Source organism: Acipenser ruthenus, chromosome 20 (genome assembly GCF_902713425.1).
Source record: "Acipenser ruthenus chromosome 20, fAciRut3.2 maternal haplotype, whole genome shotgun sequence".
Lineage (NCBI taxonomy): Eukaryota > Metazoa > Chordata > Actinopteri > Acipenseriformes > Acipenseridae > Acipenser > Acipenser ruthenus.
In genome coordinates this window covers 30,624,040-30,768,218 of record NC_081208.1, presented here as the reverse complement: position 1 = coordinate 30,768,218, position 144,179 = coordinate 30,624,040, and the positions used below count along the sequence as shown (strand labels likewise).

The 144,179-nt window shown below is 39.3% G+C and overlaps 5 protein-coding genes across 7 annotated transcripts in view; all 5 read left to right on the top strand.

The window, feature by feature from the left end:
- The first annotated feature begins 4,460 nt into the window (after window positions 1-4,460).
- On the top strand, window positions 4,461-10,830 carry LOC117425109 (Iroquois homeobox protein 6a-like). Of its 3 annotated transcripts, XM_058993925.1 has the most exons (7): window positions 4,464-4,956; window positions 6,076-6,330; window positions 6,877-6,986; window positions 7,398-7,708; window positions 8,033-8,659; window positions 9,023-9,133; window positions 9,643-10,829. In XM_058993925.1, exons 1-6 carry the CDS (start codon window positions 4,891-4,893, stop codon window positions 9,130-9,132), a joined length of 1,479 nt encoding a protein of 492 aa, XP_058849908.1. In that variant the 5' UTR covers window positions 4,464-4,890; the 3' UTR covers window position 9,133; window positions 9,643-10,829. The 3 variants fall into 3 exon arrangements, 2 of the variants coding, with proteins under 2 accessions (XP_058849908.1, XP_058849907.1); XR_009307932.1 differs by having other exon boundaries at window positions 4,461-6,330; window positions 8,033-8,559; window positions 9,643-10,830; XM_058993924.1 differs by having other exon boundaries at window positions 4,465-6,330; window positions 9,643-10,828.
- A 55,431-nt stretch (window positions 10,831-66,261) lies between these two features.
- Window positions 66,262-81,780, top strand: LOC117425416 (72 kDa type IV collagenase-like). The gene is made up of 13 exons (XM_034042344.3): window positions 66,262-66,775; window positions 67,524-67,750; window positions 68,395-68,543; window positions 69,022-69,150; window positions 69,413-69,586; window positions 71,962-72,135; window positions 76,481-76,654; window positions 76,908-77,063; window positions 77,190-77,316; window positions 79,099-79,235; window positions 79,669-79,828; window positions 80,053-80,162; window positions 81,045-81,780. The coding sequence occupies exons 1-13, from the start codon at window positions 66,632-66,634 to the stop codon at window positions 81,146-81,148; spliced, it is 1,965 nt and encodes a 654-aa protein (XP_033898235.2). The 5' UTR covers window positions 66,262-66,631; the 3' UTR covers window positions 81,149-81,780.
- Window positions 81,781-84,212: 2,432 nt separating this feature from the next.
- Window positions 84,213-95,104, top strand: LOC117425417 (lysophosphatidylcholine acyltransferase 2-like). The gene is made up of 14 exons (XM_034042345.3): window positions 84,213-84,532; window positions 85,070-85,212; window positions 86,555-86,772; window positions 87,314-87,426; window positions 88,355-88,415; window positions 88,828-88,886; window positions 89,023-89,057; window positions 90,083-90,137; window positions 90,254-90,336; window positions 90,830-90,955; window positions 91,318-91,471; window positions 92,450-92,548; window positions 93,559-93,700; window positions 94,112-95,104. The coding sequence occupies exons 1-14, from the start codon at window positions 84,425-84,427 to the stop codon at window positions 94,288-94,290; spliced, it is 1,575 nt and encodes a 524-aa protein (XP_033898236.3). The 5' UTR covers window positions 84,213-84,424; the 3' UTR covers window positions 94,291-95,104.
- Window positions 95,105-101,547: 6,443 nt separating this feature from the next.
- LOC117425320 (sodium-dependent noradrenaline transporter-like) lies at window positions 101,548-125,305 on the top strand. The gene is made up of 15 exons (XM_034042166.3): window positions 101,548-101,716; window positions 102,327-102,754; window positions 105,546-105,677; window positions 106,430-106,670; window positions 113,848-113,986; window positions 114,508-114,642; window positions 114,924-115,027; window positions 116,510-116,634; window positions 116,939-117,051; window positions 117,421-117,549; window positions 118,286-118,385; window positions 121,095-121,195; window positions 122,119-122,286; window positions 123,103-123,174; window positions 123,383-125,305. The coding sequence occupies exons 2-15, from the start codon at window positions 102,457-102,459 to the stop codon at window positions 123,404-123,406; spliced, it is 1,881 nt and encodes a 626-aa protein (XP_033898057.3). The 5' UTR covers window positions 101,548-101,716; window positions 102,327-102,456; the 3' UTR covers window positions 123,407-125,305.
- A 15,623-nt stretch (window positions 125,306-140,928) lies between these two features.
- LOC117425412 (solute carrier family 12 member 4) overlaps window positions 140,929-144,179 on the top strand; it is a 31,113-nt gene continuing 27,862 nt past the window's right edge. Inside the window, exon 1 of the mRNA XM_058993918.1 lies at window positions 140,929-141,308. Within this exon, the coding sequence (XP_058849901.1) occupies window positions 141,194-141,308 (115 nt within the window). The 5' untranslated portion in view covers window positions 140,929-141,193. The remainder of the gene's footprint in view (window positions 141,309-144,179) is intronic.

The following is a 144,179-nucleotide window of genomic DNA, read 5'->3' as shown; positions in this document are numbered from 1 at the left end:
TGTATTCATGCTGGATTGTATTCATGCTTTCCATGAATAGAATCCAGCACTGGAGCAACTGCATCTTAATTGGCCAAACTAAGCATTAAGTCAGTGCTGCACCTTGTAATGTTGCAAAATGACTTGCTTGAGATTTGGAAATGCTGTAAAAGAGTAAATACTGGCACGAGGAAGAACAATAGAACTCAGAACCAATAAGATCTAGATTGAATAGAAAACAAAATATGGCATATGTGGTATTTCTCTGTTTTAAGACCCCACATTCCTGAGGCACAGCACATGTATGTTTGAAACTAAAGGAGTATTTAATGTGTCAAAAATAACACTGTGTAACAATTTTTTTTTTTTTTTTTTTTTTGGTTCCTGGGTAGTAAGTGTTATTTCCTAATTGCTTATGCCTCAAAAGTATAGAAAATGGCTATTATTCCCCACAAACTTTGCTTTTGTGACCAGGACAGTGATATTTTGAAATTTACCTATTTTCCAGAACATTCCAGATAGATTCAGTGCTGAGTAAACTTGGAGTAACTCCTAGAACTTTCTAGAACTTTCCAGTAATATAAATAGTAGTATAAATACAGGGCCTTAAGCCCACCAGTTCAGTTTAGTTTCAGCTGCCTAAGTGGATACATATCTGCATTTTTCTGAGATGGCATCAAGGTCATAGGAGACTTCAAAATGGTGGCATTCCTGATGGGTCTCCAAGGAGGTTTTACCAAGTTTCCCTGCAATCTTTGCCTTTGGGACAGCAGGGACACCAAGGCGCACTACCACAGGCGGGACTGGCCACAGCGGACCGAGTTCTCTGTGGGGAGGAACAACGTCAAGTGGGAGCCACTGGTGGACCCCCGGAAGGTGCTGCTGCCACCACTGCACATCAAATTGGGAATTATGAAACAATTTGTCAGAGCTCTAGATAAGGAGTCGGCAGCCTTCAGTACCTTCAAGACTCCTTCCCTAAGCTGTCTGAGGCAAAGGTCAAAGCCGGTGTCTTTGTCGGACCACAGATAAAGAAGATCCTGGAGTGCAATGAATTCTCCAAGAAGCTCACTAGTAAGGAGAAAGCGGCTTGGAACAGCTTTGTCACAGTGGTTCGGGGCTTCCTGGGCAATCACAAGGCCGAAAACTATGTGGAGCTGGTTGAGACTCTGGTGAAGAACTACGGCACAATGGGCTGTAGGATGTCCCTCAAAGTCCATATCCTTGATGCTCATCTTGATAAATTCAAGGAGAACATGGGAGCGTACTCAGAGGAGCAAGGCGAGCGCTTCCACCAGGATATACTGGACTTTGAACGCTGCTACCAAGGACAGTATAACGAGAACATGATGGGAGACTACATTTGGGGGCTGATTCGTGAAAGTGATTTACAGTATAATCGTAAATCTCGAAAAACTACTCACTTCTAAATCTTTTGTAGTAATTTTTGTATTACTTTAGTATAAATACATGTTAATTTGGATTCATATGTTGTTTTTTTCTGACTGTATGTGAACGAAAAGACACAAATTCGCTCGTTTTCTCATTGGAAATAGGTAAATTTCAATATATCACTGTCCTGGTCACAAAAGCAAAGTTTGTGGGGAATAATAGCCATTTTCTATACTTTTGAGGCATAAGCAATTAGGAAATAACACTTACTACCCAGGAACACAAATTGTGTTACATAGTGTAATGTGAGACATGTCTGGAAGTTTGATTAAACTGCACCATAAAACAGGGAAATGATAAATAAATATTGAAAGTATTGTTTCTGCTTTATTTTATATGTAATTATATGTGTGCATTAGATAGATAGATAGATAGATAGATAGATAGATAGATAGATAGATAGATAGATAGATAGACATAGTGTTGGGTTAGTTAGAAAACATTTACAGTTGCTGGAATGTTAGCGCCTTAAAATGCAGCATTTAGTGTGAGCCTCTTTAATGAAGAGCTACTGTATTTAATAAGAACCATAAACAACATACACAATATCAACCGGCAGGAAGAAAATACAGATAGTTCAGTTAGGTTAGTCAAAACAAATAGCGTTTATCTGAGATGTATTGAGTTCGATCCACAGTGACTATGTATAAATAATGCATTAGTCTGTCCAGATGTAGTTACGCACTCATGCGTGGTCCTGTCTGCTATATAGCTATACCGTTAACACAGAAGAACAGCACCTGGAAAGAAACATGTCTTTAGAAATATCCCATTCCAACTATATTAACCTTGGTTTAACTTGTCATCAAAAATAAAAAAACAAACAATGTGGATTTGTTTAATAAAACTGGGTAACATGTACCTTACTCCAAGAATATTGTCATTGAAATACTGTCCTGGACATCCATCTATCTATCTCTCTATCTATCTATGTATCGAAATTAGCGTCAAGTAATAAGTAAAAAAAAACCGTCATAAATACATATTTTTAAAAATGCATAGACTGAATCATAATTTAAAGGTTTCCATTTTACTTCGTACTTACATATCAATATTCTTTAATTTATTGGCAAAGAACTAGCGTGACGTATTTCACATTAACGCCAGCTCTTGCTGTCATCAGTTCAGATTATCTGTTTGAAGGGGTCGGTAATGTATTTACCTATAGGACGGTTGCCTGTATGTATGCATGAATGCCTGCATGCATGCATGTATTATGACCAGAATTGTTTTATATAGCCTCCGATATAGACATATCTCAAAGCACTCGAAAAAACGGAAGAGGTAAAAGCTGATGTACATTTGTTTGATAAACGTAGGCCATTATGCAAAGGGCCTAAAGAGAAAATATTTGCTCTAAAACTGTCTTCCACTGTTTTTTTCTGTAAATGATTCCATGGAGTATTCTGCAAGCAGTGTTTGGACCCATCTATTCGCAGTGAAAATGCATTGAGTCGGTACTTGGCCGCGAGAGACTCCAGATAGTATCTGATACGCCTGATTTATTGAAATCCTGCTCATATTGTCTATGCATCAGGCAGCCGCAGTTAATAAACAGCAACATGTTTATTCATAGGACAGTCCCTGTGTACAACTGGATTACTCGGAGATCGGCTGTGCTCACGTTGCCTGTATATTGCAAGTAGTTTATCAAGTGTAAGGCTTTGAGTATTTGTGCTGCTGTGTAACTGTGTAGCTACACCAGTCATTTTTTGTTTTAAATAAGTAAAAAAAATCCATAGTTGTCTTTTTATCAAAATATGTGATTTGTTCCCCTCGTTTCTTTCACACAGCGCTCTAGCGCCCCTTGAAGAGGAATCGTGCAATAGCATAAAGATCGCAGTGGAGTTATCAGACTTTTCATCAAGAACTAACAAGAAATCAAACAGTTTTCCTCTAGTTTTATCGCATTTAATGACCACTTGATTTAGCCCGAGCCGTGTCGAAGTGCGTTCTATCCAATAAATAAATAAATAAATAAATCGTGCACTTCTGTTATTCCACATGATTAAATTAAATTAATTGGTAATTTAATCGATCATAATCTTAATAAAGGTGGCATGTTTATATTATTAATGTTGTTTTTGGAAGATCTGGAAAAACTTCAGTTTAAATATGCCGCAAAAGAAACGCTAAGTAGTAAATAGGCAAACAGAACTTGTTAAAATGTAACTATTATAAACAGTATTAAAATACCAAAACTAAACACTGATATCACAAAGCAAATAGAATAGCGCGCACACGCACACGCACACGCACACACCCATCAATAAAGATTAAAATAACAATAGCCATTTTAGATGTTGTGTGGCCTGTCTGTGCAGAATTACTTAATTGAAACACGATTCTCAACAATTTCTTCTCCTGCTTTATAATTAGAACAGAACGGATGGCTTCTTTCAATCGGGTTATTCCTCGTTTCACCTCAAAGGCAAATCTTCAGCGTGTAACTGGGTGGTTAAACAAGGGCATATCCATTTGTTAATTGATGCAATTACGCATTGCTCGTAATGGCCACGCTGGTCTCAAGGCAGCCATCAATCACCCCTCCATTGACCTGTCAAAGCCTTTACATTCATTTCTGTTGGGACCATTTCTGTCTCTAATAGAGAAAAATTGAAACATCATCATCATTAATTAGGGGCTGGCCCCTTTGATACTGAGCGGACGGGATAGAGAAGTCACTTACTCAGAACACAATTATATATATATATATATATATATATATATATATATATATATATATATATATATATATATATATATATATATAACTAATAGGTATATGGAAATATATGCAGATATAGACTGCATTTTAGTCTTGGTGAGCATTTTATTCAACAGACAAATACAAACGTATCTCTCTTGTAAATAACAATTAATTTAATGACCCCCCCCCCTTTGCAGCCCATCTCAATTTATTATTACAATAATGTTAAACAAGATAATCTGCAAAACCCTTGGAGATGCCGGCTTTTGTCCTGCAATGTAGCACAGCATTGAAACAGCATGATACAGGCGTGGAGGATACATGTACCTAAGAAAATGTGATGCTAGATATGATTGGCAAAGACATTATTATATCCTTGCTGTCCTGTCGTTTCGGGATTACTATGACGTCACGCTGATACTGTTCCATGGATGAATGCAAAAGAACTATAGAGCAGAAAATAATACAACAAGCCGAGACTATATCTTGCAAGACTTACGTTATGGGTTTAACCCTCCTCAGCTAAAAGCACAACATGTAGGTTCTTTCTTTCTTTCTTTCTTTCTTTTTCCTTGTGAGGATCAAAAAAACTCCATAAAGCCCTGAAGTATATGCTAGATGTGGGACATTTCTAAGTGCAATCATTTATTATTGAGTAAAAGGCCAAACGTGGGAATGTGTGTGAGAAGGTGCATTTGAAGTACATTTTGGTTACAATCGATCAGCAGGAGAAAAAAAAAACATTGCAGATGTTAACAAAAGGAGCAGCAATGTCCTTCTCTCAGTTTGGATATCCTTACAACAGCACTTCGCAGGTAAGGATGGGCAACATTCACCTTCCATTAGGTCTTTTTAGCTCAAGTTCCATGCCATGCATAGTTCTCATTTGAGATAAAGTATTTGTATTTGTTACATGTTCTGCAGGACCACATTTGGGCAAAGTTTGGATTTTTTAATGACCACTTCACTCTGTTACAAAAAAACAAAAATATTTATCTTTACGGCGTTGTTGTTTTATATAAACTGCATTTCATTAATTCCACATCTTTCATAATGATACTAGATAGCTAGATAGACAGATAGACAGATAGACAGATAGACAGATAGATAGATAGATAGATAGATAGATAGATAGATAGATAGATAGATAGATAGATAAGCTATAGATATTCCTACTCGTCTGTAGTGTTGTACTCATTCACTTTAAAAAAAAAAACGCTTTTCACTATCAATTATAACTTAGACAAGTCACTCTCCATACACGAGTTATGGAAATTGTATTATGTCATCATAACTAATATGCTGTCTGCAAATATGTCAAAATGCGATGCTCTTTCTGATTTGTTTTGCTTACTATTATAAAGCGTGCGATTCAAAGCTTTTAGTTTTCGTTCCATTTCTGCATTCTTGTCGTTTTTTTAAAGTCGTTTCATATTGATGTTATATCTGTGTTTAAACAACAAATTAATTCTGTAATCGTTTTATTTAGCAGACGTTTAAACTTACAAATGTATGTTTTTGTTTCTATATATTCTTTCGCAAATGACGTCCAGACACAGCAAGGTGTTGTTGTCAGGCAGATCAGGTAAAGTAGTATCTATAGGCAAGGTGCAGCCCAGACAGCAGTGAGGAATCACATAGTGGTATAGTGAACATACCGGTACTTCACAATTATCCTTCAATTACTATATCTACTAGTTATTATTTAGTGTGTTACTGTATTTAAATATTTTTCTATAAAACAAAATGTTATAGTATCAGTTTCAAACTTTAAAATTAACAGTCTGAAAACGGTGCCCTCGAATTCATTAATAACAAATACAAATGAATTATAGGCCATGTATCGCCTCTGTGTAACATTTATAACGTTATTATTTTTTGTTCTCCCTCTATCTCTATTAATCATAACCGTGTTTAAAATTATCTTCATGCAGTTTTTTGTGTCTGCAAACCCCAGCACGACTTGCTATGATTCAGCCTCCAGATCGGTGCCCGATGGCTCTTCTGGTACAGCCCAAGCTGCAGCCGCTTTTTGTTGTCCGTCTTATGAGAACAGATTGCTGGCTAGCACTCGAACTGAGCTCAACGCAGCTCTGGGCATGTACGGCTCTCCCTATGCAGCAGCCAGCCAGAACTATGCCAACTATTTCCCCTACAGCACAGACCCGTCCACCCTCTATTCAACACTGGTGAGTGCAGCATTTACACGCTTTATACACTTTGGATTTCAAACCAGCAAAAGCACGCTGAAAGTTGTATTGATTCCTATAAGTGCAATGTGGAATTTTTTAAACAGCGCACTGTACTTTCATAAACATGAATGGTAGCAAAATGCTGCGTTCTTTTAAAGTCCCGTTTGCAAAATGATGTGCAGGATTTATAATAACGCGTTGTTGTGATAGTGTGTGGTGTAATGTAGGCTAATGTAGATTTGACTTATGCAATAATACATTCAATAGAATGACTATGCAAAACAGTATAATCTTATAATACTTAGTACTGCAGAATCCTTATAAAAAAATTAGGACTTTTCAACACCAATGGAAACGTTGTTTTGTGTTCTGAAGAATATGATGTTGTTGCATCACCTGTTAGTAACAGAAAAATAACTATGACTTTTATTAAACTAAAAATGATTTTACTCAATTTTGATTATAAATGCATCTGCAGTCTTTTGAGAGAATGTTATTTTATTTCGCTGATGCCACACCTGATTCGAATCATTGGTGTTCTAGAACCCTCAGTACGACATTAAGGATGGTGCTGGAAGTTTGCACTCGGGAATTGCGCAATCTGCTGCCTATTACCCCTACGACCACTCCCTGGGGCAGTACCAGTACGACAGGTAAACTCCTTTGGGTTGAGTAAGGTCAATACTCTCGTGTAACGGTGCCCTTTCAGGAGTTCAGTACAGTGCTGGTGTTACAGTGTCGGTGTTTCGTTTCAATTGAAAAGTGCAAATTGGCTTTTTTTGGTTTTTAAATAATGTAGCACTCAATTCATATAGATATATGTACAGTATGAACAACATGCCTTATGACGTAATAATACGTTACATGATTACCCTTTGGAACACTATATAAAAAAACACTTTCCATTGTAAAAGTGAATTTATAAACTGTTACGAATCATCTTTTGTATTAAAAATATGCATCGTATACACGTCCAGCAGTCTGTTTTGATTAATAACCTTGCAAGGTAATAACCAGTTTCTTTTCTTATTTATTTGTGTATGTATATATTTATTTAATCTTAGATATGGCACCATTGATTTTAATGGTTCAGCCAGGCGCAAAAACGCCACTCGGGAAACCACTAGCACACTCAAAACGTGGCTGTACGAGCACAAGAAAAACCCTTACCCCACCAAAGGGGAGAAGATCATGCTGGCCATCATCACCAAAATGACTCTGACCCAAGTGTCCACCTGGTTCGCCAACGCCAGGAGGAGGCTGAAAAAGGAAAACAAAATGACCTGGTCCCCAAAGAACAAACCTGGAGACGAGAGGAAAGATGACCTTGAAAAGGGAGACAGGGATGACTGTGACCTGGAAAGCCTAGATAAAGGTATGTGATTCATTGATTTCACATGTCCAGTAATATTATAGCCTATTTTCAGGTGGTGGTTGAAATGCATCGACCACATTTGCTGAATTTCCTAAATAGGACTTTTGGGTGAATGCAACATGAAGCATGAAATGATATGTGTATACTGATTATTATTATTATTATTATTATTATTATTATTATTATTATTATTATTATTATTATTATTATTATTATTATTATTATTGCTGATTATATTCCAATTATAGGTAAATTGGCCTATAAAACCTTTGAAATATTGGCCATGTGCAATGTAGAATGTATGTCAATACTTCTATTCTCCAGATTCGAAAGAATGTAAAGAGAGTGATTCGAGGCTGAGCGATCTGGATGACACAGAGGATGAGGAATGTTCAAAGCTGGACAGCGACTGTGAGAAAACACCTCACCAAGGCCAGAGCCTCCAGCGAGACATGACGGCGGAGCTACAGAAAACGGACTGCAACTTGATTATTACGCGCAATCATGTTCACGCGTTTTCATGCAGTAAGAACGGGACGTCGATGGAGTCGGGTGTCTTAGAAAACGCAATAACTAAACAGTCAACCATAGCACCAACCACTGGCGTTGTCCCTCATCATTATGAAACATCAGACAAACCCAGAATTTGGTCTTTAGCGCGTACTGCAGTCACCGGTGTTATTTTGGGAACTCATAACAGTGAAGAAAGGATTGTAAATGCAGACTGCCAGCTCCAAGAAAGCCATTCTATGGTTAGTGCCGCACAGTGTAGCGAACTAAAGGTCCAGCAAGAAGCGAGGAGCCGGTCTACCAAAGGGCATGCTTTGGAGGACTTCCGACAGTCTAACAAGGTTTATAGAACTTCCATTTTTAACCAGAAGTCTCTCCAGTTGCATTGTTCTTCGTTTCCTGTGTTGTCCGATACGTGCCAATATTCGTCAGGAATGGGAGGTACGTGATTGATTAGTGACGAAAAGGACCTCCTGCAACATCTTCGGCCCATAATTACACAGTATTCAAATATGAAACAGTTTATTGTTGGTTTTTTTTTCAACACATTATAATAACTAGTATTATCCTGATAATATATGTATTTATTTACTTATGTATGTATTTATTATACCTGCCCATTTACCCCCTACGTGTAGCCGTTTGTACAGTATATTAAAAAAAAAAAAGAGTTAAGCCAACTTCTTTATAAAACTATGCACAACTATGACTATTTGGTGTTACATTGGAGTACTTTATGATCCGATTGGAACGAAACGTATTAATATGAATGTATTTAAAACTAATATCAAATTACGTGTCCAGGTTTTTCAAGAAATGTGATATCTGAGCAAGGACCCACAGAACTCAATGAAGAGTGCTTAATACAACAGGAGGACAAAATAACTGCATTCATGCCCGTGCTGAAGAGATGAGGTAGGTGAGAACTATTAACGTGTACTCGTAGCACTGAGGTTATATTTAATGCACATAATCATTCACTATGGCACAGACTCCAAAAAACACTCATAGAAAACCTACCAGTGTGCGCAACACAGTGGAGGTGTCCTCTTTACTGTCGCACTCAGTTAATTTGTATTCAGTCCTGTACCGATTATAAAGTGTATATATTTATTTCGCCCCATAGTTTACTGAACTCAACAGAGTTCTATTGAACAGGTTCGATAATTCGATGCTTCCTATTTTGAAACCATTTATTATGGCTCCCAATGTGACTGTATGGGGTGTGAGAAGCCTCTAACCTCAACAGTTCCATTTCGAACCCTATGGATTTATATCAAACCCGTCTACAGTTTGTTTATATAGAGGAGGTGGGATAGGGTCTTGCTCTTAATGGTGTATAATATAGTTTAATCTTTGTAATATTGTGTCCGTCTTTTAATGCTTCAGATCAATCATTATTTTGTATCACCTTCTTTTATCAGGTTGGTCGAGATCTATGCAGTAAAAGGTGGAAAGTGTATGTAACGCCTTCAATTATGCACTAATGATCTTCTGAGATGTCGAGAGATGGACTCCGCAACTACTAAACGAATTGCCCATGAACATTGCCACATTCTTTAACGATTCCAACCCGACACTCCGGGAGCTCGATGTAGCCCTGGCAGCTTTGCACAATTTCGTTTTATGGTATTGACTGTCAGGAGGTGTAAATGAAGAGGAGGATGCAATCGGATAGCAACTAAAACTAGATACTTATTTATGCACTGTATAATAATTGTAGTTATGTAACACTTGGTTTCTTGTTGTAAATCAACGTCTTCCTACCCCATGTGGTCATTTTAATTGTTATGTTAAATATCAGTGTTTTGATGTGTTACTGTGTGTCAGAATTTAAACGCGTATTGGATGTTTTATCTTTATTTTAAAAATATTTTGTGTCTTATTATGTGTATGTAATGGGGGGGGGGGGCGTGTGTTACAATAATGTGTCGATATGCGACTTGTCTCTTGGTCATGTAAAAGAAAATATTTTATAGAATTTGAAAAAAAAGAACTTGACAAACAAACCTTGTTTTCCGAGTGATGATTCCCTGTTTAATGTTCAGACAGCAGACCTATGTGTAGCAAGTTGATCAGCTTGACTCGGCTCTCCAAAAAGGAACATTGTTAGTACATAATTCAGTCAAGAGCATTAATGAACTTTACAAGGCAGAAAAGAAAGAGGACAGCGTTTGCACATTGTTTTTATTTAATGAGAAGTGGCATCAAACTCTTTCATACAGTTCACACTAACAAACGAGGCAGGAATGCGGGATGAATGCGTCTTTGTTTCCTGTGTCTGGGAGCCGTTGCAATAATATAATAATTGTGGCAACTAAGGGGTCATCTACAGATCAAACCAACAACACCCACCCTCGGGATTCATTTGGGTCCACGTTTACATGATCTCGTTTGTGGTCGGTCAATAGATCTATGTCATGATTTTGTTATTTATTTGTTTTTAAAGGAAATGTCAGCTGGTATGAATATGCGCCAACTAAACGAAATGCATGAGAAATAAACACAAACTCCTGCAGCACATTTTAAACACCGTCTTGTTTTATTTTTATACTGTGCACTGCAAAGACATGTCATATAATTTTGGTAATTTTTTTATGTGAGTCTAAAGTATATTCTCAGACATTAAAAAATATTAAGATTAAGATGTATTTTTAAATCTCTTGCATATAAAGATTATGTTTCATTCTTAAACTCTTTTTTGTTTTGCAGTGTTGAAACTGACTTGCAGTCTTTTTTTTTAAATGCATATGGTAAAGGTAACCAGAGATAAGTATGAATTGCAATTTTTGATCACTCCTAGAAAACACACTCTGGTATACAATGTGGAGAATAATGGGTTTACAAGAAAATTATAGCCATATTAGAATGTGCCTTTTTGTTTAAAGGCGAACGCGACTATTTTGTTAGAAATCAATTAATTCTATATTAAATGTAAGTGGAAAATAAGAGTGCATTTAATGGTCTAACCAGTGGCGGATCTTAATACCACCTCTCTATACATCCCGATTGTGTTTTCGCCATACCTGCACTGTAATGTCTTACAAACGTTATACTAAACTTTTTATTGAAAAGAATACATGTAATGCTACTAAACAATTAAGAAAAACCTTAGGTTGACTGGGGGGGGGGTGGGGGGGGGTGGGGGGGGCTTTACAAACTGAGCAGGGAAACTATTCAAGTAAAACGTGGTTCAGCATTAACTGTTAACTAACAGGACCATGCTGCTGGATGTGCACACAGGATACAGTGTATATGGTGGGACTTTATTTGAATAGGCAAGTAACTTGGACCCTAATGCTAAACAAATCATAAAGTAAGACCGCAATTAAAATAGACAACAGTTATCTACAATATCTACAGTTATCTAAAATTCAAAGCAGTTATTTGAGAATATACAGTAGGACTATTTAAAAAAAAAAACAATTGAAACAACTGTGGTGAATCAGACATAGCACCGCTTATATAAGCCTGATTTTATTTATTTTGCCCCTTAAAAAAGGCAATCTTGTGTACTAGCGTCACAGAAATGACAGTCTGTTGCGATTGACCGCAGTCTTAAGACTATAGAAATTAAGCCACCAAAAGATCAACATTATTTCTGGTCGGATTTGAAGGATTAGCGCTTGTAATAAACAGCATTAGGCCCATTCGCAGGATTTCTCCAAGTCAATTTATACGTTTTTGATGGCACAGGGACCCGAGCAGATAAATGTATCATGGAAAAATATGGTTCTCGTTTCACATTGCAGCAACTTTGATCGTGTAAAGAATTCCCAGAAGTTATTCACTTAATGAAGGAATCGTGTATTGTTTTCATTACAACAACTTTGCCTTGCCTTGCCTAACTGCACAATGAGTGCTCTCTTTAGGCTCCCCTGCATTTGGTTATTATTATTATTATTATTATTATTATTATTATAGATTTATGCATGTAAATACTGTTATTATTTAATGTATTCATGTATTTCTTCTATTAATGGGTGGATATTTAGTGATTAAATTGCAGGACGAGACGGAAAATGAATATATATATATATATATATATATATATATATTAGCTCAAAGAGCCAGCTGCCCAACGTTTCGATATGTTGTACATATCTTTCTCAAGGGAGCCTGTGTTTGAATATATATATATATATATATATATATATATATATATATATATATATATATATATATATATATATATATATACACTTTGGTATAATTGCATTTTTCACTTGTTTGTTTTTATTTTTTATTTATTATGATGATGATTTTTATCTTTCATATCTTTACGGGTGATGGATTAGATAAAACGATTACAGTTTCTTACACCCGCACGAAAGAAAGCAAAGCGTCTCTGGTATAACGGCATGCATTTATTGTCTGCACTTCAGGGCATCTGTTAAGCATACTGTAACATTTTTCTTTGGGAGAAGAAGCGTTTTATTTATGAACTTGCGTTATTTTAAAGTTTTTTTTTTATTAAGGGAGTTTGGAAACGCATTGTTGTTTTTCCATACTTATGTTGGGGTAACATTTCTTCCAAAACGAGGGATTAAAGCAGATTTATCTTTTTATTTATTTATTTTCTTATGTGGTTTTCTTATTTTAAAGGGCAACCGACCACAGAGCAGATTATCCAGCCAGATAAAAAAAAAACAACCACGTGCAATCTGTCATGCGGGTAGATATGTATCGCAAATCTCCAAAATAGAATCTTTTGGAATCATATTCTGAATACTGTTTTGATTAAAAATCAGAGTCGAGCATGATGCAAAACTAATATAAAAAAGGAATTTAAGACCACAGCATTAATATTTAATGAAAAAAAAAAACTGGGTTCGTCCAGATTTAAAATAGCAAATTCAATGTTGGGAATTTGAGTTTGATCTTTATTGTGAAATATATATCTAATATGTGATAGGCTACTCATTTCTTTCCACTCATCTATCTGAAACAGTTTTCAACCCGCAGTATAATACAACAGTGATTACATGGGTTTTAATAAGACAGTGATGGAAACTTGCTTTTAATAATTACAATTAGCATTTTAACTTATCAATGTGGACTCTTTGGGCCAAGGTGTTTGGTCTGGCTTCAAACAGCCCTATTAATATTTGATGAAGGTATTTAGATTACCCGCAGACGTGACAGATTGCCGTCTGGGTTGAAATTGGGCAGCTAAAATGAAAATACAAATAAAAAAACGATGGCCTTTATTTTATACATTTTAATTAAATTTATCCTTATACAGTTCGGGGTTTATGCAAATTCCCTTGAGCTTTCCCCGTCGATCATTTCTTATTATCCACGTTTGGAAATCCTTATAGGAGCAAGCATGTAATTAATCTTTCCTGGTCAATACACACACACACACACACACGCACGCACACACGCACACAGACAGACAGACAGACAGACAGACAGTCAGACACACACACACACATACGCACACACAGACAGACAGGCACACACACACACACATTATATATATATATATATATATATATATATATATATATATATATATATATATATTATATACACTTTACATTATTGTGTATTTTAGTCAACGTCAGCTACTTAAACTGGATACCGATACCGGGAGTAATTTAATGTCAATTAAATCTCTAAAATCGTTATTATAAGTAGTAGTAGTAGTAGTAGTCGTAGTAGTAGTAGAGATCATGTCCGTGTGAAATGGTAGGTACATGTAAATATGTACCTGATCTGGTTCCCTCGTCACGACCAATTCAATAGCAAGGCAAACTCTACCCATATAGACCATTCTTTGTCATTCTATTTAGGGACAGGCTAACAATCTTCATCAACAGGACCAGTTCCATATAGGAAGGAAATCATTTTACTCAATCCCTTTAATGGCAAGTAATTACAAAACTCTGCTGTACTTTGCCACATGTTTATTTACATACCCGACTCCAACCCTTGGAGAAGGCAGTCTCCTGTACATGACAGCCCTGCCAAGCTGATCAACAGGAGACAGCTTAGTTACAAACTACACTTTCAAGATTCAATACCACAGACTGGAGGGCAAACAATTACACTTATATTAGATAATTGCTATTGCAGTTAAGTACAGTGTGTTGTAAAAACAGTAGCGTTTCATATACTGCAGATGCAATGCTTCATTGTCTAGAAACTGACTAGCTCTGTGATGAAAGGTTAATTAAAAGTCGAGCTGTAAAGAAAAGCCACCAAACATCACTGCAGGTAATGATGCATACAGAACAGGATTACCAAAGAAACGAAACACCTGAGGGTAGCTCAGGAACAGCAATAGCGAGGTGCTCTGGCATATCACCCGCTGTCTTAGAGCACAACTAATAGATCAATCTGTGTCTGGTTTCGGTGACTGGTTCACAGCTCTGAATACAGTTAAAGCAGAGATTTCCATTCCTTAAACCAACAAAGAGGATTCATATGCATTTATAATTACTGTAATAAATACCCAGCAATAATAGATGCTTTACATTACCAGCACTGTAAATGTGTTTGATTATGGAATACACAGGTTGAATCTAAGGTAACACAATGTGCTTTAAAAAGACAACAGGTTTGTGTTAAATTGAACTAAAAGCGAGACATTTATCACAATGTATTTTATTAACACCTTATCAAAAAAGTTTGCAAGTTTTCCATAGTGTTTTACATTTTGTTATATTGCTGTTTAAGGACAAACTTGTAATTAAAATGCACCCCAGTAAATACATTACTAAAAACAAAAACATTACTAAAGAGCATATTAGAGTTTGGTTGCGTTCAATGACAGGCCAATCTACACTGGCCAAGGTATGAAAACTAGTCACTTGAAACTTATATAACTTAAATAATCTTGCACTGAGGAATCTTATCTTTTAGTGTCAAGTGGGAAGGAAATGTTCAGGATGTAACACAGACTTCAGTCACTGCCAGATAAGATAGACAAAGTTCACAAGCATGCAGACATGCTATCAGCGGGAGAGGCGGTTCCACTGGTGGAGACGCTCTGTAATGAGCAATGGTTTTGAGTGTGCTTTCCAGGACTGCACTGTGGAGTAATGCATGCAAGTTGAAATGGAACAGTGGTAGAACTAGCTTCTATTCTAGAGGCTCACAGAAGCAACTGACTTCCAGCAAACTATTTGACTTAAAATACACTGAGCACCACAAACCAGGGCCTCAATCAACTACTCAGGCGTTTGCTAAATGTGTCCACTGCTGCACACCGTTTCTCCAGTCTGTCAGCTTCTATTCACACCCAACAGAAACTGAAAAGCTTGGACCATAACACCAGTATTCAGGAACGTTTGCAGATGTTTGAGTAGTTGAATGCAGCCCAGTTAAACACAGGCTTTAGTTTGAAATCATACATGCAGCACCTTGTCACATTTTTGCGTGGGTGCATGTATCAAAGATGTGGACTATTCAGATTGTATTTCCTTTTGATGCATTTGCAATTGACACCAAGGGTAAACTTAAATGTCAGTTAATATTTAATATTGACGTTCACTACTTTTTCATTGGGACGTAGCGTGTGCCGTGTACTGAGGAAATGACCAGATTTGTCCATGCATCTAATGGTTAATTTCTTTACATATCACTCTTTGAAAGGTCACAATCACACTGTATGTCCGGTCAGGCAAAATCTACTTGACAGCTTATCACTCCAGTTCAATAATGCTGCACTTCTAGACTGGTATGAAATATACTGCATAAAGATTTTTGAAAAAACAAGTTATTATTATATACTGTTACTGTTGATAGCAATAACAATAATATAGTTGTAGAAACCTCCAGTGCCCTTAATTGAGTTGAATAGCAGCAAACTGGGAAGGTAAGAGTCAGTGTTTGTCTATGATCTGTTCAAGGTGATGATTGATGCGTCCCATGCTGGTTTAGGAAGTTTATAAAACAAAGTTTTCATGCTGATGGGCTCAGAGTTCAGATGTTGAGGAGGGGGACAATGTACACACTTCATTACATTTCGTCAAAGGGCGCAGTGAAATGTGTGTAGGACATTGTTCCTGTGCATGTATTTTCCCCTGGAATTTCTGGTCGTTGATGTCTCTATAAGTCCTTGCTAATGAATTTTGTCAAAGATAATTATCAGCTCCAAAGAGTGGGCCGAGTGTTGATGAAAGCTGGCTTTGTGTTAAAGAGGGATGTGTTACGACCCCAATGCTTCCTGTGCCCTCCGCATGACCGGCGCTGTCCCTGCTCTGATACTGCAGGGTGACCCCGATCCATCCCTGTGCTCTCCCATGCCGATGGCCGGGGTCGCCCCATCTTTACCTCCTGTGTTACAATGAACATGAGCCAACCAGGCTGACGCCCGTCCCCATCCTAACTGCTTGATTGACACTCTGCCGGCCCGATTCTTCACAAACAAAGGTATCCTCTAATTTAAAATAACACGTAAACAACAGAGTTCGTACCTCAAAGTGGAAACCGAGGACTTCTGACCAAAGAAAAAGAACACTCTCTATCATTGTCATGCAACCAGCTCTCACACAGTAACATTCCTTAATAATTTCAAACCAGGCTGTTCTCTGGAATTGTCCATTCTGTTTATTTTCAACAATGAATTATGGATTGGGTTTTTTTTTTTTTTTTTATAGTATATTGCGTTCTACGTTATAATTTACCCTGGTATGGCTGTGCAATATACAGTGGTATACCACCTCTTTTAGTTTATTTGAAATTGTAGTTTAAATGCTTTTAAGCAGTTTGTCATTAGATTAAAACCAAATAGAACTGTGCTATGTTTAACAAAGAGACTAAAACCAGCAAGCTAGTTAATAATGAAGACACAAACTTCAAGTTCAAGCAATTCTATACAAGATACTAAGCTTCCTGGCTGTACACAGGCTCACATAACACATGGTACACAGTGGAATAGGACTGCCACAAAACAAAAAAAACTGAACAGCAAAAACATGTCAAGGACAATACTGTGGCCTTCCGCATGAATGTGTAAGAGAGACCTGTGACTTTATTATCATCTGGTTCAATTTAATCCTCTCACCTTTTATTTAATCTTGCCTTTCCTTTCCTTTTCTTGCCTGGGTGTTTTTTGTATCGTGCAGATTAAACACTCATGTGTCAAATGTTTTATTTGAAATCTTATTACTAATTTTAGCAAGGGGTCTACAACCACAACCACAACAACAACAACAACAAAGTCTGGGGCTCTGTAATGCTGACATTACGTTTCAGTCTAATCAGTCTGCTCGCATTGTCTTTCCACCTTTCCAGATGTGTGTAACTATTGACACAGTTCGACAAATAAGAAGCAAAGTACACATACATTTCAGTGTGCACTGATGAAGGCACAGGCCACGCTTGTCTACTTCGTTGCTTGTTAGTTGCACCTTATCATTTTTGATTGAGATGATTTTTATTTTTTCATTTTTTTTAATAACTCAAGAGTTAAATATTTGTGAGTAAGGCCCACTATCATCAAATGAAAAAAATGCATTCATAGTAAATACATGTATTCTTCTTTCAAAAGCACTCACACAATACAAACAGTAAAGAAATGTGTACCGTTGGGGCTCCCGAGTGGCGCATCTGGTAAAGGCATTCAGAGTGGAGTGCAGGATGCGCCCTATAGCTGAGCTGAGCCTAAAAAAAAAGAAAAGAAAAAAATAGAAATGTGTACCGTTATTCAAAAAACCTTAAAATGACACAGTACGATTAAATGATTCGCAGACATAATTCAAATAATTTCCTCGCAGGTCAGAATAAACATAGATGTTAAAAGAACCAAAAAATGGTATCTGTCGCTAAGAAACATAACAAGCTGAAACACTTATCAGTGTTTTTTGTGTTTTGACTAGATACCGTAACTATGTTTAGCTGTTTTGATTTAAATGATAGGCCTTTGTTCAGCTCTATTTATAAGAGGCTGTCAGATTTTAGTTAATGCACAGTCATGCCTCTGAGATATGGGAATAATCCGTCTATTGTTCAGTGTTTTAGTCATATGCATTAAAGCAGCATCCCTTTGTCTTTACTGATATAAACAACATGACAAGGTCCAGAACATCTGCTGTATTCTACGTATTATACTGCATGAACTGAACATACTGTCATGTACATTTGCTAATTGAAGACTTCTACACAAACTGGGTTGATAGGCCTCAATGGGTTTGCCACTGAGCACAGCAAGAGCAATTTCCTCTGAATATATTTTTTTATGTTTAAAAACAAACATATAAAACTTAGAACAGGCTCAATGTGTTAATTAATCGAGGGCCTTTATTGGCAATTCAGGTTTTTTTGTGTTGGTGTTTGAATGGGGTTTTAAAATCTATAAAGCTACATAAAGGAAATGAGCCTCTGTGTTAATTTGATCTTTGTGTAGACATATACCAGTCCCCTGGATAATTAAAACAGTGAAAAAAATATATACTTTACATTGGGTTGTCAATTATGTGGTTACATGGAAATTCTACTGTATATGCAATAATACTGTTCAAAAATAGCAATTACTTTAACCTTTAATGTTGTAATAAATATGCAATTATATTGTAACTAAAAAAACGGGATATGTAATTATTGTATTATTATACTGCAATTAAGACATACTTGTTGCACTATTCAATATTTCAATCTCACAATGTTCAAAAGACAATTCTACTAGTTAAGTAAAAAGTGTATTTTATAGTTTCAAGGAGTTAAGCTATGTAAAGCAAAATAAAACACATGTAAACACATCTGTTATTGTTTGGCAATAAACAAATGTTTGTATTACTTAAGTCAACATTCTGCACGAATGGTTATAAGCCAACGTATGACATACCTCCAAAAACAGCCGCTTCATTACTGCATTGATTAAATATGTAAAGTCATAACATGTTTGCATTCAAACAATAGATCTTTACAGGTCATGTGCAGACCACACACGAGTACTCTTCATTTTAAACTCCTGCCATGAAAGGGAATTCAATAAATACATCTGCATACAAAAATGTAAGCAAGTCATGCACTTTCTGATTAGTTTCTTTAGAAAGTCGGACAGTTCCCTACAACACAGAGTGCAGCTAACTATCCTTTGCGAGGATATCATCATTTGAATAAGTCCCTTTTAGATATCACAATAACATACAGTATTAGATATATTTCAGTAATAATGACTTGTATAGTCAATGTGGCATACGAATGGGACGGTAAGGGTATTCACTGTATTATGGTTTAGTTTAGCAGAGAATTCATTATGGAACTAGGCAGAGTATACATTGAAAAGAGCATTTACACATTAAGATAATCAATTATTACGTTTTTTTTTTAATTTGTGGTACACATCATTGTACACAAGACTGTCTTTATGCAAGAGTACAGCTGAGGGCTGTTAAAATAACTTGCAACTGCAGTTACAGGACTGTAGCTCAGCTGTTACCAATGAGACCTGCTCCTTCAGGGGCTCCCTCTGCAGGTTAAATGAGTAGTTCAAGCCCCATGACTCACCAGACTATGGTCCCTTTTCAGCACTAAGACTAACAACTGCAGCTTACTAGTACAACCTAAACAAGACTCCCATTGCACAGCAGTTTGAGCCATTGCTGGGACATTGATTAGTCATTACTGAGTTTAAAGGCAGTCACAGAGATGAAAGGCACAGGCGTGCTCAACTTGGCTTTATATAAAACCTGTAATGGCTCAATCCGCTATGCTATGGGGGTCTCATTATTTCCATCTCTGCATCCCATTCACATTGTGTGTAAAGCAGACAGAAATCAGGTATGGGCCAAAGTTTTGAAGGATACATAACTAAAGACAGCCTTCATGTTTATGTATTTTTCTCTCAACAGTACTTAAGTTTAAAGTAAATGCAAATGTCTGCTATTGAAAGGTTACATCCGTTTTGAGTAGGGATGAAAGACACTTGATACAGGCAGTATGGGAATGGTCTTCTCTATGGTTTAAAGACTGTGTGGCATTATATATAGTGCAGTACGCTACATTATTGCAAGCACACAGCATCTTGTATTAGAAGCCTTAAAATGAAAGCCATTAATCATATTTCCAACTATTATGTCATTAACAAGAGCAGGGCTCAATACTTTGGGACATGCTAATAGTTTTCTGGTGGTGTGGTTGTTTTAAAAAGAAGAAAATAAATAAATGAAAAAAGGATGTGTTCAGTTCTCTCAGCAAAGAATGCATTGTGCAAGACGATTATCTTCACTGGTGGTCTGTGTACTGCCTCTTGTGGATGGAGCCTGGCTGCATCTGCTATACATTTCCCCCCCCCCCCTACTTATTTCTATGTCTTTCAATTTAGTTTCTAAACTCACTGCAGTTTTCCAGAAGGACCCCACAACAAACCAGCGCTGCATTTCTGCACTCTTTGTGACATTGGATGGCAGCACAGAATATGTAAAATGTGTTACTAATTTTAAAGCTGGCAAAGCTATCCTCTGAATAGCTTTAGAGTTCAAGCAAGCACTAAGCTAGCCCCCCCACCCCGACCACAACCCACAATGCTAACACAGCACAAGGAACAGTAGCGTTTAGTTTCCTACCACCTTTTATTTAAAACACAAATATCAACGCTGTGTTATACTGTTTGTCAGATAGTGCTCAGAGAGCCTGAATCTGCCAGTACAGGAAAAGGCTTTCATTGTGACACATTTGAATAAGTGGTGGGAATTCAAATGAGCTCAAATACTATTTCTTTCACCCTTATATGATGAATATTTATAGTACATTGCATCCTGTTTTAAAATACGAAAAACGTTTTTTACCAAGAACACCACAAAACTCTTGTGAGAAGCAGTGTACAGTCATTTCCACACGGTTATTATAGTGTTGCACGGTCTCATTGTGAAGCCTCCTAGCATACCTTGCATGTCTCATTCTAATTGTGAAGCCTCATGGCATACCTTGCATGTCTCATTCTAATTGTGAAGCCCCCTGGGATACCTTGCCTGTCTCATTCTGCTCCACTCTGCTACTCTCTTTCTTATTTGGTGTCTGGTGCAGTTTGTCCTGCACCTCTGTTCCCTTTCCTGCTCCTGCCCAAATCGCTCTGACCTGACCAGAGACTTCACTGAATAATGAGCTGGTGAAATTGTGGAAATATTTTGAAGCCTGTGTCTACACACTCTACACTCTACATTATATTAAACAAATTAAGATATTTCAGTTTTTTATTTTTCTTAAAAATATTTCCCAACATAAAACCAATGTCACCTTACAATAATTGATTTTGAGTTTCAGTGTTTTAAAATAAAATATCAAACAGAACAAAATTTCAATGTACCATTTGTAATTCAGTAATATGAGAGAATTGGTCAGGGGTCTGAATACTTTTGCAAGGCACTGTATATATATATATATATATATATATATATATATATATATATATATATATATATATATATATATATATATATATATACACACATACATACACACACACACACACACACACAAGCAAATGAAACCAAAAGACTTGTCATCCGCAGTGCTGAATGGTCTCTCTTGAACCAATGAGGTAACTTTCTTTCTTTCTTTCTTTCTTTCTTTCTTTCTTTCTTTCTCTCATTCATTGTTCCTGAACAATCCTACGTTTACCTGAAATCTTTATACATATTTGAAAGTAACCGATACAAACACAACTTAAAATCCTTATTTTTAAATTGTCATATAAAAAAACCCTACTTGGTACAATTATGCATGACTAACTGGGGTTATTATACTACATATACAGGACTTACATATGATACACTTATTTTTTCACATACACGTGAAATACAGTTTTATAAAATGACAGTAGGGTTTTTCGTCCTGTTTGCTGTTTTTTTTTACCTGACAAGGATACCAATCCTTTATGTTTGCTATTGACAAGGTCATATTTTCTGTTGTTGTTGTTGTTGTTGTTGTTGTTGTTGACCTCCCTGAACACCCCCCTTTTTATCTCACTGGGTTTTCTATTGTCTCACTGCATCTATTTAACTGTGTGAGCCTCGATGTGATTGCATCTGTCACTTGTGGAACTTTAGTGACCTCTAGAGACCACTCTTTCCACATGCAATATGGGAGCAGAGTGACAGCTTTGGCTCTGTACAGTAAGGATGACAACATGCGAGTTTATCCAAGTTGAGCTGGAACACAGTGCCAGATACAAATAAAGGAACGGCATTTCCATGGGCCATGCAATAGCTTAGCAGTTTAACCCACAATGCACATTACAAAGCCTCACAAAACAGTAAACTACAACCAGGTCTTGCAGCTCAACAGTGCAGTGCGTTTGCAGCTAACACATTAAACAGCAGGCTTGCAATCCAATATGCATGCTCCTTAACAACCACAGAGGTACTTGACATCCAGATATATCAGAGCTGTGGATCGCTTGCATTAATTGTGCTCCCTAGCGTTGCAAGTGGTGATCAACAACTGACACACAATACTGTAAATCTACCCTGTAACCATTCCTGCTAGAGACGGAGTGAAAGGAAGAAGGCAGGGTCCCAAGACACTGGCTTACAGATTGCTGGGTAGCAAGGAACTTTCAGGCAGACGTCAAAGTGATGTGGTTTGGTAGCGGTGAGCTGAGCCTAAAAATAATTGGCCATTTCCAAATTGGGGAGAAAATAATAAAAAATTAACTAAATTTATAAAAAAAAAAAAAAAAAAAGTGATGTGGTTTAACTCAAAGTTTTGAAAATGCATGTGTAAACTGTTTTTGTTTAACATACGGTCAGATCTTCACAATTGTAGGCCATATTTATCTTTTACGACGCTTTCCTTGATGTGGGACTCATGGACTTGCAAAAAACAGGACCAATCTATAGTGCGTTTCTTTTTTACTTTTTTTTTTTTTACTTTTTTTGTGGTGTTGTTCCTCAGAATAATCCAACATGTTGCTTCTCACCACCAGAACTCTAGTCAAACCCTAATTCAGACAGCATGTTCTTCATATAGGAAACTAGTAGCAAATGCAAAGCACCGTTGTGGATAACTGTGGTTGCATTACTTTGTAAATGCGTAATCATTTCTTTAGTCAATAGGAACATTAAGATTGCAATGATCGAATGATGAATGAATCAATCTTTATGCATTTTCTTTAGTTATTATGGTAAATGGTCATTTATGCTGGTAAAATGTGTGTTTATGATTTGGCAATGGTACATCCTGGAAAAGTGAAATTGCTAAAGCTTCATTTTATTAGCGGTGATTGGAGGGCATACCCCACAAGAGAAAACTCCTGCCCTTAATCTGTTTTAATTAATGGGATGACAATCTCCTCATGAACTCCTCTTATGTATTCAGCAAAGGTTATAAACCAACAGTCAAAATTAATTGTGCTAAACAGAGTTTGATTTAAACCAGGTAGGATGATATTGAAAACAGCTCCTGACCCTGCGAGGATGATATTGAAAACAGCACCTGACCCTGCGAGGATGATATTGAAAACAGGAGCTGACCCTGTGATGATGATATTGAAAACAGCACCTGACCCTGATGTGAGGATGATATTGAAAACAGCACCTGACCCTGCGAGGATGATATTGAAAACAGCACCTGACCCTGCGAGGATGATATTGAAAACAGGAGCTGACCCTGTGATGATGATATTGAAAACAGGAGATGACCCTGCGAGGATGATAGTGAAAAACAGTCAGAATGCAACGCTGTTAAAACCATGAATCAAAACTGCCGCGGCCTGTGGACGTATTTCTAAAATTGCTTAGTTGCATAGAAGTCCCTTTAGTGCAGCGAGGACTTTAATAAAATTGATTTTCTGAGTACAGCCTTTTAGCAGCTATAAGTTTGAAATATGAAGCCTTCATTGTTGAAAGGGTTTCATTTTTTGCCCTGTAACTAATTATCAAGGGAAGAAGTGTATTCTAAATTCTCCACAGCTGCCATTTTGAAATTAAACAGCACTAATAATAATAATAATAATAATAATAATAATAATAGAGACTTGAAGACCTGAAACAACTTGAAACAAGACTTGAGTGGGGCGGTGTGGTTTAGAAACAGCTTGGTGCTGGAGTGGGGCAGTGTGGTTTAGAAACAGCTTGGTGCCGGAGTGGGGCAGTGTGGTTTAGAAACAGCTTGGTGCCGGAGTGGGGCGGTGTGGTTTAGAAACAGCTTGGTGCCGGAGTGGGGCGGTGTGGTTTAGAAACAGCTTGGTGCCGGAGTGGGGCTGTGTGGTTTAGAAACAGCTTGGTGCTGGAGTGGGGCGGTGTGGTTTAGAAACAGCTTGGTGCTGGAGTGGGGCGGTGTGGTTTAGAAACAGCTTGGTGCTGGAGTGGGGCTGTGTGGTTTAGAAACAGCTTGGTGTCGGAGTGGGGCTGTGTGGTTTAGAAACAGCTTGGTGCCGGAGTGGGGCGGTGTGGTTTAGAAACAGCTTGGTGCTGGAGTGGGGCTGTGTGGTTTAGAAACAGCTTGGTGCTGGAGTGGGGCTGTGTGGTTTAGAAACAGCTTGGTGCTGGAGTGGGGCTGTGTGGTTTAGAAACAGCTTGGTGCCGGAGTGGGGCTGTGTGGTTTAGAAACAGCTTGGTGCCGGAGTGGGGCAGTGTGGTTTAGAAACAGCTTGGTGCCGGAGTGGGGCTGTGTGGTTTAGAAACAGCTTGGTGCCGGAGTGGGGCGGTGTGGTTTAGAAACAGCTTGGTGCCGGAGTGGGGCGGTGTGGTTTAGAAACAGCTTGGTGCCGGAGTGGGGCTGTGTGGTTTAGAAACAGCTTGGTGCCGGAGTGGGGCTGTGTGGTTTAGAAACAGCTTGGTGCCGGAGTGGGGCAGTGTGGTTTAGAAACAGCTTGGTGCCGGAGTGGGGCTGTGTGGTTTAGAAACAGCTTGGTGCCGGAGTGGGGCTGTGTGGTTTAGAAACAGCTTGGTGCCGGAGTGGGGCAGTGTGGTTTAGAAACAGCTTGGTGCTGGAGTGGGGCGGTGTGGTTTAGAAACAGCTTGGTGCCGGAGTGGGGCAGTGTGGTTTTGCTGCTTTTCATATTTAGAGACTTCTGCAATGAACCCTTAATGAAGTGCAAGGCAGTAATAAGCACAACATGCTTGTTTACAAAAGAACAAACTGCTGCATTTATTCCATTGTGAGGAAAATGTGTTACCCGTGTTTTCCGCAGACTTGCAATTAAAGGGTTCTAAAGTGATTACCTTGAGCTGCACGGATTCTGTATGCATCTCTTTAAATGTATTTGTTTACTTTAAATCATATAAAAGCTGAATGCTTCCTGTAAAATGTGTTCCGTCACGCTCTTCATTTCTTTTAATTCAGCATCAGCGTGCTTTACAGATTAGAGCTTGCAGATATCATCATGCATTGTGAATAATCAGGATAATGGCTTAAACCAAGGAGCCTCCGGGAGACAAAAATATATAATTTCACAAGGCAACCACTGTATAAATCAGGGTGCCGTGAACCTGTTTGGGTCCATGCATAAACTAGCAGCCTGACTAGATCTACCTTGCAGTTACCATCAGTAATTCCATAGAAAAGACTACAACTATTTGTCGATACCATGCGGCTAGTCAAGATATATCTGAGATGTATTCCTATTAAATGACAAGGAGAATTATTGCAGTAGTTTGAAATCAAACACATACTTCCCTTCTATAATGATATTCCTCAGTGCAGTAGATTTTCCATACCTTACCATTTTCCATGCCTGTAATCCAATGCACCTTGCAGAGTGATGAGTTCAGTAGGAGGTACCGAGAGCTCTATTGACTAAATGAATTACTCAGATTGACTTTATTTCTTTTTTGAACCATGCACACCCTAAATCTCACCCATGTCTCTGCAGGAGATAAAACCTTGATCACAAGTAAAGAATCTCTGGGCCCAGACCATACTTTAGTTTAAGGATCTAATTGATTATAAAATACCTATAAAAAAATCATCAACATTAACAAGTAGCCGCCGTTTATTATAATAACATTTTAATCACACATCACTATTGTAAAGCTTCACTTCAAGGGTATAAATGCCTTAGTTATAGTACATGTGCCTGGTAGAGCCTGTTACTGTTAATAACAATGGCCTAATGTTGTTTTCATCACCATTTACAACAGTTTTATAGATGCATTTGTGGTTATTTATAATGAATTCTTATATCCAGGTTATTTTTATATTTGAGAAATGGCAGTGTCTATAGGGTATAACATATTCACACCACTGAAATGAGAACGGTCTATCTGTCCAGTTTTATAATGTCTGCATTGTTCATTTTTATCAGCTCTGTTGATTCATCAGTCAGTGTCATGAATCTGCTCAAATATCTGGGAACTGAAATTCTAAACGAAAATGAGCCTCTGAAAAGAATCTTAAATAATCTGTTTAAAACGTGCATACTGCATGAAACACCAACAAAACAGAGAGGTTTACACATTAACGGCTAGTTTAAATTATTAAATAGCTTTCATAGAATAATTGACCAGATTTTTTTTTGCTCTTTTTGTGTGTGTTCCAACAGCTTGCCGGAGGTACTTGACATTCACAAATGATCTGTAATGTAAACGACATAAATGTATTTTTACATATTTTAACATCAAATGGAATGATTGACTACAGACTTTGAGCCGTCTACAGGTGGGGGTCAATTATCATTTGAATAATCGTGCTGCCACGCAAGAATAGCATTGCCATGAAGTGTGACATATTCTTATCTCTATGCATTTCAATGAAGTCAGACTGCTACATAAAAGGTTATCACCTAGGAAACATACTTTCCTAAGCACAAGTTAAACATGCATGTGAGATCAGCATAGATATTCAATTTAGCCAGTCAACCCTAACCTATAAATATTTTAACAAAATCCAGTGAGGATCATCTTTTTCTTTTCTCTGAACCCATTTCCAGCGAACCGCATGGATCGGCAGGGGGGGGGGGGGTGGTATCGGGGTGGGGGGGGGGGGCGACTGAAAAACAAAATCAGGGAGCATGCTGAATGAGCTTATGTATAAAGTGTGCCATTTAATGTATCTGGCATTTCATAGCCCCAGAGAATGAGCAGAGAGATTTAAGCACTGTGCTCTTGTGGCCACAAAGTTCAGGGAACATAAAATAATCTATACTTCTGAGCTAACAAACCTTACCTGACACCCTGCTCTCTCTCACAGGGACCCGGGATCAGCATTAATCATACGTTACATGGAGCAAAATTAAGGGAATCTGGGTCAGGCTGAAAGTGAGATGGGGGTTAGGCAGGCAAGGAGTTTGATCAATAATGTACCGTATAATATCCAACATTTGGTTGACTCTGTTATATAACCTAGATATTGGACACAGATATCATATTGCCCCCGTGCTGAATGAAAAACACCCGCTTCTTAACTGCAGGGAAAATGCAGGGAGCCCCTGAGGGTTGGTTAACCTGCAGATATTTACAATATTACTGCTGCAGATTGTAACGCATGTCCTGTAGGGATCTGCAGTAAACTGTAGTGAAATACAATGATGTTCGATTGCATTTGCAATGTAGATGTCCAATTGCATGAGAAACATTTTTTTTTCTCCCAGTAGATGAATGCAAAACCTAGTGACATTTCACATCAGTTGTGTCTAACTACACTAATTACACTGTGATGGCATAGTAATAACATTGTAAACGCACAACACTGTAATTATAAAATATACCAACAATTGCCAACAGTGTGTAATTAAGCATGTTATTACAGTGTAACCACACAGCCATGTGTGCAATTACTGTGTAATGATAGTGTAATGAGACATTACTCATGCAAAGTGTTACTCAAAATGAATAAACTACAACAAATTCAATTTACAAAAAAAAGAGCATGTCACATTCACAATTCTATAGCTGTAATTAGATTTGAACCCTGGGAATCATTATAATCACTGTGGTGGTACTTGAGGATGTTTCAATTATTATTATTATTATTATTATTATTATTATTATTATTATTATTATTATTATTTTCCATGTCACATTTCTTGCAAATTAGGCAGCAACAAGAATTTACAATCTTCTGTCTTACAATTTTCCTAAGTATTATTATTTGCTTAATATGTATATTAGGTCAAATAGGAAAATATAAATGAAAATATTCTTTCAAATTAAATAATCATATGTTTTTTCTGTGTGTGTGTGTGTGTGTATTTTTTTAATGAAGCCATATATTTGAACTGTATGCCCCACATATGTACACCATAGGCCTGTACAGTATATAAAAATACATATCTACTGAAAATGAATAGCTTTTTTCAAATAGACCTGCTTTATTTGAGCATGTTTGCCTATTTATATTATTGACCTATTTGAGATAGCAGCAGTTCTCATCTCTCCTCCTGTAATGCGCTTGCAATACTGTCCACTATAATACACAATTCAGGAACAGTACATCAAAATAAAACTGACAAGTTACTGAACTGGGAGGGGAAAGGAATCCTCAAAAGAAACTAAAAACTGGACTCTCCAGGCCTTTTTGTTCAAACAAACCACCCATAGAGACCTTAATCAGCATCCTGGCCTGACAGCAGACCTGTGACTGCTGAGATATAGTAACTGTACTGATTTAATGGGGAAGTCATTGTAGAGGCAGGCTGTATGACACGAGGTGAAAACTCCAGTTATTTGTCAATATGCTGCCCGTGTCAAAATGTCAAGAGCAGGAACACTTGGAGATGAACTTCTGTGTTAGCCAGAAGACAAGTCTTATGTTCTTACCAGGAATATGTTGTCAAGGGCGAGTCAAGCTGCCGGTTAAGTCCCTCGAATGTCTAACTTTCCAAACTCCGAAGCTTTCTGATAGGATGTTTTAATATCAGCCAGGGAGCTTCGTGGTAGTTGCTTATTTATCAAACGTTTCAGAGCCTGACCAGCTGATCGTGTACTGGAAGGCTGTATTCGTGCAGGTGCTGTAGATTGGAAAATTAAAGAGGCTGTTATGTTTTCAAATTGAAACAGACGAGAAATAAACTAGCGGCAGCGGCCATGCATTTGGACGTCACGTAAAATGATTAGATATGCACTGCGCTGTCATCCAGACTTGAAACATGTCGTAGACAATTCCATTAAAACAAGCATTTCCTCATAGAATATTTTAGCCTCAAAATCATACAGTATGTAATCATGTTTGTAGCTAGCTCCTTCACACAAGAAAACAATACCTGAATTGCATTAGCACTAGATCATAATCCCAGCTGCTCATTCATACATAATGCCACAAGCTTAGCACAGCAATTTCCTGACCATTTTCATTACAAGTGTTTGTCAGGTCTAGGAGAAAAATACAGTACCTGATGTTATGTCTTATACTAAGGTTGACAAAGAAAAAAAGCACAGACAGAACAGAGAATGCCCCAAAATATAAACACAGTCTTTTTTAAATAAAATAATTGAGGGAAATGGTAATGGAAGACTTAGTTATAATGCAAAAGTCTGACTGACAAAGTCTTAGCAAAGTCCAATTGTAAAAGTGAGTGGAGACATTGCAGTCTGGGATATTCTGGAGGTCTTTATAGGTGTATTAGGTTGGCATGCAGGTAAGGGCAATGTAGAGACCCTGTAATAGATAACCTTTGAGTACATAGAAGTTTTATATGAATGAGAGCAATAATGAAACAAGAATAAAGAACCATCTAAATATCTACTGCATTATCATTAAATACAAAAAAGAAAAACTCAATAGCCATCAGAGGTCAAAGTGATTTCATGGCACAGATTAAGGTTTTTTTTTTTTCCACGATAAACATGTAGTCGGAGCTGTTTCATCACATTTCCCAAACTAACAGAGGATTACGGTGTATTTAAAGGTCCCATATTTTTTCAATGTCCATCTGTTACTTTGCACTTCTTCAAAACAAGTGCTCTTGAAATTCCCTAGACTAATTGCTATGTAGACACACAGAAGTGTTCAAATCCTTGCATGACTGTCTGAATATATATCTGTGTACCGGAGGACCACTGGGGAATTCTGAATTGAAAAAAAAAAAAAAAAAAACTTAAAATCTGCTGGACATACTATATATCAAATCTTGTGATTTAGTTTAACCCTTTCATACCTCGTATGGGGACGGATTAAAAAAAACTCTCTTCCAGTCTTTAAATGGGGACATAGGGAAGACACAAATGCATGATAACCTCATAAGAGGATGCCATTTCCCCTATATAAAGCAATGGAAAAAAAAACATGTTGGTTTCAGTTTTAAGTTATGAACACACTGCAATTCGATGAGGGGCTTTTGACTTGGAAAAGTAATTTCTTTTGCAGCAGTCAAATGTGTGGTTTATAATAGTTTAAATGAATTCAAGATTTTTAAAGACCACAGCCTGCATGCTGTTGCAAAGATCAGCAGTAAAGCAGAATCAATAGAACAATGTACAGTATTACACAGAGTTAGTGAACTCTTCTCAACATCCGCCACCAGCAGCGCAGCAAGACAAGCTATATTGATCCTCACTGTTTCCAGCAAGACAATTTCAACAGTCTAAACTACAGCGGTTGCTTAAAGTGCCTAAACAAGCTCTAGCTCTCTGTATTACAAGTTACAGTTAAAGCACGCCACTGTATTTAGATCCATTGCAATAAGTGTCTCTGCAATAGAAGATTCTGGCAGTGCTATTTTCCAGGTGGGTTGGAAACTGCCCATGTGCTGCAGAGATACAAATCTTCTTCACAACAGTCAAGGCAGCAAGTTGCTCGCTGTAGCCCTGAAGTGTACATTTACAAAACAAATATAATTGTTCACGGCAAAGCCTTTGAAGCAAGAATGAATGTGGCTGGAAGACTGAATTCTCATCTTATCTTAACAGAGGCTGGTCTCTTTGTCAGCAAGTTAGGGTGTAACAGCAGACCAGCGTGCAAGCCCACCCATGCAGCTGTACCTGGTTTGTGAATGAACAAAGCACTGAACCCCCCCTCCCCCATACCCCTCAATCTGCACAGCTCTCTCCTTTTACAATCACCAAATTCAGCACGACAAATATTCTTACAAATGAAAATAGGCACTATGCTTTAACCCACACAGGTATAGTAATAAGTAGACACAGTGTATATTGAGAAAGAAAGTACAAAAGATAGAATGAAAGAAAGCAAGAAAGCCATGTAGACGTATAGATGCATAGATATCCTTAAAAGTCATGCACTCCTTTTTCCTTTCACTTCTTGAAATTCAAACCAAGGCATCAATCATTCACAAGTTAATGACACATGCAACCCATAAATCTTTCAAAGCCTGGTCAATAGAGAGTGAGGCAGTTCCTGTCCTACAGCTGGTTAAATAAGACTGCGAAGGGCCCATGTGGACAGCTCCGTGTCCCTGGAATGCATGCCAACACCACTGCTTTGATCTCTGTTTGTGTAACAGATAGCTCAGGGCCCGGGTCTGGGCTGCAAACTGATCCAAATGACTTTATAAAAACAGGAGGCAGCTCAAGCAGTGCCACAGGAACAGCCTGAAATATTTATCACACTCAAGCAGCATTGATGACACACATTTCTTGTTAATAAGGACACCTACAGGTTTGTTTCATCCCATGTAAAAGGAACCCGAGGGTCTAAACTGGCTGAGCGGCAGACAGATGCCACTGACTGAAATTACAATGGTGTGTGATGTGTCCCCTTCTGTTTCATTTGTGCGGCGTGGGGTTTTTATGTTTTTGTTTTATTTGTTTGTTTGTTTTATTTTGCTCTCAATTAACATGCCGGATGACAGGGAGCCACAGGTGAGAACACAATGTTATCAAGGTGAGGTTGTGTAAGGATAGAGCTCCAGCTTCTCTTCTCAAACACAACCACCACTTCACACGTTCTTATCCTTTATTTCAGTGCAGCTCTGATATTCTGGAGTGCCACGGCTCCACTCCTATGCCAGGCAATGCCCGGTATGATACGCTTCATCCAGAGGCAAACACTCCAGGGACATCCATGCAGAGAATTCCCATTCAGTACAACCTGTCACTGCAGACTCAGCCTGTTTGAAACTTCACACACATTGGTTCTTGTTTTTATTTTTGGGTTCAAATATTCTGGTATGAGAATTGAACCTGGTGTCATTCTGAACAGATTCGTGAAATAGAGATTTGTAAAATACTTTCCTATCAAATTCAGTAGACAGAAATATCAAAAAACAAAATAAAGTTGTGTATTTTAAGACTAGAGCAAGTTATTAGGAGTACAGTAGTAACCACCTTTACAAATCCTTCATGAATACTTGTCATTATATTTTGACCATATTTACTGTGGGATTCAAAATTGTACTGTGCAGGTTTTGGGCCTTGATAATGGGTTTGACAAATCTACCAATTCTAGGCCAATTAGAGAAATAGCAATGAACACAGCAGACTTGCACATAAGGCCTTCTGTATGCACAAATACAAAGACAGCAGCTCCATTATTAATTAAAGAAACAGAAACATTAATGTTCACGAGTACAGCACAGCAGCAAGACACTACCGAACAGAGAATGTGGACCCCCCCCCCCCCCTCCCCCTCGCCCCCATCACTTAGAAGTATGGTCAAAAACATTAAGACTCATCTGAGAAATGGCAGCTGTTCCTCCAGAATGTTTCATCTTTGCAAACTGGAACTAAATCAACTTGTTCAATACGTTGGGGAAGAGAACAGCAGTGGACACCTGTACACCGGCAGGTGCTAGGCAGGGCCAGCCCCTCCACTGAGACTGGGCATCTGTGAGGTGATGACAGTGGGTCCTGCCAGGGTGTCAGCCTGGAGATCAGAGGCATTCTTGGGGGTCAGCGAGGGATGACAGCTGCACAGGACAGGCAAGGGTGGCAGGGGATCTGTTTATTCTGTCACCTCGCCGGCCTTGCTTAGCAAGTGTCTTGTCTTTATAAATCTGTTTCCATGAGATAACAACCTGATTATTACGCCGGGAGGGCAGCTAGTGGAATATGTGTGGGTGGCTTGGGCTGTCAAAGGATGGAGCTAAATTATAGGAATAGGCTTCTAGTCGACTTGAGAAGCTGCAGAATTATAGGTTTGTTTAATGCTGATTATTCCCCTGAGTTATAAGCAGAGTGCAACCATAAATTTGAAATGTCCCAGGGGCTACGATGACTGTCAAAAACACACTGTTTTTTATTTTCTTTTTTAACTGTTTGAGATTATATTAAAGTAAATTATACCCTAGATACCAGCCACTTTAAAACATGTCACTGTTAATTGAATGCCCTTATTTTCCTAACTGCTGTCCTCTGTAACAAAGCAATTACATATTTACATACAGAGCACTTCCCACATGGAGACGATACTGTCCCTGAATAGCAATTATTCTTACTGAACCATGAGCTGGGGTAGAACAGCAGCAGGGATCATAAAACATGCTCTTTTTGTTTGTTTTCTTGAGGCTCTGATTTAAATACTGTAAAGCTTTAATATATTTAAAATAAAATTCAAAGCCAGACGCCACAAACTGTAAAAGCATTGTATTGTGTTCCAAACAGTAGCATGCTGAGCATTTAGCAGCTATTTCAGTACGTTGCAAAATGACCAAGAGATACAATGCCACACATGTATAATTTATTAAACATAGATGTTGGTTACCTGTTCTACACTTATATGTACAGTCTACATCCAATGGGACTAATTTGCTTTTCATTATAGGAGGCTGTGTGGTCCAGTGGTTAAAGAAAAGGGCTTGTAACCAGGAGGTCCCCGGTTCAAATCCCACCTCAGCCACTGACTCATTGTGTGACCCTCAGCAAGTCACTTAACCTCCTTGTGCTCCGTCCTTTGGGTGAAATGTAATTGTAAGTGACTCTGCAGCTGATGCATAGTTCACACACCCTAGTCTCTGTAAGTCGCCTTGGATAAAGGCGTCTGCTAAAATAAACAAATAATTAGGAGTGAATTGCAGGCAGTGAAAGGGCTCTGTGTGTGGAGTGCTAGCGTGGCTCTTCAGTGCATTTACAAAATAAATATTTTATAAATGTATATGCAATATACAGTATAGGGATTAAATGCAATAGAAAAAAGTAAAAAAAATGTATTACTTATCCATGTACGTGGAGTAGTGTTAATAGGTATTTCCCTAGCCTTGGGAGCATACTATCTTTAAAGCATGACACAGCCGTGCGGTTGACCAGGTTAGAAAACAAAGCAGTGAAAACCAGGACTAAGCAAGTCAACAAACGTAACATAGAAAAAGGAAGGACCCCTATACTATGCCCACCCCCGAGAGCCCCCAATGGCAACATTTCGAACCCCCCCCCCCCCTTTGTGCCATTTCAGCATGCTGGTCAGCTAACCACTGCTTCTCACAAGAAACCCACACACATTCTTTGAATTTATAAAAGGAAATTCGACTCTGTGCTTCGAACAAAGTAAAAGGGAAAAGAGTTAAGAGGGAATCAAAGAGATAGCGATTTGGATTCAAGGGGATCAAATGTTTCATTTATTGCAGGTTGGAGGCCTTCAATCAGTCACATGAAAGACACGTTTGTATGAAAATACCTGCAAGGCAGAGTGGAGCCTTGATCAGGTGTGCTAGACTTAAGTTTCACCTCTTGTGCTGAGAGACAGGCAGTCCACCTCTCAGCCTCCAAGGGGCTCCTAATAAGGAGCGTTTTGAAGCCCCCTCGAAACAGGCTGCTTGTAATGAAGAGAAGGAGAGCCAGCTCTCGTCCAAGAGACGTGTGCTGTGCTAAATATGTATAATTCAACTGACACTACTCCTGTAACATAGTCTTCACCATGGTTTACTACTGTGCTTTGCTACACTTCGGTGTGCGTTTACCACACTATATCACAATCAACTTGTGTTATACAAGAGTTTATTTGTGTTGAGGTGCAGAAACCTAAGCCTGTTTGATGCATAATCATTAATTAGTATGTATTTTGAATGTCACGTTTTAATATTGCAATTCTATCATGTTCCTTTGTTATTTAATCCTAAGAATGCCTTACACAAGAGTCTTGTCCTCCAAGGTTCTCATATAAATGATGTATTCAGGTACTCTACAGTAAGTGGGGAGGACTGTAGACTCTGAATAAATACTGGTTTCTGTTTTGCCCGAGACAGGGTCTGACACATCAAGTCCGACCTCTGTGCCCAATATGTTTGTCATTCTGTGAAGACTTAATTGTTGGTAAATTATACAAAGACGCAATTATTCACATGCAGCGCTGAAAGCCAACCCTTACAACCCTTACAAAAACAAGACGGTATTAATTACACTCGCAGAACAAAAGCCTCATGTTTCGCGCTCTAGGTTATTTCACGTTATTTTTCTTTTTTTGTTGTTGTTGTTTTTTGTTTGCTGTTTCAGTTTGTAATAGCAGCCATATTAACACCCGAAGAATGTAGATCTACTTGGCTATGTTTGTGGTAATGCCAAGCAAGCTTGATAAAAAAAGAAACACTAACAGAAACATTGTCACCAACGTGATTATAAGGAAGGGCCCAGCATGGGTGGCCTTCACATTTAGATCTACTGGCATTCTGACAACTGATTACTGTTTTAAAGTTAAACCTGCCCAGGAAGGCATCTCAAATAACTTCTTTGTTACTGAATCAATGTCACTGGCAACAAAGTTTACAAAGAAGTTACTGTCAACATGTTTACGCTATCATGCCACGGGTTAGAACTGTCGATCTACGATACTGACAAAACACAGACTGAACTAGAGAAAACAATTATAACAAAGGATTACTTCTTGTTTATTTTCTGACTTTGTCTGTCTCCACTCAAACAAAGCTGTCTTAGAAAACGTAGCCAGGATCTGTACAGACTGAGCTTTCACAGAAGAGCGGCATTTAACGATGTCTGCTCATGTTTTAGATACAGTAAAATCATGTACTAGTGCATTGGGATCATTCTGCAAATTTGAGCATACTGTATGCATGCACTGTGTCTATGGCTAGTTCATTGAAATGTTAACACATTTATCCAAATAATCATCAGGTATTGTTTATTTATAGAATACACTTAGAGTAATAGTTTATTTTAATTTTCAATTGCTGTTAAGATAGCATGTTAAGAACAGTGTAATGGTAAACAAAATTAGTATTGTTTTAAGTTATTTCTTTGTCATTTTGATTTTTAAAAATACTTAAATTCTTCTGATTGGTTCGGGCAGCTTATCAGCATTTTTTTTAATTATGTATTTTGTAACAGACAAGATGTTGAGATCATTTTTTTTTTCCATGCTTGCTTAATTGCATCATTCATTGTGCTCTGATTTGGAAGTCGTATGTCATCACTGTATTACACAGATCATTTCAGAGTTCAGTTTTTAAAAAATAAATTACCTTGTTTCATCTAACCTGATACTTAGCAAGTTTATTCATATTTCCCCAAAAGGCAAGTAAATCCTATAGAATGCACCTTTCAAAAGGGCATTAATCTATTAATCTTGCTTCTTTATCTCGTGACACCTGAACTTTTCAAACCCAGACCTTGAACCCTGCTCTCCTTGCTCTACCTGCTCCTGACAGCATCTCCCCTGAATGAGCCTTGCATAGTTCACTGATAACCAGGCAGGTTATTAGAGGCTGATCGCTAAGAGGCAGCAATTTAGATCGACTGTGAACTGAAACCCTACCTCACCCCAACAATTTTACTGATTGTCGTCAAATGCCAAAAATAAAAGAAAAAAACAGCGAAACAATCTCACACAAATGACAGCAGCCCCAAGGCAGCATGAAAACAGAGCAATCTGAACCGGAGAGGTTCACAGGGAGTTTAGTAAAACATGTGTCACTGCGCTCACCACAATTAACTCTGTTACTTTAACCTTTATGCTCAGAAATTGGGTTTCTGGTATGTTTCAATATACCACTTTTTTCTTCTTATTGTTAAAGCTATTAGTAATGAAATGCTTTTAAAAAGCATATACTATATGTTACAGATGGTATGTGAAACGCATATGTTGGCTGACAAACATGAGCTCATATACATGCAATATATGTTTCCTCACATAACAAGGAAGGGAATGAAAACATGCACAGTATCTGGGGGCTTTGTTGCTTGTTACTCCACCCACATTTTGCATAATAAATATATTTATATCTCTAAACAGATCATTGTCTTCATATGTATGCATATAAAATGTATGTGAAAGCATTTAGGGATGTTTTTCTTAATGGTGACTACCAGACTGGCACTATGTAGCATGCAATGTGGTACCAGTCCTGGCAGTCACTATTGGCAAATCAGTCTACAGGTGAACTGTTTATTAACAGCTGTATGGAGTAGCGGTTAGGGCTCTGGACTCTTGACCGGAGGGTCGTGGGTTCAATCCCAGGTGGGGGACACTGCTGCTGTACCCTTGAGCAAAGTACTTTACCTAGATTGCTCCAGTAAAAAATGAACTGTATAAATGGGTAATTGTAAGTAAAAATAATGTGTAAAAAAAATAATGTAATTGTATGTAAAAATAATGTGATATCGTGTAACAATTGTAAGTCGCCCTGGATAAGGGCGTCTGCTAAGAAATAAATAATAATTATTAATTCAATCTAGCCATGCAATATGCTGCCTTTCTTAAAGCTGCTAATCTAACCCTTTTCAGATACAATTGTGTACTTACATATTTCATGCAAAAAATATTTACACATTAAGTGCATTGTAACTATGCATAATAACATTGTAATTATGTGTAAGTACAGATGCATTTACTAAGTAACTACTATATAAATACACTTAATGTAAAGTGTTACTGGGTTAATGAACTAATTTAGGACTTGACTGGAATAATGTCCTGCACTGGAACTGACCTACAGGACTGTGAACCTCTGGAATACAGTCATTGTATCAAGGGACCTTTGAGTGGCGGGTGTCTCAGCCTGACTCCAGCAGGGAAACAGAGTTCAGCCTCACAGAAAGGACCAGTGCTGGATGACTTTAGCACCCCCTAGAGGACAGCTGGTGAGGCTGTGTGAGGAGACTCAGGGTGGCTGCTGGTGCACAGAGCAGAGGATACCCCCAAAAATAAAGCAGAACCAAGGATTAGGTGTAAACAGCTTTGAGAATGTTGCCTGTAATGCAGCATTGCAGTTGGTCTTCCCTGGTTTAGAAAATGACACACTTTATTAACTTGACTTCACTGCAGGTAGGTCAGAAATGTTCATCAAGATTAGCAACAATACGATGTGACTTTCATTATTTTTCTTGCCTAATGACTGCGGCAGGTTGTGTGGTGTGAACTGAACCAACATGGGTGAAGCACAGTGCATGGGGGAGAGCTCAGGACCTCGCCCCCGGGTCCTCTTTAATCAAACGAAGTGTGGATCACGGCAGAGGAGAGCATCTTCAGCACTGGTTACGTTGGGTGGTTTATACTCTTGATCTATGTTTAGACAGGCTTTCTTGGAGCACTGCAGGCTAGCTGATCCCCTACTTCATTTCCACAAAGTAGCACAGCCCTGTTCATAGGAGAGCCAGCCTGCTCTTTTCTCAGAAGTGCAGCAGTGATGTCACACACGCACACACACACACACGCACACTCACAAACGCACATGCACATGCACTCATACGATAATTCTCGAGTGCAGCTGTCAAAGTGAGATCACGACCCACATTTCTCAGGTACCCCTATTTACATGAGATCCAGAACCATCACTGTGATATTTAAAGACTCAGAATACATTTTTTTTTTGAAAAGGGAAATTACAAAACAGTAACAAAAAAATAAATTTAAACCTTATGTGTACATCCAAAAAATCCTTTTGGTTTATATATTTATTTACTTCCTCTCCTGAGCTTTTCAATGGTTGGAGTACAGTTACACTGCACTGATGAGCCCCAAACAGGATGAAACACGTCTGTAATTACTGTACTCTATGACTTTTAAAATGACTTTTAAAACTCTGTGAATGTAAAGCCTTTTGCTGACTTTCACGTGATTTGATTGGCTCCTTTAATGCTGATATTTGCATATCCCGATTACCCATAATTCTATAGCTACTGCTTTTTCTCACCTTAACTCGAAGGCTACATCTTATAACTCAATAAATCAAAACAGTAAAACCTATTTGTTCAAAATGATATACTGTATACTCAAGCTATGCCATAAAAGGTGTCCAAGCTTTCATATCCTAATAAATCTAACACAGCAGATAAAAGTGTTCGTTCCTGTATCCCTTTCATGCTCGGTAATGTCGTTTGGAGTAAAGGCATCTCAAAACAGCGATCCTCACATTAAGCAAATCGTTATCTTAATCTAGGGCCCGAATGCGTTCCATCTGATTTATCTGCTATCACAGGAGCGCAGTGGGGCACATCAAAGGGAATGCTGGGACGCTGCTAATTCTCAGGCCTGCGAATGTGGTGGAGTGTTTGGATTTGTGTTCCTGCACTTCAAAGAGTGGAGCCTTAAAAGGTCTGGGTTTATTTTGACATGGATTTGCAGAGGTGAATGAGAATCAAGCACCCGCAGCAGACACTAAAGAAGTTTGACTCCTTTTCTCTGGAAAAAAAAGTGCAATAATGCCTTTGAGAGTGGGGATTACCTGAAGAGGGCTTAGATAGTCCAGAGTCTGCTGTAGACAGAGAGGAATCTCAAGTGACCACTGCAGCTTGGCTAAAGACAGCACTGAAAATGCAGAGTAAAACAGGACTTCGAGGCAGTGGGAGACAATGAACTCCTCGAGTCTGAGCTTAGCAATCACTGGGATGTGACAAGCTGTTTTTATACCCCGTTAATGAAGTGATATGTGAGGCAGCCTATTTCTGTCAGTCTTCGGGTAAAGTAGGATGGCTCCTACTTTACCATTGTAGGAAATGTTTGTACTTGTACAGACTAACTTGCCAGGGTGCACGTTAACAATACAAACCTGCAAGCTGTGTTAGGTTTCTAATTAAAACACGTTGAAAAAACGATTAGCTGTTGTAGAAAGCTTGGCAGTTTGTAAAATGTTGCAACAGGAAGAGGAACTCAGATCATTACAGTGCCACAAAATATTTGACATGAAGAACCTTTTTTTTTTCCTTGGTATTGAAGGCATACCGATATGAAGACATGACCCCATTTAAGAGCAATCTGATCCTCAATGGGGTCTCTTCTATGTGCTGTGGTTTCTATATTTTAGATGCTTTTAAAGCATCAATGGAGCTGAACCCAGAAACTGAGTTCCAAAGCTATATGCTCAAAACCAGTGGAAGTGTCTGAGTAATCTCAAGGCTTGTCTGTCGGCTCTGCTAATGCAGCCTGGCTCTTTCAGATCAGCAGACAACACATTGTTCTGTGAGTCTGGAGCCCAAAGAACGGGGTTCGATCCTCAGTCTCTACTGTATATATCTCTATGTATATAATGAGGAATGGAATCGATTGAAAAAGCAGCCCTAGTCTCGATCTCTATATAATGTTCAGGATACCAGCAGTTTGGTCATCACACCAGTGTGAATGCATTACCAGTACAGTGTTTCACAGTGGTGCCTCACAGTGATTATAAATAAGAAGTCACACCACAGAGGATTCTCCCTGAATGCTTACACACACAGCATGACCAGCACAGGTAGCAAACAATAATAACTGATAGAACTAGCAAGGGCAGGATCCTTTAAATTTACCACCGTGATCTATTCAATTAAACAAAAAATGTTTGTATCCTTTACTGAGAAGAAACCATCATTCTTTTCACAGAAGTGTTTTTTTGTTTTTTTGTTTTTTTGTTATCTGGTATTAATCCTGCAGGATATAGTTAAGATTCTGATCTTTTCAAGATATTGTTTTCTGGAGGGATTTAAAGTAGCTCTCCCTTGGCAGCCTCTAAGATTACTCAGTGATTATAAGCAACTCAATATTGTATGACAGCTCCTCCATGAGAGGGACTTTACAATCATGTTTCATTAATTCGGCTTGAATGAAGCCTCATTTCAGGCCTTGAGGAGCTTAAGATTTATGTGAAATTAATAACATAACAGATGTCTTCACAATTTGGTTCCTCTGAAAAAAACTATCGACCTCAAAAACTTCAATGCGCTGAAACGCAGACAGAGGGAGGCTTTACTCTTGAGTAAAATGTTATTAATTGAAATCATTCATACCCAAAGACTACGTGGAATTTAAATGTCAGTTTTATATTAAATAGACGCATTCAACATTGTTACATTGTAATAAACAGAAGCCCGGGTACTTTCATATTACCGAGTTGTGTTATCGATATTTAAATCAAGGTGTACAAAGAATTTAAAAAAGCTCTTTTTGATTATCATCATGAGAAGAATAGGAAGAAACGAGGCTCTGGGGAACAACTGCAAAGAATATTCAGGAAGCTTTGTTTCTGATCATTTAATAGGTTTTTTTTTAAGTTGTCTCCCATCCACATAACCACCTAAGACCATTTTCCTTTCTCTTTCCACCACGCGGCGCTTAAAGCATAGACGTGTTTCAGGATTCAATTTGTTTATCTCGTTACAAGATGAATTTTAACGCATGCATGAGCAGGGTTTATCTGTACGGAAACTGTATCTAATATTGCTTCTGAAAGCAGGAAACAATAATTGAAAAAAAAAATGATCTCTTAGCTTGCTTTTTGATCTGATATGCTGACGGGCATGCAGAACAATACATTTATTCTTTTTTATTTTTAATTTAAACACTTGAATAGAGCTGAGAGGACAGACTGTAATAGTGGATGTATGCAGATTCGTCACATTAATTCTGGAAAATTGACATGACATATGCCTATTACAAGTAGTGGATTATTAGAACAACAATGAGCTTTTTGATTGCGCATGAGATGGTTCACTTAACATCTTAAAATTTGCAATCATTTTTCTAAAACCACCAACTCAATGTTTTGCTTTTTTTCCCCAAGTGCTGCTTTTTCAAATAGGTTTTGGAAGTGTGCTAGTTGTATTAACTATACTGAAAAGGCATAGACTATATACCCTGCAGCTCAGGGAAGCAATACCCCCAATCACTTCCCCTATACCAGCTGCCTGGTAAATACGATTCCATGTACCACTTATTTTGCTTCAAAAATCTGGTGGTAAAATGACATCTCCAGTACTCATTTTTACACTTGCTGTCTGAATATATCAAAATTAAGTTCAAGTGTGTATTTTATGCATTGGTCTAATAGGTTAACAGTATTGATAACATCCGGGGTTCTTTAAATAAAAGATTGTCCTATATTTTACACTATCAAATAAAATAAAAGCAGTGATTGTGTGTGCTATAAAAACATTTACACAAAGTTGCTTGTAACTGACCAAAACTGGTTCATAATCTCTGCTAATTCCTTTTGTGTGTGGACGTTATTATTCCATAAACATTGGCTAAAAATCACCTTGAACGCAACAAGTTATTTCCAGCGTATTAATCTTGTAATTATAGGTTTGTAGTAATCTCTTAATAGGCAGCATTTGTAAATGATTTGCAAAATTGGATCTAAGACTGAAACAAGCCTTCCATTGTAACTGAAGCTTTCAACAGAAAACACAGGTTGTGTTTGTAAAAGCAAATAAACTTCAATCACTCAAAAACCTTCAGGGAATTTATAGATTTCAAGTGGGTACATTGCTTGCCAGTTATTACAAGGCGTATCTCCTTGACAAAGAACTTAGCGAATCAGAACCACAGGAAAGAGGATGTGAACCAGTTGAAACCAGAGGAAGGCTTTGCTTCTGCTCTAATTCAGTATGTTTTGTTTTCCAGCTTCAGTGTCGTGTACAGCACAGATGGATAAAGTAAAGCCTCCATATAGTTTTGTTGTGCTAAAAGCACTCATATCAATTACACCTCCATAACAACATAGAATTATACATTTACATACAAATACAAACCAATAAAGATATGTGAGAGAGTTAAGCTTAGAATGTGGTCTTGTGATTTATAAAGGAAGACTGAAACAAACCAGTAGCGTTAACTCAGAGTTGTTGTAAAATCTGACAAATTGAATCTGCGCATACGGCATTTCCTACTCGCCTGTCCTTTTGAAATGAACAGTGTGTAAAACAAAGAAATCTCTTCAGCGCTCTAGTTAATAAGCCAATACAATTTAAAGGATGGCTTTGAGACTCTAAGCATGTCAGTTAAACTTTTTTTAATGGGTTCTAATGCATTTGAAAGCTGAAATCCCTTTTAATGTTCACGTTGCTTTCTCTCCAATTCAGTGCATTTCAATAGATCCATTATCAAGCTGTTTCCAGTTTTTAAAGTTTCTGTGTCATAGAAAAGTAGGCTAATCATTTTAACTGCTCTGATTCTTTTTCAGACATCTGGGAAATGAACTGGCTTTGACAATGTGTTGTACGGTACTACAATTGTTACCTCTGTCCGAAGTCTGATGAGGAAACCTTTGTAGATCGACCCCTCAGATTATAAGCAGCTGTCAAAGTAGTACTCAGAATTGTATCTTATTAATCTTTATTGTTACATTTTATAGTATTCATCTCAGTTAGGTTCTATTGCATTTTCTCATCTGCAACTGTCATACAATGCTGAATAAGTTACTACAAGTAGATGATCTTAAACAGCTTTGTTTTGCATCCTTTGCTCTAAATTAATATACATATAAGAATGTTTATTTCATTGTTTTAAATGTATTACAATAGAAGGTAAGGTACAAAGAACTACATTTTGTTGAAGATGTTGTTTTTGTGTCCAGGACTCCGATTATAGCATTTTGAATTACGAAGCTCTCTCTGCAATGTCTGTGATTGAGTTCCATGTTTCCACGGGGCCACGCCCTTACCCAGTCCAGCCCAGCCGGGCTCTCCTATTTCCAGGTTCTACTCTCTTTGATGGGCGCTCCTCACAAAATATATGACATACAACTACAAGCCTAAAAATACACCTGGAGTTTGACATGAGCAATAGTGACTGCAGTTCCCATTTTCAGCTGGCTAGTACACCATTGCAATCATCTCAGCCATTCACTCCTCCAACTCATACAGGGATGTGCATGACTGCATGACTAGATTTAAAAAAGAAACTATGACAGTCACATGCAATCCATTTATCTAGTAAGATGCATTGGGCAGGGAAGAAGCATCCCCCAACACAATAACTGCTCCCTGCTTTCCTATAAATAAAGAAATAACAATTGCCTCCTTTAAAAAGAAAGACCACTGCAGTTAATCAGTAATCCAGTTAAGCGAAAGTGATATTAAATTTAAAAGCTAACATGCAAAAGCAAATACCTTCAATCAGATGTTCAGTGCATTAACAAACACACAAAATAAGGCTCTTTACCATAAAACACATGTTCTTCTGTCAGAATCCCCAGACGGCTACACATTACCTACTCACACCCTTTGTCTGTTATGTCTGTTTGTGCTCTGCTTTCTCAAAGGACAGCGCTGTGTTTAATATTCCAGTCACTTTAGCCTGGGTCCTCCTTTGGCCCCGATCACTGTCTGGCGTTGCCTTGGCATGGTGGTAGTATAGGCTTTGATATTCTTTATTCCCAGCTCGAGCGAGAGCCTCAGAAGATTTCATCTTCTTATCTTTGTAACAGTTCGATACACCTGATCATGCCGAAACATTGTTAAAACCCACAATCCCCATTTATATTCGCACATCTGATCTCGTGCATAGTCAACAGTAATAGCCCACCAATGATCTCCAGTGTATGAAAGATGCCTAAGAAATTAGCAGTTCACAACAAGTAGGTAACTGGTGATATGATGTATTGTATGTACTTGTGTGTACTGTAAACACTACTCTCCCCTCTACCAAAGCAGAACGACTGGGTGGAATATTTCTTCTGCATTTGATCCCCCCCCCCCCACACACACAATGGTAACCACAAAGACTGGTATAAAATTCAATGTGCACCCCTTCATTCTGCATTGGTAGTAAAAGAATAGCATTTAGGGTGCAGTAAAATGGGCTACAAAATATCCCATCATTGCATGTACTCATCTAGCCCAGTATTCATGGAGGGCAGTGTAACACAAAAGTCCACACTTAATTACTTACCTAATAATGTATTGTCACACTTTATTTTATCTCGCTTTTTTTTTATTTTAGATTTTCTTAAGCGCTTAGTTCCAGTTATGTATAATCAAGCATGAACAGCTGTGGTTCTGTAAATGCCTTCATATGAAAGGAACGACCAGAGAAGAAATGGTTCTGGGTTTCTAAAACACAGTCACGATTAAGCAATACTCAATTAGTCTCTATCCTGGAGGCAAAGTGACAGTTTGGAAAACACAGAATCATCTCTGACAAGGTGTTCAATTTCTAATAAATGGAAGGTTAGTGGAAGCATTTATTGGAGCTCTAGCTCTGGTCAGCGCCGAAGGGGATCTCCTGCAGTATGAACAGGGGGGTTGGCCACTCGCCAACATTAACTGTACTTATTACACTCATCCCATGCAGAACACATCCATCTCCTGCTCTCGTCTGACACCCCATTTATTTCCAGATTCATTTGTCATGTCCCCAATCACCGAAATGAATAGAAACTTTGTGGCATGATGGATTGTCTTCTAATTAGGACTAAGGAAAAGATCTGTGCTCAAGTAGAGCTGTTATTCTTTGTTCTACTAATAAGAAAGTGAGCAGAGCCAACTTCATGAGTAATGTCCTTTGAGGCAGTTGTCTACTGTAGGTCACCGAGTCTCGAGAACCAGCTTTGTACCCAGAGAGTCTTTTTTTTCGTAACAAAGGTCACATGGTGTTGAGAATTTCAGAAAGAGTTCGGGTATCTTTCATAGGCACTATAAAGAAAAGCTGAATTCTGCAGAGATTATAGAAGGCAGTTGAATTTTCCTTGCATTTTCACACAATATTTTATGATGCAGTAAGCGTGATCAACTCCTCCATTGACATGTTTGCAGATGCTTATTAAGGAATCCTTCAATGGGAATACAACTGGTTAAGGGGGTTACAGCTGCTTTACTTTTCTGACGGATTTTGGCTAAATTGACATTCAGACAGAAAATCACAGGCATTAATAAATCGACTCTATGCCAGTTCCCACTACAGTCAATGATGTCAAGCAGTCTCAAAGAATCCAATAAGAATCCAATAAGAATACACCTTCTGCAGGTCTGGTGAAACAGTCACTCTGCACACTGGCCTAGCCCCGCTTGCTGTGAAAGATCTTGACTGGGAGTCCAGCCGATACATTGGAAAACTGCTTGCATGGTGATAGACGAGAATACAATACAATACAATACAATACAATACAACACAACAGTTTGCTTTTATATAGCGTTCATGCAGACAAACCCAGGGCGCTTTACAAAAGAACTATAAAAGAAAAAAGCCACTGGCCAATCAATCCAGCTCAAGAATAAGCCGACTCAAACAAATATGTTTTTAAGAATGATTTACAAGACTGGACTGTCCCAGCATTCCTGATAGGACTCAGGATGGAGTTCCAAACGCTGGGAGCAGAGCAACTAAAGGCCCTCGTCTCTCCTGATTTTAAACAACAAAAGCTCAGCATTCGCAAATGATGATGATAGCAAGACACTTTTTTTTTTTTAAAGCAGGTGATAGGGGAAGCCCAGTGGCACAAAATAAGGTTGTGGAGCAGTAGCAGCATTGGCGTTTGGTTGTGTAACCAAGGTAGCTCTACAGTCTACACAAAAATGGAAATGGGATTAAAATGAGGATGCATCTTATCTAGTTTGCCATATGGTATGCATTAAAGACCAGGCAGAGCAACATATTGAATGAGGTGGAGGTAATAGGGCCGATTATACAATGTTAATGTCCAATACAGAGGAAGATCCAAGGATTTTGTGAAGATTGCAGGTGTATTCAGGGATTAATGGAGATTAGAAAGGAATGAGAGCAGGAGCAGAGCGCTAACCAGAAAAGCGAGAACAGACAGCCAGGCCCCAGAACTTTCAAAGTTTATAATTTCCGAAGGTGTGAAGAGACAGGATAACATTACAGAAAAGAATTGGGAGTGTTAGTGGAATTAAACCAAGTGTGACGAGTGAGTGAGTGAGTGTCACATTATACAGAATAATCAGAGAGCTACAGAGGAAAATGGAGCTCTGACAAAGAAAGACATGCTCGCAGAATCCACAGGCCAGCACTTATGATAATGGATTAAAAAAAAAAAACATACTGCATGTATAACTATGAGATAGCAAATGGAAGAGTAGGGATCCAGGACTCTTTCAATAACACTTATAGCAACAATACTAATAAGAACGATACAAATACTAATACTACTACAACTACTACTACTACTAATACTACTACTACTAATTATAATAATAATAATAATAATAATAATAATAATAATAATAATAATAATAATAATGCGTTTAAAATCTTTCATGGTCAGAATTATTATAGTTATTTTAAGAAAAAGAAAAACCAAACCTGTTTTAACAGTGGACACATGAGAAGATGTATTGTACTCAGCATTCAACACCTACCTGCATGCCTACATTGAAAAATAACACGCTAATGTCTTCATACACTGGTTATCTTAACAATTCTAATTGAGAATGAGAACATATATTCTTCTAAAATAAAACCACTACACTGACCTCAACAGAAAGAAAAGCCCCTCAGGGTTCCGGACAGGAGCACAGGGTTTTTAATCCAACAGCCTTCAGCATCTGAATAAATCTGTACTCAGAGTAATCCTGACATACTAGAACTTGTCTGCTCAGGAGATAACATGATCAATTACTGTCTTTACAAATTGCATCTTTCATTTTTTTTTTTTCAAATGACAATCCATGTTTTTTTCAAACCAAAACACAAAAACACCAATGCGACAAGGAAATAACTTACTGTCATCAGAAATCTGAAATCTTTCAAACAGTTCCCCAGCACATACATGGTGTAAGCTTTGATGTTAATCACTTTGTTTCTCTGTTTATACCATTTTTGTTATGTAACTTATATATATAAAAGAAAAAAGACAAAAAAATAGTCTTTTTTTTCTTCTTCAAGAAATACACAGTTTATTCATGTAAGTTACTTGTCAAATCACAAAACAAAATGCTCTTCTTGTCGTAAACATCTGGGAAAATATGTTGCAGACATGTTCAGAATAACAGAATACAGTATATTCTTCGAAATCTGCTCTAAACAGTGTTTAACTGTCATGTATTAGCGCTTTACAGAGATAAACTCCAATCCAACCCTTTCAAGCCGGGGCTCTCACTGTTATACATGAGGCCCGCCTCTTCAGCTGCAGCCCACTATTAGCACTTCTTATGAAAAATTACAAATTAAATGTTTAAACCTGTAAGACAAATTTCATCAAACTTGTTCTTTTTTTCATTTGAATCATATTTTTTCTTCATTAGTATGCTATTATTGCTTTTCGTTAATATATTCATAAAAAATAGATAGAATGTGGTTGCTCCCGCAGCCCACTCTGGTCTGCATCGCGTCTCCTGCTTTAGAACTGTTTGCAAGTAAACACATGCTAATATGAAACATTACAATACTAATATGTCCCTCTAAGCTACAGAATTTGATCATTATGGGCCTGCCTCCGTCAGATCAAACGACGGATAGACTCTTCACAATTGATGACTTCATAGAAATGTATATGAGTAAAAGGTGTCCATTTAGTGCCCCGCTCTCTATGATAAAGGGGACAGGGATGATGGATACAACACTATACACTGAATTTATCTTCAAAATGGGGTAATTACACAGTGAATGCATGGGCGACAGTGTGCTTTTATAGTGATAGCTTCTGAAACACAGTCTATATTTCTGAACAGGGACAGTCTGTTTTATTACCTGCAATTACCTTCAGTTCAGAAATTATGATTATCGTATCTGGCCACTGGTTATAAAGCAACAGACTACACCTTGTGATATTCCAAGCACTCTCACAACAGACTACACCTTGTGATATTCCAAGCACTCTCACAATTGCAGTAAATAATACAGTACAATACAGGAACACAGTATACTGCAGGTACCAGTGCCCTACATTAGCAGAACAGAATAACCATGTCATAAATCCTACATTAATACCGAATGAGCTGAATCCTGAAGTAACCCTTAATTGGACTCTACTGTTCTACTGTTTTTTCAATGACAATAGAAAGAGGGAAGTTGAGTTGGTGTGTGTAACAAGAATTGGTTGTGTTTTTAAATACAAAACATTTTAAATAATAATAATACAAAACAGACGCAGGGGTGAGGAGTACCCCGTCACACTGCGGTTTTCATTTTAATTTCAGCTCTTGTGTTTTGTTTTGTTTTTTCCAGAGGCTGACTGCAGTCTATTACGCAGCTGTCTTTCACTCTTGTGTCAATGGTGTTTTTCAGATTTTACAGTTCAGTGATGCTTGTATATCACGACACGTTTCCACCCTGGAAGGAGTATTTGATGAAATGAGCCACTGTACAGATCATAACCGAATCCAATATCTTATGCAAGTAAAACAAAACTAAACTAAACAAAAAAACACTCCCTTTGCGCATACAGCCGATTGTCATCCATTTTGAAAATTCAAATCACCACCAGGGCCAGACTACCGCATTCACACCTCCCCCTCTGCGTCAAATTCTACTTCCAGCACTCGCAATAATATACATTTTATATACAATTTAAATGTTTTACATGGGTACTAATTTATGGATGTTAAGGACTTTTTTCATGGGGGCAATGAAAATAAAAAAAAAATATAAAAACATTATTGATATTTTCTGTGGAGTGTAGGGAAGCAAATCTAATACGATTTACTGTGGTGCAATATGAAACAAGTCTCTACATTCATTTATAGGGGACTCTGTACAACTTTATTGTATTGGCTTTTTGCTCACTAAAGCTACTTTTATTAAAAATGCACTTTGGGGTGTGTGTGTGTAGCATTTCTAGCTTAAGATTGATCCTTAAGCTGTGCAAATCATACCTTTCAATGAATCCATTTAATCCTGTAAGGAACATACACGGCTGGAAAGAGTGATCTTGAGATGTGCAGATTCTTATTACAATACTAATATTCCCTTCTCTGCATCTGCATGCTCGGGGATTACACAATTCCCAGGCGATTACTTAAAAGAACGAGAGGCTACAAGTGCAAAACCTTTTCATCTTCACTCAGGAGTCCACGGCTCGACATAACATTTGAATTTACTCTACAAAAAATAGCACAGAGTTAACCCAGTGCACAGAATCTATATACCAGCAAGTAAGTATTTCAAGCAAGCACAGGTTCCCCCAGGTAGGCTATAATATCTGATTGCCTCACTAAAAATGACAAGGTGTGGACACTTTATCAGAAAACTGCTTGACCAGGGAAAAGATGGTTTCCATTCTGTTTTACCCAGCACCAATATCAGGAGGAGGCTGTGTGGTCCAGTGGTTAAAGAAAAGGGCTTGTAACCATGAGGTCCCCGGTTCAAATTCCACCTCAGCCACTGACTCATTGTGTGACCCTGAGCAAGTCACTTAACCTCCTTGTGCTCCGTCCTTCGGGTGAAATGTAATTGTAAGTGACTCTGCAGCTGATGCATAGTTCACACACCCTAGTCTCTGTAAGTCGCCTTGGATAAAGGCGTCTGCTAAATAAACAAATAATAATATCTCAAATTCTGACTGATCTTTGCTTCTGTTCTGAACCCAACATTATATTATTATTATTATTATTATTTGTTTATTTAGCAGACGCCTTTATCCAAGGCGACTTACAGAGACTAGGGTGTGTGAACTATGCATCAGCTGCAGAGTCACTTACAATTACATCTCACCCAAAAGTCAGAGCACAAGGAGGTTAAGTGACTTGCTCAGGGTCACACAATGAGTCAGTGGCTGAGGTGGGATTTGAACCGGGGACCTCATGGTTACAAGCCCTTTTCTTTAACCACTGGACCACACAGCCTAATGTTATTCGAATGTTCGAGTGCTTGGATAAGGCACGAATCTGAATAATAATCTAGACTCAAGCTCAACCCTAATAGGGAGCTGGGTATTCCAGAGATTTCTAATATTATTCTCAGATACACAAAAACAGCTAGATTTACCACAAACAGTTATGAGTACGATCACGATATGAACTACATCTGTTTTATGTGCTTTATTTTCAGTTAGATCAATAATACATTTTTTTCAAGAGAATAACTCTGTGTTTAAAGAACCTGTGACAGGATGCCTGCCTCTGATAGTCTGGCACGTGGCTTTATGTAAATAGTACACTGGGGTAATGGTGTAAAATGTACAAGCATTGTTAATCATTTTATTTTTCATAAGTCCTGGGAGATATCATTCATTTCCTATTTGTAATCTGTTTAAGTGTACACACTCCAATCAGATGCATACAAAACAGCAACATTGTTACAAAATATGTAAACCATGTAAATAGAAAAAATAGGAAAAACAACCTTACCTACTCCCATCTGTGCTTGTGTGTCTGCTTGAAGGTCACATGACCACTCCCCATTTTTATATCAAACAAAGGCGAAATGTATCATATATTTTTGTAAATACGTGCAAATAAGTCAATTTTCTTGTTGTTTCTTGTCGTTAGATAACATTGCAAAAGGATTAAAAGAAGATTATGGATGGATGGCATATTGAGTTTTAGTTTTCTTTGAATGATTGTTTTATGATATTTTTGGTTTAAAATGCAATTTCCTTTGTTCATTTTCATTAATATAAAAATGTACAGTTTTATTTGTACACATTCATATTTATTTATGTATATTGATTATGTATTTCATGTTTTTTTATTGTATTTATTTTTTTGACTTTTGACCCGCCAAGATGGGTCATGTGATGCTTGGGCAGGTATATAAGCAGGCAGAGTAGTAGATGGGTTAGCGGTGATCTCACTGTGGCAGAAAGCAGAGAGCTGTGACTCCTGCAAATAGAGAAAACTCCCAACTATATTAGAAGGTTGGATTTAAAAAAAAAAAAATCTTTGTCATGTTTAATACAATTAATTATTAAAAAAATATGTTTTGCTGCCATTTTTTTATTATTATTATTCTTTCTCCCTTGCAATGTTAAAAAACAAACAAATCAGTGCAACAGTACAGATGCATGAAAAGTCACTTTCATGAGCTGTGTAGTTGACATTAAAGACGGAGTCTTTTCAAAGGTTAACAAAAAAAAAACATTAAGAGGCCTCAATAAGTCCTCAGTAAGAGAGAACGTGTGAGAATTATATCGTTTCAATGACATGGCAGCTGCTTTTGGGTTCTCACTTGTACAAATGAAAAGCCCAAAATGTAATCCCTGAAGAGAAATCAATAAAACTGAATTGAAGCAGGTTACATTTCTTTCTTTTTGCTTACGCTGTTTATTCACACAATTAGCCCTGACAGATATTGGGTCTAGCCCGGATATTTCATTCCTCGGGATCTTGGATCCCTGCCACGTCGGTGGATATTGGCAGAGATGAGGATGTCATGCATATTATTTCCACTCACACCAGGCAGACGCCAGCGCACACGTGCAGACTCACTGCAGGAAGTTCCAGGGAGAAGTTAGTATTTGATGGAAGGCCTGTTGATTTCCTCGCCACCTTTTTGCGTGAAGGAAAACAAACCATTTACTGAGGCAACATGTGCTACCAATAAGCTGACCTAATTAACGGCTGACTGCTGTGAAACTGAGAAGGGCTGCTTTATCAGCGTACAGAGAAAAAGGAAAGAAAGAGCTCGGGCAAGCTTCTCATGTTTAAAGTTACTCGGAGGAAACGGCCCAGACATGCTGTGCAGTATGACTTGCTTTTCTTTCAGAAAAAAAATTGATAACACTGCTTCCATTTTTAACGAAGCCAAATGGCATAGCGAGAAAGACTGAACACATTTGTATAAAACCAGTGGGGGCATTTCCACCCTTTTAAACATCATTGTTGCCTTTGCAACAGCAGTGAATGGGAGTTTATTCTGGTAATAGTGCTGGAGAGGAGAGAGAGAGGAGAGAAAGGGTGCCCCTAGCAGGCCATCAGTGCATTAGCTCAAAAAGTATGAAAAAAAAAAGCTGAGGACAATTTTATCTGTTGTATTTTTCCCTAATGAGGTTTCCAGTTGACTGCCTTCTATAATTTTGTGCAAATCATTAATGAATTATATTATGCACACAGACACACAAACATGGACAGTACATGCATATATACGTATGCACATACATACTGGCATACACATTAATGAATTGTACTGTGCACACAGACACACACATGGACAGTACATACGTATGCACACGCATGTATACTTGCATACAGACACACATTCCCTGAGTACAATTATCTTGGAATATCTAAAGGCCCCCAGCTATAGCATATGCCGTACAGCAGTTAAAAATACCCAGAGTGATATACAGCAATATATTAGCACAGTGCTTAAGTTCTCGGTTTGCATATTCAGCCCCTTCCCCTTGTTTTCAGAGCGTCTGGTGTAATAAATCTTGTATGGCTCTTTTATTGCTTGCTTCAATACATCCACCCACAGTTGCATTTAGATAAGTACTCTCCGGGTTAAGTTGGTTATAACTCAATCCAATTCTAAACAAATTTAATTAAAAACTAACAAGTAGGCTCACACTGTAGCAGGCTTTAAACGCAATGTAAAAATAAGCTACTTAAATGTAATTTTAATTCAGGGAGTAATTCTGGCGGAACTGTTTTATTAGCATGGACTAAGACTCTCCACTATGCTTTACACACATCTGTTAATAAGACAGGCGAGAATTAATATTATTTAATACAATTTCTGTTTTCTAATCCTTATTCACAAGGGAGTCTGGCCAGTATATCTGTGAAACCCAGGTTGCAGAACATTGTATTTATTTATTTTGTTAATCTCTTTGAAATTGATATGTTTAGGGGCTTGTTTGAGTGTGCACATCTTCAGGCTGCTTATACACCTACAGCACCTGTACAAGTTGATTTCTCAAAAGTAGAGGCTTGATCCACTCCGCATAACCAACGACTTGCAAATAGTCACTATGAAGTTGACATCTATAGCAGGTGTCAATGCAAACCAATACCACATTATTTTATCATATTGTATTCCCCATTTACTGTTTACTTTTGATTGCCATAGCAAATATGGTTCACGCTAATGGTAAACCAGTATATCCCAGCTATTGTATTGTTCCAGATTAGCTTGGTTGATTCTTTTGCCATTATGCAAATTCTTATTAGCGAGGATCTACGGATTGATATTACAAGGATATTACAAAATAAATCAATAAATGCAGCTGAAGGCAATCTAAAATGTAGAATGACATTACAAACAAGCCCTTTCTTGTAAACCCAGCATAGGGAACGAGCAAAAGTCAAAAGCATTGATGCTGATCATTTTGCATAATAACCTGCAAAGTCCCGCGTAGCAGGATGTCATTTGAAACCGCGTGTGTCGTGGCCCCCCCCCATCCCGTCCCCCTGTAATAGTTATCTTTGTGATTATACTGTGTTACAAATTGCTCTTTTGCTATTATAAAAGATTTCACACAGGTGGCCAACCTAGCTGGGGATTAAAGGGCAGAATGATTTGAATCACTTTCTAAATAACATTTAAACAGCAGCCATGCAAACATCCCAATTTATAATCCTTGAAATATATCATTATTGGGGATAATGCCGCAGATGAATTACTTTGCATACCCTTCCAGTTAGAGGCTGACCCAGCAATATCCAAGATGACACCTTTCCAGAGACTGAAGAATTCATTTTCATTTTCCAACTGAGCTCATCTAATCAACATGCCTTATTGTGACAAAGAGTTCATTGTTGCTGTTAAAATTGCTGTTGCCACCAAGCCACGCTATTAGGAAGCAAGAAATGGATTTAGCCAACAGGAACTTCGCCCTGGTAACATGAAATGTAAAATGAACTACATACATTAAATGTATCATTATACGATGAAATTAATAACTTTGACAAATCACAATGTCATTTTTTTTACACCTATTAAAAATGTGATTGCTATACCCCTGAAACATGAATTAAGTTAATTGCAGGTTTTGCTAGTTTCATTTCATGACAGTGTTGGGTAACACTGGGAAAATCTTAAATCTCATTGGATAAAACCTGAACCTTTATTTTTAAAAGACTTCAACATTTCAAACAGCTTCTTTACGTTGTGTAGAATCTGTGAGTTCTGCATGGGAATTTTATCTGAAGGTGTCTTCTTTGGAAAGGCAGTCTGTAATTAACTCCTTTTTATTTATTTTTTATTTTTTTTAAAGGATGATTGTCACAAAATGAGAAACCATCACATCGAGAGTGCTTACAAAACCCTGAATTATTGTTCATAGTATTGTCGTTCAAGCTTTCTAAAATAAAGAAGTGCTTTTCTGCTTTCATAGAATATGAGTTGACAAACTGGATTACAATTCCACATCTAGCCAAAGACTATTCACAGCAAAACACAAGGAAAGGGTTTATATATTGTTCTTCAAATTAATACTAAAAACAAATTATCAAGAGTTAAAAATCATATATCACAGAAATCTCAGGTTAGTATGCATGTATCACTGTGCTGCTAACACTGTAAAACACACAAATGGAAAAGGGGCCAACAGTAATAAACACTGTGTATTGAGAGCTGGTAATCATTGCATATTCTATAATACTTTACCCATGTACAACATCATAATAAACAAGATGTTTCTTAATAATAAAAAAAATTGATGCAGGCAACCCTAGCAATATATCTAAATATTCTGTCTCTAAAAAGAGTAAACGCTGGTCACTATAAGAATAGTCAGTTGGACATGAAGGCACAGTAGGTGGGATGGCATGTTACACATTGTCCTGGACCACAGTACCAGGTATCAGAACCTCGCTGGACCGCAGTACTAGGGATCAGAGCCTCGCTGGACCGCAGTACCAAGGATCAGAACCTCGCTGGAACGCAATACCAGGGATCAGAGCCTCGCTGGACCGCAGTACCAGGGATCAGAGCCTCGCTGGACCGCAGTACCAGGGATCAGAGCCTCGCTGGACTGCAGTACCAGGGATCAGAACCTCGCTGGACAGCAGTACCAGGGATCAGAGCCTCGCTGGACCGCAGTACCAGGGATCAGAACCTCGCTGGACCGCAGTACCAGGGATAAAGTACAGCAGGTCAACATGGATAAAGTATAGCAGGTTCTCAGAAAAATAATCACCCCTGCCTTGTTACCAGAGGACTCGATGTGGGTCAGCAGATGCACTTTGGATGGGTACCACTTCTTAAATGATTTAGCACTCTGATCTGGGAACATGGAGAGTAATTTCATACGTCAGTGATGCTCAGCAAGCCACTCCTGTGCAATCCCTATGCTGTTGTCATAATCACACAGGGACCGAGCTTTATTCCTCTTAACAAATGTCCCTGATATATTACGGAGATAGAAAAATAATGCACCGGATTATATTTTGATGCCGGTTTGCATTATTTATCCATACTTGTATAACACAAAACACCTGCCTCTCTTTCCAATGTGACCGCAGGATTAATCTTACTAATACTTAATACATACAGATGGTCAGACAGGAAAAATTAGGGGGAAAAAAATATGAAAAATTAATATATTCTTCTTGTATAATATGAAATATGATTCGTCTACAGTAAAGATTATCGCTTGATGTATTGCAGTACTTAGAGAGGAGACAAAGTTAATTTCTTCTTAGGCCAAATGTTGCTGCCAAGATCCTAGGAATAATAATAATTCTTCTGAGAACCACATAAATTAAGCCAAAGCCTTCTCTTTTCCTCTCATATTGATGGTATAGGTTACTGCAGAACATTATTTTACTCCGTGTCAGAGCGTATGAAGTCAGATTCCTACATGGCAAACATCAATGCTCCGACTGACCTCCGATCCTCCAACATTTATATATTTATTATTATTATTATTATTATTATTTATTTCTTAGCAGACGCCCTTATCCAGGGTGACTTACAATTGTTACAAGATATCACATTATACATTATTTCACATTATACAGATATCACATTATTTTACATACAATTACCCATTTTTACAGTTGGGTTTTTACTGGAGCAATCTAGGTAAAGTACCTTGCTCAAGGGTACAACAGCAGTGTCCCCCACTGGGGATTGAACCCACAACCCTCCGGTCAAGAGTCCAGAGCCCTAACCACTACTCCACACTGCTGCCCATTTATACTCTATATGTTACTGTGGCAAAGTGCCCCGCCCCTGTGTGCATTTGTGTGTTCTGTGTATGTATGTATGGGTGCGTATGTTAATGTTGGTGTATAGATTGGTACACGGGATATAAACGGGTCTGTGTTTCACGTGTGTTTAAAGTGTATAATTATATTTAGGCACGAGGATGGCACATCACTTCACGTGCAGATATAATGTGTATAATGTGTAGCACGGGGTTGCACGCAATTAATTCACGTGCTGGGATTCAAGTGAATAATTAATTAGTAATTGAATCCCAGCACAATAGTATATATAGACGCACATTTCTTGCACTCAGGGTTGGGTGTTCGGAAGAGGAGAACGGGTGAGAGAGAGAGGAGAGTTAAAGCAGTAAAAACGTAAACGTAAAGTGTTTGTTCTCACCGTGTTTGTTTGTCTCCGTGCACCGTTTGTTAAGTGTCAGTCGTTTTGTCTGTCTGTTTATTTTGGCGTCAAGTGCCGTGTCCAGTGTTTTTGTCTGTTTACAACCCTTTTATTTGTTAATAAACGCTGAGTGCAGCCATTGCACTCAGCTCATCACAACCACTGTCTCTGTATTCCTTCCTGCTTCCGGTCTGACGCCACCCACTCTGGCCGTCTTTGTGACAGTTACTTATACTGTACTTTTTATTTAAATATTCAACCTTATATTATAAAACCCTGTACAGTGTCAGGGTAAGCCCCAAATCAATTACTTTAAATTGATTTTCCCTGAATGTAATTATCATTAGTTTTCAACCTACAAAGAAACTTGCATCTATAAATGTGTTATAAAGAATGTTTTTTATAAAACAATAACAGTGTATGGCAGTACAGGGCCGTATGTTCGTTTTCATTTCTGATTTTCCAAGCGCGTCGATTGTAACAGTCATATGAAGCTTTCCACTAGTAATGAGTCGTTAAAATGTTATTGTAATAACCTGTTATTCCTTGTTAATAATCATCAAAACCTTTAATAACTCATTTACAAACCAATCCTTAAACACGAAACAAGCAGACAGCTTTGCTTCTACCACCAGTAGTGACAGCTCAGTATTAAAGGAGTCATTTAACTGCAATAATCATAGCTTCAGCTATCTCAGTGACATTTCTATAGTTTGACTCAGTCTTATTAGTCCCGTTATTTATTTCTGATAACAGAACAAAATTCCCAGTACAGGTACAAATATACTTACTGTAGTTACTTTAGTTACAACAACTGATAGATGTTAAATGTTAAAATTTGCTATTTTCATATTTGTATATATATATATATATATATTTTTTTTTTTTACTAACATTCAAAATGCATGTTTAACCGTTTATCTTCAAGAATGGGGCCACTTAAGGAGCTTCACATTCCCACGTCACACAGACTGGTGACATGCACACACCTCTCACACAGGAATTCCAGCCAGTGCTTTCTCCATGCCTGTCACCACTCACCTGCTTCACTTTCCCAGCGAGAATGCACTTCATTGTGAAACTTTCCCTGAATTCTATACTTGATTCCTGTAAGCTGATGGCGTCATTTATAGCAGCAATTCCGGAGAACAATGAAGTCTCGAGAGAGAGAGGGCTGCAGAGTGCTGGTTCACATGAAGGTCTTTTTTAATATCCTGGAAATTCACATTGCTTTCAGAAATAATGCTGTTATTTAAATGATGAAAGACATGGCAGCAGGAACTAGGCAACAACCTTACACTACAGCTACAGCTAGACAGTCAGCAACCCAGCACAGTGAGACAGTCAGCAACCCAGCACAGTGAGACAGTCAGCAACCCAGCACAGTGAGACAGTCAGCAACCCAGCACAGTGAGACAGTCAGCAACCCAGCACAGTGAGACAGTCAGCAACCCAGCACAGTGAGACAGTCAGCAACCCAGCACAGTGAGACAGTCAGCAACCCAGCACAGTGAGACAGTCAGCAACCCAGCACTGTATAAATAGAGACGTTTTCTTTTATCATACATTAGTCTCCTATTAATTTGTTTCTAGTTTAGGTACACCAATGTTTTGTTATTAGTCCCGTTATTTATTTCTGATAACAGAACATGGTTGTGTATTTACATTACTTTGTAAATACACAACCACATGTGTGACAGAATCATTTTGTAATTAAGCATGTAGTTGCATTGTAACAACACAGGCACCTGTGTTTATTACAGTGTTTCTACAAGGTGATTAAGAGATACATAACATAAAGTGTCATCTACATTCTGTAAAATGACAGGACATTGCAACAGCAAAAGCACAACAGATTGCACTTTGTAAACTGAACATTTCCCAACGAACATAAAAAAAGACCTGCATTTTTACAGAATGTATTTAACAGTGCTTTATTAATAGGTGACACTTTAGTCCTTTCCAGTGGTGCAAGGTGAGACACTCTACCTTGAGTTGAATATACAGAAGAACGATTTCTTCTAAACAGCATCTCAACACAGAAGAGGAGCCCAGCCCTAATCTTCACCCTATCCTCGTGAAACAATGCACATGAATGGCATGCTTGGGGTTAAAGGAAGCACAGCACACAAGTCTGCTGCAGAGATTAGAAAAGCCAGCGGCCCAGCTGCTGGAGCATGCTGTTTGATGTACAGCTTTTCTTCCTATAGAAACACATCAAATCAAACCATATTTAGCCCAGATTGTGTTCTGCTCTAAAGCAGATTAGCAGCGCATACCTGCAGGTGTCCTATCCCAGTGAGCTGGAGCACAGCTGCTTAGGGAACTTCACTTTTTAAGTAATCCCTTCTGGTTGGCTTGAGTAAGGTGCCCAACTATTTGAAAAGTTTTTTCTCCAGTGCTTTCCAAAAGGAATAATATAGAGACATTTTTTTAATTTACTAAATTTGCATGGTCATTTTAAAGATTATCATGCTTTTCCCACAGTTACACGATATATTTGTCCTGCTTAACCATGTTTAAAGGCACGAATACCAGCAGTGACCACAAGAGGGCTCTACATTTTCTTTTTATCTGGACGAATACACTGCACGCAAAAATTGACCACGGTGAAAGCATAGCAATGTGTAATAAAGCACAGTGAAAGCATGGGAAACCACAGGTACAGTAAGTACTGTAAAGCCCAGAGAGATATGATTAAAACATGGGAAAACTGCACAATTATCGTGCACATTTACTGTGGTAAACATGTATAAAAATTTAAAAGGATAGATCTGTTCTAACAGATTTTTTTTTTATTCCCAAAACAATACCATAGTTCTATGTGGGTATTTGTTTATAGGAAAAACACATTCTTATGACTTGGCAGAGTAACTGGCCATCTTAATACAGAAACCCATGTGAAATATCTGAAACGACCCCTTACAAATACATTGCATGCAAAACACATGGAGAATGGCATGTTCTGTAAAACGGTTTCACGGCATTGAGGTTACAAGCACTGACCAGTAAGCCAGCAGTGGTGTACTTACGCCATTCTGTAAACCATGTTGAATAAAAAGCTATTTAGCATCAGCTTGCACACAGCTAGCATGATTCAAAACATTTCAGAGAGGAATATCTAATATTTTTAAGATATGCTTAAATATCTAAAGATAACTAAAAGCCATTTAGGATTCAGTTGCATATTTCATGACACAGTACCTTGAAATAGTCTACCCTGAGCATGTTTAAAATGCTTTTAATTTCAGGTAAGAAATAAATGCAATTACACAAATTATAAAAAAAAAAAAAAAAGACGCCATCAGGTGATTTGAGAACAGTGTATTAAACTCATGAGGTTGCTTGAAAAATGTAACTAAAGAAACAGCAGCAATATGTCTGATAGAAACATTGTCACAATCATGATAGTATGTGTATGAAAACTGTTTAAAAGTTGCTAAAGCAATCTCAACTGTACAACAGATTCCCCAAACGAGCGAGTGTTTTCTCAAATGTTGTGATACTTTCCTTGCAGTTCCTCGGTTTATCCACAGTGTGGCGCAAGGTGTTCACATTGTGAATGTGTTGCTTGCTTCATGTAAAGAAACACAAATCAATGACGTTTGTTGTTTTTTTTGACTCACCAAAACAAAGTTTGTTTTTTTTCTTCACCCTGTCCACAACGCTCCCAAACATAAAAGATGTCAAGTTTCAGACCTGGTATTTTACATACAGAGTTAATGTCATTTTATAAAAATGTGTCTTCCTTTTAAAACCTGGTCTAAGATATATTTTACCCACTGTATATTATGCTGGCACTTAATATTTTAAAGAGTGATATGAAAGCTCGGGTCTGTGTCTGTCAAAGCAGAAAAACAAAACGAGTAAGACAATAGTCAATTTACATACCAATCTAACTTTACCATGTCAATCTGCGTGCGTCTGTACCGCAGAACGTTGCATTCGTATGCCTGCAGATCATTCACTTCAAGCCAGAATAAACTGTACATCCTCCCGCTTTCCAACTGAAATGAACGTGTGGATGTACTCTTAACACAGAACTGTCCTGGCTGGAAATCGCTTTGTGTCAGTTGTAGGCTACCGTTGCATGTACCACAGAATGAAAAAAAGTAATTTTCTGTTATGACAAATCCTGGCTTTAGACAAATAGTTATTATGTTTATATTGAAAGGAAATGAACGCTCTTTTATTCAATTGAATAAATGAGCGTTCATTTCCGCTCGGTCTTGTTTGTTTGGCTGTTTTATTAAACGTCTACAGTAATCCCCTCGCAATATAAACCCACAATAAACAAAAGCATGTAAAGTGCACGCATTCATTTTCAGCAACTACAACTAAGAGGACTGGCATCAAGAGGGCCCTATGCAAATATAAACCAATGAACCAGCAGATTGGAAGAAGGGGATACGTCTATCTATCTATCTATCTATCTATATCTATCTATCTATCTATCTATATCTATCTATCTATCTATTCTAAATAGATAGTAATTTTAGTGCCTTCCTTTCATATTTAACCAAAAATACGCTTTAAAAAAACACAAAACGTAGGTCTTTACATTCCTATAGCATTAGAAGCTATTGCATATGCATACATTTGCTTTTTTGTGCCACATAAAACTTTTCTTATTTCCTTTTGGATAACAATATCAAATAATAACCACTAGATGGCAGAGCTGCAGACATAAAACCATATCAATCTTTTACGTTGGTGTTTATTTTTTCCCCTAAATGAATGACATGGCTTAACTTAAACACATGGCATACAAACTGTTGGATGTTAAAGCAAAGATAAAGCCAGTCTGCATGCTTATATGCAGCTGTGAATGTTGTGCCTGGAATACCATCACTAAGAAATGTAGTGTTGCTCTCAACACTGTAGTGTAAAAGACTGTAGTGAACTGATTGTAAGTGTTTCTATACCAACACAGCTTCAGACCTTGGTGGGATTACAGACTTTTACATTATTCTTATTATGTATTGAACATGTTTATCTGTTATTGTGTGATAATATATGTTGCAAACTAAAAATTTCTATGTATTATTATAACATGTTCACCTCTTAATCAATGTCCACAGGCAACCAGTCACTATGCAACAAGGCCATATGAATGAAGCTGGAAAAGACAAAAAAGACCAAACGGGTTCTGTGGAAAAACATACGGAGAACAGAATGTGCCAAGGACTATCAAAGAGTATCAAAACAGCAGTGTCTCAATCAAGACTGTGGTTACATCTCAGCCTTTCATCCTTCAGAGTCTGGGAGCTCCACAAGACTGAACCTCCATGACCACAGCATACTCATAATCATCTGCAGAGTTCACTGTACAACCATGGGATCCTTACTGCCTGAACTTAATCAATTAAAGTATATCATCTCAAATGTAATGCACGCTCTTGTGTCTGTTTATAATGCAAGCTCATCTGAAAGAGCCAGGCCACACAACCAGTACCATGTCCAACATTACTTCAATCACACTTTCATTAGTCTGGACCTGAGATCAGCAGGCAAACAGGCACAAAAATAACCAGGCAAAACTAGGCAAATCTAGCACATTTTGTTCTTCAGTGGTTAGACAGAAAGCAATTACTTCATGCAAGTGATTCATGCATGCAGCTGGTTCAGCTTTAAATTAAAACACATTTTATAGTCCCTTGTTGGTAAAAAAAATAAATAAATAAAATAAAGATAAGGTCAACTCAGACTAAACATTTTAATAGACTGATCTCTTACAAACCCTGCCTGGAGCTGCAGTGACCTCATTCTGTTAGATCAGCTGTTCAGATCTTCAGAGAGGCTGTGAATTCACAAGGAGGGCAGAGAAAGCAAACTACAGTAGAAAGGATCATTTTACCAGAAGTGCTTCACGGTGCCCTTACAGCCCCTGCACACAGTCAGTGTGATTGTCATAAGGGAAAATAGAGTGGCAAAATAGTTTTTTTTAGCCTATAATAAGGTTACAGGTCACTAAACCTTTTTTTATTTTGTATTTGAAGATTTAAGGCCTAAATTACAAAACTTTTTTGAAGTCTGTTTTTACAAATTAAAAGAAAATAAATACATCTATGAATCTTTCCTAAGCTGTTGTTAAGGAAGCCCGTGACAGTTTTGAACAGTTTAATGCACATGAAATTGGTTTATTAATTACAAAATAAAATAAAAAGACTTTGGAAATGCAATCTTTAAATTACTCTCGAGTTCATGCTTTGTGAATAAGGCAACTAAAAGTGCTTTTTTTTAATGTTCCCATTTCGGATATTGAATGGTCTAAATTTCAGGTTTTAAAAAAAACAACAATGTTGCCCCTCTGTTCCATTCCAGAACCCCAGACCCATCCTTAATGTACATGCAGAATGGGATTAGACAGTGAGAAGTGCAGGTTTGCATTGTCACAAAGAGAAACCGAGTGAAGATCTGACCACGACCTGCATTCATCTCAATACAAACAATACAGGCTCAAGAAATACAAAGTAAAACTGCAAGCTACTGAAACAAGATCTCAAGGAAAACAGGAGGCCAAAAGTCAATCAGTACCAGATTTTTCAGAGAAAGTTTCATTTTCTTTCCATAGCAACACATTTTTCAACAAGCTCATCGAGGGGCTTAGTCCAAACAGCTGAGTCCCCTAAGTACAGCTATACTTACACACACACACACACACAGACACACTTCTCCTGTGTGCCAAATACCATACAGCACCTTCTTTCTTAATTACCCTTCAGCATTTAATCCAAGTAAGAGAGTTCTTGGAAATGTTCTTTTGACTGATTATCACATTTTTCTTTAGGCCATACAGCGAGCTGCCCACATCCAAGAACTACCTAACACAGAAGGAATATTTCATAAAACATAACCCGTATCAAATTAGCTGGCTTGTGCCAGTGGTGCAGAAGTCAGGTCAAGAACAAAGGAGATGAAAAGCATGGTTAACCTAATAGACCTACCATTGAGACTCCAACTTTGATAATATCTCCGCTAGGACACCCACCGAGCAACCAGCCTTTACCATGGCCATGCACCGAGTAACCAGCCTATACCATGACAATGCACCGAGTAACCAGCCTTTACCATGGCAATGCACAGAGTAACCAGCCTTTACCATGACAATGCACCGAGCAGCCAGCATTTACCATGGCAATGCACAGAGTAACCAGCCTTTACCATGACAATGCACAGAGCAACCAGCCTTTACCATGACCATGCACCGAGCGACCAGCCTTTACCATGACAATGCACCGAGCGACCAGCCTTTACAATGACAATGCACGGAGCAACCAGCCTTTACCATGACAATGCACCGAGTAACCAGACTTTACCATGACAATGCACCGAGCAACCAGCATTTACCATGACCATGCACCGAGCGACCAGCATTTACCATGACAATGCGCCGACCGACCAGCCTTTACCATGACAATGCACCGAGCGACCAGCATTTACCATGGCAATGCACCGAGTAACCAGCCTATACCATGACAATGCACCGAGTAACCAGCCTTTACCATGGCAATGCACCAAGCAGCCAGCATTTACCATGACAATGCACAGAGCAACCAGCCTTTACCATGACAATGCACCGAGCGACCAGCCTTTACCATAACCATGCACCGAGCGACCAGCCTTTACCATGACCATGCACCGAGCGACCAGCATTTACCATGACAATGCACCGAGCGACCAGCATTTACCATGACAATGCACCGAGCGACCAGCATTTACCATGACAATGCACAGAGCGACCAGCCTTTACCATGACAATGCACGGAGCAACCAGCCTTTACCATGACAATGCACCGACCGACCAGCCTTTACCATGACAATGCACTGAGTAACCAGCCTATACCATGACAAAACATTGAGCGACCAGCCTATACCTTGACCATGCACATTATTGTACAATACTTAACTATATGCTTTTATAACAGAGAGTATTTTCATGTTTCTGAAGGACCTGTTATTGGCCCACATATTTGTTTCGTCCAGCACATCAAAATGATCACCACCACCCTTACTGTACTGGCCATCAAGAATGGAACTGTGCTTATCTTGAGGTGATCCAGGTGTTGGGTGGTCAGTTAGAATGCCTGCATGTGCTTGTTTAATGAGAATACAGTGCTTTATTGTAGAGGGGTTGTCTGTGTGGCTACAGCATGTCCTACTGCGGAACTGTCAGTGGTCAAATTAGTGGCCATCCCATTCAAAATGAAAAACCTTATATATTGAAGGTGGACATGCACAACGCAAGTTTGTGTACCTGTAACAGGAATTCTGCTTTGGATGTTGGAAGGAAAGAGGCAACATGGCTCTCTGTTGAATATAATATTGTCCTGCTTCGAGTCAAAAGGGGAGTTGATGGGAGAATTTGAAAAGACTAGGCGAATATGAGATACCCACTGTGAAGCAAAAACACACCACGGTCCCAAAATCTTGAAACTGGAGATGAAACGGCGAGGTTTTATTCACTGACGAGTGGAGATCGTGGGGAGTGGGGAGTGGAGGTGGAGTGGGGAGTGTGAAGACACGGGATTTTAAATTCATAGGGGTTTTTTTTTTCATTAAAAGACAAAAGTGTAAATTCTGTTAAAACGGCTTCTGCTAAAGGTAATGTCCTAATCTAATTGTTTTTTTTTTTATTATTATTATTTAATTGGAATTTAATTGTAGTTAATAAAAACAACACCACCATCTTCTAAGGCGTCATTAAGAGTTTGATAAGTGAAATGTGTTGTAGGTCTTGTTACCTCATCCACAGACGCGGTTAGTAATAACGCCCTGCCGCCCGCGTTGAAGCACATCCCGAGGCGTGCTTGCTTTTTCAGCAAATCGTCACTTTTTAAAGAAATTGGCATTCCTGCATCTCTGCCAGTCGCTTCCCTCGTTCCCCAGATCTTCTTGGAACTGGAGACTGCGCAGTAATATGCACTTAAAACCAGGAACAAAAGAACTGCTAATGCAAGAGGAAAAAACTGTGGAAATCAGAGGCAGGATGTGCAGATAGGAACATACTGTAGTGACTGAGAGACTGGAGTGAAAAGAGGATTTCAAGTGAAAAACGTCGACAGTGAGCAAGGGCAAAACAAAAATCTCGACAAAATGACGACCGCTTTTCAGCCCAAACACCTTTTAAATGTGTTTCTCGTCCAGTTTTTTGTTTTGCAGCAAACTTCAGCTGCACCCTCACCAATCATAAAGTTCCCCGGAGATGAAAAACCAAAAACAGACAAAGAGATTGCACTGGTAGGTTTACTTAAACTTTAGTTTTCCTGACTTTTTACTGTAAACTTGCTTATTTAGAAACGATGTGTATTTTGTGTAAGTTCGGGAAAAATAAAAACTAGTATTATTGTGTATTTAAATAATTTGAGCTATTTGATACCTAAAATAAAATGTTTTGATAGACAAAGCATTAAAAGTATCATGTTTACATTGTTTTTGTACTTTTTATGAGTTTAAGTAATAATTAATTCAACGTCGCGTGTTTATTTAATTAGCAGTGTACCATGAGCTTGATAAACAGCTGGTGATACTTGCACAATATATTTCCACTATATGCGGTCTGTAATTGGACTGTCTCTCGCCTGCATTGCTTTTGGGTTTTACTGACGTCACACTTCTCGGTTGTATTACTTACAGACAAGTAATAACCGTTCAACAAAAACTATTAATCGCAATAAAATGACTTGGTAACTGAAGTAATCTTGAAGACAGTGATGTCATTGAAATCACAAGCATTCTATATGTGATTATGAATATTAGTTTGTAACAATAATGTTTCAGTCCTGGCTCCCACTACATGCTTTTATACTAAGTGGGGCAGTATGTGCTGTTGTAAAGGGAGGCTTGTTGTTTTGTTTGTTTGCTTGTTTGTTTGTTTGTTTGTTTAGCGCACTCTTAAGCTCTTTGCTTTCCTCATCCCCTGCATTCCCTGTGTCTCGCTGTGAATAGCCTCTTCAGTCTGCTAATCCCCCTCTCCATCTCTTTTAAGCACTATTTGAACAAGTTCTATGGCTGCCCACAAGACCGGTGCAACCTCATGGTGCTCAAGGACACCCTGAAGACCATGCAGAAGTTCTTCTCACTGCCCGAGACGGGGGAGATTGATCAGAAGACAGTGGAGGTGATGAAGAAGCCTCGCTGCGGTGTTCCAGACGTAGCTAATTATAACTTCTTTGCCAGGAGGCCCAAGTGGGAAAAGATGGGCATTACCTACAGGTAGGCGTGTACGAATGGGATCTCTGTTGTTTAACCTTTTGAGACCTGCTTTGTGATGCAAGAAGGAAAATTCAACTGCGAAGAATGCCCCTGGGTTCTTCTGCCCAGTGTTCAGCTGTGAAGAATGCCCCTGGGTTCTTCTGCCCAGTGTTCAGCTGTGAAGAATGCCCCTGGGTTCTTATGCCCAGTGTTCAGCTGTGAAGAATGCCCCTGGGTTCTTCTGCCCAGTGTTCAGCTGTGAAGAATGCCCCTGGGTTCTTCTGCCCAGTGTTCAACTGCGAAGAATGCCCCTGGGTTCTTATGCCCAGTGTTCAGCTGTGAAGAATGCCCCTGGGTTCTTCTGCCCAGTGTTCAACTGCGAAGAATGCCCCTGGGTTCTTCTGCCCAGTGTTCAGCTGTGAAGAATGCCCCTGGGTTCTTATGCCCAGTTTGACCTTTCAAAGGTTCATTTAATATGTAGTCAGAATACTTGTACCTGTGTCTCGTTTTACACTGATGGTGATGGAGATGGTATACTTTCTAGAATTGCTCATCGCCGAATCCAGCTTGGTTTTCCTTTTGAGGCAGATTGTGTCTCTGAGCTTCTGTCCTTGCAGTTGCTGAGGAGAGTTTTTAGAATGATTGTCTTGTGTCGTCTCCTGTAGGATTCTGGGACACACGCCCGACCTGGATGAAGAGGTAGTGGATGATGCCTTTGCTCGTGCCTTTCAAGTGTGGAGTAACGTGACGCCGCTGAAATTCACAAGGATCATGGACGGGGAAGCTGATATCATGATCAACTTCGGACGCTGGGGTAGTTATCTACTCTTATCATAATTTATATATATATATATATATATGTATATGTATACACATACACACACACATAGGCGCTAAGCTACTTAAACAAATCCTGTGCACATGTATTGTGTGCAGTCTGTTAAATTGCACAGGAATGGATCACACCACACAGTTCAGTGCAATTGCCAGAAAATTGCCCCTAAGAAAGAGACCTTGACTTCAGATAAATATCTTGCCACCTCTACTTGCAGGCCAGCTTCACAGAGTGGTAAAACTGCAAAAAATACAGTGGTAACCTTTGCAAGGGTTCATAACCGAAATACCAGAGTAATTTCTACAGCTGTACCACTGCTGCACTCCTAAAGGCAGCCACCACAGTCCAGGCTTAGTTACAGCAGGTACTCTTAATGTTAAGGACAGTAGTATAGTGTTTCATGCGGTGCGTAGCCTAACGGTGTTAAAGTGTCTTCCTCTTTCTTGCTCTTGTGAAGAGCACGGGGATGGCTACCCCTTCGATGGGAAGGATGGTCTGCTGGCTCATGCCTTTGCCCCTGGCCCAGGTGTGGGTGGAGACTCGCACTTTGACGACGATGAGCACTGGACCCTCGGCGAAGGACAAGGTACTCAGGATCTGCAACGCCGCTGGGTTAAGGGCGGGGGGGTTCTGACTGGGCTGGTTTCTCATGTACTATATTTACGCTTTGAAATCCGTAGCTACAGGTTTCTTAGTGGTTCTACAGCTTCCTTCCATGGTGTACTAACTTTTTTGGATGTCAGTCTAAAGCTGCGTCTTTTAAAGCCCTCTTCACTAAACTTTATGGATTGTTTTATAAACATATTTTTAGGTTAAGCAGTATTTGGGATGTTCTCGTGTGGTTGCAGTGGTGAAAGTGAAGTATGGAAGCGCGGATGGTGAATTCTGCAAGTTCCCATTCCTCTTCATGGGGAAGGAGTACAATACCTGCACAGCCGAGGGGCGCGACGACGGCTTCCTGTGGTGCTCCACAACCTACAACTTCGACGACGATGCCAAGTACGGATTTTGCCCCCATGAAAGTAAGTGATGCGAAACATTTAAAATGCTTTGGATCTCGATAGAAGCCTTGATACGAGGGTCTTGAAGTAGATGTACTCCCAAGTCCTTTTGTAAATAATGTATACTGCGTGCACTTTACAATTCCATACCGGAAATTCAACTGTTAACATTTTTGGAGAGCAACCACAGTACTTGAATACTGTGTGTTGTTGTTTTTTTTTTTTTTTTTTTTTTTTTTTTTAAGGGTAATAGCAAAAGTGGTACCTTAGTCATGAGCAAACAGAATGTGTTTTACAATGCTCCGGTTTGTGGTTATAGACTGAAAATTATAAGTGCTTAGGTTTTTTTTGTCTCCAGGATGATGGTTTTGAAACCATTTATTTAGAAGATGCACACACACACGCACTCAAATAATGTTTCCAGTCAAAACAACATTTGTGTTTTCTTGAGGGCAGCTTTGTATCGGATTGCACATGGAGTTTGTACCCAGTAACAGGGTTTATGTTTCACCCATTACCTTGTAAGATAAGTTAATAAGTGTGTCATCTGATGCAGAACAAGCATTTTTACACTTTTATAGTAAAGACTATATTTTTGTTTTGCATGTGTGTTTTTTTTTTTATGTGACTCATAGATTTTAGTTTAAATGCCTGAAGACAAGAAGAAATCAAATTTCCTCAACCCAAGCAACCTAAGCCCTGTGTTTAGAGCATCTGCCTGGAAATTCTGTCTCCCTCATATTCCGTCTGGAAGTAATATTGCTCCATCAGCAACTGCTGTCTGATCACATCACTTCTCTTCACCACTGTTTTGCTTTGTCAAGCAAGACCAAGAACAAGGTGGATGAATCCCATCTGTTGATTTACATGCAGGAGTAAACTTTCAGGTGACATCAACATTTCCAATGAGACTTGGAGTGGATTTGTGTGTTGATACCTGACCAGATAAACCAACAAGGGGATTGTGAAAGGGCGCTGAAAGGGGGGTTGCATTTCAGCTGCAATTCATGTCATTTCAAAGTACAATCAGGCTTATCAGAGTCCCATCGCTAGGATACATTGATAAGACGCCAGAAGCGGAATCTGCTTTCACTAGCAGTTTAATATTATAGTTACAAAGATCAAATTATAGCGATTGGAAAACGGATAGTAGGTTATATCTGCAACCCCCAACCCCTCCTCTTTACTCGCGCAATGTATATGAAGCTGTACTTGTACTTATATTTAAAGTATTACCAGCCAGCGTCCCAACAATAGCTGGAAAGGGAATTAGTAAGCATGCAGCTGTGTGTGTGCGAGTGATTATCTAGAATATGAGTCATTTGAGCAGCACAACATCGTAGACTTGCCAGCTGCAAAGTTTCATCAAACTACAGTTTGTTAGAGATGGATTTAAAATGAAATGTAAGATTTTGTTTTCTTTCTATATCGTGATCAAGATTTTTTTTAGTGTCAAAACATCTTGATTTTCAGTGCACCACCACAGGCATTTCCTGATGAGATTAGGGAAAAAAAATAGCAGAGCTTGCCCTAGAAATGGAAAACCCATTTATCTGAGCTGTAAAGCTAAAGCTGTCATTTTGCCATTTTGCTCCTAATTAAATTAGATTAAATACGAAGCTTGTTTGGCATGAGTAAACACAGCAGCTTTGCAGTGGGAACATTACAAGATGAAAGATAACTTGTTACTCTAGTTTGGGAAACATTTCATGGAAATGTGCTTTTAATGCGACAAAGAATTCTGTTGGTGAGTTCCACTGTGGATTGGATTAGTGAAGTATTAAGACCAGCACAGCTGTAAAGCAACACTCCATCTCAGTGATAAAAGCAACTCTGTTTTTCAAAGTACAGTAAAAAAAAAAAAAAAAAATCTTAATACGATTGTGTTAGTACACCTTCGCTTTGATCACATTCAGCAGTTGATATAATGAAGCCATTGAATGGCAATGAGAATGCAACTTTTAATTAGGAGGCTGTGTGGTCCAGTGGTTAAAGAAAAGGACTTGTAACCAGGAGGTCCCCGGTTCAAATCCCACCTCAGCCACTGACTCATTGTGTGACCCTGAGCATGTCACTTAACCTCCTTGTGCTCCGTCTTTCGGGTGAGACGTAGTTGTAAGTGACTCTGCAGCTGATGCATAGTTCACACACCCTAGTCTCTGTATGTCGCCTTGGATAAAGGCGTCTGCTAAATAAACAAATAATAATAATAATAATTACAATACACAGTTGATTCTGTTAACCAGTGATTCTATAAAGCAGTTTTCACATCCTCCTTCTCAGATAATATGTTCCTGCAGAGGCATCGCTGGTACCAGGGCTGTCGTTAGCAGTGCAGCTTACATGAAACAGTATTTTATACACTTGCCTAACTGTGTGTGTGCTTCGTTCCTCAGTGCTGTTCACTCTGGGAGGCAATGCCGAGGGCGCCCCCTGCAAGTTCCCCTTCAACTTTCAAGGCACCAAATACGAGAGCTGCACCACGGAGGGGAGGACTGATGGCTACCGCTGGTGCGGCACCACGGAAGACTACGACAAGGACAAGACCTACGGCTTCTGTCCAGAGACAGGTGACTTTGCATGTGTGCTGCTTTGCTGGTAGACTTTATAGCTGTGTAGGGGGCGGTGATCAAGACACTGCGGCAACAAGATTCATGCTGAAGACGAACACGACCAAGTGTATTTGCATTGACTCTTATATGTCATCTTGAGGAGTTCCTCCCTCTTACCATGGTTTCAGTTTGTCACGTGCAACATATACCATGTGTTAGCCGTGCTTCACATTATTTCACAAGGGTTCACCATACTTCTGCCCTTAGCTGTGTTTTATTACCCTTTACTATGCTTTACTAAACTATGCAAGTCCCATAATATACTGCAGTAAACTATTTTTAAGGGTCCAGCTCAATACTAAACACACACCCTTAGCAAGTCATACAACACTGAAGGCAAAATGTTTGATTACTGATCTTATACGCTTCTGTGCATTTTTTTCAGATGTGTTTTTTTTTTCCACAGCAGCAGTGCAAAGTGACCACGTATGTATAACCCTATAACCTGCAGAGTCTTGGTAGTTAGTGCCTTGTCTTTCAATATATACAAGTCTTTTGAAGCAGAAAGCCTCACTTCTGCCTGTAATGTTTTTAAGATAGCTGTCTGTTAAACTTTATGGTGCGCTGGCTCGGAGTGTTTCCATTGTGCAAAGTCTGTCTGCACAGTGGAGTGTAACAGGAAGCAGTCAAGCCAGATCGTTCATCTGTTTCGAGTTGACTGAGGATTCAGCCTTGCTTCATGCTTGTATGCAATCTGGTCTCTGAAAAGTGATGAGTGTACATTTTATGTGGCTAATTAAAGTGCAGCCAGGAAAAGTGTTCCGGGTGAGTCAGTTACAAGGCTTCTGGTGCATTGCTTGAACAGGCCTATTTACGCTGGATGGCGGCTGGACCGACACCATGCCAAATTGCCATTAACGCTGGGAAAGCAGAGGACTTTCATATGTTATGGCAGCTGTTGAACTAGTTTCCATTTTTAAAATACTTGAGACAAGACATGTTAGATGAAAAGGTCACTGCCTGGATTGCAGGGTGTAGGCAGTTCAGTTTTTAAGAATGAACACAGTTGTCCTTTATTATTAAAGAACAAGGACAGAAAAAAGTCTCCCTTATAAAAGATAACCACAGTATTTTTGCAGCTTTGCCAGCTTTTCCCATGGTTATACTAAGCATTTAACATAGTTTTATGTTAAAATGCTTTACCATACACAGCTATTCTTTACAATGCTTACCGATGCTTTGCCCTGCTTTCGCTGTGCTTTATTACACTTTGCTATGATTTTACTATGGGACACTTGTGTATTTGTCCCTTACCCTTATAAACAACTTGCGTTCGAAAGGGACAAAGAAAGGCGGCGGAGATTTCCAGCAGAGATTTTTGTTCTAATCACACCAATTATCATTAACGATCCTCACTGGAGGGTCCCAGCGGAGCTGCTGTTTCCAGTGGTTTGAGTTTGTGAACGATCCTCACTGGAGGGTCCCAGCGGAGCTGCTGTTTCCAGTGGTTTGAGTTTGTGAACGATCCTCACTGGAGGGTCCCAGCGGAGCTGCTGTTTCCAGTGGTTTGAGTTTGTGAACGATCCTCACTGGAGGGTCCCAGCGGAGCTGCTGTTTCCAGTGGTTTGAGTTTGTGAACGATCCTCACTGGAGGGTCCCAGCGGAGCTGCTGTTTCCAGTGGTTTGAGTTTGTGAACGATCCTCACTGGAGGGTCCCAGCGGAGCTGCTGTTTCCAGTGGTTTGAGTTTGTGAACGATCCTCACTGGAGGGTCCCAGCGGAGCTGCTGTTTCCAGTGGTTTGAGTTTGTGAACGATCCTCACTGGAGGGTCCCAGCGGAGCTGCTGTTTCCAGTGGTTTGAGTTTGTGAACGATCCTCACTGGAGGGTCCCAGCGGAGCTGCTGTTTCCAGTGGTTTGAGTTTGTGAACGATCCTCACTGGAGGGTCCCAGCGGAGCTGCTGTTTCCAGTGGTTTGAGTTTGTGAACGATCCTCACTGGAGGGTCCCAGCGGAGCTGCTGTTTCCAGTGGTTTGAGTTTGTGAACGATCCTCACTGGAGGGTCCCAGCGGAGCTGCTGTTTCCAGTGGTTTGAGTTTGTGAACGATCCTCACTGGAGGGTCCCAGCGGAGCTGCTGTTTCCAGTGGTTTGAGTTTGTGAACGATCCTCACTGGAGGGTCCCAGCGGAGCTGCTGTTTCCAGTGGTTTGAGTTTGTGAACGATCCTCACTGGAGGGTCCCAGCGGAGCTGCTGTTTCCAGTGGTTTGAGTTTGTGAACGATCCTCACTGGAGGGTCCCAGCGGAGCTGCTGTTTCCAGTGGTTTGAGTTTGTGAACGATCCTCACTGGAGGGTCCCAGCGGAGCTGCTGTTTCCAGTGGTTTGAGTTTGTGAACGATCCTCACTGGAGGGTCCCAGCGGAGCTGCTGTTTCCAGTGGTTTGAGTTTGTGAACGATCCTCACTGGAGGGTCCCAGCGGAGCTGCTGTTTCCAGTGGTTTGAGTTTGTGAACGATCCTCACTGGAGGGTCCCAGCGGAGCTGCTGTTTCCAGTGGTTTGAGTTTGTGAACGATCCTCACTGGAGGGTCCCAGCGGAGCTGCTGTTTCCAGTGGTTTGAGTTTGTGAACGATCCTCACTGGAGGGTCCCAGCGGAGCTGCTGTTTCCAGTGGTTTGAGTTTGTGAACGATCCTCACTGGAGGGTCCCAGCGGAGCTGCTGTTTCCAGTGGTTTGAGTTTGTGAACGATCCTCACTGGAGGGTCCCAGCGGAGCTGCTGTTTCCAGTGGTTTGAGTTTGTGAACGATCCTCACTGGAGGGTCCCAGCGGAGCTGCTGTTTCCAGTGGTTTGAGTTTGTGAACGATCCTCACTGGAGGGTCCCAGCGGAGCTGCTGTTTCCAGTGGTTTGAGTTTGTGAACGATCCTCACTGGAGGGTCCCAGCGGAGCTGCTGTTTCCAGTGGTTTGAGTTTGTGTCCAGCCCTGCAGTGCTGCTGATTCTCCAGACTCGAGGACATTACCAAGCGACTGCTGCCTCTCGTTTTGGGAATGCAGCAGCGGGGTTTGTTACAAAGGGCTCTTTTGTTCAGTGCTTGGCATCAGCAGCTTTCTCCAGATGTTACAATGGAATTAGAGAGGATGTGCACCTAGTTGTGGATTCAGATCCAGGCTAACACCACTGTCCCCAGAGATTTTAATAGTGGCAAATCTGAATACCATTCAAAATAACATTTAATAATAGGACCGAACCTGATGTTTTTAGATTTAAACAACGACTCATTGAATTCGATTTCAATTTATTTTATTTCTGTAGCGCCTTTCATACTGCAGCATCTCAAAGCGCTTTACATGTCGGCTGAAACAGAAAGAAGTCTGCAGCATCAAGAAGTAGTAAAGATTACAAAATAACAATAAATAATAATATCAATAAATAATAACAATAAAACAGATCGAAGCGATTTGATTTTTAAGTCAGGTTAGAGATAGCCTCCAATATGTGAAAGTGCACTCAATGTTTAGAAACCAGCACTCTGATACAAAGTAGCAATGCTTTAATAAACGCAGAGCGAGCTGGCAAAGGAGAGGCGTTTGTAAGTGCTGCTTCCTGTCTGGTGTTGGATGCAGGTTTATTTAGAATGGCTCTCGATCAAGTTCTTACATGTCGGCAGATTTCTTCGGTTTTATGAACATTTGTTGCAACATACAGAACTGTGAACATAGGCTGCTGCTACATCTTACACTTTTGACCTACCGTATATATCTTCATACTACACATTATATATATATATATATATATATATATATATATATATATATATATATATATATATATATATAATTTTTTTATTTAATCAAACAAAACAGTAGTACAGAATACCGAGTTGTATTTAATTAATCATTAATTGAATTTAAAACATTTTGTTTTTGTCTTGTATATAATATTTATTATAATATTATAGCATTTTTTAATTGTTTAATAAAATTTCCACCCACCCTGTTTCGCACCTGGGTAATCTATATTAATTAACCCATGTTCATATTAACACATTTTCTGATACTAGAAACCAGGTCAACTATTCAGCTCATCCTGTTGCTGTTCTCTGTTGTAATGTATCTGTGTTAAAACCCAAACAACAACAACGACAAGCAAACTGTGAAACACAAATGTTATTAGACCAACAGTTCACCAGTATGCATTGCTGCAGTATAAACAGACCCTCTGCGTGTAAAATCCACTTCTTTCGTGGGTCCCAGCCCCAGTGTTCTTAGACAGTCATGGAGCCTCCATACGTTGCAAGACTTCCGATTTCCAGTAGCTGCCACCACTAATTCTAATTGCAATGTGTGGTACCTGTGCTCTCTTTGCAGCCATGTCCACGGTTGGTGGGAATGCTGACGGCTCTCCCTGCGTCTACCCCTTCACCTTCCTGGGAAAGACCTATGACTCCTGCACCTCCGAGGGACGCAGCGACGGCAAAATGTGGTGTGCGACCACGAGCAGCTATGATGATGACCGCAAGTGGGGCTTCTGCCCTGATCAGGGTACAGCGAAGTCAACATGGGCTGCCTGCCAGCGCACAAACTATTGCGTTTCTTTTGTTGTCCGAATATATGCAGAAAGAAAAGTAAATCTCTTTCTATAGTCAATTAAAAAAAACAAATGTCGTCTGCTCTTCCGTTTAGAAGTCCTGGCGTGAGATCTGTTGTCCTTAACTTGCTTTTGAAAGAACAGGAGGTTGTTTTCATTGAGTGAGATTTGAATTGTATTCAGTGTTTTCCTGCACTCGTTTCCTAGGTTACAGTCTCTTCCTGGTTGCTGCCCATGAGTTTGGCCATGCCTTGGGTCTGGAGCATTCCCATGATCCAGGAGCTTTGATGGCTCCCATGTACACATACACAAAGAACTTCCGCCTCTCCAACGATGACATCAAAGGAATTCAGGAGCTCTACGGTAAAACAGTGCTCTGTGCAACAGAGTTCTACGTTTCTAGACAAGCCTCCTCCAATCTGTGATTTCGAGTTATGCCCAGTGAAACAAGGTATATCTGACAAGATGTTCTCTGTTTGTCTGCTACAGGAGCACCTATGGATAAACCCGTGCCACCGACCCAGGGCCCGGTCACCCCCATGGATTTGTGTCAGGAGGACATTGTCTTCGATGGCGTGGCCCAGATCAGGGGAGAAACATTCTTCTTCAAAGACAGGTAATGCAAAAGGAATTCATTGTACAGACTGACCCTGCTGTTGTGCAGACTTTAGACTTGTTACAGGGCATTTTCAATTCCTGTTAATGCAGTACCACCTCTGCCTCTTGCGTGTTGCATCGTTTCTCAAGGCTTAGCGTTTTTGAGTGATTTGTTTGTGGTGTGGCTTGTTGTGTGTGTGTGTGTGTGTGTTTTTTTGTTTTTTTTTTAATTCCGAAGAAAAACAGAATAGGAAGTAGAAACATAAACAGGCACGCCCCGCTCCAGATTCCACTATTAGGTTTTTTGTTTTTTCTGTACTTCAGATGAGCTGAAATGACCCTAAAAGGGTTGTGAGAGCTGACCACAGCAACCAGACTTACCTCTCCTGCATGTAGGTCCAGTGAAGGCATTGGGATGTATACAAATCTAATATAAAGTTTGGCATACTTTCTTTCTGCACTGAGACCAGACATTATAAACAAAATAATCTGGGTGTGGCAAGAGCTCTGCCTGTAAATATTGTGGTGTTTTGGTAGTAGTTGGCATGGATGGGGTTAATTCCTGTCCCTGCCAAAAACATGTGAGATTGTGGCTGCTCCTTAATGGAATAATTGGTGCTAATTGGGAGCCACATTCTATAAAAGGAGAACCCAGGGCTCTGTTAAGAGGGAGGGGAGTTTGGTGTTTGTTTAAAAGCTCTGTTCAGTGAAGATGCATGTCCAGCCTGACAGCAGTTTTGTGTGTATTTCTGTTTATTAAAGTGCGTGTTAGCGCTTGAACTGCAGCTTCTGTGCCTCGGAGTCTCTTTCCTGTCGCTATCCTGTCACACTGGGTTGTTGCAAAACCACAGATCCCGTTGTTTTTAGTATCTCCAGTCACCTTTCTTTTTTGACTGAACTCTGTAGCCTGTGCTGTACGCTATCACTTCCTAGGTAAACAGTGCTATGACTAACACTCTTGAGAGCGCCGAGGAATTTGAAAATAAAACCCTGCGTTTTTTCTTAACTGCAGCGATCTCATAACAGCTTTCTGTGGATGGATGACCAGAAAGTCTGTGGGTCCCTGGGGACAGGGTTGAGACGAGAAATCAAGGTTTTGAAATCTGTGTGTGCTTTCAGAAACTGTTTCATAGGGAGGCTTTGAAGGTTTATTCGTCGTTCCTCCCTGTTTAAAATGGGAGCTTCAATGTCATCTGGCAGGAGTGTTGGCTGTTCCTCCTCTTAGCTAGGCTGGTCTCTTGTGGTGCACCCCCAGTCTTCACCAGTGCTGTATTGCTTGGTGCTGCTGAATGAAAACATGCCTCTGCCTGCCCCCCATTTAACACAGTGCTTCTCCTTCCAGCTCCCCTCCTCCGACGGCAGTTGTTCTCTTTCAAGCACAGGAGTCCTGACCGCCAAACAGGCTGAAGTTCTGTTTTTAAGTAAACATCTACATGCTTTTGGATTTTATGTCTCAGCGGCGCTACCATAATTTGTGCAATTAACCGACATGAACTCCTGGGTAACACTGTATCGCAGTTAGATAAATTTAAATGCTTTTAAAATGTTTGGCAGCAGAGTTTTTACAGCTGGAGGAGATTGAATCCTGCTGGAAGTTAGTGCACCAGAGCACCCCGACCACTTGCTTACAGTACTTCCCAGCCTTTTCTAATAGAAAGTAGGTCTCCTGAAGACAGAATTGTTTTAAACTCAGTGTGTATGAAAGGCAGGCAATTACAAGTTTGCACTTTTGGCTTCTTGGTGCCGACAGTGAAGGGAAACAGATGTGCCGATGAATCGGTTCATTGTGATTTTCTTTCAGATTCCTATGGAGGACCACCAATCCCAGGGGAAAGCCCACAGGCCCCATGCTCGTGGCCACCTTCTGGTCTGAGCTGCCAGAAACCATCGATGCCGTGTATGAGATCCCTCAGGAGGAGAAGACTGTGTTCTTCTCAGGTACTGTGTGAGGTTCACGTGCTTTAGAAGCAAGTGCCCGGGAGAGGAATACAACTGTATAAAACTAGCAACAAAAAAAAAAAAAACTGTTGCAGGAGGAGCAGTTCATTTAATATCCAGTGTCCTTTTTGCTAGTTTCATAGCGTTTTAAATTAGTTTTATTCTTTTCAAAGATAGCCTTGCAGTCCTGTATTTGGTTGAGAAGCTTTCACAAGATACAGACAGTCCCGTTGTGGCTGACCATGGAAAAGCATTTTGCTGAACTGCCCCTCCTAGATTCTCAGTCTGTACCCGCTCCCCCTGTTGAAGCAAAGTTAACAGTGCCATCATTTTCCTTTTCTGCTATTGCTTCCAACCACTTTTCATTGCTTCCCCAGTGGCCTGGTCCCTGATGAAGCTGTACCGTTGATTCAGAACGTGTTTTCTCCTGCAGGCAATAAGTACTGGGTCTATTCAGCCAGCAATCTGGAGAAAGGGCATCCGAAGAAGATCTCCTCTCTGGGGCTGCCTGCTGATCTGGACCGTGTTGATGCAGCTTTCTCCTTCCAGAAGAACAAGAAGACCTACCTCTTTGCAGGGGACAAGTTCTGGAGGTGAGCTTTATTTATTCATTAAAATATAAAAAAACAATTACATTTTACAATATAAAGCAGGGAATCGCACTCCTTTTAGCATAGTATGTCCCATATGTCTTGTGTTATCTAAGAGGTGGGCAGTATCCTGTGGTATATGCAGAGTAGTAGTGGCAGGCACGGTTGAACCGCTCATAAAAATAGCACAGTAAAGAAGCGCGTCGTCTCCTCCTGATCTCTTTCAGATACAACGAGGTGAAGAAGAAGATGGACCCTGGCTTCCCCAAGTTCATTGCAGACGCCTGGAATGGAGTGCCGGACAGTCTAGGCGCTGCCTTCCAGTTTAATGGTGATGGTAAGCTGGGTGCGGGCTGCTGGGTGAGCTCCTCACAAAGCAGGGCTTGGAGGCTAGCTGGAGTGTTGCTGTCTGCTTGGAGACTTCCTGGAGACATATATTTCTAGTGGTTAGAGGAAGGCAGCCAACCCCCTCATCGAGTCTGGCACTGTGCCCCCAAAAACAACAAGATCTTCAAGACGACTATTCTCGAGTCGCTTTCCAGTGTTTGCCCTTTTGTGAAGACAAGCATTTGTAATTGTGTGAGGTATTGGTCAAGATTCATGGGCCTACGTTTCTTTCTCAGTACTGTTTCACCTCCCGAGCGAAGCAGCAGTTAATAGAGCATGCCTGTGCTGCTTTACAAAGCTGCCTGTGTCGACCTGTTAATCAGCTTTGCTAGAAGCAAACCCAGCAGTGAATCGCAGGAGTGTTTTAGAAATAGAAAATCTCAATGAAGCTCGTCTGTTTTACCTTAGGTTTTTGATTGTGTGTTTTGATTCTGTAAGTTTCTATGCAAAGGTAAACGTAGAATGATCAAGGAAGGGCACCTTGTGATATGAATACCAGATTTGAATATTCAGTATTAATACTAGAAATATGTGGTCAATGCTACAAGTTATTTTGAAAAAATAAGTTTGTTTCATGAAACTATTTTATTAACTGAATTTACTGTTTTAAGGACTGCTGCTTTCAGTAATTATATGTCTCTGTATAAATTACCTATTTAATTTATGAATGTGCTTATACTCTCAATTAACTGTTGCTGACTTACTTTTGCAATAACTCTTATGGTATATTTACATATTGCATTATTTTTTTCAATAGAAAATGCAGTAATAACAGCAATCCTCAAAAAGCCCTGTTCCATTTTGTAACTGTCTCTCTCTCCTTGTGATCCAGGTTTCACCTACTTCTTTAAGGACTGGTACTATCTCAAGATGGATGACACCAATCTGAAGATTGTGAAAGTGGGAAGTGTGAAATCTGACTGGCTGGGCTGCTGAGCTGAGTGAAACACTCACTGTATATAACCCCAGCATAGCCATCCCTCCCTATAAGCCACAGCTGGAGTCAGCACTCATTTGTGATCCAGCCTGGTAATGGTTCCAGTAGTCACCCGAGTACCAGCGCTGATATTCCAGCTGAGTGTCCAAATAAACCACATGCAGTATCGAATTTCTTTCATCATTTAGAAACAGGACCTGTACCATTGCCCTCTATAGTATGGGTACTGTATTGGGAATGTCCACACGAATATTATTCCATTGGCTGTGACATATTATTATTCTGTTTTAATAAATAAAGGACAGATCTTTTTATTTTTAAAGCACTTTGGGTTTTGTAACAAATGCCTTGACGAGGTCACCTGTTCACTTTCATATCATTGTTGCTAATATTTTACGTGCAGTTCAGAACAATCCATGGCACAGGTTGCCTAAGGTTTGTATGTAGTGTGTTGCATGATGGAGTCATGACAAGCGACTGTCATTAAAGTTTAATATTATCTTTTTGTTGTAACTTGTTTTTTGGGTGGGTTGTTTTGTATTAACTTGACAACGAGGACGCTGGTAATTTGCTTTGTGCACTTTTGTTACTATGCTTTGTTTTAAAAAAAAAAAAAAAATTTGGAAACCTCGCCCTGTTTGAACGTGTGTGTGTGTTTTTTATTTTTTTTATTTAACAACATGGTTGTTAATCTACAATTTGCTGTTCATTTCGGGGAGCATTTGGGAATAGAATCTTCTGTATCAATATGGAATTTTGATCTCTTCACAAAACTTAAGTTAAGTTTGCAGTTTTACATTTTCTGTAACCATTTTAGAGTGTTTGTAATGTATTCTCTTTATTACTTAAGAAATGTTATAAACATTCATAAAAAAAAAACATTCCTTAAAACAGTCCGTTTTGTGAATCGGGCCCAGTGTTTGCACACTGCTTTGCTCTTGGTAATGGGCACAGAAAGGTTTCATTTATTTCAAAAGAACTATTGCTGGATTCTTTGTATACATTTGCATTGCAAATGCTTAGATCCATTACATATTTAGATTGTGTTGATTTCTAATAGTAGTTTCATTGTTCATGCAATCTGCAATCGCTGCTTGTCAACAAAGTGGTCAGCTTCCAGAGTGACAGTGCCAGCTTGATGTGCAACACTGCTGTGTCCAAATAAAACAATAGAGCTGTCCTCGATGGGTTATGCAGCAGTCCTAGACAATGGCTGGCAAAGGAAGGGAACATAGAACCTAGAAACACAATTCACTGATACGGCCATGAAGCCAATGAGGAATGACACAACCCATGTGATTGTGGATTTAGTACAGCCAGCGTGTCAAATTGAGCAGGTGCCACTTATAAGAACATAAGAAAGTTTACAAACGAGAGGAGGCCCCATTCGGCCCATCTTGCTCGTTTGGTTGTTAGTAGCTTATTGATCCCAGAATCTCATCAAGCAGCTTCTTGAAGGATCCCAGGGTGTCAGCTTCAACAACATTACTGGGGAGTTGGTTCCAGACCCTCACAATTCTCTGTTCACTCACGAGCAATGATGTGATGGGAATCTTAGCGGTTAGTGATTCTAAGTGTGGTTGTGATTTAAAGGAGAATGAAACTAGGCAGTGTGCAGTGAGACTGCACTGAAATATAATTCCATTCTGTGCTGGAAATATCTGCTCTGTGTGTGTGTGTGTGTGTGTGTGACGAAATAAAACACGGGGTAAACCCATTTTCAAATCAGCTTTTGATACAAAGCCTACATTACATCTATGTATAGGGATTTACACTATGAGAATACAGTTGGGTTCAGGATTAAGAGGCAAAATTAGGTTGCAGCTGGATATAGTTGTGTAAGGGGTGCTCTTAAATTCAGTAATATCAGTGCGTAATGCTGAGCACAGCCCTTCTGCACTGAAGCACTGGTTTTCACAAAACTGAGCCGAATTACAATCCCAAAAATAATCTGGTTTGGGTTTTTTTGGGGATGGGTTGTTACTGCAGACTGCCCTCTCCTGGCCAATGGATGCTATAACAGAATTAAAAGCTACAGTTGTACATGCACAGTTCCAGTTGATGTTTTGCAAATTAAAAACAATGCAATTAGGTTTATTTGTTTCAACTCATTTTCAAAGCATCTTAACTTAAAAGTCCTTAAGGTTTAAAATCCTTAAAATGTTGTGAACATAAACTAAAAAAAAGACGCTAGAAACTGGTCACATGCAATAATAATAGCTCCCACAGAAACTCTCAGCAGTTAATTTAAATAATCTTGCACAGAAATATATTCTTTTTTGACAGTAAACAAAACAGGTTATAATAACAAAGACATTCTGGATTTGTAAGAAGATACATTTAAGAAAAAAAAAACTTTTTTTTTTTTTTCAATACTGTTTTAACCTTATAATTAAACATATTTTAAAGAACCTTCCTACAACAGCTCGCTCCACTGTAGACATGTCTAGAACTGCAGGCTCGGTGACTACGCTGTATAACCTGTCTGTATCGCTCATTAAGGGTGTGTCCTGCGTCGTCTGTAACTCCAGCTGTTTTTCAGGTCTGACCCACCTGGGAAGGGCGTCTCACCCCCCACCCCCCTTGGGGCCAACGAGGGGTACTTCAGTACAGTACAGCAGGCCACCCCAGGACATGTATTAAGACATACACAAACACATGTGATGCATAGGATTGACCAGCAGGTGGAGTGTAGGACTAAAAATAGGTCATATTTTTCAGAAAGGAAAAACAAAATGTTGCTGAACTTTTAAATACATTTCCAAGAATGTTGTTTTGGAACTTATGCATTCTATCCTTTAACATAGCCTGCACGTCTTCTCTCATTTGTTGCACAATGTTTAATGACGTAAAGGCTAAGTGACAACGATAGTGATATATGACCCTTTTTTAATTGACTGCATTGATAGACGGCATCGGTTAGGAAGGTTGTTTTTTTTTTGAGTAGCATTATTGGAGGGGCCTCAGAAACATATTCATTCCGTCATCAAGGGGCACCGCTAATTTACAAAACAAACGCGCCACCTGCTGTCCAATGGAAGTATTGCGTGCCTTGTTTTTAGTGGGCGTGTGTGTTGCTGTGAAGAGGAGTCACTCATGTTCTGGGGCGGTGTTGATGCTGCTGCAGTAGGAGTGTTCCACACTCAGGGCTGGAGATGAGCGGCTCAGCGGCTGCAGAGCAGCGGCGGGGACGGTGCGAGCGTTATAGGAAGTTCAGCAGCGCACTGTTTGAGTTTATGTGCGTTTGAAAGACGCTGTGAATTTACTCTGCTAGGATGCCGCAGAGGGTGTTTGCTTTGCCGAGGCAGGAATCACTGTTCCCCCCGGCGGTGCTTAATCCCTTCGTGCAAGAAGTTCAGTTGACAACTGCGGATAAAATCAGAGTAAGATATATTTCAGTGTTGTTTGAAGGGTCGTGATTAGAAGAATCTTAAGAGTAAACTTTTAAACATGTGCTTTAAAAATATCACATTGAAGATCTCTGTTAGGGAACGCCGTACATTATATATGTGCTTGTGAATGCGAGTTAAATTGTTTTAGTTTAAATACTTGTATAGTTTTGTTTTATGCATACATTTTTTTTATTGTATTTTATTATAATTATTTTTAAGTGGTAGGGAAATACATCAGTAATGAGTGTTTGTGCGTAATTAATAGTTACGTACTCCGAGATTGCTAAATCGCTGTTCGTTTTAGAAGTGCATGGGAATTGCAATATAGCAAGACTACAGATGTGTTTTATTTTGTTATCATTACATAAATGGTGGCTTATCTTTTTATGTTAAAACTAATTTTACAAGTACTTCTTATCTCTTATTGTGATATATTTGTCCGTATTCTATGACCCCATGTTATTGTTACTATTACACACAGTATATATCTGTTGAAGTAGGCATGTATGTTTTTGTATCTCACTCCAGCTCCTCTTGGTTGGGTCAGTACTGGTTCCTCTGCGAGTGCTGTGCCTTACTGTTCTCCTTGTGCTGTCCTGGCCCTTGGCAGCCATTGCCACTCTGTGCGGTCCCACCAAAGGAACCAGCCAGCCCATTAAAGGGTGGAGAAGGTAGGACGGCTTTCTCATCGGGCCAAAGAAGCAAAGGGTGTGATCTGCATCACCATGTTTAACCCTCAGAGAAAACACAAGACAATGCTTGTTTTGTGTACATTTATATTGCACAGAACATTGGTCTGATCCAGGTTTGACTGTGATCTAAATAACAAAAGTCCTTTATAATTGCATTGGCTGTTTAGTATAAGACTTTTCACTATGCTCCCACCACCACCACACTATTATTATTATTATTATTATTTATTTCTTAGCAGACGCCCTTACCCAGGGCAACTTACAATTGTTACAAGATATCACATTATTTTTACATACAATTACCCATTTATACAGTTAGGTTTTTACTGGAGCAATCTAGGTAAAGTACCTTGCTCAAGGGTACAGCAGCAGTGTCCCCCACCTGGGATTGAACCCACGACCCCCCGGTCAAGAGTCCAGAGCCCAAACCACTACGCCACACTGCTGCCCCGATAAATCCACTATAAATCCACTTCTTGTGCAGCAGCTATTAGGACCCACATTGAATCTGATGTGCTGCTTAGAAAGCTCACAAGCCCAATCACAGCATTCCTAAAACCAGTGTTTACTGTAAGGTTCATCTCAAAGGAGCTGATTGATAACTAATGTCTATTTAGCAACCAGATACATTTGAAAGCTGACGGCTCATATTTGACTTAAAAGAAGAGGAAGTTGTATGAGAAGTCACGCAAACTGACATATCTGACTTCATTTTGTGTTCTCATTTGTCATCATCTTGCTCATAAACTGCAGTGCACTTCCACACCAGGCTCAAAAACATTTGGCCCAGCACTTGCACTTGCTTTCAGATATCCTTGAGCACACGCAACTCCTGCAAACTGCAGTATTAAGAACAAAATGCATCTTGTATGCTAAATGGCACAGTCAGAATCGCACGCTGTCAGTGCTGCCCTGTCGACAGAGCAGTCATAACACATGCAACTCTCAGCACTGTCCTTTAGGCAAACAACATGTGCATTAAGTTGCACAGTATATGGTAGGCACTGTAGTTAAAGTAAATTATTTATCGGAGTACGGTGGTCTTGCAGCTGTGCTGCAAGGCTTCTCAGAACTCGATTTGCACAGCAGCTAGAATCCTGCTTTACACTCCCATTACATGACACCCATGCTTTATGATTGAAACCTTTTCAGTCTTTTAGCACATCACTGTGTGTGAGATAATGAAAAGATCGGCTTACCCCACCTGCTCTCTCTCTCTCTTGCTCTGCATGCATGTAGAGTATTTAGTAGTTCTGCAGGCTGTATGGTAACCGCACCTCTGCCTGACCTGCTCACACTGTCCTGCTGCCTTGTGTTCCAGGTGTCTGGGGCATGCTGTGGTGAGCTGCGCCGGTCGAGCCTTCTTCTTCTTCATGGGCTTCAGAGTGACAGTGAAGGGGAAGAGGGTGAGCAGTAAAGAAGCCCCCATCCTCGCTGTGGCCCCTCATTCCAGCTTCTTCGATGGGATCGTGTGTGTTATTGCTGGGCTTCCCTCAACCGTGTCTCGTTCAGAAAATTTAGCCACTCCCGTTTTCGGCAGTGAGTTCCAGTTCTGTTTGCTTGTTTATTTTATTTGAACGTTTTTGAGGAAACGCTTACAAAAGCTTTGGAATTCCTCTCAGTCTTAAGGATCAGCCCTACAGTTTCAGACAACTGCAACCTTTTATATTTTGCAAGCTTTTTCTCTCTAAATTTGTGTGTCGAAAACCAGGCATACTGCTGCAAGTCAGCATTGTGTTGGGAGGCTAACCAAACACCAGCAATTAAACGTAATGTATGTATTGTCAAGACAGGCTAACAAACAGAGCTGGACTTTAATTTGTACAGAGGAGCATTCCTGATGTGTCTTGTCTATTAGAATGTCATTAGTGTTTATAGAAGTTAATCAATCGAGGGTCTCTGCAGTAATCCGCGTCATAAAATACACTTGAACTGTTTCATTTACTTTGATTAAAGAATGGGTGCTGACAATTGTATGATTTGTTGGGAGTATTTTACAATTTTTTTTTTTTTCAGGTCATGTTATAACTAGTGTTTTTGTTCTGTGAAATTATTTTATTTATTTATTTTTAAAACCCAGGGTTCCTGCGCTGTCTTCAGCCTGTGTTGGTGTCTCGTCTCGATCCTGATTCTCGAAAGAATACGATTTTAGAGATCGAGAGACGAGCCACGTCATGTGGGGAATGGCCTCAGGTGAGCAAGTTCCTTATAAACAGTGTGCTGTTGTTAGGAAGTGTGTCCCCTAAGGAACAGTAGCGTGTTGTTTAAGCACACAGTAACCCAACTAGTATTAACAACTACTGCTCCCCAGGAAAACTGTCATGTAAATAAACTAAATCATGTCTCCAATGGGAAATGGGAAATGGGAAACAGTACCAGGTCATCCTTCATGGTGTGAATGAATTCCAGAGGGAGGATATTAATGGGTCTTTGTTTATTAAACAAGGTCCCCAATGGCCGATTATCTGTACCATCTCCTGTGCAGATCACACTTGTAATACAAGTGTCTGACCATCATGAAGGTGGGAGTCCCATATGAATGACCGCAGTACAAAACCATGCAATTAAAATCATGAGCAGCTTTTACTGTGGCGCTGGGAGAGAGAGAGAGAGAGAGAGAGAGAGAGAGAGAGAGAGAGAGAGAGAGAGAGAGAGAGAGAGAGAGAGAGAGAGAGAGAGAGAGAGAGAGAGAGAGAGAGAGAGAGAGAAAGAGAGAGAGAGAGAGAGAGAGAGAGACCCCAGGTGAATTAGAAGAGATGAGGAAATACTGTGTGAGGCCCTATAGGGATTTCTAGGTGAGAAAAAATAAACGACTTGCAATGCAAGTTACTTTGCCATCCAATACTAGGGTGAAAAGTCATCTCCCGTCAGTAACAAACCGCATGAGAAAAAAAGAACATGTGCTGGTGGGCACCGGGACACAGACAGACACGATGATTGATTAAATCACAAGCACAGTTTTGAGGGAGCGTTCTGTTATTTTGAATACATTATAATGCAGCCTGTTTTTAGTATACAGATTGGCTAAAGGGTCCCTTTTTCAGTTTTCAGAAGTCTATTGTTTCATTTTGCTCTCTCAGCTGAACTCATCTTTTATTATTATTTCTTGTTTGTTTTAAAGGTGTTGATTTTTCCTGAAGGGACCTGCACAAATCGTTCTTGTCTCATCACTTTTAAACAAGGTGGGAGAGATTATGTGTTGCATTGCCTTGTAAGGGATTATATACTGACAATGAGAACACCACTGAGGGTTGTATGTAATGGGACATCGTTCTTGGGACAGTGACACTAATTTTCAGAATGAGACACCCCCACTTTCCTCTTTCATTCTGTTTAAATCCTCCCTCTTTGCTCCTATCTAATTGTAAACTGTTTAACTTGTGTGCCAGTAGTCAATTCAGCTACTGAAACCGGGCATTACCTTGTTACAGTTTCCTCTCACAATTTATGATTGACTGTTCATGTAGTTAAAATTATATAAGATGTAGTCCTTTGGTTACATGTCTGGTTTAACAGAATGACAGAATGTTTTTTATCATTCTATTGGTATTGATAATAATGGTCCAGTAACTCTGTCTGCTTCTATTACTGTAGGTGCCTTTATACCTGGAGTACCAGTGCAGCCAGTGTTGCTCAGATATCCAAACAGCCACGTAAGTGTTGCCGCAAACCCAGCCTCTGTTTGGATAAACCTGCTGATGTATAGCAGCCGCAGTGCAATGCCATGCCACTTGAGGCTTTCTCATTACTTAACGTTTCACTTACACATGCACCAATCTTTAATTTCAGGACACAGTGACCTGGACCTGGCAAGGATACAAAGCGTAAGTAGCTCAGGGATGCACTGCAGTTTGATCCATTCCTGGTTTAACGTGACACCTGAACTATATACTATACACTGTGGCTAATCACGCTTATAGTAAAACCTGGAATGGGTGAAACTGCTGTGCAATAGGAGTCTTATTGCCATGCCTGCATGTATCAGACGGAGCAGTCAGAGGAGAGCTTTTGACAGAGGAAGTGGCGATAATTTGGTATTGCCTTCTGCAGTGCAAAGATATCTTTACATCTGTGCATCTTAAATAATGTGTGCACCACTAATTGTAGAAGGTTTTGAAATTAGCATTGACATCAAGAAAGACTTACAGCTGTAATTTGAAACTGCCTTCTGCATTGTAGTCACAGTCCAGCTCAATTATCTTTACATCTCTGTACATTATAAATAAATACTTTCAAAAAACGTGTGCAGCGGTAATTGTAGACTGCTTTGAAATTAGCATTGACATTGAGAGAGACATACAACCTAAACCTTTATCGTAGAATTTAAGTTTCTTTTAGTGTTTCAAAACTTCATGAGGACTTCCACTTTAGAGTCTTGAGAACATCAACCCTGCTTATACTTCTGTGGCGTGCAAGCAATTCAGATGGAAGATCAAATGATAGAAATGCGCAGAAATAGAAAGATCGATCTCAGGAGCCTAACCAGAGACAGGGTGGGTGTGATTTTTAACCTTTTAGTTTAAAGTCCAGTTATTTTTCATTGAGCATATCCCAGAAATTTACAGCATTCCAAAAGACAATAAGAAATTATGTTTGTGGTATTGTGAATGCCATTTTACATATTAGTTTTGCATATTAAAAAAAAAAAAAAAAATTCAATCCAATATTAGGAGAGAAGAGAAGAGGAGTCTCCTGAACTGTGTCTGGTCTTGTCTCAGTGGAATGCCAAGCATTCACTTTATCACGCTCATCTGCATTAGCAATTACTGAAAGCACAGAATTGCTTTGAATGTGTGCAGTGTTCTCCATTGCAGGGGTTAATGTTGCGTCTTTCTGTGTTATTTTGTAGGAGAGAAATCTTGTTACTGACGCTGAGCCAGTTGTATACAAACGTGGAGGTCGAGGTAAGAAAAGCTTTGTAATGTCCAAGCCATGCAGATCTGACTGAGGGCACGATCCAATCAAGAAACAGAGCAACACTGATCCTTGCAATTGTTTGTTTTCTTGTTGGCCCTCCTAGTTTCTACCTCCACACGTTCCCACTGAAGAAGAGAAGCAGGAGCCCTACTTGTTTGCACACAGAGTCAGGGACACAATGGCCACGTAAGAACGGTCCAGTCAAATGTACTACAGCTGCATTTGTATCGTTTTTTAAAATGTTTTAAATGTATGCAAAAGTTAATTTTCTTCTTGCAAAAGTAAATCATTGTTTTCAAGCTTCACGTTTCACTAGCTTTCAAGACCTCAAAAGTCTCTCCTTAAAGAAACAGACTTTGCAAAGCCCATTTCTTTTTCATATTTCAATGGAATAGTTTGTAGCACTGTGACGCCACGAGAGCGGCTTCACCAAGCTTTGAATTCAGAGCTCGCACAATAAAATACTGCATCAAATTGATGTATAAACAGAAAACAGAACGGCTCTTCGCAGGTAACTCCAAAATAATAATAATAATTGGGACCATCTCCCCCCTGAGTGTTATGTTACCCACTGCATACCCTCAGTGGTACCCTCTTTGTTTGCACGAGTAAGCTCCAGTTCTAAAGCTGTGTTGTGTGTGCGTGTGTGTGTGTGCGTGTGTGTGCATGTGTGTTGCAGAGCCCTGGGTGTGCCCGTTACAGATCACACTTACGAAGACTGCCGGCTCATGATTTCTGCAGGAGAGCTGACCCTGCCTATGGAAGCAGGATTAGTGGAATTCACCAAGATCAGCAGGAAGCTAAAGTGAGTGAGGATGCCTGCATAGTTTCAATATCCTATTTACTTTTTTCTCAACTGTGTGGTTTTGTGCCACAAATTATTGTTATTTTCTTTTTTGTTATCTTCAATGAGATTTCATGTGTTTTCGCTTTTGGCTTTGATGATAACATTTTCAAATATTGATGGGGTCTTATGAGACTGTAAGGCAAATTGTAGCAGTGCAGTAACATTAAAAAAAAATAAAAAAAACTTAAACCCATTTCGATTAATTTAATTAAGCCTGACGATCATGACAATTTTATCCAACTGTTTTAGGGACAGTTTGATTTATTTTCAAAGCATTTTACCTGTTTTTTGTCTGAACTCTTTTTAAAACAATTTTCCAGCTTGAAATTGGATAACATCAAGAAAGAGCTGGAGGGCTTTGCAGCAATCGCAAGTGAATCTAAAGGCGGACGAATCAGGATTGAAGAATTTGCCAAGTTCCTTAAGCTGCCCATTAGTCCAGCTCTGAATGAGCTGTTCACACTGTTCGACAGGGTTGGTAGTTAGTCTTCCTCCTCTTCCAGTATTAACTGGGTGAAGGCTCCACGACGGTCGATTTGATGAGCCCTTACCCAGCCAAGACAAGTCGCAGCTGGAATTTACTAGAACATTTCACAGCACTCTTAAAAAATGTACATTATAATGTGGGCAGCAGTGTGGAGTAGTGGTTAGGGCTCTGGACTCTTGACTGGAAGGTCGTAGGTTCAATCCCTGGTGGGGACACTGCTGTTGTACCCTTGAGCAAGGTACTTTACCTAGAATGCTCCAGTAAAAACCCAACTATATAAATGGGTAATTGTATGTAAAAATAATGTGACATCTTGTAACAATTGTAAGTCGCCCTGGATAAGGGCGTCTGCTAAGAAATAAATAATAATAATAATAATAATGCCAGCAATCGGACGCAAAAGGAGTGGTTAAAAAAAAGTTTAGAAATCAGTGTTCTTGCTTTTTATCTTGTTAATAAAAACAAGTTACTTTCATAGCACAATGCCCCAAAGCAGGGCAGTAGCATAGTTACAGAAAAGATTGTTCTGCTGGTAACAAACTTATTAGTGAAGATATTCAATGGATGAATATTCTATTTCTGTTGATTTTAATTAGTTCTTTTCGTCTGTTTATGATTATGCACTTGTGCTTTTATGGGTTGTAGTTTTCACAGAACAACAGAGAATGGTTGTATAATGTCTCATTAGTTTCTGTCTCGAAGGAACATTGCGCTCCCAATTGTAACTTGTTTATTGGGTGTTTAGTCTTTATGATGTTTGATTAACAAAACAGATTTTCATGGCGTTTCATCAGTATGTCTTCTGTAATCATTCTGTAGACCCACAATCTCTCTCTCTTCTCTATCTGGCTGGGATATTTCGATTTTAATTATCTAATTACAAGACAAAGTAAATCATTTCAAATCCATTTAATAGTGTCAAAGGAGAAGAAAAACCAATACCTGTGTTCTTGTGTTTCCTGCAGAATGGAGATGGCACAATAGACTTCAGGGAATATGTGATTGGTCTAACCGTCTTGTGTAGACCTGCCAACACCAAGGGCACGATCCAGATGTTATTTAAGGTAATTCAAATGACTGCGTAAGACAACCAGAACTGTATGATGCTTCTAGATCAAGGAACAGTGGGGTCTTCTAGGGCAGTAGTCTTCAACCATGGTCCTCCGGTACCCCCAGGGTCCAGGTCCTTATTCAATCAGGTCACTCTTTTTTTTGTTTTTATTGCGGTCTGGAGATGCACATGTACTTGAGAGCTGGGTAGCCAAAGTTGGCCCTTCCACTCCTGGTCTTCTTTCCAACCCTGTTCTAAATTGAACCAATTAAACCTCCATCCAGACACTAAAGTAGTTAATTATTTCATAATAATCCTAATAAAAAAAAAGGTCACATTTTAACACATGCCATTGGAGTCATCAACACACACACACTATATAAGCGATTTGATACAATGCAGCGCCTCCACCTGTCCATGATTGGACACCCCTGCTCTAGAGCAATAATTGAAGCTACTGTTTAGTCTGAGAGGCTGTCTAAGTCCTGGCTTTTTTTTTTTTGTCCCAGAAAACGATGCATGTTTAAAAGATATATTTAAATTTGTGGATTAAACAAAAAAAACTGGAATATTGGGGGGGGGGGGGGGGTTGAAAAATACTTTTAGGGTAAGAGCATGTGGAACCCTACAACCTGCACAAAAATCCGAGCTCTCTGCCAAGCCATAGAGTTACTGTACATTCTTCAAATTCCGTTCTCCAGTCAAGTACAAGCATCTCCCTGCTCCTGCAGTCCCTGAGGCTTTCCTCCATTGGTTTGTCCCACAGATCTGAACTCGCACGACAAAATGAGTATGTAAATATCCAACATTGAGATTTTTCTGTATTTAAAAGCCGTATCTGCGATCTAGAGAGTACTGTACATTAGGAATGATTCACATGTTAAGGACTCCTGTTAAGGAAACAACAATACAGCGAAATGGAATCCACAGCAATCTGCTGTATAGTCTATATACCCAGGACTCAGTTTTGACACTAGTTCAGAATTACTGTACTGGGTATGCAAACACACTCTTTTCTTCCAGCTCTTTGATGTGGACGATGATGGGAGAATAACACAGGAGGAGTTCACCTCCCTGCTACGCTCCTCGCTGGGGGTGCCTGACCTGGACGTCACAAAGCTCTTCCAAGACATAGACGCAGACGGCTCGGGAAAGATTACATACAGTAAGTGCGGAAGAGGGAGTGGCAGCTGGACTGCAGAGAGCAAACACTTTCTGCAAGTAGTAATTACTGAAGGTGTTGGCCTTTGATTACACAGTAATCTGGATACATGCATGCTCAATATGCCCTTCCGTCACTGTCTGTATAATTGTACCATGTTACGTTTCCTATCTATGTATCTATTTTAGAATGCATATGTTTGTTTGGTTTTTTTTCCCCAATAGTTATGGCAAGGCAACTTCTCAGAAATCCATGGAGTTCACACAAACTGTTTTAAAATTTCTAAAAATGAAGCTAATAATTGGTGACCAAAGGGGAGGTAAATTTATAGTGCCGTATATATAATTCTAGAGGGGGTGAACATCTGTTTCTCTAGCAAAGGTTGAATGTTTCTGTGTTGTTTTCTCCCCACAGCTGAGTTTGAAGACTTTGCTCTGAAGCACCCGGAGTACAGCAAGTTATTTACGACTTACCTCGAGCTGCAGAGGCACCACGCACTGCACTCAGGGGACACGGACCCAGCGGCAGCACATCCCACTAATACAGTCAGCCCTGAAGCGGAGGACAGTGCCTCGGACAAGAAGGAAGACTGACCGTGAAGTCACTGGCTCGCACTGCAGACCATTTCCAATAGAACACGAGAGACTTCGATACAGTGGCTCATTAAGGACAGTGGAGGATAAGTCAATAGAAATGTGTTCTGTCGAGATCAGGTGATAAATGATGGCAGGATCTTGACATTTCAAACCGTTCTGTCCCGATCACAAGATAAATGATCTCAGGGTCTACACAACACTTTTAAAAAAAATTTTTTAAATTCCTTCAATTAGCCGATGCAGTTAGATTTTTTGGGGATAAAAATAATGTAAATACAATGCATATTATTATTATATGAATGCTGTAATGTGCAGGATTTTTAAGTGGCCTAAGTGTTACACTTTTAATAAGGAGTTGAATAAATGTTATTTTCTTTACAAACTTTGTTTTATAACTGTATTTGTAGGAATAAGACAATTGTGTTTAACTTGTCTGTTATTGCAGAGCATTGCAGAATGTTAAACTAATTTGCTGTGGTGTTTTCCAAGAAAAGCATTAGCATTGCCCACAATTATAGTAAGTCTCTATGAGCTGCAGTATATTTGATAGTATTCGCTGCAGGCTTATGTCATTTACTTCTATCTAACATTATTACCAGTCAACAACAACTTGCATTCATCGCACATCAAAACATTGGAGGTAGCTGTGCAGTGTATTGTTTTTTATAAATCAATATTTCACTTTCCTAAAGTATATCTATTGTCTCTCTCCAGAATATTCAAGACATGTAAGAAATAAACCTCTTCATCCTAATGTTGTTTTAGTTGGCACAACTTTCTGCAGCAAAAATAAATAATTGACATACATCAATCAACCAATCAAAACCTTTATTTATCTTGAGAACAATGACGACCTGGCAAATTAACTGCTGTTTTGAGGTGCTGTTAAAAAAAACATTTTGCTGTTTTGAAGTCTATTGGCTCTGAAAACAAACAACACATTTCGTATACTGTGGATGAGTTTGAAACTAGGATTCCAGTGACTGTTGATATTAATGATTATGACTTTAATAATCATTTAAGTTGTTTTAATGCAAGCTAACCAACAGGGGGGCTTTTTACTTCTGTTTTATAGCAGGGCTGGAAAACAAGCTCTCAATTGCACAGCATTCGCAGCCAGTCCAGGTTTTACTGTCATCTTAGGTAGGCCCACTTGAGCGAAAGTCTGCAAGTGGAACAGTACTTTCGTGAAAAGTTAAAATATCACATTATTGTTTGTTATAATATGAAATACCTTAGTGGTGTTTTATGTATTAAATCATATTTTTAACCTTGTTTCAGAGCATATTTTCTAAAGTTGAATTTAATCATGGAAGCAATAAGCACTGGTACAAAGACATATAATATCATACTCCTATTGTTCAATGCTTTTAAAACGGGTTCATTTTATGCAGTTAAATGACTATAAATTGCATTCAGGATTACACGGGTTTGTTGCTACGGACAATTACCAGCAGGCCTCAACAACATACAACCTGTAGAAACCCGTGTTCAGCCAGAGTAGATTCATTCACGTGACCACTTGGTGGCAGCAGAGCATCATATATTACAGGCCATCGTTTGAGTTTTGAAACTTATTGATTTATTTATTATTAGTTTATTTAGCAGATATTTTATTCAGAACAGCCCACTGAGAACTATCAGAAGGGTTTTTTGTTGTTGTTTTCACATGCTGATTTTAAGTCTGACGTTTAACAATTGCTGTAATTAATTAACAAAAAAGTTCCTGTGATTTTTGTTTTTTTAAAAAGAAAGTTACTAAGAACAAACATTTCAAGCAGTTTTTGGGTACAGTACCCTATATATATATATATATATATATATATATATATATATATATATATACACACACTCTGCAGATTGGCTATAGGGTTGCCACCCCGCCGGTATTTTACCGGACTGTCTGGTATTTTTATGTACTTTGACCCCTTGTCCGTTTTTTTTGGAAGATGTCCGGCAATCCTAAGCAGAAAGAATTGAGGTAGCAACGTAAGCAACAAAAACGCTGTACCGTTATGTTTTTCTTGTGTGCTCACCGCTGTGTGTTATCTGGTGTGAGCATGCGCGCTGCTGTTAAGTTTGACAGCCCTTTGAATGAAGAAGTGCAAAAATATTAAGTAGCATACTGTAACGTTAAGCGCGAAACTATTAAGTAGCATACTGTAACGTTAGTCACAATGGCAGAGACAAATGAAGACGTAGACAATAGGAGGGGATGGGGCGTTACAGACGGTTACAGAACACAGTTCCCTTGCTCATATTTATGCAGTTTAATCGGAATAAAAATTTAAAAATAAAGTCAAATTTTAACACATCCCGTTGGAATGAACACCGATTTGATACAATGCCGCACCTCCACCTGTCCGCTGAACAGCTGAACAGTAAAATGGGAGACACGAACTTTTAGTTCTGCAGTTCATCGTGCAAGTTGTACACTTCAAAGTAAGTAGCCTAGGCACCAGTGTGATACAATAAATAATATAGGAGACAATAGAACGCATAAATAAGGTGACAATTCTGTTATGATATATAGAATGATAATTATACAGAAGGTAAACATAAAAAAAAAAAAACCGAAATGAAATGCTTTTATTTTTCTAGCTCTTCTAATAGTTTCAGAGCGGCCAGTTCCACCGAATATATTATTATATTACTACTTAAGCATTTCTTTATAATCGGAAATATGCATGCTTGACTCGATCTGTAAAGTAGATTTTGTTACCCTGTTCTGTGTCTGTCGTTGAATTGTTATGGAATGGTTCCACAGACTCCGATCAGCCCAAAGCTGTATTAGGTAGCCCAAGATTAGCGGGACCGAATTGTAAGCACAATATGAACAGATACAGTAAACACCAAAGAATGATATGTTAGTGTCAAATTGAACGTGTTTATTGTTTTGTTTTTGTTGTTTGTTTTGTTTTGTTTTGTTTGTTTGTTTGTTTTTTAACAGTTGCCAATTCCGTATAGAAAACAAGGTCAGCGAATGTCGTTAATGTTTATATATGTAACTTTTAACTGGCTTTAGGAATCGATACAAACTGCATCACTAACCCAAACAACCCCTAGCTGTTTATTGATTTATTTGTTTATTTATTCATTTTAACAAGCAGTGGCGATAGCTGGATTATCAAATTTACATTGGCAAGCACCGGTTAATTTACACTTAAAATGTGATCTATGCGCATAGTTTAAATTAATTAATGTTTTTTGTTTTATTTTTCAACCCCCTTTTTAATGATTAAAATACATGTCGCTGTAAAAGAAGACAATAACAATTAAGGACTTTGTGCTGGGGGTTTTCTGGCAATATTATAACGTTATTTGATAAACGGGCATTTGATGGTCTTCAAAGCTCGGGGTTCAGTAACGCATTGACAGACTCATATAATATGCATTCGGTTTATATTAATATACTGGTCTTTTTATATCTCCATAAAACAGTAAATCCAAAGTTTTGCAACGCTGTCAACGTTGTTTGAGCTTTAATATAATTGTAATATTAGGCTACCTGCAGAAAGAAAGGTTACCTACTGTTTCCAAATACAAGCAAAGCAAGCCTTTAAACGTTAAATATTATTTAATCATATCAAACAGTAAACGTGTATCGGCTCCTGCTACACGTGGTGCATACTGTAGATTTAGTTTGTAGTTGCAATGTCCTTTTATAACACAAGAGGGAGGTAGTGAGCTTTGTTGTCTTTCCAAAACCTGAAACAGTTTGGAGCATTATCTAACTGTATTATTTTTATTTATTTATTTATTTATTTATTTATTTATATATTTATTAAATGAAAAGCAATATTTTCTTCTGCTTTCAAAAAAACAGATGGTAAAATAATAATAATTATATATATATATATATATATATATATATATATATATATATATATATATATATATATATATATATATATATATATCTCACAATGTATTGTTTTGAATTATATAGTGAAATATGTCTGGAAAATATACAGATAGGCTAATGTCACTTTTCATTTATGGCACAATATATTTATCAATATAAAATATATTCATAAACATATTTACCAACTATATATAGTTTCACACATGTATTACACAACAATAATCCACAATATATTGTAATACCACATATGTCTGTAACAAGAAGCTAGGCTATATAGAGACTTTACCTGTGACCCTGCGCTTCTGCAGTTCATAACAGATACTTGAGCAAGAGCTCTCATTGCTTGGTTTAATTTGTTTGACCCTTTTCTTTGTACAAGCCCGTTCATCACTTTCTCAAGCCTTAATCTCAATTGATAAGGTTACCAAGAATGAATGTCCACAAGCACGATGTGTTAATTTCTCCGCAGCCCCGGGAAAGCCTGTCTAGTTAAATTGCAAATGCTCAGTGCTGGTAATTTCATTTGATTTGACCACCTCCTAATGTAACTGGTTTAGGGTGGACACCCCTCTTAAGAAACAATAAAGAATCTTGTATTAAAACAAAGGCTGCAAACGCCTGCCTGCCTGCTGCTTAACTGACATGTTTTCATGCAGCCAGAATCATTTCTGTTGTTGTTGTTGTAGTTACTGCAGGTTACAATTTATTTTCAAGCTCAGGGGCCCAATTTTAAAAACATTGGACACTGGGATTCTGTGTAAAAACTGTCAAGATGCAAATGCGGATAAAAACAGATGAAGTGATTTCTGTTTAATTCAGTTTCTTTTTAATGCTGTTTTATTTCTGAGTAATTGCCAATGTATTTTCCTGCTTTTGTAATAAAGTGGACGAGACTACTATACTGTACTATGCTATACTGTAGTCTATCAGCATGCTACTGTAATAAAGTGGACGAGACTACTATACTGTACTATGCTATACTGTAGTCTATCAGCATGCTACTGTAATAAAGTGGACGAGACTACTATACTGTACTACGCTATACTGTAGTCTATCAGCATGCTACTGTAATAAAGTGGACGAGACTACTATACTGTACTACGCTATACTGTAGTCTATCAGCATGCTACTGTAATAAAGTGGACGAGACTACTATACTGTACTATGCTATACTGTAGTCTATCAGCATGCTACTGTAATAAAGTGGACGAGACTACTATACTGTACTATGCTATACTGTAGTCTATCAGCATGCTACTGTAATAAAGTGGACGAGATTACTATACTGTACTACGCTATACTGTAGTCTATCAGCATGCTACTGTAATAAAGTGGACGAGACTACTATACTGTACTATGCTATACTGTAGTCTATCAGCATGCTACTGTAATAAAGTGGACGAGACTACTATACTGTACTATGCTATACTGTAGTCTATCAGCATGCTACTGAAGATATAGACACAGGCATCACCAGATTATACACTACATGGAATGTAAATGCAAAATTCTGCTTCTAAGATAAATCCTGTTAGTACTAATGGAAAAGTTTCCAGTATACTTTGCATTTTGTTATGCATTAGGGATATTTCTTTATAATGTTTTGCCATACCTCAGGGATGGAAATAACACCCTTATTGCATAGCAGTTTCACCCATTCCAGGTTTTCTACGAGCCTGATTAGCCACAGTGTGCAGGTAACAAGCTCAGGTGTGTCTTTTTAAACATATAGTAAAACCAGGAATGGATCAAACTGCTTTATCATGCTTGGCTTAGCCTTAACTTTCTCTTTGCTTTACTGCACCTTGCTGTGCGTTTGCCACAGCAGTAATACCAGTCCAGGATGCATATTTTATCAGGTGTAACCCTGATCTTATTTCATCACTAGTCAATAAGCAGAGCTCTGGGGAGCAAAGGAAAAAGGGCATGAGTGCCATCTGATTAATGCAAAGCAAAAAGTATGAGGGTTGTAGCTAATTCTATCATTCTGTACAGCCGCCAGCTGGGCTCTTCCACTTATGTAGATCTCGTATGCAATTTTGAAAGAAGGACACGTTGTTTTACATAATTCAAACAATGTAAGTACGTATCGGGATGCAGTTCCACCTCCGCGGTGTCTTTTAGGAGCAAAAGCATGTCAATCAAGAGCGGAAGCAGCTGATTGGTTAATGACAGGATAGAGGGCGTTGAAAGGGTGGGAAATCGCTTTCTTTCACATAGCTTCAGATCAAACTTAAAATAAACTAAAGTGAAAAAGACAAACGTTTTGGCTAGTTCCAGTGCATGCCGATGAAAGCACTGTTACCTTGATAACAGATGCCATGTCTTTGAATATGAAAACACACGTTTTCAATGACACTTGTCTCTCGTAACTGCAGAACTGCAGGTGTAAGACATGCGTAGCGAATGGAAATGCATGACAGGTCAACTTTATTGAATTAGCTTGAAGACCCACAGAAAAGGGAGGCTGTTTACTGGTCAGTCCTAATGGAATATCCAGCTGTCAGACGGGAACAGAAAGCAGAAACTGCGGGAGAAAAAACAGGGGAGAGTGCTTCTTAGAAAGACGTGGTTATTTGGTGTGTCCTCAGGTGGTTATAACTCCTCGCAGTGTTTTGTTGTAGAATACTATGAACTGCAGGTCACCAAACTAGTTATACACAGATTATATTGTTTACAATGAGAATGGTATAAACTCCATACGTAAGAGAAGAAATAAGAACTGGATACTCCTAAATAAATTACCTTTACTTTAACAAGATATACCTGACAGAACCCCTGAGAGAAAAGGTACTGCCACGGGCAACACAAAGAGCAATCCAGTGTACTTCTAGAACGAGGTGTGTTTGGGGTTTTTAACGTGAAAACTGTAATTCAATAAATACTTAACAAAAATAGCAGTCTACCAATAAGCAAGGTGCTAAGCAAGCATTAAATAATAGAAGGACTGTGTCTGATCCTTTCTATTGGGAGACAGCATTTTTGTCAACATTTTGCCCACATAGACAACAACTAGAAATGTGTGTTGCTATGTATCAGCTGCGTGCTCTTATTAAAAAGATATACTTGAATCTTGAAATAGTTGTATTGCTAATGGCAGTTTATCTTTTATATGACAGATTATTTTAAACTAGCGGTTGTCAATATATCAATCTTTTATTGTAGTTGATGTTTGCTCAATTAAAAAATGAGAGCAGTATTATAATGCATGAGTAGGAACAGTAGAATATATAAATGATACATGATAGAGTATTGCGTATCTCGTTCACACGTATGTTACTTAGGCTAATGCGTCGCAGTGCTGCTTCCTAGCTTAGTGCCTTCCCACCACTGCATTACTATACCTGCAAACGGTGGCGACGTTTAGCGAATCACGTGGAGAGAGAGTGGAGTCCGGTTTAAAGCGCTGCAGATTTGCATCCCCCCGCAGCCTCTCAAAGAGGGAGTCTTAAAGTTTCAACGCAAAGGACAGTTACTGCTCAGAGAAGGTCCTGCCGCAGCGCGTCGCCACCTCGGCTCCATGTCATCCGCTTTGGGGCTTTACCTTCTGATAGTCAAGTATGTGCGGCTTTCTCCGTCTCGGAGTTTGCGGAGCCATTGTTTATAATGAACTAACTGCATGCTTCTTGTCATCATCTGAACTTCTTTAACATCTTGAAGTAATTGTTCGTTCTTTTGCTGTTTGGGGATTCAAAACGTCTTGTGTGTGTGTGTTTATTGTTTGTAGGCTATATAATAATATAACTGCCTACCAGTCAGTGAATAGTATGCATATGTGATTTATAGGCCATCACATTTACCATTATTATTATTATTATTATTATTATTATTATTATTATTATTATTATTATTATTATTGTTGTTAATAATAATAATAATAATAATAATAATAATAATAATAATAATAATGGAGTCTACCGTACCTCCAATTAGTATTATGGTAGTAAGATTGTATTTAAAATGTATGGCGTCTGTATGCTAAATATATAGGTTTGATGAACTTTTTAAAACTTGTATTATTATTAGTAGTAGTAGTAGTCGTAGTCGTAGAACCAAGGCTATCTAAAGCTTGGTTGAGTTCTGTGCCGTGACGCGCTATTGATTAAGGGGTTTTGGTCATCATTGTCACCTGTATGCATCTAATTAGAGATCAATGTTCTTTCCGCAGCTGATGAGAAAGACGATGCAGTCCATCTCCCAGAGCAAGAACCCGACACCGACTGGAGTTTGATCAGCTTCACCGACTGCACTCTGGTTTTCACACCGCCGTGGCAGGTTGGTTTTAGGCTGCCGAAAGGATGAACGTGCAAGTCCACTCAGACCACAAGCTGTCGTCTGTGGTCCCCCTCACACAGTACACTACCGTGGAAAAGAAGGACGTGGAGCTGATTCTGGTGAAGGAACTAAATGGGGTTCAGTACACCAACACCGCCGTCATCGCTGCCCCGGAGACGCGCGTCCCGATCAGCTCGTCCGAGGACGAGGAGAGGGAGACGTGGGGCAAGAAAATCGATTTTCTCCTGTCGGTCATCGGTTTCGCGGTGGACCTGGCTAATATCTGCAGATTCCCTTATCTGTGCTACAAAAACGGCGGAGGTAAGTTTGCTTGTGCACAGTTAGCAACTGTTGAAAGTTTCCTACAGCGCGCTATTATGATAACAGCGCTTTACAGTGCGGATTGGAGCTCTGCAAAGGGACAAGGCAAACCTGCAGTTAAAACCAAATCCACAATACAGTATGTTTTGTTATCCATATTATAACTATTTTGTGAAAGGAATTAAATTGCCTACTCTTGTATATCACCGAGGTAAAAATGAACTGAAATGGTTTTTTTTTTTATTTTTATTTAAGCAGTTCAATAGCTGCTTTCTGACCCTGGGATCTCGTCTGGGGGATGTTAATGTACTCAGTGCGATTGAACTGGCACAGTCAGTAATACGGTCACATTCAGGATGGAATCATTATTCGTGTGTTTATGAAATAATTCATTTGGAAGGTTGAACTGAAGCTTCCATAGACGCGTACTATTAACAACACAGTAAAAAAGACGCAGCTGTTATCTCACTACTCACGCTGTCAACACGCTGATTCTATAGAATTGTCGGCAAACCGCGTTGGTTTGTGAATTGGCCAAAGTTGGTGAGCTGACTAGCTTTATCAGTGTGGTTTTAAAACTTCTGGAGAGTAAGGTGATACTACCTCCTGTTTTTGATCCAGGCTATGAGTCCCACCCTGATGGGGTGTATCTGGAGTTTGTCCAGCCAGTGGGCAAGATATCATCTATGTGGGACAGCATATGCATCAGGGATGGAAACAAGACTCCTACTGCATAGCAGTTTCACCCAATCCAGGTTTTACTACAAGCTTGATTAGCCACAGTGTGCATAGGTAGGCTGTGTGGTCCAGTGGTTAAAGAAACAGACTTATAACCAGGAGGTCCCCGGTTCAAATCCCACCTCAGCTACTGACTCATTGTGTGACTCGGAGCAAGTCACTTAACCTCCTTGTGCTCCGTCTTTTGGGTGAGACGTAGTTGTAAGTGACTCTGCAGCTGATGCATAGTTCACACACCCTAGTCTCTGTAAGTCGCCTTGGATAAAGGCGTCTGCCAAATAAACAAATAGGTAACAAGCTCAGGTGTGTCTTATTAAACTCATAGTGAAACCAGGTACGAATCAAACTGCTATGCAATGGGAGTGTTCTTTCCACCCCTGCTGCATGTCCACTTCTAAGTGCTTGAATCTGTCTCTGAATTACAAAAACATGCCAGTTATTTATTTCAATCAATAGACTTCTCCCACCTCTTTGTTTTTGTGAAGTTTAATTCTACTGTATCATGTATATCTGCTTGCATGAATTGTTAGGGGGTACAGAGGACATTGTACTGAAGCTCTGTTAGAAGTGGAGGGGAGAGGGAGGGGTTATTGGAGGGCTCAGAAAATAACACTCTATATATTCCATTTAGAAAAAGCCTCACGTTCCACTGCATTTATAACATAAGACTTGAGAAGCCTGTGTATGTGGTTAAAGGGGTGCCTGATGGATTTACACGCCTTTTCAGATTTTATAGCCAATTAACTCTTCCAGAATGCTGGCATTGCATTCCTGCCCTACTGCTTGTATATTGCAAGCCTCCTAACCTGTTCCAGTGCTGTGGAACTGCAGCTAATCCCTGCGCTGTGTGTGAGGCAGGGATGTAGCTAGGGAATACAATCCATTTCTTATGCGTAGCCTGAGGCTGTATACACTGACTCAGAGCAGATAGTGTAGCTACTTCAGTGCTTAGTTATTCTTAGTTCCTTTGCCCTAGTATGGATTATTCTGCCTTTATTTAATGTACAGATCTTTATAAAAGTTAGCTCTCACTGGGTTGTACATGCATTGAGGTTTTCCTGAAAGGAAAAGTGCCAGAGAATTAAACTTGTTAAACCCACACTTTTATTTTCAGGATTCTTAAATTGGAATAACTTTTGAGATTTATTTTGTGAAAGCCACTGGAATTCCTGTCTGCATGTAACTACAGTTCGCTGACGGAGGCACTAGCCGAGGCGTTTGTCTACTTGGCTTACCTGCATGTACCTGCACTGAATGATAACTCTGTCTCACTATTTTGCCTTGCTTTCGTTGTGCTTTACAAACCTTTGCTAGGGCTTTACTTTTCCCCCAGTAAACGTGTTTAAGTAAGAAATAAAACACAAGCACTTCATCATGGAAATTAAAGTGTGATTTTCCTTACTGGTTGTACTCTTTTAACCACATGGCATTGTAACGACGAAGGGCATTTCAAGCCATTGTATAAGAGGGGGGTAAGCAGACATTGAGCTGTGAAAGATAGTGAATCTGAGAATGGGGATCACAGGCATTTTACAGGATTCTTTCCTAGTGCTGTAGGTCAGCAGCTGATACACTGATTTGTGTTTGTGTGAATCTCTTACCCTCGACAGCAGGGTACGCTATAGGTTATACAGTTCAAAGCATGGCTCTGCCTTTGTCTCCATAAAATAGCAAAGTAGGTCCAGATTCCCAGTTCACAAAATATCTCCTGTGCCAAACATGTGGAATTTAATTCAAAGCAGAACCGCTTCGAGCAGTGGGGTCTTTGCAGTCTTTTAATATAACAGTTCTTTCAAAGGCATGACATCCACAAGGCATCGGATATATTTTTGCCAAACTAATTGTAAACATTTTTGTTTGGTAGCAGCGTCTCTATGCTCTCCATCGTGAGTTTATTTATTTATTTATTTATTATTATTATTTTTTTATATTTGTTCCTATGATCGCTATACCACTGAGCCCCAGCCAGAACAGTCTTCTGTGGAGAAACAAGAGGAGAGTATTTCAGTACATTACAAGCAAATACTAAACCCCGGTGCATGTCTGCTTCCAGGTGCCTTTCTGATACCCTACACCCTCTTCCTGGTCATTGCTGGCATGCCTCTCTTTTACATGGAACTGGCACTGGGGCAATATAATCGGGAAGGAGCTGCCACTGTCTGGAAAATCTGCCCTGTTTTTAAAGGTAAACTGTTGTATGCTTTTTACAAAAAATGTAAAATATTGGATTGCTGCAGTCCTCCTAACCACCGTCTCACGGCAGCAGGGTTCCAAGCGGGGACGCTGAGCGCCAGTGTCTATTATATAAATATTTCCATCAGCTTAAATACATAAAAGGTTTATTTTTAGACTATGATGATATTTTATGAGGACCATAACACATCTGCGACGCATGTGTTCTGACAGTACTGAGACTGTACTTATTGTTTTACATTAATCAGAACTTTTTTTTTTTTACATATTTCTATTAACAGGTATTACCGGTATGCCATGCTTCATGTCTCTGTAATGTAAACAGGCTAGCTCAGCTGTTACCTGTTTGCTTTTTACGAATGTCAGACGTTTTTCTAATTGACTGCTATTGCAGACAGTGTGTACTGTATCAGCCAGTGTTTCTGCACAGTTTGCATGTGGTGTGCGCAGAGTTTGAAGGGTTCACATGATATGTTAGTGTACTAAAATAAAGTTCTACAGTAGCATAACAAAACCCAGTGCAGTATTTCCATTAAATAAAGACACCTTATCAGAAAGATGCAGGAAATCCACTTTGCCACAACACCATTGGTTTACTACGGTGAAATAAATTATAACCAGGTTGTGGATTGTGGATGCTGAAAGCTGCCAGTTGCTTACTGGCAGGTAATGGCACATGACTGCTTAGTTTAGGTTTGCAGGATTGCAGTTTAACCCCTAACAGTGTGTTTCTTTCTTTTAAAGGTGTGGGCTACACTGTGATCATTATAGCCTTGTATGTGGGCTTCTACTACAATGTAATCATAGCCTGGTCTCTGTACTATCTGTTTGCCTCGTTCGCCTCCGAACTGCCCTGGCTGCGCTGTGGAAACCCATGGAACAGCCCTAACTGCATCGACCCCAAGCTGCTGAACGGCTGCGTGCTGCTGGGCAACGAGACCAAGTACTCCAAATATAAAATCACTCCCGCTGCAGAGTATTACGAGTGAGTGCGCACTGTCTGTCTCTTATACTCTACCTTGATTTTGTTTCCATCTTTACCAAACGTTCCCTGGCAATTGGCTAATTTAGGACTTGATTAGAACAATGTCCTGCACTGGAACTGAAAATTGGAGTCTAAATATTCAGGGATCCAGACACCCTGAAATGGGAGCTACCTGACTCAGTCTGCTATACTTGTTTCCTAAAGTTTAGACCCTCAGGAATAAGAATCAAGAGGCCTGCGCTGCATGTATAGTTTTAAAAGAAGAATTTATGGGGTTATAAAGAGCTGTAATAAACATTTGCAAAAAAAATGGGTAAACATTGGAAAAAGCCCAAAAAGTGTCTATTTACTATACAAGTCTATGTAATTTTTTTTTTTTTATTGACAGATGTGAAAACCATCTGTGATTTAAAACAAATAAAACTTGAGTTCAGGCTGAGCAGATCTCTTGATTCTTATTCCTGAGGGTGTAAAAAAAAAAATTATTTAAGATAACTCACACCCATACCGAGGTCTTTAAGTCGCTACTTTTATCACTGTTTTTCACATTTTGGTTAGCAGTGCAACAGCTGAATACACTTAGAGGCTCTGCCATGCCCATATTTGTCTGCTTTGTGAACAGAGTGACTGTGAGGCTAAACCTTGCATCCACAACCAAGGTCATAGGGCTGGCCTGTCTCCCAGCAGTACATACTGTGCTTCAGGGTGTAGCAAAGACACGTCGTTTATCACTTTAAATAAAAGCTTTGTGTTGACCCATCGGGGCACGTACGGGTCCATTAGATTCTGACGTGAATCTTCTAATAACAGACGCAGGTTGTCTGAACCCGGCTTGTCAGAAATGTTTGGTGCTGAGCAGTTTAAAATAGAAAGTTGTGAAGAATGTGCAAGCTGAGCTCTCGTTTGTTTAGAGAAACATGAAGAGGAATGTTTTGGCTGGAATTGTGAGCCCGGCTGAGTATTTAGACGAACGTGCTGGAAGTGAGTGTGCATCGTTTTAGTCTATTCGCTCTTGTTGAGTAGTAGCTACCCTCTTTGACTGACTAAGTATTCCTCTGAGCCCCTACTCTACCATCAATGCTGTGTGTCAGTCCGAACTGCCTTTGTCATGTGTGGCTCATTGGAGCTGCAAATAGACTGTCATCATTCTGTCGTGGTGCTTTGCTTTATTTGTTGCCAAACTGAATGTTACAAAACATCTTTTCATGTTTAGCGTGAAGATGATGAATTAACCCTTCGTCTGGTGCCTTCCATATCTTTAGGAAATAACTGTGCCCTTTTGTGTGGCTGCAGTCAGGATCTGTTCTTAAGAGGCTGTGCTATTTGTGGCCCTCCTTTTAACCAGAGTGCAAGCGCAAGTACAATTGCATTACAGGTTGAATGGGAGCCCTGAACAGCCTGTGGTATAAAGGACCACCTATAAATACATATAATAAATAGTGTCAGCTAAAATAAAAGGAATACACTGAACTGGTACACTATCTAATTAAGCTGCCACTGAAGTTTTTCATTCAACGTTTCTGAAAATAACCTCCTCTAAATGTTCAAGGCCCCGTAAGCATGTTAAATAGCTTAGTAGCAGCTTTTGAAGCAGATAAATGCTTAATTTTGAACCGGACTCACATCAAAGAAACTTCATGCTTCAACAGTGTAACTGAAGATTGCTTATTCACCCCAAAGGACACTGGGAGAAATTTAGTGGGACACCAAATGGTTTTCTCAATGATTTGATTTATTCTTAGTCACAAGTTAACTTTATCTCCATTCCCAGGCTAAGCACTATTAAATATACTATATATAATTATTTTACGTAGATCACATTTAATGCATATACTGTAGTTTTGTATTTTGAAATAAGATGCATGCTTTTTTCCCTTTCCTATAATTATTTAAAAGTAACAGCTGTGAAAGCATACCCAGTTCAGAAGTACACACATACTGTATAGCAGAAGTGTAAAGGATTGAAATTGGTCACATACTGTACTCATACAGTATATGCTCATAGCAACAATAACAGCAGCAAAAAGCCATTAGAAGCAGTATTTCTAAATGCCTACAAAAGGTGGGTTTGCATATCGTACATGATGAAAACACCACACTGCAGTTAGTGGAGAGGAGATGCTCTTCTATCTATAAGCACTATCAGGAACACTTCCATGTTCTTACAATACTATATCGCTATAGCCTGTGATTATTATAGACTGCTCAGCCAATCAGAGCACACGCTTCACCTGCTTTATTCCACGGCAGGTCACTAAGAAACCCAATTCTTCAGCCTTGGTCCCTTCACTTCTACTCCTGACGATATTCCCTTATAACCCAACAATAACAGCAGCCTAACACTCTTTATAGAACATTTAAAGATGCCTTATTGATTCTTTATAACTGAAATGTCACCGTTATCCCTCGATTATTCCTGCAAAAATAACTTGGCTTGCTGCTGTTAAAATATTTCTGTCTTATAACCTACGACACACTTATTCTGGAAGACCAAGAGAGATTACCAGTCTGACACTGTTTGCTTTAGACTCAGCATTCTCCCGTTTTATCTTGCTGTGTGAAGTTTTATTTTGTAACTTCGTAAGGTACTGCTGCTGTGAATGAGCTTTTTTTCAGTTGATATTTCCTGCATAAATAATAAATACAATGCAGTCAGGGCTAAGCCCCCACACACACACTTGTGATCCCATCAAAGTAAAACGTGCAGTATTCGATCTTAGTTATGCCCAGTTTAGAAAGGACCACATCAATCTAAGCAATGTGATAATATTGATTAATAAAACCTATCCGCCCAGACAGTTTTCCCATATGAAAGGAATGGGGGCAATGAGCACAGTCTGATTGATTGCTCTGCAAAGGCGGTTTAGCAGAATGACTCTGTTACTGTGTGGTGCAGTTGGGCAGGGCTGGCTGTAGTGTTTCCAAGCATCCACATAGAGGTTCATCTCGTGAGCGTTTGCCATGATCGGCCACTCATTCCTGGGCTATTCCTAGGCATTTCTCAATGATTGCACATAATGCGGTGTGGTTGTTCTGTGAGGATTCTCACAGCTGAGACCGCCACACTCATTTTACTGGTGACTTGAGCCAATTGAAACACACACCTAGCCTCCTGCCCCCTGCAGTGTGTTGTATTCTAACAGGACGCTCCCTGGAGCACTGTGCCTCAGTGGGACACACACACTATACTGCTTGCTGTGGCACAATCAGATTACAAAGGACTGGCCATGCATATACCTATGTTACTGCATTGCAGACAGTTGCCATTTTCTAAAGCCTCTGTTATACTGTTCAAATAGAATCTTTATATTATGGACTCCCATGAAATGGTCCTAATAGAAGGACATTTTAATAGAGGTTGACAGACAGTGGTCTGCAATAGTCTTTTTTAAGAAGTCACAAGAGGAAGTTCACTGTATGTCCTTCTTTCGTCTGGTATAAAGTTGTCCTTGTGGTTTTTTTTGTTTTTTTATTGTTTTGATGAGGTTCAGTAGTCTGCACAGATACTGGGCTCATTGGTTACTGTAGCCACTCCTCCATGATTACGCTTGTGATCGTAACGGCCCTGTGTTGATATGCCACATTCACTTTTCTATCAGACCCTGCAGTTCATTGTTCATTTTCATGAAGGCGTGCTCCATCTGTTTCTCAGTAGCTTGCAGACATTACCAGCGATGCTAGCAGGATGCATCAAATTTGATTGAAAGAATGTTTCAAAGTGTTTGAGAATTTGTTCAAGTACTGTAAGTGGGTCTAAAAGTCTCAGGTAAAGATAATACACTGTGATGCCGAACCAGAGCTCTTGTCTTGTCAAGCAGGAGTGTGGAAATGTACACAGTGCCCACTTCCCTGTCCTAGCATCAGGGTCTGTATACTGCCAGCATTTCAATAATCTCTCTTTTTTGGGGAGGGGAGGTGAAAAATATAAGAAGTAGGCCAGAATACACAGTCCGAGGTGCTGGCTTCATTGCCTACCTTGGTACTTGGAACTTCAGTAAGCATTAGGATCAGCATCAATTAAATAGACCCCAGCCTGACCATTCAATGTAAACTGACATACAGTACCATTATACATAAAATCTAATTAAACAGTTTCCATTATTGACAACATGGTATGCCAGCATATTATTTAGTGATTAATTGGGTGCACCCAACAGTAAAGAGCTGCCGAGTTTATACGCCAGAACCACTTATTGTTTTCTGGAAGTTTGACAACAAGGAAAAACACTTTCCTTGACATGGTTTTTATTTATTTATTTTACTGTTGGCCTGTTGCATTTAACCGAAGGCACAGGATTTCTGAGGTTCACCCCAAACCAAGTTCTGTGTGTCATAAACATTTACACAAGCTGGTCGCTCCATTTGTCAAGCAAAGGAGTTCTTTATTATAACAGCCAAATGTTAATGTTTCCTACAAAACCAGCAACAAAAAAATAACACTGCATTGATCCCAGAATAAATGACTCCTTATAGCACAGGTTGTGTTATCGAGGACTTAGCAGGTCGAAGAATTCTGAATCCTATTGGTGGAATACGGATTTATACTGTGACTAGTTCTGGAATGCATTGTATCACTGTTGAGTCTTTTGTCTTTAAAATCAGAGGAACTTTATCCTGTCTCTGCTAACAGACAAATAAATGTTAAGTAATAAACAGTGTTTGTAAATTTGTTTAGTTTGCAAATAAGGGGAATTGGACAAACAGTTGACAAATACATCAATACAGTAACTGCTCATAGTTTGGTAACTGAGAAGAGAATAAGACAGAAAGGCAATTCAGTGGGGCTAAAATAAATGTCATTGTTATTAAAAACTATATATATATATATATATATATATATGCTGCTGTGTTGATCATGGGTGTTTAGCAGCAGCCCGTATGTCATTTAATATAAGCAGATAGCATGATGTCTCTTTCAACAGCCTGCAAATCAGCTCTCAATTGCAGCTCCTGACGATCATGTAAAGCACCCTTCAAACAGTCTCTTTGATGTGTGTCAGTCTCTGAACCAACCAGGAGACAATGTAAAACTCAATGGAACAGATCGTTCAGGGTACATGGTATGATTTCTCAGGGGCAGAATAATAGCTTGGTGCCCCCCAAGATGAAAACCACAGTGAAACGTGTTGTAATGTTCCAGCTGTGCTGGACTGCAGGCTCTTCAGCAAGTAAATATGGTTCTGGAGTCCAGAGGAGTGGGGTTGGGCACTAATGGGTAATGCATCTCTTTACACACAAATGAGTTTTCTACTGGAAAAGAGAGGATCAAAGCATCTCTGAATGAAGAAGAAATGATCGACGTCCCACAATAATTGATAACTAATAATTGCTTTAGATAGAAGCCTTACAGGGGGATCCTAGCACCAGGACGAAGCTCTGCACTGCATTCAAACACAATCAGGGTTTAGCTTTCAAATCAATCAGCAGGACAGGAACCTGACAGAGACAAGCGGGCCTGCGTTTGATTATCAGTAAGATGGTCTGTCTCTTTCTCACTCGACAGAAATCTAGAAAGACAAACTGATAGCGACGTGTTTATGATATTGCAATTGTACTTAACCATGTCATCTGTAACAGCTGGCATCTTAGCAAATCAACAAGCTGACGCTTGGCGTAAGTGTGTGTCTGCCCTGGCGAAATCCAACATTCAATTGGATCATATCTCACAAACTGCAATGACCTGTGCAAGCTTTGGCAGTTCCAGGTCTGTGTGTAATATGTTTTTAATAAAGCTCAGATAATCTTTGAAATAAAACCCTTTATAGCTTTAAATGACTTTCTCGTTTCACAAAAGCAGCCCATTTTTTTGGGAGGGGGGATATTTCAGGTTTTTTCTTTGTTTTTGTTTACGCTCTTCTCCGTCTTTTATTATATTTAAAAGCTTAAACGCCATTGGAATGAGACACTTCCTAGGTAGGTAAGCTAAGACCTGTCTGAACTTGAGCAAATTGTGAAACCATGCTTAAAATCACAAGGTCCCTGCCAAGCCACGCTCCTGTGAATCACACATCCAATAAAAAGGGGCTGATGGAAGAAATTGCTAGCAATTATTTTTCTAGGAATTTGGATAACAAGTATGTTTTATAGCATGAAATAAGAAACCCTATACTTTAATTACACCCATGTTCCTTGTGGTTAAATCCTAAGTGTCTTTCAAAGTTGTCAACTTTTTGTTTTGTACCAGACAAGTGGGTTTGTTCCCAAAGATGGGAACAGAGCAGAGAAGTTGTAGTTAACTAGCTATCTTTCAGAACTTGAAACCAAGGCTAAATAAGCACCAGTGTCTGATGCAGCGGACATTACCTGCTAGATAATTGAACATGATATCAATTAAGTGTCCCAAAGTCAATTCTCTGTAGGGAGGATATTGATGCTGTTAGAAACCAAAGCATATAGGTATACCGGATTGCTTAGGGTGCATGAAATATGTGTGTCTGCTTAAAAGTGAGTTTCAGGATTCTAAAGTCCTGATTAACTTTTAGAGGGCATCTACCTGCGGGATAATTACTGTTCTACTCAAAACCTGATCTGTGAGGTTTAAAATATTGATTAGATTTGCTGATTTAACCCTTTAAGCAACAAAGGTTTGAGACCACGATCAAGCAGGAGTGCGTTGTATTTCAGGGAGCCAAAGTAATTTTTCTAAAAGTAGTCAGTCCAGGTCGGTTCTTTCATATTGTATTCTGGTACTGAAGTCCAATTGGAGCTGTTGCTGCTTATTCTGTAACATTTTTCCATTTGCTGTTCCAATTGTTCATGGATATCCCCATAGGAGAGAATGATTGGAAAGTGTAATTAGTGGTCTTTTTCATGGACCATTACAGCCCCTGTGGCTTTGAGGAAGGCGTTTTATTGTGGAACATGAATGCAGTGCAATTTGGGTAGTACAGGGACAACTGTGCATGATGGGAACACGTAATCACTGTACATTTCTTCAAGTGTTGTTACATGGTCCACTTCAAATATTTCCAGTGCTTTTACAAAACAGTATTGGAATAGTATTTGGACATAGATGTGGAGGGCTGGCATAAAATCAGTCTGGGTGTATCCACACATGCTGTGAGTTATCTAGCTGATGTAGAGTGCAGAATCCTGGTGCTGGCTTGAAACGAGCCTCGGTGGAAGCACTTTGACTCAAGTGTTGTTAACCCTTTCCTTCCTTTGTTTTGGTGAGCAGACGAGGAGTGTTGCACCTCCATGAAAGTGAAGGGATCCATGACCTGGGCCCGCCGCGATGGCAGCTGGTGCTGTGTCTCCTGGTGGTGGTCTTCATCCTTTACTTTACCCTCTGCAAAGGAGTGAAAACCTCTGGCAAGGTATGGGACCCCTCATCCAGCCTTTATAAAAGTGAAGTAATGCAAAGCCCAGAGGGGTACAGTATAACAAATAAAACATGGAAAATGATGGTAAACTGTAGTAAATGCATTGCACTATAACTGTGGGAAAGCCATGGCAGAACTGCAGAATTTCTGTGCAAGTTAACTCTGGTAAACCTAAAGCAGATTATGTGTGCCTGCACAGATGATTGTTACAGCGGTTTTGCTTTCCATGGGGTATTTTTTCTTTCTGGGAGGAGGGAGATGAGCTGCCACAATTGCTTCAGTGATAAGGTGCAGCATGTGCAGTGATGGGGTACCAGGTAGCAGGAGTTGAATTTTTCTGAATATATCTGCAGAGTTGAAAGAAAAAAACAAAACCTTTGGCACAATGCTAATAAAGGGTCGGTGTTTCTGATGCTTATACGAGTGGAGAAGCAGGAATTGGCAGCCTCTATACAGCTGCGCTGCGCTGCGCTGCGCTGTGTGATGTGATGTGAAGCCAGTTCTCTGTGCTGCAGGTGGTGTACATCACAGCCACTATGCCGTACGTAGTGCTGTTCGTGTTGGTTATCCGCGGTATTACCCTGCCGGGGGCTATGGATGGGATAAGAGCCTACCTGCACATAGACTTAAAACGCCTGAACAACGCCACGGTAAGAAACTATTAATAATTATGCTATTAACAATTGTAGATTAGTATTAGGAATATTAAGACTGAATAACAATACACTTTTAATATTTTATATATATAACTTTAGAATTATTTGTAACAGATTCTGTAAACTGAAGTGAACTTGAAGTATCAGTGAATCATGCAGTGTATACCAATGTAATGTTGAAGTATCAGAATATCATTTTTTTCACACACATGCGATTTTTCAGTGTAAAATGAGGCGTCAGTAGAGAATATTATAGAACATGTTTCTCTGTCTAGGTTTGGATTGACGCAGCCACACAGATCTTCTATTCCCTAGGAGCAGGATTTGGAGTTTTAATCGCATTTGCCAGCTATAACAAGTTTGACAATAACTGCTACAGGTGAGAGTATTTTAAACGTTTTCCACCTATCAATGCCCCCACTTTTGTTATTGCTGTTATGTTCAAATGTATTTAACAGCATTTATTTAATTGCTGTAGTTTAACATACGCATAAACCTTAGGATAAGGCAAATACATGAGGACATCCTGATCTTTAACGAATCGGTTTGGATCTGAAGAAAGGCTCTTCCCCAGAATGGATGAAAATGGTCCTTGATCTGTTTTAATGGATCATTAGCTTGCCAGTTAGCATGCACATTTACAGGTGCTAGAGCAGAGACTGTCTCATCCGCTCCTTTGCTTTGTGCAAGCAGGTCTCTACCATGGTAATGAAATGCACACATTACCTCAGCACCAGTGTTGACACTGGATTTACTCACACTTCGGGTTCTTCACACCAGCAGTGCCTGCATGTTTAGGTTAGCTTCGACCTGCAAATTCCATGCTAAAGTTAATACTGTGCAAATAGCACTCTCGTGTAAGGCCTGTTTTCATATAAATGTGCATTTGAGAACCTGTTTTTTTTTTTGTTTGTTTTTTTTCAGGGAGTTCTAGCTTCTCTGTGGCAGATTATTGTGTATAACTTTATTAAGGGGTTAATGCCAGCCAAAACAACCAATCAGATATTCTAAAACTGTAAATCAATGCAAACTTTATTAGTCTATTCCTTTCTGTTTCGAGTTTAAATTGACACAAACTGTATCCCCGAGCCCAGAGATAAAGATAAAGGAAACAAACTGGATATGAATGCTAGCTCCCAGCCATGGTTTTAATGACATTAGAGCCTGCCAGTGATTAGAGCACATGTCACCTGGCGCTGCTTACCTTCTCTGTTCTGTCTCGATTCCAAGAACCCACTTGCATAGAAATCCTGATTGCGTTTTTGTCACTTATCACTTGTTCTCTTCAGTAACGAGGTACAGGTAATTCGGTTAAGTCTCCTTTGTGCTGTTTACAGTAGAGCTAATGCAGGGAACGCTGAAGTCGAGGAACAGCGCTTGTAGGGTGCAAGTAAAGGCTAACCCTTCTCATCCTGATTTTATCATTTATCTGACAACTGGGATGGTGTTGAAAGTCTAACAGTCTAATCCAATTTGAATCAGCTGCTGGGGTGTCTGTGAGCATAAGCAGGGCTGACAGGAGGGTGGCACTTGGAACAAAGGATATTTACCATTAAAGTATTTTACCAAGAAAAGCTTCTTGTATGTGAAATATCTTCAAGTATTTAGATACAAATATTGGTTGCCGAATGTTAGTTTGAATATTCAGCGTGACGCATCCATGTTCATCCCATCACTAGAATACCACACAGGCAGATTGATTAGATTCATTTTGTTGTTTATTGCTTTTATTTAAAGTTTGACAATCAGAATAAAGTCGAGCTTGATACTAATGGACCTGTTCGAGACAGTTCTTGCTTTCCTGAACGACAGGATAATGAATCGGACCGAGCTGTGTTTTGCTTGTTTGTTGTTCCAACAGGGATGCTATTCTCACAAGCACTATAAACTGCGTGACCAGCTTCTTCTCAGGATTTGCTATCTTCTCCGTCCTCGGCTACATGGCCTACATGCATGGGGTTAATATAGAGGACGTAGCAACTGAAGGTAAGTCAGCCATTTGCAGAATTCAGCTGTGATCAATTTAGATCACCCAGCGGTCACAAGGTGATATGTTAAAAATATTATCAGAAACGTGTCGCAGTGAGTGTAGAAATCAACTCAAACACTGAATTTGGTTTCTCGAAACTGTTTGGAAATGCTTCCTCTTCTAAAGAGAAGTGCTGATAAGGATGCGGGGCAGTTCTGTTGCAGGATTGTGTCCAAAGAGGTCTCTTACAGTGGGATACCTCGCACCCCCTGTCATGGGATGCAGACGCACTGTCGTTTTTTTTTTTATCTTTTCTTGTAGGGCCAGGATTGGTGTTCATTATCTATCCAGAAGCCATTTCAACCCTACCAGGTTCAACATTCTGGTCAATAGTTTTCTTCCTCATGCTTTTGACGCTGGGCATCGACAGTTCCGTGAGTACATCTTTCAGTAACAACATAACGTTCTTTACGTACGCAAGAAGTGCCTTTCCCCTCGAACTGGTCTGCTTTGAAACTGTATGGCATTCCAATTAAGGTATGCTAGGAAATGCAGTAGTATTTAGGTAGATCGGTAACAAAAACAGTATTAAAGTCTAATGACATGCTGTATGAACTTAACAAGTTAACATCATGGTGCATTCCTCACTTCAGAACCAGGAGGTTTCCAGCCAGAATCAGAATCTGCCTGGGATCACTTTATTCCACTGTGTTCAGGCTCCTTCAGCAGCAGAAGGGGGGGTTGTTGGGTTCCCTGTGCAGAGCTGCATGTGACTGATAAAGCCTTCTCCTTGTGACCCTCAGATGGGAGGCATGGAGGCAATCATCACGGGTCTGACGGACGACTTCAAGATCCTGAAGAGAAACAGGAAGCTTTTCACCTTTGCTACGGCATTCGGCACCTTCCTAGTAGCTTTGACTTGCGTTACAAATGTGAGTTCGATCCTCTTTAATTCTGTTTGAATTTTATTTGACGTCCCGTGTCCCGGTTTTGAAACTTGAGTTGCCGCCTGCTTGACGGTGATCCACAGCATAATGGATAGATTTATTAATTGCTTTATGATGATTACGAATTCATAATTCTGAGCGTTTCTGAGAATGCTACGCCGGCATCCTTTTTGAACTACTGTAAATAATCGTAAACATCATACAAAGGTAAAAAAAAAAAAGACATTTGCATGGAATATTGAAAATAGCTCTAAAACAAAATGGTTTGGACACATAATAAATATACTTTTCACTAAACACTTTTTTTCCCATTGCTTTATATAGGGGAAAACATATAAGGCTGTCATGCATTTACATCTTCCATGTGTCCCCATATAAAATTTAGAAGAGTTTCTATGCATGCATGAAAGGGTTAAAGACCTAGCAAGGAATGCAATTAACTCGCAAAAACAAGAATTGTACTTTTATGCAGTCTTTTACTTTAAACCAGTTAAACAGCCATCCCCAATGAGAAACACATGATGAGCATCCCATTTAGTTGTTGAATAAAGTGAATAAAATCTCTTGGGGGGGGGGGGAGATGGGCCGGTGGGCACTGTTGCTGAACCCTGCTCTAGATGTCTTGACAGTGTGCTGACCCCACGCTGTGCTGCTGTCTCCACAGTTTGCTTTTGTGGTTTGTTATTTACGTCCTCTCTATTTGTTTTTATTATTATAATAGGGTGGGATTTACGTCCTGACTCTGCTGGATTCGTTTTCAGCAGGAACATCTATTCTGTTTGGAGTATTGATAGAGGCCATCGGAGTATCCTGGTTTTATGGTGAGCTGCTGTATGTTCATCGCACTGTAAATGTAACAGACTGTGTTGTGTGCTTAAAGATGACCAGAGAGGTCCGATACACTGACGAGTGATTCTTTTTGCATTTTGTAAACGAAATGATCCAAGCCGGAGTAGTGGCAGACATTCCCTATGCGTTTCCACTGGCGCTTTTGATGTTTCTGCAGCTGAGTATGCATCCAGTGTCTGGCAATGTGTTCTACAGGCGTGACGGAGAGCTGCACAGATTCCTTTCTCGTAACTCTCTCTTGTAGACACAGCCCATGCAATGGAATCTGAAGCTGACTCTTCCGCCTCCCTGTACGTGTGTAAGGGGAAGGGGAGTTGCCACCACTGCATTTCCATTTGCCTAATCCATTATCTGGCCTAATGCGTGTCAATATCATTGATGCCTGTTGTACTGTCCCAGTGTTTCAACACCGTCGGTTTGCACGATCCTCACATGCTGTCTGTCTATGGTTTCCAATCCCTTGTTACAGCAAGCTTTCAGTGAATGCCAGTTGTTTACTGTAGTCATCATTGGAAATCACTGAGGCCATCAATGAGCTGGTGGGAGATCACCAAAACTAAAAGACCAATAGACATCCCATCATGCCAGGTTGGTACCCTGAGCTTTACATCTGAATTGTAAGCAGTACCATAGTGGAAAACTATCACTAATTGTCTATAAGTTGTCTTTCATGGTGTGCTTAACCAATATCTACTATCAGCTAAGAGGAAGATTAAATAGCAGTCCAGTTGAATGACATCTTCAGCTGTAAAACAGAGTGGTTAACTTGAACATCTTTAGGTGTATGTGTTGTCTTTGATCCTATGCGTATTGTCCTTTTGGCCAGAGACAGTTCCTCTCTTCCACATTCTCATTGCTTTTCCTTCATCGTAACCTGTGATCCGGAGTGCCTTCTCTGGGAAGCTTTGGCTAATGGGAAGTGAGTGTCTGTTTTGGGGATGGCAGTGCGCTGGAGCCCCCGGCTGTGTTTGAACTCGCTGGCTGCTGTGTGTTGTCGTTACCCTGCCCCTCTCTTGACAGCAGAGGGACCCCCCTGGCCTGCAGACCCCACAATGTCTCCATCCCGGCCCCCGGGGCACACCTGACATTTATACAATGAAGAAAGGCATTGCCATCTGCTCCATGGAAAGGCTGATTATCATGCATTTGCTTGTTGGGTTTTTTTTGTTTGTTTTTTTTAAATCAAAGTTAATATTTGGAGTGATAGATAACCCTTCCAAATACGGGTATGTTAACTGAGCACAGCACTTAACACAAAGTTATATGATCAGGAAGTTTATATTAAGTCTTTCAACCCTGCAGCCCTGTAAAGAGGTCTAGCTGAATGTGTACACTTTCATTCACTGGAACACCCACCTCACTGCAGGGAAAGCTTGAGGTTGGCCACCTCCCCATTGTTCTGGAAGAAGGGTTTCCTAACAATACATAATAAAATCCACCCTGTGGAGTTAATGTCTTGCATGACGTGAAAAAATGCAAATGTTATTCCCAAATTAGAGCCCTGTTAGGAATGTTTTAAATGCTGCACGGTGAGTGAAAGTTCCATTTCCCGGGGCCTCCCACATGTCATTAGTGAGTCACTGTATGGCGTTCCTCAACTACTCCCAGCGTACACAATGCGGGGTTCAGAGAAATCATTCCATCGACAAACCTTGACACTGCTTTCTGAATTTATTAAAAATGCAAATAAAGCAATTGGATTTCTTTAGACATCTCTGTAGTGTATTGTTTAAGTATGCTGTCGGATTGTTTCATCTTTAGAATTTTCTTCATGCCACTATAATGTTAATGTTCCTTTGTGGTATAGAAAATGTATCATTATATTAAGCAAAATGAATAGTGTTATATATATATATATATATATATATATATATATATATATATATATATATATGGATAGATTTTACTATTTTCTTTGACCTGTAATATTAATGGTTCAGTGTATAAACTAAAGTTCAAAACATATTTTTAATATGAAGTTAATATGAATGTAAAAAGTTAACTTTTTTAACCATTTATTTATTTAGTATTAAAGTATTTATTTTATTTATTTAGTATTAAACGTGCTATTCCTATACCATAGCTGTGCTATTTGCAATACAGCAACAACCAATTTGTACTGCCGCCTGCCTCGCACTACCTGCTACCAACCACTGTACTTAGGGTTGCCAACAGTTTTCGACATCCGGCTTTAAGGGAAATTTTACAGCGTCCGGACAGCAGAAGCCAGGTTCTTGCGACTCTTGCTTACTCGTTGTTCATTGCTGTTTGGCTATTTCCATTCTCATTGAGTCAGTCCTTTCAGCTCTCCACTGTGCACATTTTTTTTACTGTCGGTCTGTTAAGTTCGAGAACTGCAATGAAATGTATTCTGTGTTAATTTGCCATTACTGGGCATCTATATTTTATAAAAATGGCTTTGCTGGCATTGCTGGTTGAAAGTTGGCAACCCTAACTGTACTTTTAGCTATTTTTGTATTGGTTTTTATTTTGGAATGGAATGGGTAAAACTTCTCTGGAAATACATGACAAGATTCTCATGCCAATTACAGGCACCTAATTGTTCACTCTGTTGAGCTGTGAAATATGTGGCTTGTGCTTTCTCTGACAGTGAAACTGGGGAAGGCTGCCCGGCTCTGGCAGCAGGGTCCTCACGACTTGTGTTTGTGTTTGTCCCTCAGGCGTGGACCGATTCAGTGAAGACATCGAGCGCATGATGGGCTTCAAGCCAGGTCTTTACTGGAGGCTCTGCTGGAAGTTCGTTAGCCCTGCCTTTCTGCTGGTACGCTGTGGGACAATGCTCTTGTCAGCTCTCGCTCTCAGTGCTGTGACATGCTGCTGGTAACCCTGCAAAGTGTGCAAGCTGCATGTAAGCCTGCCTTGAGAAAGCAGAGGAGTGTGTGTCTGTGTGAAGTGGGGAATTTAAAGAAATGCCCTGTTTCCTGACACTCCATTAACACTTCTCATGTGCTTTGGTGTATGAAATGCAGGAGATAGAGGACAAGAGGGGCTAAGTGGCTTTACAAGGGAATACGATGAGTATGGCAGGGTTACCAAGCTTCTGCTTGTAGTGGTAAGAGCGGAAATAGGACCAGGATGAAACATCTTTGGTGTATGAACAGTGGGAGAGTTAAATGAATTTAATATTTACACCCTATAAACTGCTGTGGAGCAGAGTCCTGTTTTAGGGGCTGTTTCCTCATCTGGCACCCAGGCTGTTAGGATTCAGTGCCGTTTCTGTAAGAAAAAGGAAGTCTTTATAATCCGAACAGCTCTTGCAACATAGTTGGCTACTAACCTTTGCTTGAGGTTTGAGCTTTTCATATTAGCTTTAAGAAATAATAATAATACAAAAATTTTAAAAAAATAAAATAAAACTATGTGCTTTTGGCAGCTCCCTGAACGGGCAGCTGGTGAATGTCAGAAATAAATCGTAAAGCAAACTAATATGTCTCCTTGGATTTCGCTTCTTAGGTATTGTGAGTCCATCTGTGTAGCCTTTGACATTTAGTTGGACAAGCATTGTGGAGGACGGGCAACATGTTTTATACAGCTGTGATTAAATGCCCCTGTATCTGAGGTCAGATCCGTTGACAATCAGAACCCAGTAATAAGCTCTGCTACCAAAGCGTTTGTTTCAGTCGCATGCTGTATTTAATACCCTGTTGTACTTGACCCTATAAAATGTGCCTCCCTGTTCTTCAGTTTGTGGTGGTCGCCAGCATTGTGAAGATGGAAACACTGACCTACGATGACTATACCTTCCCCCCCTGGGCTAGCCTGATCGGCTGGGGAATAACAATGTCTTCAATGCTCTTTGTACCTGCTTATGCCATCTATAAATTCCTGACAGTGCGAGGCACGTTTAAAGAGGTGGGTGGAAGATCAAAGAGAAGGGATGCTGTTTTAAAGATCGGAATAGCGCTGGTGTTTAAATCACGGTGTTTCACATACCCAAATCTGTGTGTTAGAGAGACTTGCATGCACTGTTGGTTTTCATAGCCTTTGTAATAAAAAAATAGCTCTTGTCACAGTAATCTAATGCACAGGCAGCTGCCTTTTAGATTATTGCTACAGGACCCTAGATGTTGATTTGGTATATTTTGTAAAAGGGCCCCTTCCACTCTTTAGACTCTGCTGCACCAGTAAACAGCTTGATTCAAACAGACAGGCGCACATCCTCGGAGATGAAGAAGCTGTCTCCGAGTGAGTGAGTGCGGGTTTGTTCACAGGTTGTCACACAAGCCATTAGCGGTGGCATCAGATGTCACGTCACGGATAAGAAGCTAATGGAAATGAAGTGAATGGGCTGCGAGGAAAGTGTTCTGTATAGCAGGCTGGCCAGGCATCAGCTAACCTAATACCAGCATCCAGAATCGCAAGACGCCGCTTTGGATTCTCGCTGCAAAACTTCGTAAAAGGGCCATGTACTGAAATTCAATTATTTATTTAAGAGAATGTAACACAACCCTGGTGAAGGAATGTATAAAGCACAGGTATAGCATGGTAATTAAAATCAGCATGTGTTGCCTGTACAGTATGTAGTGATTCAGTATCAGGATCAAAGATATTGTCAGTAAGGGGGATTTTCTTTACAGCTACTTTTTACTCCTGTTTCATACATCTGGACAACAAGCCTTGGTTTTACTGTATGATTTTTCAATGACTGATAACTATGTATCACTTCAGAGGCTGGCTTACTGCATCACCCCTGAGAATGAACATCATCTTGTAGCTGAGGGGAATGTGCGGCAATTTAAGGTGAGTGTTGCATTTGAAACATTTGCACAATATATTAAATAAAAAAACATTTAAAAAAAAAAAACACAAGTGAGGAGCCTAAATAACAGAATAAGAAAGCGGAACCCGTATTAATGTTGATAAAGCTCGTAAGAAAACTGATCTAGTCCTTTTTTAATTATACAATTGGCAGGTACAGTATGGCCTCACATCTTCCTGTGTTTTACAGCTGAAGCACTGGCTAGCCATATGAAAGGAATGCTTTGCTGCACCTGTCTGGAATCAGCGGTGGATCTGAAGTTCTGTGCTGTCTTGGCCAATGAAAAAAAAGCCCTGTGTTGGCATGCCTCCTCAGATCTTTGGGATGAAGCAGGATTCTTCTTTACATGTTCAGCACAGATATATGGTGGCTGGACAAGTTTGTTTTTTTCCCTAAATGACTTGCGTTTTTATACCATTTTTTTTTACACAGCATGACAGCTTTTTAATGCACCTCCTGTTTTGCTGGCAGATGGTACGATGTGCTGGATTCCATCTGGCTTTTTCAAGCACTTTTAATGCAAACATGACTACTGTCAGCTCTTCAGATGAACACCAAATCTACGTGATGTTCATTTGCAGGAGACCGAGTGAGGATAAACAGGCCGTCCGGTTAGGAAGTCAGCTTTTCACTTGTGTTCCAGAGGAATAGGTAAAATATTAAATGACCTACTGTCATCCAGTTTTATCATTGTCAGGATCAAGTTTTGTCCAAGCCTTCTGTATGAGTAATTGTGGTTCTCCATGCAAGAGAACTCATTTCATGTTATTAGTATGACAGTGCATACACTAGGTCTCGGCTAAGACTGAGAAATGAATGTCCCACGCAGACGCTTTGTGCTGTTCAGTTTTGTATATGTGCTTTGCATTGCTCTGGAGGTTTCTGTCACAGTCCATGACTCGTTCTCAGATGTTTCTTGGGGAGTTAGGTTTTTGTTTTGTTTATTTGGTTTTGTAAATACGAATAAATAGCCGCTGTTTTTGTACACATCTCGCATCAAGTAACAGGCCACACTGAAGTGAAGTAGCTGCCCCTGTATAAATGAATAGAACCAAAATTCCAGTCAACTGCACACTACCTAAGATTGAAATACAAAACACCCTATTCAACAAATTAGGACAGAGAATAAAGTTAATACCAGCATAATGTAATGCTAAGAATGCCCGTGTCAATTAATCATTCATGAAAATATATCGTCACTGTATGTGCTGCATGTTCATGGAAATTATTATTCTTTTTTAACCATGGTGTGGCCGTGCTGTGCTGCTCGTTTGATCACTTCTTCATAAACCACACCACACAAATACACAGCATGCTCAGATTAAATTCGAATGAAAGTAGAATTATATCCTTATAGTCGCTTTAAAGAGGTATGAAATCAAACTAATGTTGTGCTTCTCATCGGCCGCTATAAGAAAATCCATACTTAAAATGTAATGCCAATCGGAGTGCGTGGTCAAGGAGGCGCTAACTTATCTGTGGCCTAGAAATGTATTTTATATTTTGGGAGTGTCCCGTTCCACAATGGACTGTTACAACACCAAAGATATATAGTTATGTTTAGAAATATAAGTTTTGTATGGTTGTAGTTATTTATTCTTTATTGCTTTTTAATCTAATTTAAACAAATTTGCAACACGTCGAATGGGTGGCCGATATCTTTAAGGCATTACTTCACAATTAGTTTCATAATTCCTTTATATCTATAGAAATTATGAAGACATTTTTATTTCTATTGCATAAATTCAATTAATAAATTTGGTTATACTGTGCTGTACCCCCCCCGTCGTCCAGTTCTAATGTAGACAGCTGCTGATTATTCAGTGATGCCGCGGATAACGGGGGTTGATGTGATAATGTTGTATTTATCAAATTGTTTATAGAATCTGTGGATGTAAAGTCTCTTTTCAATGTCAGTGTCTGCTGTTCCAATCCATCTCTGTGTGTTCAGTGTACTGTAAATAAGAACTATCTACAAGCTGTGTATTAAACTGTATGAACTATCTACAGACTGTTGTGTACATTCCAAAGTCCAGTTAAAAGTGGGTGAAAAAAATGTCTCTCAAGCAGACTATAACAATAAAGAGTGTCTTCTATACATGTTGGAAAGTAGTTACAGACACTTTGGTTTGTTTTTATTTCTTTCCTGCTGCTTTCTGCCTCGTTTTGACAATTCTTTGCAGGCTCTGAACCAGAGTTAGTTCAGAAGATATTTAGTAAAACTAGGACACTGAGCGAGATCCAAACCACAATCAGACTACTCCTATACAGGGGGGGTAGAAACTGCTAGAAAATACCAGACTGTTGTCTTGTTGGGCATGTATATAAATAGCTGAATCCAGTATCCATGCAGGGTGCAGAGTGGCTGTCAAGTGCAGTGTCCTGCCATATGCAGCAGTTCAGCAGAACAGGCTGAGGGCCTGGGGGACAGATTCAAGGTCTGGAGGGCCACAGCTAGTCCTGGGGCTGGAGATTGGCTGTCCGTGATACAAACAGACATGCTGGAGTGAAGATCAAAAGGTTGGGCCCTGAAAAGAAGAAGAAGGTGATAAGGCTGCCTCTAAATAAAACATATTTTCATAGCACCTGTATTTTAGAAAAATACAACTGTTTGTTTTATCAGTGTTTTATTACTGGAAAAGAAACAGCAACTAATACATCTTCTGGTTAGGTTTCATGGTCTCTGGACTCTACATCAAAACCGCTGTAAATATTCCTGAATTACAAAATCAATACATCTTTTCTTGTGGTGGACAATGGTGGCTACTTGTTTAATTAGGTGTATGACTACGGACCAAGAAAAACATTTCACAGTACAGTACAAGCATTTGTTTAATTGTCTGAAAATCACACATTGGGCAAACTGATTCCCAGCATGAAGACACACAACATAAACACCACAAAAAAACACTGAAGTGAACAAAAAACGACTATAGTACAGGCATTGCATCACTGTAAACATACACATCAATAACATTCACAGTGTAGGAACCTGGGTGGTTTCTGAGTCTAGCTAAGGCAAGAAAGTTGCTGGTACAGCCCCACTGAAATGGGACTGGGCTCTGGACACAAGGCATCACATAGTTACAGCACACTGGCAGATAGAAGGGAACGGAGCCTGGAACTAACTGGTCACTCTATGTAATGTAAAATATGAGAATGAGCTGGTGTCCTTATATCTGTGTCTCAGTACATGTACATGATGTTTATACCAGGGGACCAGCGACCTACTCTGCAGTCTGTTGCTCTTGTGATGATTTCCCTAAATGTCCCTGGCTAGCTGTAGGAAAACTCACCACAATAAGAGCAGAGTTAGAAGACAGTAGAGCTGAGTGAGTTGCATACAATTCACTACACAGTGAGTAGAGTGCAGAGGGCTTGTTTGTTTTGGGTGTGTACCCAGCTCGGGTAAAAATGTGATCAATTTGGAATGCTTTTATTATCAGTGTATTGGCTGGAATCATAAGTAAAATTAGTGGTTTCCCTGAAGTTATCTTTTTAATACTGAGTCAGCAGTTCAAACAGAGATCTTAGTTCCATCTCTCAAAGAAAGGCTTTCCTGTGTGCAACAACACAAGGTCGCATTGTGAAGCAATAGCAAACCCTTTTTTCATGTAACTTTCCTAACCTTTCTAGGACTTGTTGTGCAACGTTTATCAGGGCAAAGGCACATTTTCTCAAAGGAATAAACCAATTTTAACAGTATAAAACTACTGTGACCAGAAGTTACTTAGAACAATAATATACTGTACATGTTCCTGGCTGCAGCTAAATTGTTTGTTAGTTTTATACCATTAACAAGATTTGAATGAGAGATTTTGCCTGTGCCCTTGCTTTCTCTCTGTAAACAGTGTAGTATACAGTATAATATTGGGGTGCCTCTCCCTCCCTCTCTTCCTTGGATGTAAATCTTCCAGTTCTGTTCTCCATCCACAGGGATTCTTTGATAGTATAATTTAGGACCTGGTGGCCTTCAGGGATAGGTGTGTGCTGAGTGACCCATTCAAATAGACATAGGCATCCTTTCCAAAGCACCCATGGGGTTTAACAAAATCTCAACTTGCCTTGAAACATATGAGCATAACCTTACTATTGACCTGCAGGTTTTTCTGAAGTGTATAACAATCATGTTTTACTGCTTGTGAAGAAATCTGAACAAAAACACCAGAGTATAATATGCTTTTTTTTATCATTTTCGCATTGAGCCATTTGTTTCTCGGACCATAGAGTAAGGAAAAAGCCGCAGAAGGTGCTTGATGTGTACCGATAATTACAGTCACCTAGATATAAGGTAGGGGTTTGACAATTCACCCATTTTTCTTATTGGATTAATAACAATCTTCCCCAGCTTTGACTGAAATTCAATGAATTGCCTCAGGAACAAAAAATGGATATGGTGCATTATTTAATCATGATAAATGTTTACCTTAATTTTCACGCAATTCTATTATTTTGTGTTTTGCTATAGTTTAAAGCTCCCTTGCAGCATTTCTAGCCAAGCTCCACTAAACATTGCTGCAGCAGACCTTTACCATGAATTTTGCACAAAATACTTACTTCAATACTCTAAGGAAGCTTATATAAATATAACTAATAGTGGAGTAAAGCCCAGGGGAGAGGGGGTATGTCCAGCTGAAATAGTATCTTATATACAATGTATTATGTTTTTTGTTACATAACCAGAGGGCTTGTAAAATGTGCTCAGTTTTCCCAAATAATCAGAAGTGACTTGGCAGCTGCCGCTGATAGAGTATTCCTCCAAATCAGAATGCTTTTTTTCCTTCTTCCTTTATTTCTAAGGAAGCAATTAAGCAAGATAAAAGGGTCCGAACATAAACACCAGTTTCCTTGCGGGAACATCACTTAGTGTGCCAAGAGAGGGAAGTCTCTGAGCAGCTGGCAATGGTTTGATAGCGAAGGTTATCATTTAAAACAGGATGTCCAAACTAAATGTGTTTATCAACAGGACAGTAAATGCTTTACCTGATCGCTTCAATAACCTCCTTAATTGAACCAAATGACATGCAGCTGATTATTGGAAGTTATAAGCCAGTATTATTACTTTAGGTTATTTTAATAGGAATAATACTTCAGTGGCATTGTTAGCCTCTGTCAGCTGTTGTAAGCAGTAGAATAGTGGCAAGCACATTTTTATTAGATTTTTCTTTTAAATGTTGTATCTATAACATGTAAACGTGGATTACTCACAAAGGCAAATTCAGGATCTCTAAATCAATGATAATAGACACTGCCAATATAATCATTGCTGTAAACACATGTGTCTGGAAACCCTGGGCCACATTCTCAAATCAGTTTTAATCCAAATTGTCATTAGAAACATCTAACTGGTTTATTTCTGGTTTGGTAACTTTATCAGGTGTGTTTTTTTACTTTTCTTTTCTGATTAAATTGTGCTAATAACGATTTGCAGGTTCTGACCCATCTAGCGTTCTGATTGGTTATTCTGTGAGGACCTCACGACAATCACAATACGGAATGTTATTATTATGTAAGTTGCTGTTTGAGTTTCTCTGTATAAGATGTTCCAGTCTCCATGATCTCCACCCACCCCCACCCCTCCTTCTCCTCTGGGAGTGGTTATACAAGTCCATTGCAACAGGAGGAGAAGTCAACTACAGCCATAGCTTTAGGAAGCAGGCTTCTGTAAACCAGAGAGCAGGAAGAAATATTCACAAAGGCTCAAGCTTTCCTCAAAGTATTAATTTAGCAAGGGGAGATGGCTTTGAAAGAAGCAGCAATGGCATAGATGAAGCAGCCATGGCCTAGATGAAGCAGCCATGGCCTAAACAGCAGAAATCAGGAGAGAACAATGCAAGGAGACACATTGGCAGCGTATCTCTATATACTGTAAAAAGTCTTAGAAAGTGCAAATCCAAACGCCATGGTGAATCTTCATGATAATTTTACGGTTGACCTTGCTTTTCCCACATGTTTACTATGCCTTCACCATGCTTTACCCCCCTTCGTATTTACACAGTTACCCTGGATCCTGGGTGAGGATGAAACCCCTTCTAAGTACATTAAGTAGATGACTAAGTACACACTTATTCATGTCAGTCCACAGAGTTTAAACGGGTTGTTTGGAGAGCAGGATGATCTGGTTTTCAGTGTGCTGCCCTATGCCCTTTCAGCCCTGACTTGAGGTCTATTAAATAGCCTGGGCAAACCCGACTGTGTTCTGCCTTATACTGATGGGACAGGACTGGACAATAGGAAAACAAATTAGCTCTTGATTAGGTTCTCGGGCATATTGGTTTATATTTCAAATGGACAGCTCAGCACAAGGGGCAAAGGTTAGTCTATGAGATAACTTGATTAGAGGCTCCTAGAATGACATTAATTGATCAAGCCTCAGGGGTCCCTATTGTTATGTTATTATAAAGCAGGTTTTTAATGAGCAGGACAACTTTGACATGCTGGTAAAAGGCATCTTAGACAGGAATTATAATTCAAATCTTCTACTGACACAAGCAATATTATCGATGGTCCCCACAAGTACAAATATGTCCTTCATTTCACTGCTCTGATTTCAGGCATGTCTGATTTAACTGTCCTCAAAATAGGAGAAATATTGATTTAGAATGTATCAGATTATATATATACAGTGTGTGTCTCTGATTTGGAATGTATCAGGTTACATATATACAGCGTGTGTTCTGATTTAGATATTGAGCTCGCTTTTCTTGTGATTGTTCAGTGGAACGTTCCCCTACCTTTTGTTTCGTTCTTTGTAGTACCCAGGCTTACTGATCTCTTTGAGGGACTGGAGGTACCGTATTCATTTTCAGCCAGGGCTTTCCTACGAACGCCCTAGACTTATTTGAGGCTTACCTCTGTGAAGATGACTTGAATGTGACGGTAGGTTTAACTTCCCAATTAAATGAAATTCTATTCATATATACTGAAACCGCCTTTCTCGAGATTCAAGCAAAGTTAGATCAGAATACCATGGAGACAACATACTAAAATGTAGTAAAGCATGGTGGAAACATTAGAAAGTATAGGCAGATATTGTGAAGCGCAAAACTGCAAGGCTACCATCTTTTGTCAGTTTGCAGAATGCAATCCCTTGTTAAAATACTGCATGCTTAATAAAATCTTGTTTTGCAATGCACTGAACAGGTCCTTCCTAAAATAGTTACACCTTTAAATCTGCCCCAGGTTCTTATTTTCTAATGTGTACGGTGGAGTCTGCCATTTCAATTCTGCTTATCTGTCTAACCCTCACCCAGCCTCCCTATTAAGCATCAATGCAGCCAAAAGGGCAAAACCACAAACTTTCTTTAAATTTGTTTAACTAATAAAAGTCAGACTGGGGAGCCACACTCAGCATCCTGGTTGCTGTGACAATGGTGCACTAATCCAATTGGGAAGAAGAAAGAGGTTTTGGTGAACTTCCTGATATCAAGAATTTTCCCTTATAATCAAATTGCCGCACATTAATCCATGTGACTGTCCAGCTAAAAGCTTTATTCTTTGAAAATCTGGCTTTTACATCAGCAGCCATTCCGAACCCCCAGGCTCGTATTCATGAAAGGGAGTGTATGTGAGTCAACAATGGTATAACTTTTAAACAACCTTCTGATTTTTGGTATTGTGTGTAAATAGATTTGTGTTCACTCTCGTCCCTAGTCCATGGTGCACTTCACTGTATTTTGTTGCAACAGAGGTACAGTGTGCACTGTGATTCCCATCTGTGCAGTTCTGTGGTTGCCTCAACACATGAAAACCCCAGAAAAGTGACTTTTGTCCAATGCTTTGAGTCTGATCAATATGACCCAGTCTGCTCTCAGCTAACCGGATCTTCTCTTGCATAAAAAACAAAAAAATAAAGAAAACTTGGCATTTTTTGTTTGGTTTTATTCTGAAAAAACCTGAGACAACATCTGTATTCTTGGTATGTTGGTGAGGATGAGAGCAGATCTGAGGATGCAGTAAATCAGCTCCTGAAACGTTCTTTTACTATATAGAACCTGCTGTGTAGCCGGGGTTAAGGTGCAACGCTTTATCAGAACCAACAGCATCTGTTTGCTCTGCATCTGCTGCCCCCTTCAGAAACAAAGTAAATAGTGTGCAAATACTGAAGTGTGAGCCCCACCAGAAATCACATATGAACAGGGACTATCGGTACATATTTACGCGTGCCTGTTTTATCTGAGCAAAAAAAAAAAATCAGGCAAGCATTATGGAATGGAGCCAAAATCTGTACAGCAAAACTCTTCAATATGGTTGAGAACTCGGGATTCCATTTCTGGAGTTTGTTGCTTTTGGGAATGGATTATTACCTTATTTTGGTAATGAGCTCAGGCCAGGGTTTTGTAAATATATATATATATATATGAATAGTTAGTTTTTTTTTTTTTTTTTCTTGAGCATGTTTTTACTCTGATTTGAAAATCTGAGTTTGAAACTTTTCAAGAAAACCATGCTCAATCAGAGAGAAAAAAACATGCTACATAATAACGGCAGCCAAACGTGTAAACCTCACAGTCCCTTCTTTATTTCACTGCTAACTAGATCCACTCTTCAGCAAAGCTTTCAGAAATACGTGCCAATCGACTGCTTTCAAGGCAAGAACATTCAGATGGGTTTCGATTAAATTCTGGTCAGTTTACCCATCGCTGGTAAAGGTATATCTGCATCTCTGAATATGCAGACTGCCACATGCATTTTTCTTCCTCTTGATAAATTATTGAATGCGCTTGCCTTCACATCTGGAATAGTACATTTACATTATAATCTGTTCAACATCTGCAACAGTATATTTCAGAAAGGCACAGTAATACCCATGTGTATACAGATGCCAAGACTGATAACACCATTACACTAACAGTATTGATATAATAAGAAAGAAAAACACACAAAATAGGACCTCTTTTTAAACAATAAGATACAGTGCTTTGATAAGCCGCATTTCAGCAATGTTTTGCAATATATGCGTGCATAAAAATAGTTTGCTCAGTGTTCTGTTAAAATAGCATAATTTCTTGTGATTAAATAAAGTAGGGTATGTATAATAAGAAATCAAATGGCACCAACCGGTCCCATACATTTTGATATCAGCACTCAGTGGTCTTCTGCTCCGCAGGGCTGAGAGATTAGGATGTTGTAATTACCCCTCTGTGATCGCAGCCACATAAATACAGCTATTATCACAAGGGAACCAGAACAGCTACAATCATCCGCTCTCACTCAATCCCTTATTTGCTCGATTCATTTGGAAACGTGGAACTTGACAGCAGGTTTTTGTACAGCAGTTACAGACACCCCCACACTCCTGCACACAGAACCACACTTGGCTGCCGGCCATTGCAGCTGGCACGTGCAGCCAAGACAAGTTGCTGGAAATGGACTCCGTTTGTCCATATGCATTTCTGAACATCGAACTTTGAGTCATTCTGATTGAGCCAGCAGGGTTAGACAGGGGTCCTGAAGCTTGAAATATAAATCTCGCAGATCATCTCAGGCCTTGCAGTGTGTCATTATCGACACAGATAGATGCCTGGTAAACGCTGATAGAACTTGCAGTGTGTCATTATCGACACAGATAGATGCCTGGTAAACGCTGATAGTACTTGCAGTGTGTCGTTATCGACACAGATAGATGCCTGGTAAACGCTGATAGTACTTGCAGTGTGTCATTATCGACACAGATAGATGCCTGGTAAACGCTGATAGTACTTGCAGTGTGTCATTATGAACACAGATAGATGCCTGGTAAACGCTGATAGAACTTGCATGGACACAGATAGATGCCTGGTAAACGCTGATAGTACTTGCACTGTGTCGTTATCGACACAGATAGATGCCTGGTAAACGCTGATAGTACTTGCAGTGTGTCATTATGAACACAGATAGATGCCTGGTAAACGCTGATAGAACTTGCAGTGTGTCATTATCGACACAGATAGATGCCTGGTAAACGCTGATAGTACTTGCAGTGTGTCATTATCGACACAGGTGAAAGCTGATAGGATTTGCATTAAGCCACAACATGAATTTCAAGCAACCTGAGCGACCCAGACCAAAATACAACCTAAAATCACATTTAAAAATGTGTGTTATAATAGCACATATCCTCCATAGTTTCTTGGATCAACAAACAGACATGGTCAATTATAAATGCTTAATTAATCAGTACAAAAAACATATACTACGAAATGAGGTCAGTTCAGTAATCTCAGATCTCAGATTGAAAAAGTAACACAGATATAACAAAGATATATGTATCTGAGATTAGTTGTTTACAATATACACTAAGAAAGTTGGGGGCTGGGGGGGGTCCCACTGTGAAGAAGTCTGAACTGGTTTTTGAAGTGTTTCTTTAATAGCTCAAATAATGCTACTTTGTTGATGGTAAAACTACAGGAAAGAAGTTGCATCACGTGCTGCCCTAATGCACGCTCTCCACATGGTCCTGCATGTGTTCCTGGCCTCTCCTGTGTGTCTCACAGTGGCTTGATATCCGAAGGGGAAAGTTTCAGAAATAACATCGGTTTGACGAACGCATTCCCGATAAAAGGAATTCCTGGAAGCTAGAAGTGCTCCTGAAGGATTTCAAGGAGTAGAGTGTAATAACAAGGAAAGGAAAGCGTGCATCATTACAGTAATGGCAGCTCTCTGATGATTAACGGGAGCTATGAAGCTGCATGCCACAGAGTCAATGAGGCAGGGAAGGCAGGGCTATTACACAGGTTGCTTGTATAATCTCCAATTACCAACCAGAAGTTTTCTCTTCTCTCAACGGAATCACCTGGAAATGACTTCAAGTAAACCACAAACAAAGTAGATTTGCTTTCATGATGCATGCTTTTATTGGTAACACGTTACATTGTGTCTCTAATTACTGTATATTTACATAGCAGTTACTTAGTAAATAATGTGTACCTGCCGCCAGCTAGCTACAGCATAATGATGTCTGTTATAATAAGAGACACCCAACACACGACAAATTAATATTATAAATCACAAAGCAAAGAGAAGATCCTTAACAGTGATAGGTTTAGCCTGTAAACGGCCCAGAGCTGTGTGATCCTCCAAAGTTGAAAGTGGCTGCATGGAGGGCCTGCAGAGTGAAAAACAGTGATAGGTTGATTTGTCATATTTGATTTATAATTATACAAAAGAATATGTTGTAGCTGTTAAACAAATAATTTTATTCATTGTACTGCTTTTTAATTTGGGTATGTGGCTTGAAAAGGGTCTCTTTCCCTAAATCTGTCACGCGGAGAAAGCAGTATCCCAGGGCAAAAGCTTTAAAACGTGTAGTAAATCACTGTGCAAAAGCATGGTAAAGCACATGGAAGTAAGGTAAAGCAAATCACAGGAAAATCCGCATGAGAAAATAAAGCCAATGAGATCTAGATGGGAAGACAAACAAAGTTCCTTTCAAAGCCAAAGGTTAATTGGTTTCTAGATGAATGTGCCCCTTCTTTTACAAATTGTAATCATGTGAATTTAGTGGCTTGAGAGGAACGGAGATGATGGTTTGTGTTAGCTGATTTGGCAAAGGAGTGTAAAACGCACAGCTTCAACTCACAATGTTTAGTTTAATCAGTTGAACTCAGTCAAGTGGGATCTCTTAAGCGGTTGATAGTTATTTTAATAGTAGATCTGGCACTAATACATATACACGTAAAGGGAGGTTTATTTTCGCAGTATTTGATATACTGTGTGAGACCTAACACAGCTAGCACACTCCATGTGGTGACCCCTACTGCCATTATGTATGCAGTTCTTTCATATTCCTTACAAGTACTATGGTAAAGGGCATTTAACAAGCCTGTGTGGTAGTGTTTGTTTATCAGTGGCTCTTCAATAAAACAAGCATCAAATAAACACAGATGTGCACATCCCAAAACAACAGACCCAATTGTCCCTGAGTTGAAATGTCATTTAAGAGCCTCAATATACTTTACCTTCTACTATACTGATCCCAGCAGGCACAGCCCCACAGTAATATCCTTGACGTTCATGAGGAATGTTCAGACACAGATCATTCTGAGCGATCTTGGGTCCTGTTGCTCCAATGTTGAGATTTTATAATCTTTCTATCGGTTTACCTGGCTTGGAGCTTGATTTGAGTTGATGGGAGAATTTGGAGCAGCATTTGAATTGAAGCGTCTTCCTAGACTTAATTATGTCCAACATTAGTGTTTTATTATGTCATGATTTTAAGGCTTTCTTTACCTTCTCTGAAAAAGCAAACAAGAAGGCTTCCTGTCCCAGTCGAAACTGTTAATCAAATTCACTTGGAAAACTATTTGTGGTTTTAGTGCCAAAACAAAGAAGGGCTTATTACAGTATGAAATACTGCTCTGAAAACATGCAGACACCGCCAGCGATGCTTAAAAGTCAGCTGGAAAAATGCAGTGAAAATAAAGAAGTTCTGTATCATTACAAACAGAAAGGAAGAAAAGGAATGTGCTGTGGTTCAGATGCTATTTCTGCAAAAAAATAAAATAAATTAAATTAAATTAAATATGCACCAGCTGCTGGTGACACGCCTCCAACCATACAAGCAGAGTACAGAGTTCTCTTCTGGACACAGTGGACACCGAAGCACGAGATACAAAATATCAGCAAGATCCCTTTCTTGAAACACATTGTTTTACACTGTGTATTCTTAGCCTAGTGTGACGGGCAGTGTTGTGATGCACTGCCGTTACAGATTCTGTCCCCTGCTGATGTGATGTGATGAGGTTAAAATCTCTATATCCATGAATGCAAACGAGCCCGGCTCTTTTGCATAGTGGTGAAGATGCTTGCCTGCGGTGTGGGGGGTCACCGGTTCGCGTTCAGCCTCTGCCCTGCTACAATAACACACCATGTTGACTGTCTCTGCATTCCACATACCAGATACTGATGTTCCGTATGGTAACTAAACTCCCTGGTAGTAAGTCCTTCATCGGTATCTAGGCACTGCAGACAGGCTTGCATTGACTAAACACAGGGTGCAGCATGAGGGGAGCCGACCAACTCCTGTAACAGATACTGTGGCATGCATAGACACTCGAACGATTAGGACTGGAGGGTGTTTCTCCTTTCCTTTCTTGTTTGGTTGTTTTTTTTTTTTTTATCAAAAACATAAATTCAAGTGTTGCATTTAGAAAATAAAATTAAATTGTGCGCCTCAGCAAAGCAAACTGTTCCAACACTAGTTGGAGGCTAATGCGCTGTACTTTCTGTTATATGTGAGGAGCATTCAGGGGTCTATTTGAATTATCTAAACAGTGTCAGATCTTAATACCTCTGTCCTGAAACACATAACCCTGATTCTCTGCGGACATCGTTTCACTGTATTTTTATTGTCACTACAGTATATCCTGGCAGGATTAATATAGTTAAACAGCAGTGCTATTTAGATCCATACATTCTTATCAATAAACAAAAAAAAACTTTTGAAACAGTTTCCCACCGGACAGAAGAAATAGTCTGTTATTTATCTTGTGTGACCTGCCTCAGCATTGAGGTTAACTTCATTAAAGTAATGGATCAAAATGATTTCCCTAATTGAGCTGATACCCATTAGTGCCATGTCTTGTGACAGGAGAATGCTGGTACAGATGGCATGGAATACCCCAAGCAACACCTACTTAGTTTTTCTTTTTATAGTGGAAACTCTTACAAAGGAATCTTATGCTGACCACACGTCAAAAAGACATCAGACACATTGCCATATGCCCTGATTACCGTGTTATATCAAATAGATGTCTTGAGACACCTCCAGTGAAATCCACTAAAATGTAACCTTTATGTAACAACATTAAATAAAGTCAACAATCTCTATTTTAATGATCTTAACAGATATATTCTATACTCACTTACGGTTGACTATTTGTCATTAAGAAATATTGTGTACAGTGGAAAAGTTTCTACGTTTAAGATGCATCTGCTATTTAAATGATTTAAATGGTTGCCAATAGATTGTAACATTCACCCCAATATAATTCCAAGTTTAAATGATGGATAAAACCATACACCCTCATACTGTGTGTAGATAATAATGACATATAATGCCCCCAAGCTAACTGCCTTTTCACACCCAGGAGACTTTTCACACAGAGCGGAAGTTATTATTATTATTATTATTATTATTATTATTATTATTATTATTATTATTATTATTTATTTCTTAGCAGACACCCTTATCCAGGGAGACTTACAATTGTAAGTTTCTTATTAATCCAACTTGTATTCATCCAAGTACTGACGTTGAATAAACTATGCCAAAGGTGAGGCTTCGCTTGACCGACCTCTTCAAATCAATCAACTGAAAAGACACAGAATCTGAGTGACTCAGTTTACTGTACACAATGCAGATGTTTTCAGAAAAGACACGAAAAGCAAATTACCCAGCACTCAGATGCATTAGGTGGCAATTTGCTTAAATCACAAGCCATCTGGCCCCAGTACGCGACTAACGGCAGTCATAAATAAATGCATATAGGTAAGTGAGTCTCTGACATTAATACACCGTGGAGGGCAAATTGATTTCTGAATCAAACCCCAATGATTTACACAGTTCAATAGTACTTTTTTTTTCTTAAGACAACATTTTATTTAAAATTAAGACTCTATTTCTTTCTATCTCTGTTTTCAGATTTAGAAGAAGACAGAATGGTGTAATAATAATAATAATAATAATAATAATAATAATAATAATAATAATAATAATAATAATAATAAATGGAGCCTGTTTGATTATGAGCATAGATATAAAATTAGCTAAATCCTTAAATAAACTAATCATGAATGATGATACAAAATTAACTATGTGTTTTTGTTTATATGTACCGTACATATATAAATTATGCAGTTAGACCGGCCCAGGAGTTGCGCAGATTTCTGTATCCCTGCGCCCAGCTGTTGCATGTATGAAAGGTGAGGGTGTTGCAACATTGTACACAGACTTCATGATCAGACTTTAACAGTGTTGGGAGTGAAGCTGAATTCGATATTGAAAACATACTGTAGCGTTCGAGCCGATGAAATAACCTACTGACGGAATAAAACAAAACAAAAGAAGACAGGCCTGCAAGGTGAAATCAACAAGGACAGAAAACTTGTGTTATCCTCCGCGAGGCCACATAACACACAACTTCTGCCTTCCCTTACCACATAATACATAACCTTATTACTCCACTAGATGGAAGCATAAGACAGCAAATAGCTGGGGGACTCATTATGTATTCAGTATAGTTTTAGACGGCTACAGTACTTACGATATGTATCAGAGTCGTATATTAATTAGTATGTAAACAAGCGATAACCGAGTGACTCAAAAGGATGGCTCAAACCTTTATCCACTCAGTCGTGCTCATTATTAGCAGAATTGAAAAAAAGATCATCTGTGGCTGCAGCCAGCCTGAAGCCTCTGTGTATGAGAGACATTGCATTGCAATGGCATTGTCATCTGTATGCAATGAATGATGATGAATGACAACCTGCAGTCACACTGTCTAAAATTAACCGACATATCTAAAGAAAAAAAAGGACAATTAAAACGCCTTTTTTTTCAAACGATGAATAAAACTAGGTTTCTGTTTGGTAGCTGGGAGCTCCAGTTCATTGTCTTTTTATATAAATATAGAATTACAATGTGCTTTTCCAGGAATGGTAGGAGCTGCTTTCTTCTTGGAAAATCATAATGGGTCATAATGGGGCAGACTGGACATCGCACGGCCAGGCCAGCGCTCCCCAGGCTGATTGGACATCGCACGGCCAGGCCAGCGCTCCCCAGGCTGACTGGACATCGCACGGCCAGGCCAGCGCTCGCCAGGCAGTCTTTATTAATGGGGGAGATTATGAAAGTGTTTTACTCCTATCGTAGATTAAATTAAAAATAATAATAATAATTAAAAATTACACGCACACACACACACACACACACACACACACACACACACACACACACACACACACACACTTACCAGTCCAGTTATTCAACTGTGTTCTTTATACTGTCATCTGGTTCGTGAAGGGTTAACTTGAGTACAATGACTTTCCGAGAACAGAAATAAAAACCGTGGGTGCATACTGACCTCTAATGGTTAGCAGTTTAATTGCATGTCTTTCACAGTAAAAAAAAATAAATAAATAACGACTGTATTTATACACTTTACCTGTAGTAGACGAGCAGAAATAACAGGCTAGTATTTCTGGAAGCTATGAGAAACCTTACCTAGGTGACTAGAAAGAGCAGCAACATGGGTAATTGCATCCATTTAACACAACATCGGAAAGCTGTCCCAGTCAGGAATTGGGAATCCCCCTTGGTATTGATAGCTAAAGAATACAAGCTCACAGCTGCTGTTCCTTCTTTTTAGATACCATATATATATATATATATATATATATATATATATATATATATATATATATATATATATATATATATATATATATATATATATAACTGTGAAGCTAGTTACTCTTCAGAGAGCTCGTAGTTATTAAGAAATTGTCGATGTGTGAATGATGGCATACTGCATATAGCTGAGGCGTAACTGAATAAACCGAAGCAGGACGAGCTTTACCTCAAGAGCTATACCCGAGTGAGCCACACTTTTAATGCGTTCTTATTTCTCTTCCAAATATCTGTTAAAGACTTTCTCACTCTCTCTTCTCTTTCCAAGGCTCCTCTTTCTGGAGACGGTGCCCTTGAATGACCTTCTCCGAAACTGAGAGAAATCGAAATGACTCGAGTCTGTTTAATAAAGCATGGGGAAAGCAGCGTAAAAAAAGCACAGGGAGGCACTGCAGACCCCCAATATGCATGGCAGAGGATATCAATAAACCTGGCAGACCATGGCAAACGCAGGGTATAACCATGGAAAAACCAAAGGAATGACTGCTAAAAACGATCCGCTGATATATTGTAAGGGGCTGGAGGCAGGTGGAGTTGTTATGCTGAGGATGGGAAAGAGAGTGTGTTTTACATCCTGGGTTGTTGCTATTTAAAGATACGTATAAAGATATTAAGGCTACCTAAGCGTATTGAAAGGGTTGGGCTGCCCGGTAAATACTGTGGAGCCACTTCCAGAGTCCAATACTTGAGATCGTAGGGCCTGGGCTCCAACACGCTTAGATCCAATTCAAAAAGAAGTTGCCAATTAAAGGTGAATAACGCTTTCGCAAACCCGTATAATAAAATCACTTAAATATAGCATTGGAGTAACAAAAACGACGAGGCTATAGTTGCCATGAATATGTTACTGGCAACGCCTGGACATAAGCTTAAACTGACACCTCCTGTTGTGTGGGTAGGGGTGTCTTCATTACAAGGGATTTCATTAGACAAATACAGGGTGCATTGATTTAATTCAATAAGAAAATACAACATTTTGGTGTATTTTACATATATATTTTTCAAAAAAATAAATGATTACATTTATACTGTATATAACTGATATGTGTGTAAACGTATTACAAAATATATAGCGTATAATATATAAACACACAGAGAGAGTACAGTATAGATAAAGTTGGGCACAGCCTGTACTACACAGTATGTTGCAACTTCAATGAATTGAAATACGGGACAGTCTAACAGCTTCGAGTAAGCACGTGATCCGCAGGGATGTGGTAGTTGTAGTTTGTTATTATCTTCAAAATTTGGGGGCCATACAAAAGAACTACAAACTAGTCGAAGACAGGCTGGCGTGTTGTTGAGCCAGGTGGTCATGTGACGCGGTGTCAGGTAGATAAGCCTCGATGTTGTTTGGTAGTATTTTTGTAGCGGTATCTGTATTCAACTGGCACGCCTGCAGCTAGTTTACGACACATGGAATTTAGAATGCAGGTACAAACGGAAACTTAGTGAAGGCGATTTATTTGTGAATATCAATTGCTTGTTATTGGTCTACTTATTTGAGTAATTTAGCTTTTTTGTTTTTTTCTTCAATGTTCTGATGAGGCGCAGGTTGTACGGTAGACATTAAAAACAACAGGTTCGTGTGGACACCGAGCTTTTGGAGAATGATACTCTCAAGTACGAACAGTTGCGAACGCCAATGTTATGTTTCAGTAATTGAGGGAGGGACAAGATTCGTGGTTCAGCCGTTGATACTTCTGACTGAAGAACAGAAAAAAGGTTGGTGTTGCAAACTTGGTAATGCTATTCAAACGTGTACTGTAATTTCAAAATGTAAAAACGATAATACTGTACATCCCATGATGAAGTGGACATGACCAAGTAAACATTAAAGTTAATATGAATCTCTGTGTTTTATTTACACAATTGTAGCCAATTTTGGCAACATACAATCCTGTGCTAATTTATTTGTTTCCATGTACAGCCATTTAAATATCTCCTTTTTGAAGTGTTGTTTTGCACTGTACAAATTAAATATATATTTGTGAACTAAGATAGATATATATATATATATATACCTTCTATGTCAATGTCAATGGAATATAGGGATTGTCAACAGCAGTAACCTTGCTGGATCTTATTAAAGCTGGAACCAAATGTGTGAGTTCATAAACCCACAATAGCTAATAAAACCACCACTGACAGATTTTATTTATTTATTTATTTATTTATTTATTTATTATTATTATTATTATTATTATTATTATTATTATTATTATTATTATTACACCATTCTGTCTTCTTCTAAATCTGAAAACAGAGATAGAAAGAAATAGAGTCTTAATTTTAAATAAAATGTTGTCTTAAGAAAAAAAAAGTACTATTGAACTGTGTAAATCATCGGGGTTTGATTCAGAAATCAATTTGCCCTCCACGGTGTATTAATGTCAGAGACTCACTTACCTATATGCATTTATTTATGACTGCCGTTAGTCGCGTACTGGGGCCAGATGGCTTGTGATTTAAGCAAATTGCCACCTAATGCATCTGAGTGCTGGGTAATTTGCTTTTCGTGTCTTTTCTGAAAACATCTGCATTGTGTACAGTAAACTGAGTCACTCAGATTCTGTGTCTTTTCAGTTGATTGATTTGAAGAGGTCGGTCAAGCAAAGCCTCACCTTTGGCATAGTTTATTCAACGTCAGTACTTGGATGAATACAAGTTGGATTAATAAGAAACTTAGAATTGTAAGTCTCCCTGGATAAGGGCATCTGCTAAGAAATAAATAATAATAATAATAATAATAATAATAATAATAATAATAATAATAATAATAATAACTTCTGCTCTGTGTGAAAAGTCTCCTGGGTGTGAAAAGGCAGTTAGCTTGGGGGCATTATATGTCATTATTATCTACACACAGTATGAGGGTGTATGGTTTTATCCATCATTTAAACTTGGAATTATATTGGGGTGAATGTTACAATCTATTGGCAACCATAAATTGTGTTTATAAAGTTTGTTATTAGTGTAAGAAGGGCCATTAAAAATCTGAGACTTCTGGATGTTGAATCCAGACCTCCCATGGTCCTGTACCCATGTTCCAGTGCCCCAGTCTTACCCCCAGTCTTACCACAGCAGTCTCAACACTGTTTTCCCAGAGTGAGATAAGCTTCATTTTCATGTACCGAAACAAAAGGCATTCTCTTGCTTTGTTCCAGTTTGCTAATCTCAACACAAGTTGAAAGGATCTGGTAGTTTTTCCAAGTGATTCTAAACTCATGCTTGCTTTATCCCCCTCCTGCTGCAGAACCTTCTGGTCACTCCACCTGTGAACTAGGAAGAGAAAAAAGCCCCCATCAGGGACCTTGCTTCTGCTAATGGTCGTGTAGTGTTTCCAGTGAAAACCTGAAGTAGTGCATTGCACAGTGCACCATCCCACCCCCAAATCACCCCTAAATAAAGCTTTGAAAACGTCATCGTTTGTGCTCTTAACATATCTCACACTGGGCATTAATTAGGTCCAGAAGTGTTAACCAAATTGTCCGCAGTCAGCCTGAGGGGGTTGGCCCAGTAGGGGGGCGCTTCCCTTTGGCAAGAGCTCAAGCAATGACCCAGTATGATTCTAGGGGGCGCTGTGCTGGGATGGCAGTTTTAGTTTGGCCCATCAGCAGTTACCTGTTCTTGAAGGAACCTGATCTGCCCAGTAGTAAAAACCTCATGCCATATCAACATAGGTCAGGCATAAGCACTGAATTATAACACTGCACTGTTATTCCATTGAGGGAATGTGTTGGGAATTTACAGCATTAAACACTTATTGTTGTGATCTTTTTTTTTTTTTATATTCTATGCTGTGTTTGTCTGGACTCAGAGACATACACTGCTGTGCAAAAGTCTTGGACATTTTGCCCATTTTTTTGGGGGTGGTTATACTACCATAGAATCAACCTGCTTTAATACTACCATAGAATCAACCCGCGCCATCTACAGAACGTTAGGTCTAGCCCTTGCCTTTCCATTCAATTCAATGGTCTGAGATGCCAATTCATTACAGTGTGCTGTGTTTATTTCTCTCATGACAGTCAACAACCCATAATAACCATGATCATGGAGTATGCATTGCATCGGATTCATACTTGTTTTTAAGCGTGCTGCCACTCTATTTAAAACGGGACTCGAAAATGTAACTCGTCAACACTGTGTTTTTAATGGGCACCAAGAATAAAACAAGGAATGTGCAGATCGGGCACTTGCTTGTATAACTCTTGAAGATTCCAGGAATCATCTGGAACGAATGCAGCACACGCTGAATTTCAAGAGAGAATGATGGTTCACACTTGTAATATAAAAACTAACACGCTGTACAAGTTCTGACTGAATAAATAAGAAATGGCAAGGGTACAGAACGCAAGGGGCTGCTTCATCATTGCACTGCTTCATTCTTCTCGGCAGGGATTACCATATATAGAATCAGCTGGGCTCGGCTCAAGTGGTTTACAGAAGGGCACGGAGGGATTGTGGAAAAACATCTCCACACCCTTGGATTCCTTTAGCACTTTGAGATGAGGCTATAACAATGATCAGAACTGTGCCAGACCTGAATCCTGCCACATGTAGATCATTAACAGAGGATGGGACTCAGACCCA

Coding starts and splice junctions, on each gene's coding strand:
- LOC117425109 (XM_058993924.1), top strand. CDS start 5,980: ATGTATCGCCTCTGTGTAACATTTATAACGTTATTATTTTTTGTTCTC. Junction 6,331..6,876: donor CCACCCTCTATTCAACACTG/GTGAGTGCAGCA, acceptor TTGGTGTTCTAG/AACCCTCAGTACGACATTAA. Junction 7,709..8,032: donor CCTGGAAAGCCTAGATAAAG/GTATGTGATTCA, acceptor TCTATTCTCCAG/ATTCGAAAGAATGTAAAGAG.
- LOC117425416 (XM_034042344.3), top strand. CDS start 66,632: ATGACGACCGCTTTTCAGCCCAAACACCTTTTAAATGTGTTTCTCGTC. Junction 69,587..71,961: donor CGGATTTTGCCCCCATGAAA/GTAAGTGATGCG, acceptor TTCGTTCCTCAG/TGCTGTTCACTCTGGGAGGC. Junction 77,317..79,098: donor ACATTCTTCTTCAAAGACAG/GTAATGCAAAAG, acceptor ATTTTCTTTCAG/ATTCCTATGGAGGACCACCA.
- LOC117425417 (XM_034042345.3), top strand. CDS start 84,425: ATGCCGCAGAGGGTGTTTGCTTTGCCGAGGCAGGAATCACTGTTCCCC. Junction 89,058..90,082: donor ACCTGGCAAGGATACAAAGC/GTAAGTAGCTCA, acceptor GTTATTTTGTAG/GAGAGAAATCTTGTTACTGA. Junction 90,138..90,253: donor ATACAAACGTGGAGGTCGAG/GTAAGAAAAGCT, acceptor TGGCCCTCCTAG/TTTCTACCTCCACACGTTCC.
- LOC117425320 (XM_034042166.3), top strand. CDS start 102,457: ATGAACGTGCAAGTCCACTCAGACCACAAGCTGTCGTCTGTGGTCCCC. Junction 114,643..114,923: donor AACGCCTGAACAACGCCACG/GTAAGAAACTAT, acceptor TTCTCTGTCTAG/GTTTGGATTGACGCAGCCAC. Junction 122,287..123,102: donor TGCGAGGCACGTTTAAAGAG/GTGGGTGGAAGA, acceptor GTATCACTTCAG/AGGCTGGCTTACTGCATCAC.